At 45.6% G+C, this 121,896-nt stretch overlaps 2 protein-coding genes across 2 annotated transcripts; both read left to right on the top strand.

Annotated features, from left to right (window-relative positions):
* Positions 1 to 229: 229 nt before the first annotated feature.
* Positions 230 to 55,176, top strand: LOC143960926 (gamma-glutamyl hydrolase-like). The gene is made up of 10 exons (XM_077469958.1): positions 230 to 377; positions 6,478 to 6,596; positions 24,381 to 24,495; positions 35,770 to 35,820; positions 44,218 to 44,302; positions 45,174 to 45,312; positions 47,257 to 47,363; positions 50,012 to 50,105; positions 51,792 to 51,929; positions 52,792 to 55,176. The coding sequence occupies exons 2-10, from the start codon at positions 6,494 to 6,496 to the stop codon at positions 52,908 to 52,910; spliced, it is 951 nt and encodes a 316-aa protein (XP_077326084.1). The 5' UTR covers positions 230 to 377; positions 6,478 to 6,493; the 3' UTR covers positions 52,911 to 55,176.
* Positions 55,177 to 73,357: 18,181 nt separating this feature from the next.
* On the top strand, positions 73,358 to 91,832 carry LOC143963657 (olfactory receptor 7C1-like). The gene is made up of 2 exons (XM_077473366.1): positions 73,358 to 73,509; positions 90,696 to 91,832. Exon 2 carries the CDS (start codon positions 90,738 to 90,740, stop codon positions 91,659 to 91,661), a length of 924 nt encoding a protein of 307 aa, XP_077329492.1. The 5' UTR covers positions 73,358 to 73,509; positions 90,696 to 90,737; the 3' UTR covers positions 91,662 to 91,832.
* The last annotated feature ends 30,064 nt before the right edge of the window (positions 91,833 to 121,896 follow it).

The raw sequence follows: 121,896 nt of genomic DNA, 5'->3' as shown, positions 1-121,896 counted from the left end.
TTTTTAGATCCTCGTTGGTTGCCTTTAAGTGTTACAAAACCTATTTAGTTCTTTGTTGGCTCATTTCAACCTGAAGTAAATGGAACTGAGTGCACACAGAACAAAGGGCAGCCAAGTATACTTTTCATAAGCAAGCCACATGATCAGTGCTGTGGTGTATAGCAGGCGTTTTTCATTGACTGATATGGGATTTGTTTTTGAAACAATCTGTGTCATGAATGCCTCTCACACTTGCAAACTTTGCTGACTAATTGGCATGTGTCTTCCTCATTCTTTGGATGGGGACCCCTCCCGGTCACATTACTCATATTCTGCTTCCTTGTTTCACTATTGACATTGGCAGGCAAAGAGAAAAGCCAAGCAAGTGAATCAGCAAGGTAAAGTCCATTTTAATTTACACATTTACACCAGGCTTCACTCTGCTATCTGATAATCCTCACAATCCATCAAAATATATTAATCAGCTGATTAAGAGCAGAACGTCGTTTTAAAGCAGCATTTCTCAACCTTTTTAACATGGGGGTAGCCTCAAAAATAACTTCCAGATCTCAGGGAACTCTTGTTAATTACCATATCTTCAGTTCACAGTACATTAGACTTAAGAATAAGCTGAGATCTAAGAATAAAGGAATGAAGAATGTGGCTACACACTGTGTTTGACCACCCAGGACTATTCTGTACAACAAAATTATTTTCTGTAATAACAAAAAAAAAGTTAATAATGGGCAGAAAAGAAACACAGACAGTGAAAATTGTAGTATTTTGTCACATTGAGAGAGGCCCATTATATTGGACAGTGAAAAAAGTGCACTCGCTCCATTAAAATGCTCTCTGACATTAATGGTTAAAGGAGAATTATATAGTGTTGCTCAGTCGGAAAAGGATCCTCTTAAATTAATGGTCATTGGGAGGACTCCTTTACGCTAGAGGTCAGTGATAGAAGGGGTATGTCCCATGCTGGTGGAAAGATTGCTACTTACATTTGTGGTCAGTGTGAAGAATGTCCCTCTAACACAAGGATCTCCAAAGGGCCAGTTTAATGTTATTAACACTTTAAGAGGGCTGAATTGTGGCCAATTGGATTAGAAAATATTCTAGGCCCAACATCAGTGAGAATAAACCTGGCCTCAGTGTGGGTGATCTGTAGGAAAAGGAGTAGTACCCCCTCACTGGTGTTTGTGGGAGGAAAAGTGCCCCATGATTGGTATCAGTGGAAGAAATAGCATCCTATCAGTGATACTAAAGCCCCATACACACGGTCGGACTTGTACAAACTTTTCCGTGGACTTTTGTACAAAGTGTGTTGTCCACAAGTTTGTATTGCATACACACGGTCGGACTTTTTGACAACAAACACGAACGTAATGACGTCACAACGTACTGACGCCGCTTCAAAAGAGGATGTTCAATGACTCCAGCGCCACCTTTGGTCAACTTCTGTATTGTAGTCTGATCGTTTGCAATGGTTCTGAGCATGCGTGTTTGTACCTTGTACAAAAGTCCGATGCTTTTGCATACACACGGTCGGACTTTGCTCCATCGGACTTCTGTTGTCAAAAAGTTTGTCCGTTCGCAGAGCCAACAAAAGTCCGATGAAAACAGAAAAAGTTTGTCCGATGGAGCGTACACACAGTCGGATGTTGCTCCAAAACAGCTAATTTGCATGTTTGTTGTCAAAAAGTCCGACCGTGTGTACGGGCCTTAATAGGAGGAACCATGTCCCATCATTGATACTAGTGGGATAAATAGTGCCCCATCATTGGTATCAGTGGAAGAAATAGTGTCCCATCATTGATACTAGTGGGAGGAATAGTGCTCCATTGTTGATACTAGTGGTAGAAATAATGCCCCATCATTAATGTCATAAAAGTGCCTCGAAAGCCAGATAAAGGTTAGCAAAGGGCTGCAGCTGGCCCTCTGGCCAGAGTTTTGGACTGCTGCCCTAACAGATATCCAGATGTCGGAGCAGTTACTCATCTAAGAGATAGAAATTACACATTGCTCAAGGGACCCCTAGCAATTTCTGGAAGAACCCTGGTTAAAAAGGCTGTTATAGTGCAACACTGCCTTTAGGCTAAGTTCATACAAATATTGGGGAAAAAAAATCTGAAATGCCTATAACAGTATACGCAGTTTTTATGTGTTTTAGATGTGATTAGGAGACATTTTGTAAAATTGTCTTAAACTTTATTTTTTTAGGGAAATCTATTGAGGCTATGCACAGAGCAAATGCTTGTCAAATGCGTTTGTGGCACCCTTTCCGTTAATTTAAATCAAGCCCTTTGACACGCTTCACCAATGCCTGCCAAACATGGCAGGAGAGAACAAAAAGCAAACCCAACTACACTATGATTTCGCTCCTTTCACATGGGTGTCAAAAACAGGCAGCTGGTCCTCATTTTGACCACCCACCTACAAGAGGAAATGGTGCCGCTCGGGTGATCACACCTTGCCGCAGCCACCTGTCAAACTCTCCCTTGTAAATGAATGGGACTGTGCCACAACCAAGAGCTAAAGCATTTTGTTTTTGCAGTTGCAGCATGCCTTCCTAATTCAAAATCACTGTTTAGCATTACAAAAAAGCCAATAAACAAAAAGAAAACAGGCAGCAATATTCAGGTGGTAGTTGTCTAGCAGAGAATGTTTCAGTGTTGCTTGTAACCATTAGGGACTTTTACATATAATGTAATAATGCACCTAAGTCCAGGGCCCACAAACTATTCAATACAAGGGTCAAATTGTTTATTTTAAAATATCTGTCTGAAAAAAATCCATATCGGAGCTATTTTTAAATTGGAGTTCCCATCTGAGTTACCCTTTACATCATGGTCACCATCAGAGTACCCCTTAGATCAGAAGTGGAGACCATAGGCAGCATCTGCTGATCTTAATCCTTAATCTGGTTACATTGAGAATATGCCACTTATTTTAGCTGCATAAAATCTTGTAGCGGGCTGAAATCACACCAGATCGCATCAAAAGTAGTGAATGCACTACTTTAAAAAACGCACAGCAATTGAATCGCATTGTATTACTGTACCATGCGAGCAAACGCACTGCATTTGCGACCGGCGCTTTGGGTGTCATGACATTAACATTAACACCCGCTGCAGATCACAACTGCGGTGTGTTTTCAATGCAGTGTTGGAAACGAGCATGGCATGCACACGGAGGGGGAATTCGAGGGTGGAAGAAGATTTGTGCTGGGAAGAGAAGGCTCTGTGCGAGGAATTTGGGGGGGGGGAGATTTGTGGTTGAGGGGGAATTTTTGCCCTGCGCCCCCCACCCCAATGCACCTTGTCCCCTTGTTGATGAGGACAAGGACCTCTTCCTGACAACCCTGGCCGCTGGTTGTCGGGGTCTGCGGGCGGGGGGCTTATCGGAATCCGGGAGCCCCATTTAATAAGGGGACCCCCAGATCCCGGCCCCCCACCCTATGTAAATGAGCATGGGGTAGATTGTGCCCCTACCCATTCACCTGGAAAAAAAAAAGTAGTGTAATGTAGTGTTAAAAAATACAGCAGACAGTTTTTGACAAGTCTTTTATTAAACATTTTCTTCGCCATGTCTTCCTCCATCTTCTCCCGCATCTTCATCCTCCGGTCTTCTCATTCTGCTCTTCTGTCTCCGGTGTTGTTCTTCCTCTGCCGCCGCCACCGCTGCTACTGCTCTCGCCGACGATCCTCCTCCGATGATGCGGGCCGCTGATCAGTCGGCGCCGATGTCCTGCAGTGCTTAAATGAGGGGGCGTGGCAATCAGATAACGTCACTTGGAGGCCACGCCCCCTTGTGACATCACTGACCCATCATGCCCCAGGCGGTGATGTCACAAGGGGGCTTGGATAGATATTTCTACAACCTTACACCTGTGATCATTTCAGGAGTGCATGCTTGTATTTGATGCATATACTGTATGTAAATAAATGAATACAAATATAACAATAAAAAAAGTGTGTTTCACAGTAGCATAATCTATGACATCTTTCAGGGAGAGAAGGATTTAAAAAAAAAAAAAAGACTTTTAGCTATTTTTTTAAAAATGTTGTGCTTCTCTGCAAAGTGGCATGGAACACTATAGTCTGAACCAGTGTTTCTAAACCATTTTTCAGTCAAGGCACCCTTAAATATTCTGCGCAATCCTGAAGCACCCATTCTAAAACAAAACGAATAGTTTTACATATTGGAACAACATTCAAACATGTAGGACACCCAACAATAGAGATAATCTATCCCCGGACCATTGCAAACTGGTACTCCCTCAGTTTCTTATCCTCTCTCTGCTAATGTGACCCCGACAGAGGCAGAGGAGGGGCAAACAAGGAGGCTGTGCAGGCACCCAACATTATCCTGATGAGGTCATTGGTTGTTAGAATACCAGTGGCCGATCTGCACAGTGCCCAAGCATGTAATTAGACAGAAAAGAAGGGGGGGGGGGGCAGAGCTGAACTTTAGTGGTAGAGGCCCTCTGCTCCCTGCTCACCACTATCACTTGTAAACTCAGAAGTCCGGCTTCTACAAATGACCGCTTGTCTCCTAATGGCTCCCATATATATGATCTCCTGACCGGCTGCCACTGAGTGCAGGATGGGGACAAGGGAGATGCTGGTGCCTGGGGTGCAGTGCAGAGCCCGACACCTCCACTGGATGGTCTTCCTGCAAGTGAGAGAGGCAGAGCCACCTGCAGTGCGCAGGGCGGTACTAGAGACGGCTGGGTCCTTCAGTTTTATACAGCAAGACAGGTGGAAGATGGTGGAGCCTTTAAGGAGGGAGGGAGGAGATGGGGCAGTGGAGATGGGTTGAGGGTGAAAGTGAGATGTGAATAGGGGATGAAGAACTTTTTTTTCAGCTTTCAGCGCTGATGCACTTTGAATGACAATTGCGCGGCCATACAACACTGTACCCAAATGACATTTTTTTCATTTTTTTCCCACAAATAGAGCTTTCTTTTGGTGGTATTTAATTACAGCTGGGAGTTTTATTTTTTGCTAAACAAACAAAAAAAGATGCAAAAAAAATGATGTTTAATAGTTATAAAATTTTTCAAACAGGTCATTTTTCTCCTTCATTGAAATGCGCTGATGAGGCGGCACTGGTGGGCACTGATAGGCACAGATAAGATGGCACCGTTGGGCACAGATAAGGCAGTACTGATGGGCAAAGATAAGCCAGCACTGATGGGCAAAGATGGGCACAGCTAAGATGGCACTGATGGGTACCACTGATAGATGGGACTGATGGGCACTGATAGGTGGCTCTGATAGGTGGCACTGCTGGGCACTGGTAGATGACACTGATGGGCACGGATATGTGGCACTGAGGTGCAGCACTGTTGTTGAGGCAGATTGCGGGCACTGATAGGTGGCAGTATGGGCACTGATGGGTGGCACTATGGGCACTAATGGGTGGCACTTTTTCCTATATTTAGGTGGCACTGGCAGGGGGCATGTGGGCACTGATGAGCTGGCCCCAGCTCGCCGTGATCGGCTTTTTTTTTTTCTCCTTGCGCTGTCAGGGCGAGGAGGAAAAATAGCCGATTATCGGCTATGTTGTGATCACATGATCAGCTGTCATTGGCTGACAGCTGATCATGTGGTAAGGGATCGATCCCGTCATTCGGCTATAGCGCGCATCTCAAGCGGTTAAGACCCCTCTACTGTTAGTGAAATTTGACCACAGCCACTATTTGATGCAGTTTGAAGGGTGTGTGGGGGAGGTTGGTTTTGGGGTCGTTTTTGTGTTCCTGCACCTATTTTTTGAGAGAAAAAAGGCCCTGGTGCCTTTTCTCCATGCCCCTGTTGAATCCCAGGCCTGGTACAGGAGGACTGTCTCTACCCCCACTATCAGTGGCCCTGGATAGCCCACACCCACTATAGACTGACTCTGGGTCACAACAGTACAAAAGTAAATGTACTCCTGTGACTCACAAGCGAAGTACAGCCAAAAAAGTTTTGGCCATAATTTCTTTTTAATATATCCCTACTAGATTATTTAAGATTTTTTTTTTTTTGGTAGGACTCAGTTTCACACATGACTGAGATAGCAAATCGGATTTTATATTAGAACTTAAACTGGCTATACACTGACCAAAATCCAGCCTGTTCAGCATGGACATGTATAAAACTATCCATGTATTCCAGTAAATAAATTGGCCGATAAGTCTAAAATCCTGTTTTTTGTAATGCAACACACTACCGTGCATTGCAACGGCCTACAATGCAAGCCCATTGATTTGGAGTTGGGGTGCCATTTAAAAGGAATGACACTGCAACACTGTAACATATATTATGGTAATGCATGCACAATGCAGAAATATAAATGGGCCCTAAAAGAAATCTGGAGCATATAAAGATTACCCGTCTCACCTAAACTGCTTTCTTGTTTTTTCTACTATTTCCAAAAGAATAATAAACGTAATTACAACTTTTTAAGATGTTTACATTTTCTGTATGTTTGTATCGTAACTTTTATGTTCTGCAGATGCAAGAGTGACTCCATGGCTAAGATGTCCTCTGTCAAGATTGTTCATTTATACTCCCTTCTGAGCTTCGCACTGCTCATCTCTAAAGTGCAAGGAAATAATGAGAGGCCTATAATAGGTAAGGTGTAGTTGTTTTTTTATGCACAGCTCTCTTGTGTGTGCTGTACAATCTCAATATAACAAAATGAGGGAGTTATGACTTATCTGTAAATTCCTTATCTTGGAGTACAGGACACAGGCTTATAGCCATAGACTATGGGTTATATGCAGTCTACCTTTAGGTGACTGGACACTGGCAAAGAACTTTGCTAAGGCTGCCCCTAGTGCACGCTCCTAAAACCCCACCCATTCTGTGAAACTCCAGTTTTTTTGGGCAAAGGATAAGGAGAGAGCACAGGAAACAGAGGAGAGCGTCATGTTTCCCATACTATACTCCAAGATAAGGAATTTACAGGAAAGTCAAAATTCTCTAAAGCTATAATATATTTCAGACATGAAATATGAACAAAGCCCTTCCTTCTATACTGTGTGCTTGGCTCTATTCAAAACATTGGATGTGATTTCTCGCTGCTGCCTCGTTCCTCTATTATCTGCATAAGTCAATTTTGACAGCTTTTCCAGACTCCAAGAGAGAATTGGCGATGGGTGATGAAAGCTCTAGTACACAGCCTGTGATTGAAAGCCTGTGCACTGTTATGAGGGTGGGTTCCTTCCCTCTAATTCTCACTAAGCCCTGCAGTGTGAGTTTTCAGATCCCCATACCCCGCTTTTCAGTGATGTAAAATGTATGATTTAGAAGACTGTATAGAAGAGAGGACTGCAGATAACATGGTACAAGCTATGTAGGAGGATTTGTTTCATCTCTGTGTTTCACCTCAGGCTAGTCACTTCACTGTGTATATGTAAGGGGATACACTCACTTTAACCTAATTGTACAGTACAAGACACAGGGCTGTAGTCATAGCCAATGGGACTTCCCCAAGCAGTAAACTGAGGGTGGGCAACAGCATAGCAAATTGAACAGGACCATAAAAATAAAGGAAGTACCCTAAATTACTGATCAGATGTCATCTTGTGGTTGAAGCTTGCATCAATTGAGGCCTAAACATCCACCTTGTGAAACCTCAAGAACATGTAAGCACAGGACCAGATAGTAGCCTTGCAAATCTAAGGTATAGATGCTTGATGTTGGATCGCCCAAGAGACACTAACAGATCTGGTGGAATGAGCTCCCATATGTAAAGGAGAGGAACATCACCTCTAAGCCCTTGTACACACGGTCGGACATTCCGACAACCAAATCCGTCGGATTTTGTCCGAAACTGGTGATGCATACACACGGTCAGACAAAGTTGTCGGAAAATCTTCGGAACGTGATGACGTTATTTAGTTACGATGGGACTATGTTCAGGCTAGTAGCCAATAGCTTTGGTCTAGGAATTTGATCTGAGCATGCGTGGCACTTTGTCTGATCGGAATTCGCTACAAACGATTGGACAAGGTCCGATCGGATCATGTTGTCGGAAAATTTTATAGCCCAGCTCTAAAACTTTGTCGGTCGAATATTCTGATGGAAACAGTCCGATGGAGCCCACACACAGTCGGATTATCCGACAACACGGTCCAATCGGACATTTTCGGTTGGAATGTCCAACCGTGTGTACAAGGGCTAAGGGTGTAAACCCTGGAAATAAGTTATGTGAGCCAACTGGCAATGGTGGAGTAGGAGGCAGGATATCCTCTATGAGAGGCTGTAGGGAGGACAAAAGGGTACTTTGTAACGCAAAAAGTAGCTGTAGTTAAGTAGATCCTGACAGGTACAGTATGACAACATCTAAGCAGTGCAGGGAAATTTTCTTGGTGTGTTTCTGAGCAGGAGAGAGGGAAAACAGAAGAGTAACCTAATTGAAGTGAAACAAAGAAACCACCCAGTATAAAAGAACATTTTGGTCTCAAGACCACCTTGTCTTTGTGCAGTGCAAGAAAATGCTTAAAGTGGTGTTGCCACCAAAAAAATAAAACTACTTAAAATTCGTAAAAAAAAAAAAAAAAAAAAAATTATTGGCAAAAAAAAATTTTTTTACTCACCTCTAAATACCGGTTGCTAGGGGGTCCCTCGTAGTCTGCCTTCTTCATTGCCCGGGCTGGTGACATCACTTCCCCTCGCGCCGCACATTCACCTGGGACCTGTCATGTGTTCCAGGTGACTGTACGGCATATCACGGCGCCCTGCGCCGCTCGCGCATGCGCAGTGGATGCCCGGCTGTGAAGCCACAGCCGGGTGCCCACAGTATGCATGACGGTGCCGCGAGCGGAGCGGGGAGCGAGGGGGGGGGGCTTCGTTCCCACGCATCGCTGGACCCTGGGGCAGGTAAGTGTCCGATTATTAAAAGCCAGCAGCTGCAGTATTTGTAGCTGCTGACTTTTAATTTTTTTTTTTTTAGGGGGTACCCCACTTTAAATTCTTACAAGAAAGGGCCACCAGCTCAGAAACATGCATAACAAATGTAATGACTACTAGGGAGGCAATTTTGCATGTAAGATCTCCCAAAGAGGCATTTCTGATTTGTCTTAAAAGGGATGGGTTTCTGGAGTACACAGAGGGCTAAGTTCAAATCTCGAACTGGGGGATTAATATGAGCATCTCCCTGAAAAAAAGACTTGATTTAAGGACTGTGGGGAAAGAGGTTTATGAAAAGGTATGGCTATATGATCAAGAGCAGATTGAAGAAAGGACAAGGTACAAACAGATAATCCTTGAGACTCATATAATTGTCCTTTCACCAGGCAAAGTTGGCCTTTGAATGCGCAATGATAGATCTTGGGATTATATATCTTCTTGCTCTGCATAGATGTGTGAAGCCTTCATTAGGGTGTGCACCCCAAAGCTCAAACACACATGCGTGTGTGTATATATATATCTGTATATATGTGTGTGTGTGTGTGTGTGTATATATGTATATATATATATATATATCTGTATATGTGTGTGTGTGTGTGTGTGTGTATATATATATATATATCTGTATATGTGTGTGTATATATATATATATATATATATATATATATATATATATATATATATATATAGTGTGTGTTTGTATATATGTATAGATATTTATATTATACACACTCACTCAGAGTTAAGAAGTACGCTATGTACCTGATGCACTGCTTAGAAGTATGCAGAGGTAAAGAATGCATATCTTTATATCCAGTACAGAGCTGTCCTCTCTACCCCACATAAAGAATACCAAAGATAGGGGAGAGGGGTTGCTGCTGTAGGGCAGTTAAAACGTATAGCAGCAATGTGCATACTGCCAGTGCAGGCTTTAGGAGGAGTTGCCACCAAGACAATAGAGCTATGCACATAGGGTTGCCACCTTTTCTTTAAGCCAAACACTTTAGCGGCACAGGGACAATTTTGTTTTCTGTAGTATACACTATAGGACTATAAAAGACCTGGGACACATTTGGGAGTATTAACTATGCAACAAACAGTGGGGGTGACCAAACTGCTCCTGCTGACCTCATCCTCATGCCCCCAGTGATGCCGAACCTTCCCCCAGGCAGACGCTCGCATCTTCTGAACAGCAACAAATTTATGTGCAACTATCTCGGTTACTTGGGGAGCCCTAGCCCAGTCTAAGTAAATAATGTGTCTGTGTTTCAGGTAGACTGAAACCCGGACACATGATTTAAAACCGGACTGTCTGGGTGAATCCTGGACAGGTGGCAACCCTTTGTTCACATCCCCTGTCTCCTCCTCCTCCTTTCTCTGCTCTCATCGGGATAGTGCAGAGCGCAAACTGCTGGGAGAGAAGCATGTCACTTGTACACATAGAAGCAGGGCTTCTGTGTGTGCAGGTGACAGTAGTGAGCGGTGGGCAAGGGGCTAGCGCCAGAGGTGGTGGAGATGGGTTCTGGCTGGAAGAAAAGCCCTGTTTGCACAGGGTTGAGTGTGTCCAGACCCAACCCTGTGTGCTTGCCTATGTTGCTCTGTGTAAGGTGGGATGACTGAATCAGATATACCCCTATACTTCAGAACTTGGGTTCAGCAACCATGCTGTTAATACCAGTGACCAAGAAGCAGGGTGGAATTGGGGGTCTCTGCAGAAAATCATGACATAAATCAGCTTGAATGGAGTCTAAAGAATCACCAGGGCAACTACTGTGAAGACTAGAGGAACCCTTGCCCTTGCTACAAATCTGTGCAGTTTGCTGTTGAATCTGGAAGCTAGGATGTCCACATCTGGTTCCCCCCTTCATTGACCAAGATTCTGGAAGATCTCACGGACAAAGACCATTCCGCTGGGTCTATGTGTGGTTAGTTAAAAGTGGTTAGAAATTTCGGGGCCGGTTTCCGGCCTTCCAGGACGCCGGGGCGGCCACACGAGGCTGATCCTATTCAGGCAGCCAACACGTTTGGATACACCGACTGATTGGTGGGCGTTTGCACCTGTAGCCAATCTCCAGGCTTTATATACGAACCTTCCTTCATAGGAGGTGTATATTCATCCAGGAGGAAAGAAACCTGTACCCGTTGTTAGGTGAGCATTTATTTCCCCTTTGTATTTGACCTATATTTGGTGATACACTGCACCAAAACAAGCCTTTTTACTGGCTGTTTAATATGAGGACTGATCTAAACTAATTTACAGATCGGACTTCAGGAAATACGTTGTAGGGACTGCGCCAGTTACCACTTGTGGACTAACGCCTAAGTCGCCGTCCCTCATCTTTACCTTCTGGAACAGTTTCCCATTAGGTCTTACAATTCAGGTAATAATCTCACCACTTGCCTGACTATTCCAATGACGCTAATACACCTGTTTGGCATTTTCTCACACACCACACCTACACACTTTTCTTATATGTATATATCATCATGCACTTGACACTTTTATTGATCATGTCCCCTACCACTGTCACCTAGTTTAGCGCATCTTGTTTTTGCACACTTTCACATGTGGTGTTTTCTTGTTTGTTTGTTACATGACCCGCATATATCATTATTTATTCATTTTTTCACTTTTTCACCATTCCCTTGCGCACTTTTTCTTTTTCTGCTTAAGTGTATACTTACACCGTCTTCACACAGCCCACCTCCCATCACCTTTTTATTTCTCCTTTTTCCCTTTTTTCTTTTTTCCCGTCCCCCTTCTTCTGCGTGTCATGGCTCACACACCAACACACATTTACACACCTACTCATTCCAGGCCATTTCTTCCTTCGTTCCCCTCTTTCTTAGGCTCCTTGGACTCCCAGGCATGGTCCCCTTTCCCCCCTTTTTTCTTTCTTTCTTTGTCCGGGTTTTAGAAAGCATGTTATATGGACATTTGGACAATTGGGGGTGCAAGTGTGTGTATATATATATATATACATGTGCACAACCTTTGGCATACATAATGGGGATATGATATCATTATCCCCATATCATGTATGCACTCCATGTTTCCAATATTAAATAATCCTCGCTTTCAATTATTCAATTAATTAATTTTTTGCCATTGTTGGGATCTTGCTGCAGGTGTGACCCGCCATATCTTCGGTGTACCCTTACTCGCACCTACCCCCCCCGGAGTTTCCTCTTCTGGGGGGCAAGGCAATAGTGTGACCTCCCGCGAGTCACGCCAGTGGGTGTGTGACGCTGCCTTCTCTTCCATCTGGCATCTTGGCAATACATACGGACCAGGTACCACTCAAGATGCGTAAAGGAAATTGAGACATTGCCTTATGGGAGAACCTTTCTTCTGAAGCACTATAATCCATCTTATCTACCTGGAAGTACATTATTGGGTAAACCATTTTTAAATTAATATTGGGTATCCCTAATATGTATAACACCGGATTTATTTATTCAGTGTAATCTTGTTTTTCTTTTAACAGACCACCATCTCTGAAGAAGACCCCCTTTGGGGTCGAAACGCGTTAGCTTTATGCTCTCACTGTTATCTACTCATACAGTGTAACATAGTTGTGTCTGTTATTTTACTTCCATGTGACATTATATGTACTTTATATACATGATTTTGTCTGTTATCCAAGTGTTCAGGTGAAGCTCATGTTTGTTTTTACCAATTATTATTAAAATACCTTTTATACTACTTCTATTGGCTTCTATTACTGTCTCTTGCTGCCTAAAAACCCCGTTTGTGGGGGAACTAGTTCTATTTGTATCTACTTGGGGTGAGCAGCACCCTCCTAGCTTTTTACAGCACTGTGTTCTTATTTGATTGCTATGTGTGGTTAGTTTAGGATTTTCACCTGTCAATTGTCCACACTGGGGATGTGGATGTCAGAGGGAGCTGGAATGTGAATTTCCACCCAGAAGTGGATCAGTTTGGTTACTCTCCAGGCAACTTAATTTTTGGTGCTCCTCTGGTTTATGTAGGCCACTACTGTGGTATTTTCTGACTACCATGACTGGGTAATCTTGCAAACACTGGAGGTCCAGTGCTGTGTAATTAATTTCTGGTTAATTTACAGAATGTTGATGGGGAGTCTTGACTTCACTTACCCCCCAAGAAGTAAGGTGGATGTCTATTATTACCACCTTCCAGGAAATGGGAAGGAATGGCTTTCCTGATTCCAACTAGAGGTCGACCGATATATCGGGCGGCCGATATATCGGCCGATATTTGCCGTTTTTTAAATAATCGGCATCGGCCGATTGTGCTGATAAAAAGCCGATTTAGAACTACAGCGGGACTTTGAAATGACTTCTGTATAGAAGTCAGTGTGAGTTGCCTGAGTCGTCATAGCAACACTTTCCTCCTCTCTGGGCAGACTGCCAAGAAAAGAACTAAATGATACAATGTTTACACTTGAATGAATGAAGTCATCTCTGTGTGTAGAAGTTCTCAGTTTAACCATTTAAAGACTAAATCTTTTCTGACACTTGTTGCTTACAAGTAAAAATCCTGTATTTTCTGCCAGAAAATCACTTAGAACCCCCAAAAATTATATGTATTGTTTTAGCAGAGATCCTAGGGAATAAAATAGCGGTTGTTGCAATATTTTATGTCACACGGCATTTGCACAGAGGTCTTTCAAATGCATTTTTTTGGGGAAAAAAATACACTATTTAAAAATAAAATAAAAACAGTAAAGTTAGCCCATTTTTTTTTTCGTCCAAAAGTTTTGACTACCTGTTTTTATTTAATACATAGGTTTTTTTTTTTTTTTTTCTAAATCATACATACAAGTAAACTGATTGGAGGTTTTTTTTGTTTAATAAATGTTTAAATGTAAGAAATTTTCTGTATCACGTATGAAGGCCGCTTTCACACTGGAGCGGGCAGGCGTTGATGGTAAAACGCAAGTTTTAGCGGCTCTTTACCATCATTTTAGCGGTGCTATTTGGCTGCTAGTGGGGCACATATAACCCAGCTAGCGGCCAAGGAAGAGGTTAAATGCACCCATGAAGCACTGCTGCCAAATCGCATTGCATGCGCTTCGGCAGTGGTGCCCATTCATATCAATGGGCAGGAGTGGTGGCGGAGCGGTATACACCACTCCAAATGTGCTGCTTGGAGGACTTTTTTTTAAGATCCTGCCAGCGCATCGCCTCAGTGTGAAAGCACTCTGTCTTTCACACAGACTGCAGGGGATCCGTTTTGCAGGCACTTTACAGGCGCTATTTTTAGCCCAAAAGCGCCTGAAAAACGCCCCAATGGGAAAGGTGTGTTAGATCAAGGGGGATTAAAAATAAATAAATAAATAAATAAAAAAGGAAAAAAAAAAAATAAATAAAATAAAATCGGCCTAACATATCGGCCCAAAAAAATCGGCATCATATATCGGCTATCGGCCGCCATGATTTCTAAATATCGGCATCGGCCAGAGAAAAACCCATATCGGTCGACCTCTAATTCCAACGCAGGTTTTGAAATCTAAAATGCCAAGCAGAGAATTGCCTGGCTGGATATACGCATGGCGTGGTCTAGAAGGTCAATCTGTTTGTTCCAGGAGATGAGGATGTTGACTTAAAAAGTCTTGGAGTGCAATTGGGCTAAGGGGACTGCCTCAAAGAAAACTATCATTAGGCCCAGAACTCTCATGCAGAAATAAACTGAGGGGTGCCTTTTGGATCTACTGGACTGCATGTGGGACCATTCATGATTGGACCCAGGTACTGGGAAATGGCCCTAGAACTATTGCATTTACTTTGGCATGCACAGCAATATGTAACCTTTCATGATGAATAGATGGAGGATGAAAATAGGCACCACCTTCCATAACTGGAACATATAGATTGGAAGCTGAAAATGTGGGACTTTTTAGGTGTAAAAAATCATTTCATTTACTTGTACAATGATATCATAATAAAATATATCATGGGGCGTGGCTTGGCGCCGGACGTGAATGGCCGCCTGAGGAGAAAGCTCCCGCTCTCCAAAGACAATACCAAGCTTCACGGAGGACATACCTCAGCCAAACATGGGTAAGGGAGACCAGAACACTTCCGCGCCGAGGTCCCGGTCCCCGCGGGGTGGAGAGAGCCAGTCGAATAGCGGGATTCCCGCGATCTTCAGGCCGCAGCAGCGGGACACGCCGCCACTCACACAGGCCGCATCTCAGGCAGCGTGCTCTGGTAATGCTAGCCCAGAGCGCTCGTCTCTCAGTCAGCCCAGCCCAGCGCACAATACAGCGCACACTACAGCCAGCGCTGCCCAGCCACTGTTCCTACATGACATGCAGTCAATTGCCACAGACATAAAGAGCACACTGGCTGCGGCCATTGGAGACCTCAGGCTAGATGTACAGGCTATGGCCGCACGTCTGGACAGAATGGAACAGGTCACCAACATGCAGGAAACCGCCATCTCGCAAGTGATGCGAACCGCAGACCATCACACCATACAAATCAGGGAGATGAGTAGGCACTTAGAGGACCTTGAGAACAGAGGACGGAGACACAATATAAGGATCAGAAACCTGCCTGAAAATGTCGACCCCAGCAACCTTCAACAATGCGTTCAAGCAATCTTTAATGGTTTGCTAGATAGACCTCCTGATTCGCCAATAGAATTTGAACGGATGCACAGGGCTCTGCGTCCCAGGGGTAGAGAAACGGATCCACCACGCGATGTCATTTGTTGTCTTGTGAATTTCCCCCTGAAAGAAGAAATTCTCAGACACGCAAGGGAGAGAAGACAGGTTTTCCATGAAGGCTCTGAAATCAAGCTTTTTCAGGACTTGTCACCAATTACCCTTCAGCATCGGAAAGATCTCCGTCCCTTATTGGATGTTCTGAGAGCGAGAAATATTGCTTACAGGTGGAAGTTCCCCTTTTGCCTATCCGCCTCAGTGATGGGTCGCACAGCCCTCCTCCGGGTCCCGGAGGACCTGCGACAATTCTGCAACATATTGAATGTGCCTATCCCACATCTGCCTGATTGGCACAACGAACATCGCAGCTCAAATCCCCGGATTGCTGACCAGGGAGAGGATGCCATGGACTGGAACGCACAGCGACATCGACGCCAGAGGTCGCCTCCGTCCTCACCGCCGCCTCAGGCAAGGCCTCCCCGGGCAAACAGTAGCCCCTCAGCTTCGCCAGTCCACAGAAGGCCTCGGCAGGAGGCCTGAGGGGGGCATACTCCTAATTCTGAAAGCAATGGATCCACAGAATTCCTTCGTCCCATTATGCGTTGCCACAAACTATTAATCTACAACTTCCTGGTGAAATAGTTCTCGGTTTGAAGTGATCACTCCGTACTTCATATCAGTTTTTGGTTACTTGACTATCTTCGGCTGTTTCTGCTCTCGGTGATTTCTTCATCCTAAGGCCCTCACCCACAGGAGTATTTGTCTATCCAAGCTCTCATGTCCTTCACTGATGTCGCTCCCAGCCAGCAAGGAGACCACCTGATGTCTGGGATTTATCCTCGAATCTATGTACTAGGCACCCAATATTCTATGGTTTGGCCTTTCATTTTATTCATATATTTACTTATGCTGGCACTTCCATGGCTTTTATCCAAAAGGTATTTTGTATACAACAGGGGTTCCATACCTCGTCTTGAGCAAACTTGGAGCTGGAGTGACTTCTCCCACCTGTTCTCTTACTACCGACCCCTTGGACAATCTACTCCATATATGGGAACATTCACCCGTGCCCCGGAGCTCTGGAGTTTGAGGAGTCTCACCCGTCCCCCCATTCTAATAGAAGGACATGTTGCCCTACGATCCAGGTACATCACAGCATCTCAGCGCACCCCACAGACATGACGCAGCAGGACTTCCACCATTCTGCCAATACTTCGGGATGATACCGGATTCAACCGCACCGAGATGGGGTATGGGACAATATCTGAGTTTGCTGCTGGAGTATTTGTTTAGCCTTGATACATGTTACAAGTGTAGTCATGTTCAGCTCGATAAGTATATATATATGCTTATTCTCATTTATGTATTTCCCAGCTTGCGCAGGACAGGGGGGGGACCAGCACCACATCTTGGACCCCTCCTCATAACTTCTGAGGGGGGGGGTTAAGAGTTTTAGCGGAGACTTCTCTGGTCCCCATCGGGGCTCTTCCACATCCCAACCGAGGAGGGGGGTTTCTCATCACGCATACATACCCAAGCCTCAAGCAAGAGCCTCTTCTTGCCTCCCTAGCAGTCATTACAGATAGTCATGGCCGCTGTATCCCCTCTTGTCCTGCAGATCTTCATATACTCTCATGTATGTATTGGTGGACCACTGAGAGACCATAGGCACGAATCATCTACTCCCTGAGGGCACATATTGAATCACATCGCAGAGAGTTGTTGTTCCAACATTATTTTAGACTCACGCTTTGGATGCGTCACTAAAGGTTTCTGACTTCAGCTCACTTCCCTACATTTACCAGCGTAACACCTGTCCCAATTTCCGAGGAAGTGCTCACTAGTGAGACGCTTCTGGGTCATGTTCCCAATTCCCCTATTGTGGCGACCCGTGTGGGTATTTACTACCCATGTGCAGATCCATAGCTTAATTTGATTCAATTACATGTATGTGCTCTTCCTCTCTTGGTTCGTTTATCTTTGGTTAAGGTTTCAATTACTTGTTGCGGCTGCTTTTATGACCAATAGTTCCGAGCCGCCTTATTATCTTTTTAGGTTCTCTTGTCACATGCCTATGTTTATGTTTGTGTTTTTGCTCGTTGATAGTCACGATAAAATGGCTCCTCCTCTCGACATTGACTTTGACATACTCTGACATTCTATCAGTGTGTCCCGCTGATACACTGGAAGACTTTCTCTCCACCCACCCCTACATCTCACTTAGACCTTCCTCTGACATACACACTTTGGTCCTCTGAGACGGGTCGAGGCTTGACACGACCGATCCTTGCAACCCCCACACAGCAGACTCGGTATATCTGCTGCATTCACCCGGTAACCACAGACTATTTTGGGAAGAATAGCAGGTCTATCTCTTCCACCGGTTTAGATATCCCCTCGCCCCGACCCCTTCCTCCCAGGGAGTTTCTCTCCTTTTTTTTTACTTTGATTAACCCTTCTCTCTCCCCTTTATCCCACATATTTCCCCTCCCCTGCATATCCACTCATACGTGCTCCCCCCCCCCCCCTTCTCCTACGTGTAGCCCCAACACGACTCAAGTTGAAGCTTAATCACGGTACATAATAATAATCTCCCCTATCTACCTTTGACTACACTCGACGTCATGTCTCCCATCAACACCCCGAACCCTCTCACGCTTAAAATAATCTCCCTTAATGCAAAGGGGCTAAACACTCCGGAAAAACGATCACAGGTTCTCCGATGATGAAAAGTAACAAAGCTGACGTTATTCTACTACAAGAAACGCACTTCAGATCTAATAACATTCCAAAACTAGAAAATTATCAGTACCCTACAGCATTCCACGCAACGAACCCCCTAGCTAAGTCGAAAGGTGTATCCATATTGTTAGCGAAAAACTGCCCTTTGGAGATTACGGACTCATTATCAGACCCAGAAGGCCGATACCTCTTAGTCAAGGGTCATGTACATAACAGGCCGGTCACCCTGGCCAATGTATACGCGCCTAATGTGAAACACGTCCCTTTCTTCTGCAAACTGGCTTCTCTTCTATCTTCTTTCCAATCGGGAATGATTATTCTAGGCGGGGACTTCAATGCACCCCTTAATCCCGTACTCGACTCTTCAACGGGGGCCTCTTCGATCCCATATAGAGCCTTGCGTCAGATTCGATCACAAATACATAGCCTACTCCTACACGACTCTTGGCGTACTCTTAACCCTGATGGAAAGGACTACACATTTTTCTCTCCTCCTCACCAGAGGTATTCCAGAATCGACTATCTGTTTATCTCACAACAGGACCTACACCTCCTGACCAAAGCCACCATTGAGCCTATGTTTATCTCAGACCATCACCCCATTTCCATTTCACTTACTCTACAGGTATCACTGGACAGATCCAAAATATGGCGCCTAGACCCTTCACTACTGACAGACCAGGCCAACCTAGATCACATACAATCATATCTAGATTCATTCTTCCGCATAAATAACACACCAGACACACACCCCATCACGCAGTGGGAGGCTCACAAATGTTCAATTAGGGGGGAATTCCTAATGCTTTCAGCCAAACGTAAACGTCAAGCTCGCATCCGAGAGTTACTAGCGCAAATTAAATCGCTGGAGGCAGCACATAAAAAAACACAGGCTACATTGACTCTGCAAGATCTCACACACGCACGATCTCTCCTGCTTGATGAACTGAATCTGAAAATGAGAAAAAAACTTACACTTTCCCGTAAGTTATTTTATGAACATGGTAATAAAAATGGAACGCTCTTAGGCCGCGTACACACGCGCGGACTGTTGGCCCAACTTTGTCCGTCCAACAGTTTGAGCGAACAGTCCGCTCAAACTTAGCATGGACGGACATGGCCACACACGACGGACGAACAGTTTGCTGAAACCGTGCGCGATGACGTGAACGGCACGTACGACGGGACGAAAAATACGACGTCCTATACACTGCAATGCAACCTTCCGACGTGGAAATCCTTTCTGAGCATGCGCGAGACTTAGTTGGCCGAACAAGCCTACACACGAGCGAACAGTCCGCTGAAACCTTGTTTCAGCGGACAGTTTTTCGGAATTTCCGTAAGACCTTGTTCGGCCAACTGTCCGCTGAAACTGTCCGCTGAAGCCCCACACACGAGCGGACTGTCCGCCCAAACACTGTTCAGCGGACAAGGTTGGGCGAACAGTCCGCGCGTGTGTACGCGGCCTTAGCCAGAGCATTGCAGGGAAAGAGAGCTTCACAAACGATTCGAAAGATTAGGAACTCTGATGGGTCTCTACCGACCAATAACAGAGATATAGCAGCTTGCTTCAAACAATATTACCGTACCCTGTACAACATAGCCCACCAGAACGCCCAACAGACCTCACAGGAACACAGGACATCCGCTATTAGGGACTTCCTGACCCAGTACGCACCCAAATCATTGTCCCAAGAAACTGCCACCTCTTTGGAAAAACCAATTTCCGGGGAGGAACTCATCCAAGCTCTCAAACAAATGAAAAATGGCAAAAGCCCAGGCCCAGACGGATTCACGACAATATACTACAAAACCTTCCTAAACAACCTCAGTGGCCCTCTCTTAACCACTCTAAATTCCATTACATTAGGAGATACCCCTTCTCATCGTCTTTTGGAGGCACATATAACGGTGCTTCCGAAAGATGGGAAAGACCACACCTTAGTTACGAATTACCGCCCAATTTCGCTCCTTAACGTGGACACAAAAATTCTGGCCAAAATTTTATCCAATCGCCTTCTCCCGCTGGTCCCGCATCTCATCTCCCCTGATCAGGTAGGCTTCATTCCTGGCCGAGAAGCCAGAGATAACACTATCAAAGTCATTAACATCCATTCATACCTAAAGTCTTCTGAGCAGAAAGGCTTCTTCTTATCCTTGGATGCGGAGAAGGCATTCGACAGAGTGGCCTGGGATTACATGTCTGAGACCCTTAGATCAATAGGTCTAGGGGACAAGATGCTCAAACTGATTCTCACACTCTACGCGCATCCCACAGCTCAAGTGAAAGCCAACGGCCACCTGTCGAATGCCTTCCTGGTCAGGAATGGGACGCGACAAGGATGCCCTCTATCACCACTCATATATGTACTCACCCTAGAGCCGTTCCTCAACCGTCTCCGTAGCAACCCTGACATTAAAGGTATTATTACTCCGAAAGGTGAATTCAAAGTCTCTGCTTTCGCGGACGACATTTTACTTTCTCTTTCAGAACCCCATATTTCCCTCCCTAACCTCTTGATGGATTTTAGGGAATTCCAAGCAATTTCCAACCTTAAAATAAATTTCGATAAATCACACGCCCTAAATGTTTCCTTACCAGCGGAGACGGTAGCTCTATGCCAAGCCAATTTCCCCTTCTCTTGGAATGCCAAGGCCATATCATACCTTGGGATCCAACTCCCGACACAATTGACTGACCTGTACTCTTTGAATTTCTTGCCATTGTTACATACAATAAAGAAAGACTTACTTAACTGGGACAACCCTTCATTTTCCTGGTTCAGTAGGGCTGCAGTCCTTAAAATGAATATTTTGCCCAGACTTCTTTACGTCATGCAGGCCGTTCCAATCCATATTCCACCAGCCTTCTTTACTACGCTGAAAACCCTATGCTCCAAATTCCTCTGGCGCAACAAACGCCCCGGCATAAAATTTGACCTTCTGGCAACACCCGTGTCTAAAGGGGGCATAGGTCTTCCCGACCTACCAAATTACTACAGGGCCTGCCTGCTCACTAGAGTAGTGGATTGGAACATCCATGCATCTACTAAAAAATGGGTAGACCTAGAAGATCAAGTAGCGGAAATGCCCCTAGCAACAGCCCCATGGCTACCAGCCAATCGCATCCCGCGCACAGCTTCCACGCACATTCTTATAGGCCCCACGCTACGTTGCTTCCACAAAGCATGCTCCAAATCACACCTAGCCACTGTACCGGGTCCTATGACACCAATCCGCACTAACCCGGATTTCCCTCCGGGAATATCCCCGAAGTTTCTGGCCTCTGGGTGGCCACACACTCACATGAGAGTTAAACACTTCTTCCAGGGAAACTCCCTTATGTCTCGGGAAAGACTAGCCACACAAATGAAGGACAAGAAACTTTCCCTATGGCCTTACTTACAAATTAAGCATTTCCTATCTAGCCCTCAACACAGATCACATTGGACCAGAGCTCTGACTCCATTTGAAGCACTATGCTCGGAGTCTGTACCACAAAGACACTTGATATCATATATTTATCAGATCCTTTTTAGTAATCACCCAAGGAAACATAAAAACTGTCATTATTGGCAAAAGGCGCTTGCGATCTCCATCACAGAAGACCAATGGGAACAAATATTTGAATACACTCTCAAGGGCTCAATAAACGTGTCCACACAAGAGAATGGTTACAAAATTCTCAATCGTTGGTATAGAGTCCCAACCCTCATCAACAAATACGCACCGGATACCTCAAACCTATGTTGGCGATGCAAATCCGATCCGGGCTCTCACGTCCATATATGGTGGTCGTGCCCCACACTCCAAAAATCCTGGCAGGAGGTTCACAAATTAACATCAAAAATTACTTCGTACTCTCTGGAATTCTCCCCAGCACAATTATTACTCCATCATACTACTTTATCTAGACGCACTTACTTTAGGTCTTTAACAATGCACCTACTAAATGCGGCAAAGTTGTGCATCCCTGTCCATTGGGGCACATCTAAGACTCCTTCAGTCAAGGAATGGTTTATAAGGATTAATAGAACTGCTGAAATGGAAGAACTCATAGCCATTGCTCAGGAAACCATCACTAAACATAATGCACGTTGGGCCTGCTGGTCCCACTTTAAGACAACCCCAGAGTACAAACGCATTATGCAATTGCATACCAACTGAACAAATGCATCCCTTCTCCCCTCTGGATTTTGCACCTATCTGTACCGTGGGGGGGGGGGGGGGGGTGGAAGAGACTGGTCAAAGTCCGGGGCTAGATTGGCGGCATGCGCCCCCTCCGGACGGGCCCGGTCTCGTCCTCCCCTTCCCTTCTCCCATTTGCTTCCTCACGCAAAAAAAAAAATCCTTTTTTTATTTCCCCTTTTTTGGGAAACTCCTTTACGAACTCGAATCTTTAATGTAACAGACTCCCCCCACACACCACCTTCCCCTCTTTCCCCCCCTCCCCACTCCCAATCCCATATACTCCTCTAGTAGGTACAACTAAAGAAACCAGCTGGTCTGGTTACCTAATAGCATCTACAGCACATAAGATTCAAAATACGATACGATAAGATACGCCTGACGTTAGAATGTTCCCCGGACGGACACTTACACATCCTAATTCTCGAAACACGCATCGCTGACTTTCGTGATGCATGTTTCTACATAAGAATTTGTATCGAGACTAGGGTGACATACACTCACGACTACATGAGTACGAAATAAGAAAATCCCTTTTGCATTGTGTTTACAACCATTATCTAAGGTCAGTTAAGAAAAGCTTTTCCTGTAAATCTCGCCTTATATCCTTTGCAGCCTACAGTTATTACTGTTAAAGTATTCTTTTGTAATGACTTTATTTCTGGAATATGTATGACATGTTTCTATATCCGTCACTATACCCTTTTGTTTATATGGTTGTACCTCAACGATCTGTATTATCACTTATGTTCAATAAAAATCTTGAATGGAAAAAAAATAAAATAAAATATATCATACAAAATAGTGGCCATATTTACTTAGTTATTAGTACATATAGCACAAAACCATTCTTGAGTCACATGTTATTATAAAAATAGTGGCTTTAACATGTTTCGCGGATAGCTTAATCAGGAAGGCATGCTATCCAAACACACACATCTGTCTGTAGTGAAATCTCTGAACTACATCAGATCCCAATAGAGAGGATCCCCCCCCCCCCCCCCAAAAAAAAATACACCACTCGGATTCACCAGAAGGAGCCCAAAATGTGAAGTGCAGGAGGGGAAGAAAGGAAGATAGGGTGTTGTACTGATACTTTACTAAAAACATTAAGTCAAAGCAACCACAAGAGGGCATCCATATACTGCATTCTGTGGCTTTAGGAACATGAATGAAAACTATCATCCAAAGTTTGTATTTTCAATTGATGTATGCCAGTATTTACATTCATGACTCTGGCCAGAAAGGAGAGATCCCAACACAGGAAACGTGTTACTGATCAGATCACTGGATGAAAATAAAGGAAAAAGAAGAAACTAATACAGCCAGCACATTTAGGGACAAAAAAGCTGCAATACATAACATTTTTGTTTTTAGGTAAAATACCACTTAAAAGTCTGTCTAAACCCAATCACTAAAATGTCAGTTAAGTTTACATGTGTACTATACAATATTGTTTATACTTTTAATATCTAAAGCTTTAATAAAAATATTACCAGGCGATTCTGCCTTGAAAAATACTTTATTCATTCACTGGCAACTGTTGTCTACCAACTTGCTCATGTGTTGTCAACCCTGTCATGTATGCCCCTGCAAAAAAATTGCAATCGCCCAGGCCCACACACATCACGCAGGCATAGTGCTCTGTTGACGCTATCAGGAAGCAGCTCCTAGGCAATGATGCACGGCCAACGTTGGAGTGAAAGCATCTACACAAGAAGTGTCCGAAATATGCAGGAGAGCAGCAGCACTGAGATGCAAAAACAGGTGAAAAAAGGTGAAAACGCTGTTTTATGGAAAAAAAAAATGTATGATGTACAGTGAAATAGCAAGCTAAAAGTCATCTAGTTAGAGTTGAGATCTCCTTTAATTGTATTTATAGATGCAGCATAAATTCTTCTCCACTTGTCTTCTTTAGGGATTATAACTCAAGAGGTGTCGGATGAAGTATTCCTCCAGTATGGGAAAACCTACATTGCAGACTCTTATGTGAATTATTTAGAGTCCGCTGGCTGCAGAGTAGTTCCTATCCGGTGAGTACATACATATTAGGATCAATATTAGACAACACAATGAATACACAGCTAAAACTAACAAGAACACTTGTAATTGGTGTAAATGGGAAACAATTAGTAGTAGTTGGTCACATTCATCTGGACTTGTTATGTAATGCTGAAGATATTTTGCCACTTATCCAATCCACCTGATTAATGAGATCAGAACATGGACATGTTGTTGCCTGCTCTGAGGTCAGGGTGTCCAGTATCTCCGTCCTCATTCCATAGCTCCCAACTGTTCCTGATTTCGAGGGACTGTCCCTGATTGGAACAAAGTCCCTCTGTCTCGCTTATCTCCTCATTTGTCTCTCATTTTGGTCTGATATAGTTGTATATAAAATGCACTATTTATCTTTCAAAAAGTGTTTCCCGGTGCTAAACATGTCAACATGTCATCCAATTTCTAAATTGCTGCGTTTGTAAGTTTCAGAAGCCAGTATAAAGGAATAGTAGTTGTAAAAAAAAGCACTTGTATAATTCTCCTTTACATACTTTCTTCATACTTTTGGTAATAGGTGTCCTTCGTTTCCATTCTCAAAACATTCAGAGGTATGCTCATTGCACCCCTCCTACCCTCCCAGTCTCTGCGAGTTCTGTACTGGGGTGGGATGAGCCTGAATAGGTAGACTTCCCAATTGGGTACCCTTATCTCTTGATTGGTGGTGGGCAGATCCGTAGCCGCTATGCATTTCAAAAACAGCTTTCAAATCTGCCCACTGCCATGCTAACAGTAAAGTTGACCTGATGGGAAACAAGTCTCTCAGTTTCCTATCAGGCTCTGCTCACCTGGTTGCACTTCCATATTTGCATAATGACATCACCAGTATACCCAGTATAACCCAGTATAACCCCATATGTCATCTGAGTGCTGTTCTTAAAGTGGAACTTTGAGAGAAAAAAACCTTTTGGGAAACAGGCAGGATTTTATTTTACAGTATGCCTCTCCTTCATTAAAGTTATATTACCTGCCTGCCTGCCCTGTACACTGAACTAAGCACACTCAGCTCAGTGTACAAACTTCAGTAATGCAGACCGGAATGAACTGGGCCAGGCCAATGAAAATGGCCAAAGATTGGTACTGGCAAGCAGATCCAGCCGAACATGAGTGGCCAATGGGGAGTCCCAGGCAGGGGCGTACCTAGAGCATTTGGCACCCGGGGCGGATGCTATATCTGGCACCCCCCACCTTAAAATGTAAAAACACCCCACTGTGCCCCCTGCATACCTCTGCATCCTTCCATATCTTTTTGTCACTACTGTGTACCCCCCTCTCCACAACTGCACCTCTGGACCCCTTTAAATTACACATCACCCTGCACCTCTGGACCCCTTTACATTACACAGCACCCTGCACCTCTGGACCTCTTTACATTACACAGCATCCTGTACCTCTGGACCCCTTTACATAACACAGTACCCCGAACCTCCTGACCCCTTTACATTACACAGCCCTTGTACATATGGACCCCTTTACATTACACAGCTCCCTGCCCCTCTGGACCCCTTTACATTAGACAGCACCCTGAACCTCTGGACCCCCTGCATGTTACACAGACCCCCTACAGTGCAGACCTCCCTACCGTACAGGCCCCCATCTACAGTGTAGAACCCCCTACAGTACAGACCCCCTACAGTACAGAATCCTCACCTACAGTGCAGACCCTCCTACAGTACAGACCCCCCCTACAGCACAGACCCCCCTACAGTACAGAATCCTCCCCTACAGTGCAAACCCTCTTACAGTACAGACCCCTCCACCCTACAGCGCAGACCCCCCTACAGTACAGACCTCTCCCCCCTACAGTACAGAATCCTCCCCTACAGTAAGAACTCCCCTACAGTACAGACCCCCTTACAGTGCAGGCCCCTCCCCTGCAGTACAGACCCCCCCTACAGTACAGACCCCTTCCCCCTACAGTGCATACCCCCCTACACTGCAGACCCCCCTACAGTGCCAAATCTTCCCCTACTGTACAGAACCCTCCCCCTATAGTGCAGACCCCTATAGTACAGACCCCCCTACAGTGCAGGACCCCCCTACAGTGCAGACCTCCCTACAGTGCAGGACCCCCCTTACATTGCAGGACCCCCTCTACAGTGCAGGACCCCCCCTATAGTGCAGGACCCCTCCTACGGTGCAGGACTCCCCTACAGTGCAGGACCCCCCTACAGTAAAGAACCCCCCTACAGTGCCAAATCTTCCCCTACTGTACAGACCCCTCCCCCTATAGTACAGACCCCCCCTATAGTACAGACCCCCCCTATAGTACAGACCCCCCTACAGTACAGGACCCCTCCTACTGTGCAGGACCCCCCCCCACAGTGCAGACCCCCCCCACAGTGCAGACCCCCCCCTACAGTGCTCAGACCCCCCTAACAATACAGCCCCCCCCCACAGGCCCATAATGTACCTGAACACACATGAAGAGCCCAAGGCAGTGACATTGCGGGGGGAGGTGCGAACAGCACCCAAGTGGAGTAACACCTGACAGCTCAGTGATCCGGGACCCGGCGCAATAATCCCCTTCTCTCTGTGGTCACGTGACTCACGTCGCGCCGTTCTGATCAGTCTCGGCAGCGGCTGTCACTCACAGCCGAGCAGAGTGAAGCCACCTCCCCCTCCTTGTCTACACAGTGCTGTGCATGGAGGAGGGGGAGGCGGCTTCACTCTGCTCGGCTGTGAGTGACAGCCGCTGCCGAGACTGATCAGAACGTCGTGACGTGACCACAGAGACAAGGGGATTATTGCGCCGGGTCCCAGATCACTAAGCTGACAGGTGTCACTCCACTCGGGTGCTGCTCCCACCCCCCCCCCCCCTGCAATGCTGCCCACTGCCAGTGCCTTGGGCTCTCTGTGTGGGCTGTGAACCCCCGGCGCTGTCTCCTCTTCAGTTGCGGAGGGGGAGGGTGCTGGCCTGTCACCTCCCCCCAATGTGTGGCACCCGGGGCGGCCCGCACCCCCCGCCCCCCACTTAGTCTGCCTCTGGTCCCAGGAGACCATAGTATAGAAGATGAGTATACAGTGGTTCAGGGCCGGATTAACATAGGGGCTATTGGAGCTGCAGCTCCAGGCCCCTTTCTCAAGATAGGCCCATTTGCCAAAAAACATAAAAAAAAAAAAAAAAAAAAGATCGACTTCGAGGATTGTAGCTCGGCGACCAGGAGTCACAGAGACCCCAAATTTGGGTGGTAGGTAGCTAAATACCCACTCCAACACTGGTTAAAATATGGGGCTGCTATCATCTATGGTTGCCGAGATACGGGACTCCTTGCACAGCCTGTCAGAAGCTGCATACAGAGCGGCAGTATAAATACATGCTGGAATACTCTGCAGCAGACGGAGAGGATGACCTCACAGAGCTTATAATAATTATTTGTATATTACTTATGATAATTAACCCCTTGCCACCCAGGCCCATTCTGAGACTTCTCTCCTACTTGTAAAAATCATCATTTTTTTATGCTAGAAAATGACTCAGAACCCTCAAGCATTATATATTGTTTTAGCCGAGACCCTATGGAATAAAATTGTGGTCTTTGCAACTTTTTATGTTACACGATATTTGCGCAGCAATTTTTCAAACTTTTTTTGGGAAAGAAACTGTTTCATTCATAAAAAAAACACTAAAGTTAGCACAATTTTTTGTTGTGTATTAACCACTTAAGGACCGCCGTATTGCCATTATACGTGATCAGAATGGCACAGGCAGGCACAATCACGTAGATCTACGTGCCTGCCTTCCAGCGGGTGGGGGGTCCGATCAGACCCCCTCCCGCTGGATACGGCGGTCCGTTTCCCTCCAGCAGCGATCCGTGATGAGGGGATGGCCGTTGGTTTTCGGCCACCCCCTCTGGATCGCTCCTGGCCAATGACGAACTTCCTCCCACTGTGTATTGTTTACACAGGAAGGATGAAGTGATGTCATTCTCCTCGGGGCGGTCTTTTTGACCGGACTACGAGGAGAAGACTAAGTGTGCACCAACACTACACTGACATGTAGGTACACACAGGTACACAAACCCCCCCCCCCCGATCGCCCCCCGATCCCCCCCGCTCCCCCCCCCCCCCAGTCACAGTGTCACTGATTGCATTGATCATTTCTTTACTGATCAATGCATTCAGTGTCAGTTGTAAAAGTAAAAACTGTCAGGGCAGTTAGTGTTAGGTCCAGGGTAGCCCCCTATCACCCCCCAATAAAGATTTAACCCCCTGATTGCCCCTAGAGTTAACCCTTTCACCCCCTTTTGCCAGTGTCACTAAGCGATAATTTTTCTGATCGCTGCAGTAGTGTCGCTAGTGTCGCTAGGTAGCTAGTTATTTTTTTAGGTTCACCGCCAGGTTTTTATATCGCTAGGTACCCCGATATACTACCCAATAATGGTTTTAACATCCTGATTGCCCCTAGTTAACCCTTTCACCCCCTTTTGCCAGTGTCACTAAGCGATAATTTTTCTGATCGCTGCATCAGTGTCGCTACTGTCGCTAGGTAGCTAGTTCTTTTTTTAGGTTCACCGCCAGGTTTTTATAGCGCTAGGTACCCCGATATACTACCCAATAATGGTTTTAACATCCTGATTGCCCCTAGTTAACCCTTTCACCCCCTTTTGCCACTGTCACTAAGCGATCATTTTTCTGATCGCTGCATTAGTGTTGCTACTGTCGCTAGGTAGCTAGTTATATTTTTAGGTTCACCGCCAGGTTTTTATATCGCTAGGTACCCCGATATACTACCCAATAATGGTTTTAACATCCTGATTGCCCCTAGTTAACCCTTTCACCCCCTTTTGCCAGTGTCACTAAGCGATCATTTTTCTGATCGCTGCATCAGTGTCGCTACTGTCGCTAGGTAGCTAGTTATTTTTTTAGGTTCACCGCCAGGTTTTTATAGCGCTAGGTACCCCGATATACTACCCAATAATGGTTTTAACATCCTGATTGCCCCTAGTTAATCCTTTCACCCCCTTTTGCCAGTGTCACTAAGCGATCATTTTTCTGATCGCTGCATCAGTGTCGCTACTGTCGCTAGGTAGCTAGTTATTTTTTTAGGTTCACCGCCAGGTTTTTATAGCGCTAGGTACCCCGATATACTACCCAATAATGGTTTTAACATCCTGATTGCCCCTAGTTAACCCTTTCACCCCCTTTTGCCAGTGTCACTAAGCGATCATTTTTCTGATCGCTGCATCAGTGTCGCTACTGTCGCTAGGTAGCTAGTTATTTTTTTAGGTTCACCGCCAGGTTTTTATATCGCTAGGTACCCCGATATACTACCCAATAATGGTTTTAACATCCTGATTGCCCCTAGTTAACCCTTTCACCCCCTTTTGCCAGTGTCACTAAGCGATAATTTTTCTGATCGCTGCATCAGTGTCGCTACTGTCGCTAGGTAGCTAGTTATTTTTTTAGGTTCACCGCCAGGTTTTTATAGCGCTAGGTACCCTGATATACTTCCCAATAATGGTTTTAACCCCCTGATTGCCCCTAGTTAACCCTTTCACCAGCGATCACAGTATAAGTGTCACTGGTGACGCTGGTTAGCCAGTTAGTTATTTAGGTTCCCCGTCGGGTTTTTATATAGCGCCAGGGACCCCCATATACTACCTAATAAAAATTTGAACCCCCTGATTGCCCCTAGTTAACCCTTTCACCACTGATCACCGTATAAGTGTTACGGGTGACTCTGGTTAGTTTGCTTTTTATAGCATCAGGGCACCCACCATTTATTACCCAATAAAGGTTTAACCCCCTGATCACCCGGCGGGTGATATCAATTAGGTTTTAGGGTCAGGGTCTGCGTCGCCCCAGGCAGCGCTAGGTTAGTGCCAGTACCGCTACCACCCACGCGCAAAGCATACACCTCCCGTAGTGGTATAGAATCTGAACAGATCAATATCTGATCTGATCAGATCTATACTAGCGTCCCCAGCAGTTCAGGGTTCCAAAAAAACGCATTGTTAGCGGGATCAGCCCAGATACCTGCTAGCACCTGCGTTTTGCCCCTCTGCCCAGCCCACCCAAGTGCAGTATCGATCAATCACTGTCACTTACAAAACACTAAACACATAACTGCAGCGATCGCAGAGTCAGGCCTGATCCCTGCGATCGCTAACAGTTTTTTTGGTAGCATTTTATATTTAAATCCGGAAGGCAGTGCTTGGTTTTCGGGGGTCCCGTACGTGGCTAGGCTCCCAAAAAGTCCCCCACATGTGGTATGCCCGTACTCGGGAGAAGCAGCAGAATTTATTTTGGGGTGTAATTTGACTTCTGCCCATAGCATGTGTGAGCAATATATCATTTAGTGACAACTTTGTGCAAAAAAAAAAAAGTTTGTAATATTCCCGCAACTTTTGGCAAAATATAAAATATTCCATGGACTCAACATGCCTCTCAGTAAATAGCTTGGGGTGTCTACTTTCCAAAATGGGGTCATTTTGGGGGGTTTTGTGCTATTTTGGCATTTTATGGCCTTCGAAACTGTGATAGGTAGTGAGGAGTTAAATCAAAAATTTGCACCCTTAGAAATCCTGAAGGTGGTGATTGGTTTTCGGGGTGCCGTGCGCGACTAGACTCCCAAAAAGTCCCACACATGTGGTATCCCCATACTCGGGAGAAGTAGCGGAATATATTTTGGGGTCCAATTCCACATATAACCATGGCATGTGTGAGCAATATATCATTTAGTGACAACTTTTTGTAAAAAAAAAAATTTTTTTTTATTTTTTGTCATTATTCAATCCCTTGGGACAAAAAAAAAAAATATTCAATGGTCTCAACATGGCCCTCAGCAAATAGCTTGGGGTGTCTACTTTCCAAAATGGGGTCATTTGGAAAGTATCATCTTGGCATTTTATGGCCTTCAAAACTGTGATAGGTAGTGATAGGTAGTGAGGAGTAAAATAAAAAATGTATGCCCTTAGAAATCCTGAAGGCGGTGCTTGGATTTCGGGGTCCCGTACACGGCTAGGCTCCCAAAAAGTCCCACACATGTGGTATCCTCGTACTCAGGAGAAGCAGCAGAATGTATTTTGGGGTGTCATTTCACATATGCCCATAGCATGTGTGAGCAATATATCATTTAGTGACAACTTTGTGCAAAAAAAAAAAGTTTGTAATATTCCCGCAACTTGTGGCAAAATATAAAATATTTTGGGGGGTTTTGGGGGGTTTTGTGCTATTTTGGCATTTTATGGCCTTCGAAACTGTTATAGGTAGTGAGGAGTTAAATCAAAAATTTGCACCCTTAGAAATCCTGAAGGTGGTGATTGGTTTTCGGGGTGCCGTGCGCGACTAGACTCCCAAAAAGTCCCACACATGTGGTATCCCCATACTCGGGAGAAGTAGCGGAATATATTTTGGGGTGCAATTCCACATATAACCATGGCATGTGTGAGCAATATATCATTTAGTGACAACTTTTTGTAAAAATTTTATTTTATTTATTTTTTTGTCATTATTCAATCCCTTAGGACAAAAAAAATAAATATTCAATGGGCTCAACATACCCATCAGCAATTTCCTTGGGGTGTCTACTTTCCAAAATGGGGTCATTTGGGGGGGGGGTTTGTACTGCCCTGCCATTTTAGCAGCTCAAGAAATGAGATAGGCAGTCATAAATTAAAAGCTGTGTAAATTCCAGAAAATGTACTCTAGTTTGTAGACGCTATAACTTTTGCGCAAACCAAAAAATATACGCTTATTGACATTTTTTTTACTAAAGACATGTGGCTGAATAAATTTTGCCCTCAATGTATGACTAAAATGTAGTTTATTCGATTTTTCTTATAACAAAAAGAAGAAAATATCTTTTTTTTTCAAAATTTTCGCTCTTTTTCCATTTATATCGCAAAAAAAAAACGCAGAGGCAATCAAATACCATCAAAAGAAAGCTCTATTTGTGGGAAGAAAAGGACGCAAATTTCGTTTGGGTGCAATATTGCATGACCGCGCAATTACCAGTTAAAGCAGCGCAGTGCGAAATTGGAAAAAGACCTCTGGTCCTTAAGGTGTTTATTGGTCCGGAGCTGAAGTGGTTAAGCGATGCTTTAAATTTTTTTACAGGTTACATGTTTAGAGTTACAGAGGAGGTCTAGTGCTAGAATTATTGCTCTCGCTCTAACGATCATAGTGTATGTGACCTGTGTGTATCTGGCTCTGATACTAACCAGTGCCTACCCAGGGACTGACTAGTATCTCTCCCCAGCCTGTCCCCACACACCCTCTCACCTGCTGCCCTGTGAATGGGGCGATCACTCCCGCAGTGTTATTGTGTTCTGCCAGTGAATACAATGATCAGTGTTGCTAACTATAGCTGGCATCACTGATTGTTTTGGGGAAAACCTGGCAGACTGGTTGTACTCAAGTCGGTTAATAGGTTGACTTGTGTAAAACCAGCTAGCCCATACATAGATCGACTATGGCTGGTCTCTGCTTAGTTGGTGTAATTTTAATCCATGTCTGGCCCGCTTAACCACTACGCAGTCCCTAAACATCCTTCCACAAACCTTTGCATTTTTCCTTCCCAGATTACTTCATCCTCCTCTCCTGTACATAGTGCCTGCTTTGATACACTTCTCTCCTATACATAGTGCCCACTGTCATACTCTCCACACTTTTCTCCTATACATAGTGCCCACTGTCATACTCTCCACACTTCTCTCCTATACATAGTGCCCGCTGTCATACTCTCCACACTTCTCTCCTATACATAGTGCCCACTGTCATACTCTCCACACTTCTCTCCTATACATAGTGCCCACTGTCATACCCTCCACACTCCTCTGCTATACATAGTGCCCACTGTCATACCTCCAACACTTCTCTCCTATACATAGTGCCCACTGTCATACCTCCAACACTTCTCTCCTATACATAACGCCCGCTGTCATATCCTACACACTCCTCTCCTGTACATAGTGCCTGCTTTCATACACTTCTCTCCTGTACATAGTGCCCACTGTCGTACCCTCCACACTCCTCTCCTGTACATACTACTCACTGTCATACTCTCCAAACTCCTCTCCTGTACATACTACTCATTGTCATACCCTCCACACTCCTCTCCTATACATAGTGCCCACTGTCATACCTCCAACACTTCTCTCCTATACATAGTCCCCACTGTCATACCCTCCACACTCCTCTCCTGTACATACTACTCACTGTCATACCCTCCACACTCTTCTCCTATACAGTGCCCACTGTCATACCTCCAACACTGCTCTCCTGTACATACTACTCACTGTCATACCCTCCACACTCCTCTCCTATACATAGTGCCCAATGTCATACCCTCTAAACTCCTCTGCTGTGCATACCGCCCACTGTCATACCCCTCCACACTCCTCTCCTGTACATAGTGCCTTCTGCCATACCCTCCACACTCCTCTCCTGTACACAGTGCCCACTGTTAGACCCTCCACATTCCTCTCCCTCACCTGCACATACTTCCCACTTTTATACCATCCATACTCCTCTCCTATGCCTCTTACCCACAAAAACTGTTCTTTAAAATTATTATGCTGAATACCCTCAATGTTACCAGCTCTAGAATGGGCACTTTTGTCACTTCAACTAAAGGAAATCTCACAGTCTTCATATTTGTTCTGCCCCATTATTAGTACTTATTTCATGTTGTAATGACTATTGTGATGTATAGAGGAACACGGGGGATGTCAGCTACTCTAAATATAGCCCTTGTAAAAAAAAAGCGTCCCTGAAAATATTTTTAAAATGTTGACAACTCTGCATTTAGGCACTGCCCAAGGGCGACAGAGTAAGTAGGGGGCCCCATGAGAGGCTCCTGTGATATTAAAGCAGTAGTAAACTTTTCTAAAATTACTACTTTTTAGAGGCCCTGGGGTAGGTTATGCCATAATGTACAAGTATGCCCAGCATATTAGCACATTAGGGTACATTTAAATTGTCAGACTGAGCCCTCCAGTGCTGTGCTGTGATCAGTCCGGCGGGGCCCGGGAACTTCCATCTTCACCCGGTCTTCCTTCTGGGTTCTGTGCCTTCCGTCACTTGCCTTGGCCGGGCTGCCCTGATGTCATTCCCACACATGCCCATGTGCATCCTCTCTCTCTCACCCCCCCCTTTCTCTCTCATCCTCCCTCCCTTACCCCTCACACCTCTTTCATCCCCTTTCTCTGTCTTTCTCTCTCTCTCATCCTCCCCCTCTCTCTCTTTAATTGAATTTGTTATAACAAAAAATAGTTGCATTTTTATTTATTTATTGTTTATAAAAGGCCCCACCAAAATCCTCAGCACCAGGCCCATGATGTTCTTAATCTGGCCCTGCAGTGGTTCCACTTTTATTACTGTCATGGAAAAGAAGGAAAAAGTGGGAGGTGGGAGGAGGGACCACCAGGGAGGACCCTCTAGTGGTTGGACAAAACTGACCAGTACCTCATCCTATCAGAGAAATTGTACAAAAGGACCCTATATACTGATATTTAAGGACTTTACCACATAAGTAAAAAATTATCAAAAATGTTTTATTGTAAGAAGTTTAAAAACATTGGAACATATATTCAACACAAAACATAACATAATTCCATATATAAATAGTATTTGTGTTACACAGTAAGAGATTGACTCATCAGTGATGAATGGCTTGCTACAACTTCCGACACAGTTGCTTTTCATGGGTCGCTGCCCGCTTCTTCAGGAAAGCATATAACAGTCAGGCTCTCAATGTATATAGACATCAGCGTAAACAGTTTTTAACAACTCCCTTGATTAGTGGAGTAGTCCAAACCAGAGCCTCATCAGGGGATCAGCCAAATTTAAATTGCCAACTTGTGCGTTGGGATAGATTATCTGGTATATCAAATTAAGGCAAAAGTCCAAGCATGCTAAGTGGCCCTGGAGTAGTGGGTCGGCTGGTAAAGTAAGGAGGAATAAGCCGCTCAGTGTTCTCCCTTCTTACATGTCAGCAAGATTGTGCAGCTCCAGGTTCCCGTTCAAGATCTTCAGAGCACAAGTAGCATGCCAAAATCGGATCAGTTAAGATGAGGATCCGACTGTGATCCAACTTCAATGATATTCAGTGGGCTGAAGTAGGACCAAAGTCAGACCACAGTAGCAAAGATTTGTTTTGGACCAGTTAAGACAGCTCTCATAGGGAGCCATTGATTTATACATGTCATGCAACATGAGCTCCCAAATGTCGTGCCAGTGTGAACTAATCTGACTTGTAAGGGTGCCCAGTGCTACAAATCTAATGAAACTGTGTGAATGATTTTCAGGTTAAATCTGAGCGAAGATGAGTATCTTTCCCTCTTTCACTCCATCAATGGGTGAGTTCCCTGTTCATATTTATTTTACAATTTTATATATATTTTTTCATATTTCTATAATGCTGTTTTCCATAATCATTGGTGGTCAGGCTGTTGGATCCAGGGTGGACAATACCAGATTGTATCATCATCTTGCTTTTCAGTTGGTGTTCATACCATGTATATTTCATGTTTTTTTGTTTTTTTACTGATAATTTATGCCCCATACACACTATCAGATTTTCTACGGATTTTTTCCTTCAGGTTTACCAAAACCATGTAGTACAAGGGCCTCCCTGATTGCATACAAATTGAAACTCCTAAGGTTTGACCTCATATTATGTGGTTTTGGTAAATCTGAAGTAAAAACTCAGCAGAAACACTAATAGTGTGTATGGGGCTTTATAATAAAAACCTGTTTTATGATTTTATCTGCTATATGATTGAAGTGCCTATAAAGTCCCATAACTAGGGAACTTCTATGTCTATATTCGAATTTAGGGATGTGGCACATTGTGGAGTTAAATCCCTGATACCCCCATAGACTTTTGGATCCTTTTCATAGGGCAAATATGAAAAATTGTTTAAAAAAAAAAACAGTTTAAAGGCTATTTTTTTTAAAATAGAAAACATGTCATACTCACCTGCTCTGTGCAATGGTTTTGCTTGTGACAGCCCCTTAGTTGTATTAACCAATAGTGATGGACGAACTTCCGACGGGACGTTTCGCGAACGCGAAATGCGAACGGACCCAAACGTTCGCGAAACCGACCGTTCGCCGCGGGCCCCATTGACTTCAATGGGAGGCGAACTTTGCAAACCTTCATGTCGAATTTGCGGCCACGTGGTAATTATTAGGGGGTAAAACGTAGTCCCACCATCTGGACAATGACATAATACATGTATGAGGTGAATTTGGGATCGATAACTACAAGCATTTTTATTTTATTTGGGAAATTGTTCTAACAATTCAGGACTATGGAGCTAATGAAGGCAATGGAGGAGAGGGAAGGTCAGGGACCAGGGTAGGCAAAGAAGAGGGTGCAGGAGATGATCACCAGCAGCGTGACATACCGGAATGACACATGCACCGTGATAGAGGCATCTGACAGCAGCACCGTAATACAGAGCACTGACAGCAGCACCGTGACATACAGCGCTGACAGCAGCACCGTGACATACAGCGCTGACAGCAGCACCGTGACATACAGCGCTGACAGCAGCACCGTGACATACAGCGCTGACAGCAGCACCGTGACATACAGCGCTGACAGCAGCACCGTGACATACAGCGCTGACAGCAGCACCGTGACATACAGCGCTGACAGCAGCACCGTGACATACAGCGCTGACAGCAGCACCGTGACATACAGCGCTGACAGCAGCACCGTGACATACAGCGCTGACAGCAGCACCGTGACATACAGCGCTGACAGCAGCACCGTGACATACAGCACTGACAGCAGCACCGTAAGCAGCCCCAGGAGGAAGTCAGCACAGCACAGGGATGGTGTGATCCCCTCATAATAAGAACCCCCAGGAGGAAGTCAGCACAGCACAGGGATAGTGTGATCCCTTCATAATAAGAACCCCCAGGAGGAAGTCAGCACAGCACAGGGATATCATAAGCAGCCCCAGTAGAAATATGACACCGCTCAACCTCTTCAAAGAGGAGGGTAGGGGCATATAGTACGGTGTGCTTTTTTGGGTCAAGGAAGTGAGCCAAATGAATTAAGAAGGTCTGTGTGCTTGATTAAAAAAATAGTTTATAGACATATACATGGTCTACTGGTCACATGTGTTGAATTCCTCCGAGATCCATGCCTCATTCATTTTTAGAAATGTGAGGTAGTTAACACTGTGGTGAGCTAGGCGAGTACGCTTATCGGTCACAATCCCCCCTGCTGCGCTGAACGTCCTTTCGGACAGGACACTGGATGAGGGGCAAGCCAACAGTTCGATTGCAAATTGGGCAAGCTCTGGCCAGAGGTCAAGCCTGCCCACCCAGTAGTCTAGGGGTTCATCACTCCTCAGAGCGTCCACATCGGCCGTTAACCCAATGTAGTCGGACACCTGACGGTCTAGGCGTTCCCTGATGCTGGATCCGGATGACACCTGTCGATGGGTCGGCTGAAAGAATGACCTCATATCCGAAGTCACCAACACATCTTCAAACCGGCCTCTTCTTGCAGGCGCTGTTGGATTGGTACCCGCAAATCCTTCTCTGGGAGTGGGAATTGCTCCTCTGCCAGCGCACGCAAAAGCAGAATGCAGCATTTCTCGAAGCAAGGCCTGGAAGTGCTGCATTCTGACAGCCCTCTGCGACGGCGGTAACATTTCCGCCATTTTGTGTTTGTACCGGGGGTCTAAGTACGTTGCCACCCAGTACTGGTCCTTGACCCTCATGCTTTTTATACGGGGGTCCCTATTAAAACACTGGAGCATGAAGGCCCCCATTTGCACTAAAGTGGAAGCGGTGTGGTGGCCTGGCTCCTGCTCATCATCCAGGATAATGTCGTCCTCTTCATTCTCCTCTCCCCATCCTCGCACAACAGGGATCCCAGAAAGGTTTAAAGCATGCTCTTCTTGCTCCTGCTCATCCGCCCCGGCACCATCCTCCTCTGACTCCTCATCAGACTCCTGTTGTTGACTTGTCTCAGATAGAGTAGCCCCCCCTGGGAATTCATCCAGCATTGCGACTTCCTCATCTTCCCGCTCCTGCTCCTCCACAGCCTGATCAATGACACGACGCAATGCACGCTCCAGAAAGAAGGCATAAGGTACCATGTCACTGATGGCGCCATGGCTGCGACTGACCAGTTTGGTGATCTCCTCAAATGGCCGCAGAAGTCTGCATGTGTCGCGCATGAGCAGCCACTGGCGCGGTGAAAAAAAACCCAGCTCCCCAGAACCGTTTCTTTCGCAGAGTTCATACAGGTAGACGTTAACTGCACGTTTCTGCTGGAGCAGCCTATCAAGCATATAGAAGGTTGAGTTCCATCGCGTCGGGCAATCGCAAATAAGACGTCTGACCGGCAGATGGTGTCGCCGCTGAATGTCAGCAAGGCGAGCCATGGCCGTGTAAGATCTTCTGAAATGGGCCGAGATTTTCCTTGCCTGCCGCAAGATGTCCTGGACCCCAGGGTATTTGACAAGGAATCGCTGCACGACCAAGTTTAAGACGTGTGCCATGCACGGCACGTGCGTGATTTTGCCCTGTTTCAATGCGCTAAGCAGATTGGCACCGTTGTCACACACCACTTTACCAACTGTCAAATTGAGCGGTGTTAGCCACTCATCTGCCTGTGAACGCAAAGCTGAAAGGAGTGCCGGGCCAGTGTGGCTCTTTGCTTCCAGGCACAACAGACGCAGCACGGCATGGCAACGTCTCACCTGGCATGTGGAATAGGTTCTGGGGAGCTTGGGCGGTGCAGTGGAAGAGACGCTAGCAGCGGAAAAGGAGGAGGCAGCTGAGGAGGAGAGGGAGGAGGATGGAGTAGGAGGAGGAGAAGAAGAGTCAGGCCTGCATGCAATCCGTGGCGGTAAAACCAAATCTACACGGGTGCCACGGGTTACATGCTTGACGGCCGTCAGAAGGTTCACCCAGTGGGCAGTAAAACTGATATACCTTCCCTGCCCGTGTTTGCTAGACCACGTGTCTGTGGTCAGATGTATCTTGGCACCGACACTGTGTGCCAGAGATACATTCACTTGCCGCTGAACATGGCCATATAGCTCTGGGATGCCCTTCTCTGAGAAATACTTCCTTCCTGGGACCTTCCATTGTGGTGTTCCAATGGCCACAAATTTGCGAAAGGCCTCCGAGTCCACCAGTTTATATGGCAGTAGTTGGCGGGCTATGAGTTCTGACAAGCCAGCCGCCAACCGTTGGGCAAGAGGGTTATCCGGCATCATCATTTTTTTACGCTCAAACATTAGGCCCACGGAAGCCTGCCTTTTTGCAGAAAAATGTGAGCTTGGCGTGATGGAAGGTGGAGTGGAGGACAATTGTGAGGAGAGAGGAGAAGGAGAAGTAGAAGACGAGGCTGGACGGTGAGAGCCTGCAGTGTGGCTTTGTGTGTTCCGTTGCTCCCACTGGGCTCGGTGATGGCTGCTCATGTGCCTTCTTAAGGCGGTCGTCCCTAGGTGAGTATTGGGCTTACCGCGACTAACGCGTTGACTGCAAAGATTGCAGATGGCAACGCTATTGTCAGCAGCGGACACGTTAAAAAAAGCCCACACTGCGGAGCCATGTGCCGGTGTCCTGGGAGCGCCAGATGTGACCGTACATGGTCGATGACTCGCTCCTGATACATTTGCAGTCTGCTTTGTCCCTGCTGTGCAATGTAAGTCATTGCTGCTTCTCCTCCCTATCTGCTGGTCCATATCTCCCTCTGAACTCCCCTCCTCTTCCTCTCTTGTGGGCACCCACGTGACATCACTAGACACGTCATCATCAACGTCACCTTCCCCACCGCTATAAGTAGAGATCTCGGAGTAGGCAGCAACACCGGGGACCAACCTCCTCCTTGGGCTGATCTGGGTACTGGCGTCAGACTGCTGAGTAGCGCTTGTTGCTACCTCCTCTTCCTGATCCAATACCAAGAGTGGCTGCGCATCAGAAATGTCCTCTTGATATGGATCGGAAAATAATTCCAGTGACTCAAGCGGAAGGTATGTGGTGGTGGTGGTGGTGGTCGTGTTGTTGGTGGTAGTGTCTTTGGGGGTGCACATAGCAGAGAGTGAAGAAGAGGGTGCAGATCGAGAGGATGAGGAGGGTGCAGAAGAGTAAGGCTGAGCGAGCCACTCAACCAAGTCTGGTGCATCCTTTAAAGTAATTGAACGCACCTTCTGCAACTTCCCACTTTGGCTCAAGCCTGTTGCTCCTGCCCTACCCCTACCACCCCTGCGGAAGGGCCTGCCTCTTCCTCTGCATGTCATTTTTTAAATGACCCTGTGACAAAACTCTTAGTCCCTATACCGCTGAAGGACTGCTGCAGTATAGGTGAGCGGTCAGCAGTGGTGCACGTCAACCCTATCTATTGTGGACCTATAGCGGTCCTTACAGAACAGCAGACTGTACCGCACTCAAGCCTATGTACCGTAGCACCCTATACCAAGTTACCAGTCCTTATAAGAACTTTTGTGGACCAAGCAGGTTGTGTATTAGTGTTTAGCAGACTGTACGTCAGTCCCTATACCGCTGAAGGACTGCTGCAGTATAGGGCAGCGGTCAGCAGTGGTGCACGTCAACCCTATCTATTGTGGACCGATAGCGGTCCTTACAGAACAGCAGACTGTACCGCACTCAAGCCTATGTACCGTAGCACCCTATACCAAGTTACCAGTCCTTATAAGAACTTTTGTGGACCAAGCAGGTTGTGTATTAGTGTTTAGCAGACTGTACGTCAGTCCCTATACCGCTGAAGGACTGCTGCAGTATAGGGCAGCGGTCAGCAGTGGTGCACGTCAACCCTATCTATTGTGGACCGATAGCGGTCCTTACAGAACAGCAGACTGTACCGCACTCAAGCCTATGTACCGTAGCACCCTATACCAAGTTACCAGTCCTTATAAGAACTTTTGTGGACCAAGCAGGTTGTGTATTAGTGTTTAGCAGACTGTACGTCAGTCCCTATACCGCTGAAGGACTGCTGCAGTATAGGGCAGCGGTCAGCAGTGGTGCACGTCAACCCTATCTATTGTGGACCGATAGCGGTCCTTACAGAACAGCAGACTGTACCGCACTCAAGCCTATGTACCGTAGCACCCTATACCAAGTTACCAGTCCTTATAAGAACTTTTGTGGAACAAGCAGGTTGTGTGTTAGTGATTAGCAGACTGTACGTCAGTCCCTATACCGCTGAAGGACTGCTGCAGTATAGGTGAGCGGTCAGCAGTGGTGCACGTCAACCCTATCTATTGTGGACCGATAGCGGTCCTTACAGAACAGCAGACTGTACCGCACTCAAGCCTATGTACCGTAGCACCCTATACCAAGTTACCAGTCCTTATAAGAACTTTTGTGGACCAAGCAGGTTGTGTATTAGTGTTTAGCAGACTGTACGTCAGTCCCTATACCGCTGAAGGACTGCTGCAGTATAGGGCAGCGGTCAGCAGTGGTGCACGTCAACCCTATCTATTGTGGACCGATAGCGGTCCTTACAGAACAGCAGACTGTACCGCACTCAAGCCTATGTACCGTAGCACCCTATACCAAGTTACCAGTCCTTATAAGAACTTTTGTGGAACAAGCAGGTTGTGTATTAGTGTTTAGCAGACTGTACGTCAGTCCCTATACCGCTGAAGGACTGCTGCAGTATAGGTGAGCGGTCAGCAGTGGTGCACGTCAACCCTATCTATTGTGGACCGATAGCGGTCCTTACAGAACAGCAGACTGTACCGCACTCAAGCCTATGTACCGTAGCACCCTATACCAAGTTACCAGTCCTTATAAGAACTTTTGTGGAACAAGCAGGTTGTGTGTTAGTGATTAGCAGACTGTACGTCAGTCCCTATACCGCTGAAGGACTGCTGCAGTATAGGTGAGCGGTCAGCAGTGGTGCACGTCAACCCTATCTATTGTGGACCGATAGCGGTCCTTACAGAACAGCAGACTGTACCGCACTCAAGCCTATGTACCGTAGCACCCTATACCAAGTTACCAGTCCTTATAAGAACTTTTGTGGAACAAGCAGGTTGTGTATTAGTGTTTAGCAGACTGTACGTCAGTCCCTATACCGCTGAAGGACTGCTGCAGTATAGGTGAGCGGTCAGCAGTGGTGCACGTCAACCCTATCTATTGTGGACCGATAGCGGTCCTTACAGAACAGCAGACTGTACCGCACTCAAGCCTATGTACCGTAGCACCCTATACCAAGTTACCAGTCCTTATAAGAACTTTTGTGGACCAAGCAGGTTGTGTATTAGTTTTTAGCAGACTGTACGTCAGTCCCTATACCGCTGAAGGACTGCTGCAGTATAGGGCAGCGGTCAGCAGTGGTGCACGTCAACCCTATCTATTGTGGACCGATAGCGGTCCTTACAGAACAGCAGACTGTACCGCACTCAAGCCTATGTACCGTAGCACCCTATACCAAGTTACCAGTCCTTATAAGAACTTTTGTGGAACAAGCAGGTTGTGTGTTAGTGATTAGCAGACTGTACGTCAGTCCCTATACCGCTGAAGGACTGCTGCAGTATAGGGCAGCGGTCAGCAGTGGTGCACGTCAACCCTATCTATTGTGGACCGATAGCGGTCCTTACAGAACAGCAGACTGTACCGCACTCAAGCCTATGTACCGTAGCACCCTATACCAAGTTACCAGTCCTTATAAGAACTTTTGTGGAACAAGTGAGTTGTGAATGTTTAGCAGACTGCAGCAGAAGGGCAGCAGTCAAGTATAATATCCTTTCTATATTTGGAAGAAAGAATATTATACATGTACAAGCCTATTACTGTACCACTGATACCAGTCCTGAAAAGAACCTTTGTGGAACTAATAATAACAGCAAGTCTTTAAAATTACCCTCACTGCCTGACAACACTGCTTCCTTCCTGTCCCTATACAAATTGGCAAAAAAAGAGAACGATTAGTGGTTACTGGAACAGCTCTTTTGTGGACCTTGATAGTAACAGCTAATGATGATGATGATGATGATGATGATGAAAGACTAATCTGGCTGTCCCTGTAGCATACACCGTCCTTTCCCTTTCTCTAAACTAACAAAAGACACTCAGGCTGCTGCAAGAATCAGCAGCACAGCAAACCTATCAACACCTAACACCTATACCAGTCCTGAAAAGAACTTTTGTGTACCAAATAGCTAGTGGTTTATCTCTCCCTACTCCACACAGGAACCTGTCCCTATCTTAACAGAAGAAAGAATGTAAAATGGCCACCGGATCGGGTGTATTTATAGGTTAGGGGGAATGTACAAGTGTCCATGTGCTGTCATGTCTCAATTGGCTGTCCTGTATCACATGATAAACGTGTCACCAAAGGTTAAAGTTCTTGTATACATTAAACACGTAAGTCCGCCGCGGCGAACGACGGAAAAAGGCGTTCGAACGTGCGGACCGCGAATGTCGGAAATTCGCCGCGAAACGACCGCCGGGCGAACCGTTCGGCCATCACTATTAACCAACGTCTCCCCAGAAGATTATGGTGTCAGGAGTGTGGGGGGCATGGACAGAGGAGGATTTCTACTAAAAGAATAGGCATCAGCATAAGGGACACATCACACTTGACTGTAAGTTATGCCCCTTGTGCTGATTTTTAAAAAAAATTTGGGCTGCACTTAGACACTGAAACCAAATCAGGAGCTACAACAGTACTGGGTTTTTGAAGTTTGGTGGCATGTGGGTTTTACAGAAATGTGTTACAATGATGTGATAGATGTGTGTTTATTTAACAGTGTTCTTCTACCCGGAGGAGCTGTTGGTCTCCTGACTTCTAATTTTTCTCGGATAGCTGGAATATTCTATAAACTGTCTATTGAGGTAAGTAAGCATGACACTCAGGCACATATAGCACTATAAAAAACAAAGATTCCTGCTATGAATGGTGGTCAAGAGACCCTCATATACTGTACATAAGAAGAATAGAAGGACCCAAACCCAAATATAAAAGTGTTATGTCCCCCTAGATTTTTGATAGTATATGTGGAAGATGGTGTCCAACATGATATGCCTCTTTTTCCAACTTTAAAATAACCGGTGCCTGGACTATGGACATTATTTAAAGTGGAAGTAAACCCATGGATTTAAACAGTTAAAAAAAAGGCATGACGGGAATGCTAACTGCACATTGGCTGTGCTCTCAGCCAAACTATCAAACCATCCAATGGCTGGTGTCATAACGAATCACATGTGCAGCACCATAGCAGTTGAAGATTAAACAGAGGCAAAGATGGCAGCTTCCTTGGCTGAAAACGATAGGGGAGTTTAGTCCACTTTAAATAATCTTAACAAGCACTAAAGGGGTTTTAAAACAAGGCATCTCCAACCTTTATAACTGCTTGTACTGTGAAGAAAAACATCTTCAAAGATCACAACAGAGACTCTGATGTTGGGTGTTGGTCCATTTCTGCTTAGAGACACCTGCTGTTTTTTACAAATGCATTTATCCACAATGCCTATAGATACACAGATGAATGAGGGTTTGGACAGTGTCTTTACTGCTTGTTCAAAATATGTTTATACTTTAATGATGTTCACAGTTTGGCACAAGTTTATATATACAGCTCATATAATATTTTTTTCTGTATTTTGTCTCTGTGTCTGGTAAAATATTTTTTGCAGGTTTTTTACCCTTTTAATTGTAAATAGACCATATTTTTTGCTCAGTGTTTGGTTCCATTGTTACCCCTAGGCTGCTTCTTCTGGAATATATTTCCCTATCTGGGGGACATGTATGGGATTTCAGGTCCTCACTGCCCTAACGACTGGAGAGGACTTATTAAGTAACACATCGGCTGAAAACATATCGCTTCCACTAAACCTCACGAAAGGTAATTACAGCAGTAGGGTGGAAATTGTTGAATAATAATTTCATGCACAGCTTCCATTGAGACTGCTCTCTTTTGCTTTTCCAGGTGGCCCTACATTTCTGAGCACATCTGAAAATTTAATTTTTGGCTTTCTTGTAAAATCCATTTCTTGGAATACATTATGGGACACAGAGCATCTTTGTAGCAATAATGATAGGGTTCTGCTACTTCAGGTGATTGGACACTGGCAAAAAAAGACAGGAAATCTATTCCTATGTATAACCTCTCCCAGCTAAGCAAGGCTTCAGATTTTGCATCAAGCCATGAAGAAAGAGGGGCAGGATCTCTGCTTTTTTTTTTTAAAAGCCTAATGCCGCGTACACACGACCGGACTTTTCGAGGAACTAGGTCCGACAGACTTTCGACGGAGTTCTGACGGAGTTCTGACAGAGTTCTGACGAACTTTCCGAATGAACGGACTTGGCCACACACAATCACACCAAAGTCCGACGGATTGGAACGTGATGACGTACGACCAGACTAGAATAAGGAAGTTCATAGCCAGTAGCCAATAGCTGCCCTCGCGTCAGTTTTTGTCTGTCGGACTAGCATACACACGAGCGGATTTCTCGGTAGGAACTGGGTCCGGCGGAGTTCTGTTGGAAAAATTTGAAACATATTCCATTTCTAAAGTCTGTCAGACTTTTGCAAATCAAAAGTCTGCTGCAGCCCACACACGATCGAATGGTCTGCCGGAATTATTCCGTCGGACTTTTGATGTTGAAAAGTCCGGTCGTGTGTACGCGGCATTAGACACTAGAAAAAAAAAGCCCTGCCTACCTGGGAAGGGTTATGCCTAGAGGAAATTTCTTTTTTTGCAAGTATCGAATCACCTGAAGTTGGTAGCATAACACTATTATCATGGATACGAATATGTTCCCATGATGTATAATAAAAAAAAAAGACATTAACATTTCTCAAATTTGCCAATATTACGTTTTCGTCATGTCTTTTTGAGAGGGTAGTCATGTTTTATCTTCAGGAACAGAAAGTTGTCCTTCCACATAGTAATTGTAAACAGCTTTAAAAAACCTAAAATTATCACTGCATAAAAAAATTTGTAAATATATATAAAGTGTTATCAAGCTCACACACTCTGATTCATCCACAGAAAACACTACATTAATTAAACAGAATTTGTGCAGCACTAAACAATGGCCTATAAGTACGCTAATCTAGCCTTTGCAACCAGGGTGCCTTGAGGTTTCTTCAGGGGTGCCTGGCCAAAATGCCTAAAAATTGATCAAAAATTGTATACAAGCCAGCAGGTGGATCAAACCCGCCTTTTAGTTACATAGAGCATTATTATAGAGCATTAGATCATTATGCACCATTACCACTTTCTAGACACTGGCATCCTAACAACCAATCACATCATCAGTTAATAAGGAGGATGTCTGCTGCCTCCACAGCATCCTTGTTTGACCCTCTTGTGCTCCTCTATCTCAGCACTGGGGTATTGGAATACTAATTAGTATGTGTGCAAAACTGTATTTGCTTTGAAAGAATATATCACCTCAAATGTTGTGTGTCCTACTTGTGGATGTTGCTGCATTGTGTAAAGCTGTTAGAATATTTTTTTACATTTTAGAATGGGGTGCCTTGAGACTGTTCATAATTTTAAAGGGGGGAACTTGAGATTGTCTATAATTTTAAAGGGTGTCTCAACTTAAAAAAGTTTGAGAAACACTGAGCTAATTATGTGAAAACATAAAAAAAAAATATATATATATATATATATATATATATATATAATAATTTATGTTTTCACATGATCAACTTAAATATAGGGCATTGTTTAGCACTGCACAATTTCTAGGTGTTTAATGGGGAACGTTTTGCAAATTGCTTTCCTACCAGCACAAGGTAGAAAATACACTTCATGTTCTAATCTTTTCGCTACAGACATCTCATCCAGCAGAATGTTTCAACACGTTCCTCCAAAATTACTCCATGCTATCACCAGAGAGAAGATAACTGCCAATTTCCACCACTTTGGCCTAACCCCAGAGGTGAGGAGATGTCAATATATTGATTTGTATTTCAGTGATTATTATCTATAGTCCATGGCCATGCGGGATTTAGAACGTTCTTTACCAGCAGGGACCAGTTACAATCTTAATTGTGTTTTACATGGTGTCCTGAAGAGGCAGGCTATGGTACTAGTGACAAAAGTTTCTTCAGACAAGAAGTGAGGGGAAATCTCTAACTTCAAAACAGACAGTAGGTGAGGGAACATCTCTCTAAAGGAGTCCCAGATAACAGTAATACCTAAAAGGGGTTTTAATCTTTCCAATGTCTATTAAAAAAATATTTTTGGCTGGACATACACTATATTGTCAAAAGTATTGGGACACCTGCCTTTACATGCACATTTTATTGTCATCCCAGTCTTACTTCGTAGGGTTCAATACTGAGTTGGCCCACCCTTTGCAGCTATAACAGCTTCAACTCTTCTGGGAAGACTGTCCACAAGGTTTAGGAGGATGGCTATGGGAATGTTTGACCATTCTTCCAGAAGCACATCAGGGAGGTCAAGCACTGATGTGGGTGAAGCCTGGCTCGCAGTCTCCGCTCAAATTCATCCAAAACCCACCTCAATCTCATCCATGTCTTTACAGACCTTGCATTTCGCACAGGTCCAAATCATTTGGTGGAGTGGGGAATTATGGTGTCAGGTTGTTTTTTAGGGGTTGGGCTTGGCTCCTTGGTTCCAGTGAAGGGAACTCTTAATGCATCAGCATACCAAGACATTTTGGACAATTTCATGGTCCCAACTTTGTGGGTACAGTTTGAGATGAGAGCTGACCTCAACCCATAAGAACACATTTGGGATGAATTAGAGCAGAGACTGCAAGCCAGGCCTTCTCGTCCAACATCAGTGCCTGACCTCACTAATGCGCTTCTGTAAGAATGGTCAAACATTCCCATTGACACACTCCTAAACCTTGTGGACAGCCTTCCCAAAAGAGTTGGAGCTGTTAAAGCTGCAAAGGGTGGGCCAACTCAATATTGAACCCTACGGACTAAGACTGGGATGACATTAAAATTCTTAACTTTTGACAATATAGTGTACATTAAGGATGAGCCAAACATCCCCCGGTTCGGTTCGCACCAGAACCTGTGAACAGACCTAAACTTCGTGTGAACCCTATTAAAGTCTATGGGACTCGAACGTTCAAAATCTAAAGCGCTAATTTTAAAGGCTAATATGCAAGTTACTGTCCTAAAAGTGTTTGGGGACCTGGGTCCTGCCCCAGGGCACATGGATCAATGCAAAAAAAGTTTTAAAAACTGACGTTTTTTCGGGAGCAGTGATTTTAATAATGATTAAAGTGAAACAATAAAAGTGTAATATTCTTATAAATTTCGTACGGGGGGGGGTGTCTATAGTATGCCTGTGAAGGGGCGCATGTTTCCTGTGCTTAGAACTGTCCCTGCACAAAGTGTCATTTCTGCAGAAAAAAAAGTAATTTAAAATCACTCGCGGCTATAATGAATTGTCGGCTCCCGTAATCCCGTAATACAGAGAAAAGTCATTGATAAAAAAAAAAAAAGCGTGGGTTTCCCCAAATTCAATTACCATGCCCTTCAGGTCTGGTATGGATATTAAGGGGAACCCCGCCTCAAATGTAAAAAAAAAATGGATGTGGGGTTCCCCCTAAATATCCATACCAGACCCTTCAGGTCTGGTATGGATATTAAGGGGAACCCCGCGTCAAATTAAAAAAAATTGCTGTGGGGGTCCCCCTAAAAATCCATACCAGACCCTTTATCCAAGCACTCAACCTGGCAGGCCGCAGGAAAAGAGGAGGGACGAGAGAGTGCCTCCCCCCTCCTGAACCGTACCAGGCCACATGCCCTCAACATTGAAGGATGCTTTGGGGTCTTGCCCAAAGCACCATGTCCCCATGTTGATGTGGACAAGGGCCTCATCCCCACAACCCTGGCCGGTGGTTGAGGGGGTCTGCGGGCAGGGGGGTTAACAGAATCTGGAAGCCCCCTTTAGCAAGGGAACCCCCATATCCCGGCCTCCCCATTTGAAATGGTAAGGGGGTACAAAAGTAACCCTACCATTTCACAAAGAAAGTGTAAAAAATAGTTAAATAAGACAAACACACTTTTGAAAAATTCCTTTATTAAAAATAAAAAAAAGATTCCAGCGGTGGTAATCCACTCTTGCTATCCAGCGACGGATGATCATCTCTCCGGGGTCCAGCGATGGCTGATCTGATTCAGCGATGGGTGATCTCTCCCTCCAGTCCAGCGCAGCGTAGTCCATCCATGCATCCTCTGTCTCCACTGTCGGAGACACTGCGGGATGCCAGCGGCTTGACGTTTCTTATATGAGGAGGGCGGGGCCACCCGTCACCTGACCCCCCCCCCCCTCTGACGCTAGTGGGGGAAGCCGGGCTTCCCCAATGACGTATTGGTGACCACGCCCCCCTCTGATGTAACGGAAACCTGCGTTACATCAGAGGGGGGCGGGGTCACCCATACTCACCCCTAGTGTACATGCTGGAAGATATTCATATCTTGCCTCATGGTGTCCAATCATGGGTAGAAATGTTTGCTTTTCTATAGTACAACTGCTTTTGCATGTTAAAGTCTCTACTACTTCTATTATCTTTTTTACTCTGCTTATTATTATTATATTCAGGTTTTTTATGCAAACAAGAAGCTATCTGGGTTTTATCGGATCCTGTCCACAAATCGAGATACAAAAGGAGTGGAATTTATTTCAACCTTTGAGGGTAAGTTGGCATAACCAGCTGGGAATGGTGATAAGCTATCTAATATTTAAATAACACACTTTGAATTGCTATCTAAAAATATTCCAAAATTCATAATGAGACACAAAATTGATATCTTCGTTCTGGTAAATGTCAGATCACTCAAGTGACTCTGCATTGACAAAACAGCTAGTCAATAGCTGCAAAACAGGCACCATTCAACATCCTCACCTACTGTCAAAGCCATTCTGACAATATTTTTATTGCTGTCCATGTCATCCAGTATCTACTGCACTCTCCATTATATTTTTTCACAGTGACAGGGAGTGAGGGAAAATCTCCTCAGTAGGTTCACAGACAGAAATAAAAGACTAACAGAAATGTTTACTCTCCCCTACCAAAAAAATTTTGGCTTGAGCTAGGCTTTAAATGGGAACTCTATGATTCCAACGACCTTTACACCTCACGCCACACACAGAAGAGTTTAAAGAAAAACCCCAAACCCTACATACACTTTTCCAACATGCTAGTCTGGTAATGTCATGGTCCTTCATCTTCTTTTTTGGGGGCAGCACTAGGTGGCCTTTGTAGGGCACATGATGCTGCATGAATGCCACTCAGCTTAGGAATGCTGTGATCACTCACTACGTTATGACAATCCGCTGGAAAGGGGGTGAGTTTTTGACAGCCTGGACTACCATGAAGTGGGTTGGATGACACTGGACATCATTCTACCTGAAAAATGAGGCAACAACTGGGAATGGAGGAAGCAAGCCTGCTTGGACATAATTGGAGTGGATGTGAGTATTGAAAGTTTTTTTTTTTCTTTTACTTAAGATTTATTAAAGTTTTAACAAAAGGAACAGTACGCGTATAGTACAAATAGAGAGTACAATCCAGGAAACAAGTACATAAGATGTCCACCCTCGACAAAAAAATATGAAGTACAACATATAAATAAAGGACTATGACCTAGATGTTCCATTCACCGAAGATCAGGTCGCATAAGAATAAAGGTAATTAGAATATGCAGGTGTACATGTGTTTGCGGACAGAAACATGAAAACTCCCCTGTAGGACAATGGGAGCAGTATCATACTCAGTGAACCTCGCCGTACTCACTGGAAGAAGTGGGGTACCCCAGGGGCTTGTGTCGGCTCAGGAGAAAGTGGCTACAGTACCAGGAAGCGGGAATTAATTTGAGATTGGGAACTGGTCGAGCCAGGTTTGCCAAACTCATAGGAATCTATCATTGCATGTTATTAAGAATCAATTTTTATTGATAAGCGTTCCATGAATTAGACTCTTGACCACCTCAAAACTGAGGATAGGTGTTTTGCATGACCGCACAATAGTTTGCTTCATCACCCAAAAAATTTTATATGAGGGTGCGTTGCTCGCGAGTGGCTTCTTCAATTGGCTGATGTAAGAGTGTATCTTATGGTTCCTTCTGTAGATTGATATGAAGGACTATGTTGACCAGTGTGTATACCCGTATCCAGAACCTCCACACTTTAGCACAGGTCCACCTCTGTTTTTTTTTTTTTCATTCGACAGATATTACATATTGAAATTTTGGATTAAAAAATAAAACTGGAAAATGTCTTTATAAGAAGTATGTTTTTAATAATTATTATATATTTTAACTATACTATATAGGAGTGTAATTAGTAAGGCTAACTATGCTAAGTTCTCCTATGTCCATAGCTCGAGATTACCCTTTCTATGGAGTGCAGTGGCATCCAGAAGTGAATCGTTTCCAGTGGAACCGAGATTATGCCTACCCACACTCTAAAAATGCAATATGGATATCACAGTATATGGCCAACTTTTTTGTTAATGAAGGTAACAGGCTTACTATAATTAACATCTTTATAATGCATAGTCAGTGTGTAAACAATAGTTGAGAATCAGGAAAAATAAAAGACTAAATAATTGTTATTTTAACATTTTAAGGCAATATGAAAATGTTGAGCAGCACTAGCAAAGGTTACATTTATGTCCATGAAAATCAGTAGGGTGCAACACATTTGTATGTTGCTTAATGGTTAACCTTACTAACCTTGCTACCTTGCAGCACTAGCATCCCCGGTTTGAATCCCAACAAGGACACTACTTGCATGTTCTCGCTGTGCTTTATTCCATTTGCTCTTGATACTCAAGTTTCCATCCACACTCCAAAGGGCTCAGACCCTGGGACCCATCCGCCATACTGAGCCTCTTCTTGCTTTGTGCGCATCCACCTCTGAGCTGTGTACAGTTGAATGCCAAAATTTGACATTTAGGCAGCATCGGGTGAGTGAATCCGAACACAGACACTGTGGGTAAGGAAAGGGCTTTTGAGAGATGGCATTCTGGAGGGTTGCTTTATAAGGAACTGACCTCCAAGTAGCTGTCCCTGCAAGGCATTTACCAACCTGTTGATGGCATCACTGGGGGTAAAATTATTTTTCACTAAAGTAACAAGTTCAAAGAAAAAAATAATTTGATACGGTCTAGAAAGGGAGAGGGAGGTTCAGTGAGAGGCCGGTAGCACAGCAAAGAATCATGTGACAAGAGTTCATGAGCACTGTACTTGCACTGGCACTTGGAGTCATTTTATATAAAAGTTCCCAGTGTTGTAAAAGAAATCTGTTTAGCAGGATTTTTTTTATGTGAAAAATGTCTGTTTTAATATTTTTATGCATTTTTCAATTTTGTATTACAGCCAGGAAAAACTCAAATCACTTTCCAAGTGCTAAAGAGGAGGGATCAGCTCTGATTTACAATTGGTCACCAACATACACAGCGAATATCAGTGGCTACGAGCAGGTCTATTTCTTCTAGCCACCATCAGAGCATGACTTTACAGGGACACCGTTTGAATGAAAATGTATAAAGTTAAATATATACATAGCAACATATAGATTTAAACCTGTGAACACAAACAATGCCTTCCTAACTTCCCCCCTGGGCCACTTACCTTTGTTATCTTGCTTTATGGGTGCTGGAAAAGAGGACTGGTGCTTTTTTAATTGGATAAAGATCTTGTACTTGGTCTGGAAGCTGATATGATGAAGGTGGCTTCCAACCAAGGTGAGCTCAAGAATTGAACACTGGATTATTATATAATCTTCACATTTAAGCAGTATTAAAACCAAAAATCTAATATTTATTATATTGCAGATCACCAATTCTTAGATGCAAGGCATTTTTTCCTCACCCCCCTCCCCTAGGCCACACTTGTCTTCGACCCCTACCCACCCTAGAACTGCCGCCTTGAACCGCCCCTTGTCTCCACCCCTACACACCTCCTAGCACTGTCCCCTTTAGAGAACAGGTAACCAAGTATAATGTAGGGAGCTATACAATAAATTTGTAAGGAATTTGTTAATAAAAAGAAATGTAGTATAATGCGCAAAACATTAGAAATATCCAGCAATTATTGAAGCTTAGAAGCACTTCCAGATGATTTCAACCACCAGTATTCAGCAAAGAAACAGCCCCATATCCAGCAAAAATGAAACTGCCCAAACCCAGCAAAGAGATGGCCTGTGACAGCCCATCACTAGGTTTTCAAAAGACTGAATAGAATTTTCAGTTTTACAATAACCTACTAAAACCTATATGCAAGTAACTGGCTCTACATATACCGTACTTTAAACACATTGCATTTTTTATTTTACAGTACTATGAAAATCATTTAAATTGATGCTGAAATGTTTGCCAACTCTCTGTAGCATTTTGTTCCCTTGTGGTAGTAGCCCTCCCTGGTGTGTATGATCTGATTCCCTGATGTGCTCTGTGTTTAACCAGATACAATTACGATATGCAACAATCATTAATAAGAGATTTCTTATATGTAACCCAAGACAGTAATATCCTTAGAGAGACATTAACAGGATAAGAGGAAAACAAAATACTGTTATTATAAATATACAGTGATTATGTAATGAGGTCTCTTGACTGATGTAAGCTCCTGTCCAACTGTTAATATACAATACATTCCATAATGAGAGGGCTAGCACTTATATACATAATACAGTAATTGCCTACTCTGTAAACAAATAAAAATATGTCTAAAACACAAGATTATATGAAAATGCTGTTAACCGTGTTTACAGAATAATATGTTAGGATGATGGATATCAATATCTTCGTTGAAGAAGTAGGGTTCTTCAAAATGATTCTGCACTTTTTTTGGCCGCCATCTCCACCACAGCGTGACAACTCTTAGGCCCCTTTCACACTGGGGCGGTGCGACCGTCGGCGGTAAAACGCCGCTATTTTAAGCGGCGCTTTACCTTAGTTTTAGCGGTGGCCTGCGGGCGCTAGTGGGGTGGTTTTAACCCTCGCTAGCGGCCTAAAAGGGTTAAAACCGACTGCAAAGCTGCAGCGGCGCTTTGCTGGCGGTATTGCCGCGCTGTCCCATTGATTTCAATGGGTAGGAGTGGTTTAGGAGCGGTGAATACACCGCTCCTTCACCGCTCCAAAGATGCGGCTAGCAGGACTTTTTTCACCGTCCTGCCAGCGCACCGATCCAGTGTGAAAGCCCTCTGGCTTTCACACTGGAGTGAAAGGGGCTGGTTTTTTCAGGCGCTACACAGGCGCTATTTTTAGCGCTGTAACGCCTGAAAACCGACCCAGTGTGAAAGGGGCCTTATACTAAACTGTAAGATCAGCTGGCTTACCAGACATATGAGTCACATGACACTCTCAGACAAGACCAATTACTACTCCTCCCTCCCTCATCATTTCCAACAAAAATATAAAAGTGTGGAAACTTTTTGAAGATCCCTCTCATAAATATATACACACAGACACACATATTATAAATAAATGTAAATGAAAAGGTAATACCGCACCAGTCCCTAAGTATGTAAAAGCAGTCAACACAGCAAGAGATAAAATTGTGTAAAAAGGAAAAGGGAATGTGCAGCGCTGAATGAAGTGAAAAAAACTGTGCAATCTGGTGAATGTACCAAACACTGAAAAGTGTCTTGAATAAATACTGTGTTTGTATGTAAACATAACAATTCACATAAACATACACATGATCTGAAAACAAATGACTAAGTGCAAAAAATTTCCAATAAATCCATATAACGGAAAATTGTTACCATGTACTTATCGTAATTTTCCTTTCCTAACTCGGCGTCATGCCATCACTGCGGTCTACTCTGCCCCCTTGACCCCCAATAGGACCTTCCTGAATAGTAGCATAAAAGACAAGGCAGTACCTGGTGATGGTGTTTTCATGAAGAGCTTGCGATGGACCAGGGAGGGAATGTGCTGGCATGACGCAGAGCCAGGAGAGGAAAATTATAGTATTTGGTAACAATTTTACATTTTCCTGGCTCTGCGTCATGCGATGGGATTTAACTAGCCAATCCCAGGGAGGGAAGAACAAGATATAGACACCAGGTACTGCTACAGATTTTTTTTTTATATCTTAACTGAGCATTAGACAATACAGAAGCTCCCATCTGAGAATATCGGGATGACACCACATCCAGCTTATAGTGCTTTATGAAGGTATTAGGTGACTTTTAGCTTGCTGCCTTAAAAATCACATCTGCCGAAACTTTGGACCAAGCTGTCCATGAGGATGAAACTGCCCTTGTGGAGAGGCCTTCTATAGAGTAAGCTGATTGGATTTTTTTTACAATTCATGTAGAGATAACTCTTGGGGGGCTGGCATGCCCATCTGAGGATCCTTTGTAAATATAAAGAGAGCATCCGTCTTCCGGAACGGCTTAGTTCTGGCCAAGTATGGCTTGAGAAGAGATTTTATGTCTAGTTTGTAACATCCGGGCTCTTCCCCATCTGCTGGAGAAGGGGAAAAGGCCAGCAGGACTGATTCCCAATTAAAATGGAGTTCTGACAAGACCTTAGGGAGAAAATCTGGGGAAGGCCGTAATATCACGCTATCCAGGAAGGAGGTGCAGAATGGTTCCCTACAGGAAAAGACAGCAATGTCCGAGACTCGCCTAGCCGAGACTAAGGCTGTCAAAAATACCATCTTCTTCAGCAACCCTCTCAAGACCAATGACAAATTCCATTTTGGAAAAAAGGAGTGGATTGGTGGATGGATCTTGATTGCTGCTCTGAGGAAATGGATCACTAGAGACTCTCTTGACCATGAGGTATCCATAAGGGCCGAAAGCGCTGACACTTGGACCTTAGGGGTGTTATAGCTAAGTCCTGAATCAAGGCCTTAATGCAAGAAGTCCAGAACATTAGCAACTGCGGGGAAACAGAAAGAAAACCCCCATTTGAACCACAAAAGCCTCAAACTTCTGTCACACTCTGTAATAAGTGGAGTTTATAGAATTATTCCTAGCTGATAGAAGGGTGGACATTACCGAATTAGAGAGGTTCAAGCCTTCGCAGTTTACCGCTCTCAAATTCCAGGCAGTCAAGGCCAGATGGGCCGAGTTGGGGTGAATGCGGCTGTTGCAAAGGAGCAGGTCTTGGATTTGATGCAGTCTGATTGGAGGACACAGTGGCAGGTGACATAGAAGGGGAAACCACGGGCTCCTCACGCAAGAAAACGATAGTTGGTACTCCTCCTTCTATGATCTTCAGTAATGACCTAAGCATCAGGAAATAGGTAAATTTGATTGAAGCGCCATCTCTGAAAGAGTGCATCCTGCATACCTCAGAATATTTTGAGATGGGAATGAGGGACACCTACTGCCAAACATATGTAGGCATGGGACGCCCCTTGCCACACCCCCTTAAAGGAGAATTAACCAAAAAAAAGGTAAATGAAATCCACAAGGGCTTTTTTTACCACTATTATTCCTTTATATTGGTTTTTAAAATTTACAAATGCAACAATTTAGAAACCAGGTGAAAGGTTTAGCACTGGGAAACACTTTTTTTGAAAGATAAAAAGTGCATTTTATATACAACTATATAGATCGGACCAAAATGAGGGACAAATGAGGAGAACAGAGGGACATTGCTCCAAATTAGGGACTGTCCCTTGAAATCAGGGACAGTTGGGAGCTATGCATCCTGGGCTAGAGCCTGTGGCTAGAAGAGGTGGCAAAAGAATTGAGGCACCTGACAGCTTAACGGTGTCACCATTAAATCTATGTCGGGAACCCCCCCCCCGGGCAAAGATCTCTGCTAGGTATATTGGATTAAGCATCCATTCCGTGTGGCTCAAGAACTTCTGGCTCAGCTGATCTGCCAGGGTGTTCTGAGGGCCCGGTAGATACGATGCAGACAGGTCTAGTAAATGGGCTTCAGCAGAAAATAAAAAGAAGTTCCTGGATGGCCACACGTCAGAGAAATGGCATCTTTATTGGTCGATAAAATCCAAACGCAGTCACATATCAAATATGGAAAAACAGGATAAAAAATCGAACGCGTTTCACGCTTTGTTCTGGCGCTTATTCATAGCTAAGGATAAAGAGTGAAATCACAGATATAAATAATAGCCTTAAAAGTGTCCATGGGATTTCTCTCTCAGTTCGGTCCTGGGGTTTTGCGGGTGGAAGTCTCGCCTTTGGAGACTGTGCTACGGACAGAGGACCTGAAAAAGCCTCTCTCCGTTGTGTACAGCATGCTGTTCCCGGACAGGCCGAAACCTGTCCAAAACTGTAGAGATGTTTGGAGTGCTTTGATACCTGACTTTGGAGGGGAGGATTGGGACGACATGTGGGGACACCCGTTTCAGACCCTAGTATCGGCCAGAGACAGACTTATTCAGTTTAAAATTCTACATAGAGTATACTATACCCCAGCCAGACTGGCTAGGATTTACGGTACCGGCGCGGGGGGATGCTGGCGCTGCACAGCTGACCGAGCTGACTTTGACCATGTGTTTTGGCAGTGCCCGCGGATTGAGGAGTTCTGGAAGGGAGTGACACAGGTTATACAATCTGTCCTTTCGGTGCCGATTCCAGTCACAGTTGCAGTATGTTTGCTCGGACTGGTGGAGGAGTTGGCACCTCGAAGGGCGCAGAGGACTCTGATTTCTCTGGCGCTGTTTTATGCGCGTAAAGCTATCCTGCTGTGTTGGAAGAAACCCGAACCTCCTACGGTTTCTTATTGGAAAGGTTTGATTAATAATGCTTTGCCGTTATACAAAGCCACCTATCTTAGCAGAGGGTGCCCTAACAAATTTGAGAGGGTGTGGCGGTGCTGGCTTGATGCCGCAGATACTGTGAATTAATCGCTAGGCGTGGGGTTTTCTCCTTAAGGTTAGGGTGAGGGGCGGGGCAGAGAGGTGCTTTCCCCTGGATTGGTTATATCCCCATTTCAAGTAGTTTGTTATTCAGATACAGTACAGGCTATATGTTTCTTTATGAGTGGTACTGTCGGTATTTATAGACTGAACTAGGAGGAAGAATGGAGGGCTGCACAGAAGGGAGCTTGGTTGGGTGGGGGGAGGGTGGAAGGGAGGGGGGGGGGGTTTGGGGAGGTTGTTGGGACCGTTTGGTATGTTTGTATGTTATTAATGTATTGAAAACTTTCAATAAAAATAAATTAAAAAAAAAAAAAAAAAAAGTGTCCATGGGATGAATAGCCAATCAGACATCACAAAATTAATTACAGGCTAAAGTGTGCACACCTCTAATATACTTCACCTGGAAAATAGAGTACACCTGAGCTAAAAAGGAAAAATAAAGGAAAAACATCCATAAAGATACTTATATACAGGCTCCGTGTAAACATCTATGAATGAATGAATGAATGAATGACTTATATAGCGCTACCTATACGAACTGAATCGCCTCAGGGCGCTTTTCTTGCCACCGGTGTCCATCTGCAGCTATTTATGCGGTCCTTTAACCTGTAGAGTCCCGACGCACTTACAACATTGACATACACGTACACATATTATGGCCAATTCTTTTGGACAGGGTCTAATTAACCTACCTGCATGTCTTTGGAGTGTGGGAGGAAACCGGAGTACCCGGAGGAAACCCACGCAGGCACAGGGAGAACATGCAAACTCCAGGCAGATAGTGTCGTGGTCGGGATTTGAACCAGCAACCATATTGCTGCTAGGTGAAAGTGCTAACCACTACACCACTGTGCTGCCCTGCTCTAAACCAGGAAGAAGCAAACAGTACACAAAAATGAATAAAAACAAAACACACACACACACAACATACTAAGACATGTTGAAAAAGAAAACAATGTATACAAACTTGTTTTATTGTTAAAGCGTCAGTAACAAAAACCCTGCACACACGTTAACCCCACCAATGCCGTTCTGGATCTAGTCAAAAAAACAAATGAGCAAACAGCGGAGGACAAGTGGCATGTATACATATTATGTCAATTCAAACAGATCATTAGGATGTGTGAATATGATAAAAACACTTTGCTATACATGAAGCATGTAAATACTATGTACATCATAACCTCATATGTATACCTAAACTAACCCCAACCTGGCTCTCTGCATAATGACATTTACATCAAATCAACAAGTGACCACTTGAATTAAACAGGGAGAGAGAATGGGAAGGATAAGGAGATGGTGAATGATCATCACTGGATGAAGATATCACTATTTTGTGATTTTTGTGTGAAAAACTACTACGGAAAGAACAACTACTAAGGATCAATCCACAATCAACCATCAAACACAAGAAGACTACAAGTCAACCGCAACATTTACCATGCGCCCTGATTAACACCAGATCGGCAGTCATCACCCAAAACAACATAAATTGCCTCTTCATCACGGAAAGCTGGCTAACACCCGACTGCAACACCATCCTAACAGAATTGGTGCTGGAAAACTACAGGATCCTAACTGAGCATAGAATAGGAAAAAAAAGGAGGAGGCCTAGCAGTGATCTTAAAATTTCACCTGGCGCTCGTCCAACCAACTGTACAGAACTCAGTACCTTTTATGGAGACACTTACTCTACATCTTCAAACAACACCACAAGAGACCATTCACATGCTGCTATGCTACAGACCACCAGGACCAAAGACAAATTTATCGATACCCCTCACTGAATTTATTTCGTTACACACTCTGAAAACCAATAAGGTTCTGGTACTCTGGGATTTCAACCTCTGGGCAAACTCCACCGAAGACCACATCGCCACAGCCTGCATTAACCAACTAGAAGAACTAGGGCTTCAACAAGTAATAAACACTCCCACACATGGGTTCAGGGCACATTCTGGACCTCATCTTTAAACAAAATATGGACATCAACATACTAGACAACATACCGCTACCATGGACAGACCACCACGCTATCAAATTTGAAATCTCCACCAACACCACCCTCCAAAAACTAAACCAGTCAACAACAACACATTGGACCAAATCGCATAAGAAACTACACTCGGAAATCTTCAAAACCACATTATCAAACAAAATAGCAACGCTAAATTTAAACCACTCAACAGAACAAATACTCAGCTCCTTAAACAAGGCATTACTACAAACAGCAGACTCAGTTGCTCCGAAACGTAGAGCGCTCTGGATGGTTTAATGGCACTCTTACTCTACTGAAACAGGAACACAGAAGAGCTGAAAGAGCCTGGAAAAGAAATTCTACAAAGGAAAATCACACAAACTACAAAATACTCACCAAGAAATATCACAAAGCAATCTTCAAAGCAAAAAAATAACATTTCTCAAACACCCTCTCAAAAGCCTTAAACCGCCCACGTGAACTCTTCAAACTAGTCGCCCAGACTATAAATCCCACTTGCCTTAAGCCCCCAGCAAACGAAACGGAAGAATACTGCGACAAGTTATCAGATTTTTTTATCGACAAAATCGACAACATTCGGAAAATAATTAAACAAAAAAAAAATAACCAACCTTATTCAACAAAGCAAGGAGAGGAAATCCACTCGATCATCACACAATCACCAAATTTTTCACTGACCCCGATCACCACTGATAACACCAAAAACATTGTCAAGAACCTCAGAGACAGCACATCACCCAATGACATAATTCCAACAAAACTCCTGAAAGAATGTCATCAGCAAATCGGATCTATGCTGCTATTCAGACACTGACGACACTCAACTTTACTTCTGCATCACAGGACAAAAAGACCAATATCAGAAACTAGAAAAATGTCTCACATTGATAGATGACTGGATGACCACTAGCTAACTCAAACTCAATGGATCAAAAACAAAGCTTCTGCTCCTCAACGCAAACCGAAGTAAAAAAACTCCCCATGGTCACCACCCACCATCCTTGGACAGACCATCCTCCCAAGCACCAAAGCCAAAAGTCTCTGAGTCATCTTTGACTCAGAGATGACTATGGATGCACAAATAGGATCAGTAGTCAGTGGATCCCACCATCTTCTCCGCCTCCGATCAACAAACCAAAACCGCCTCCTCATCCCCAAGCACCGCTACAAATCTAAGGGAGAACGAAGAGTCGCAGTCCAAGGACCACGGCTATGGAACGCTCTACCCACCAACATCCGCGTGGAAGAAAACCATCGGGCCTTCAGAAAAAAACTCAAGACCCACCTCTTTTAAGAAGCAGGATAACACAGGAGAGACCATTCAGTTTGCATTTGCAGCGCTATACAAATCATTCATTCATTCATCAATAAGGAAGAAAGGCCTTAACAGGCATCCATAAGTGGCTCATACCTTTCCGAAGTTTTCAGTGCCTCCCTGCTCTACAAAACATATCCTTAAACTGAGGAGAGAGCAGAGAGGGGAAGGGGTGGGGGATGTACACAGGCAGAAGCTGCTCCAAGCCACAGGCTTGCAGTAAGTTGCAGCTGCTCTTCTTGAGCTCCACTCTGATGTTTTTTAGCTGGTGAGGACTCTGAATGCTGTGTATTGATAAAGGAAGGAGGGGGCATTGATACCAGAGGAATGCTGTCTATTGATGGGGGGTGAGCTCCAAACTGGAATCTGGGGAAAGGAAAGCTCTGTACTTGGGGGGGGGGGTGTGGGGCAACTTGGAGGCACACAACACACCATTAAACCCTGCACTCCATACACAACACCCCTAAAGCCTGCACTCCATACACAGCTCACCACTCAATCCTGCACTCCATACACACCACACCCCTAAACCATGGACTCCATACACAGCTCACCCGTTAATCCTGCACTCCGTACACAGCTCACCCCGAAACCCTGCACTCCATACACAACACACCCCTAAACCCTGCACTTCATACACAGATCACCCCCTAAACCCTGCACTCCATACATAGCTCTCCCCTCAATCCTGCACTCTGTACACAGCTCTCCCCTTGATCCTTCACTCTGTACACAGCTCTCCCCTCAATCCTTCACTCTGTACACAGCTCTCCCCTCGATCCTTCACTCTGTACACAGCTCTCCCCTTGATCCTTCACTCTGTACACAGCTCTCCCCTCAATCCTTCACTCTGTACACAGCTCTCTCTCCCCTAAATCCTTCGCTCTGTGCACAGCTCACCCCTCAATCCTGCACTCTGTACATAGAACACTCCCCAATCCTGCACTCTGTATATAGCTCACCCCTCAATCCTGCACTCAGTACTTCGCTCTCCTTTCAATCATGCAGTCTGTACATAGCTCTCCCTTCAATCCTGCACTCTGTTCATAGCTCACCCCTCAATCCTGCACTCTGTACATTGCTCTCCCCTCAATCCTGCAATTTGTACATAGCTCTCCCCTCAATCCTGCAATTTGTACATAGCTTTCCCCTCAATCCTGCACTCTGTACATAGCTCTCCCCTCAATCCTGCACTCTGTACATAGCGCTCCCCTTAACCCTGCACTCCATACAAAGCACACCCCTCAATCCTGTATTCTATACATAGCGCAGCTCTCAACCCTGTACTCTGAATGTAGCTCACCCCTCAACACTGCTTTACTGCAGGTGGCATAACTAGTCATTTATTTCTAGCAGCCTGTCCTCAGGGATACTGTTCCTATTGGGCTCTGTTCCTAGCTGCACTCAGTTAACCTTCATAGCAGTGTGTGCTCTGCTCTGCTCATTGCTAATAGCAAGTTCTGGGTGTTTTCTGTCTATTGGTGGGCCCCCTCACCTCCCCATTTAATGGTGTGCAGGCAGTGAGGAGATGATATGCTGTAACCATCAGCAACCAATCAGTGAGCTGTAACCTCCAGCAACTAATCAATGAGTTGTAATGTGTGCTTTAACCTCTAGTATCCAGTCAATGAGCAGTAATGATATGATGTAACCTGAGTGCAGCTGCTATTTATTGTATGTCTCAGAGCCGGGGGGGCGGCCCACCAAAGGAAATGTTTGCCCAGGGTCCAATCAATATTAAAGACAGCCCTTGTCATATTAAGAACCGAGGTATCATCTCCTACTGTGGCCAGGAAAAATGGCGTGGAAGATCCCCTTATTAATATTTTTTACAGCCTCTGCTCGGTTGACTCATTGGGCATATGCCTTATTGAGTCCACGGGTTCCGGTTTATAGAGAGTTATACCCTTTTAAAGAAGAGGATGTGAAGCACCTGGAGTCAGCACCACTGGTGGATGCAGCGCTCATGCGTTTGGTGAGATATGTAACCCTACCCTTAGAGGATACGGTATCTTTTAAAGATCCTTTGGAAAGGCGGATCGATTCAGACCTTAAAAGGATATACCTGACTTCTGGAATGGCTTGCAAACCAGTGCTTGCAATGGCAGCGGTATCCAAGGCCATAGAGTCTTGGGCTGATTCTGTAGAAGAATTCCTGAGGGGTATTTCTATTGAGACAGCCAAAGACTCCCCTATTCAAGAAATCAGGATGGCGTCTGCCTTTTTGGGGGAGGCATCTATTGATGTTATCCGCCTGATATCTCGGGATATGTTAGCAGCAGTCTCAGCACGCCGTGCGTTATGGCTCCGTCCATGGCTGGCGGATCCAGCATCCAAACAGGCCTGGTGCCGTATTCCTTTTGAGGGGTCATCTTTGTTTGGTAACAAGCTGGATACTGCCATATCCCGGGCTACAGGTGGGAAATCTGGGTTTCTTCCCCAGGACAGACGTCTTCAAAATCAAAAGCGTCCATTCCCTAGAAGACAAGGCCCTGATCGTGCCAGGGAGGCGCGGAGCTATAGACCTGGTCGAGAATTCTCAAGGTCATGGAGATCCAGGCAGTCTTCTTTCAAAAATACCTCAAAAGGGGGTTCGTCCGGCAAGCAGGATTCCGCGAAATCCTTTTGAAGTTGGGCCCGCTCAAACTTGTCAGGTGGGGGCTCGTCTTCTCCACTTCAGGCATGTTTGGGCGGCCTCAATTCGGGATTTTTGGACAGTAAAAACAGTTTCCTCAGGTCACAAGTGGGGTTTTATCAGCACCCCAAGGCTAAGATTTATTCCCACAAATCTTCCAGAATCAAAAGAGAAGAAACAAGTCCTATTGACCTACGTGAACTCTTTACTGGATCAAGGCGCAGCCGTTCCCGTTCCAGAAGAAGAACATGGAGAGGGCATGTATTCCCCTCTGTTTCTGGTTCAAAAGAAAAACGGCACATGGAGGCCGGTAATAGATTTGACCCATCTCAATTCCTTCATTCGCAAAGAGAAGTTCAAGATGGAATCTCTGCTTACCATCCAGCAGTCAGTGTATCTGGGGGACTGGATGATATCAGTCGACTTGAAGGACGCTTACTTCCATGTTCCCGTGGCAAAGGAGTTTCAACAGTACCTCCGCTTTGCAGTAGGCAATCAACATCTTCAATTCACATGTCTTCCCTTTGGGTTAACAACATCCCCACGGGTCTTCTCCAAAGTGCTTTTGGCAGTTGTGGCCTTTCTCAGAGTCAAAGGTGTTCGTCTCCACCACTATCTCAACGACCTTCTTCTGCTATCCCAGAACAGAGAGCAGCTCTTGGAGCACAAAGACCTAGTCATCTCCACTCTACAGGAGTTCGGGTGGCTTCTGAACTTAGAGAAGAGTCACCTAGATCCAACTCAGTCTCTTGTTTTCCTAGGGGCGCAGTTCAACACAGTGGAAGGTACTATCGCCCTTCCGGAAGAGAAGGTTGGAGTCATACGAGACAGGATTCATGCAGCCCTTGCAGCATCCCATCTCTCGGCTCTCCAATGTTTGAGGGGGATTGGCACAATGTCAGCCACCATTCCCATGGTAAAGTGGGCCCAGTGGCACACTCGTCCCTTTCAGAAGGGGTTTCTACAACAGTGGGACTTATCCAGCCAGACACAGCGCATATTCCTCACTCCAGCCATGAGGACGTCTCTTCTTTGGTGGCTTCAGGGGAAGAACCTGCGCAACCACCATTCGATCATTCCCATCTCATGGGTCACGGTTACTTCAGATGCCAGCAACCGAGGATGGGGGGCTCACTGTCTTTCGGAGATCGCTCAGGGCAGGTGGACATTTCCATCACAAAGAGTCGTCTCCAATGTTCTGGAGCTAAGAGCGGCCTTCCAGGCGCTTCGGTCATTCCACCATCTGACAGCGAATGCCTCGGTCATGCTAAGGTTGGACAACACAACCGCGGTGGCTTACGTAAAGAAGCAAGGGGGAACTCGCAGCTGGTCCCTGTTACAGGAGATGGAGCCGATAATGAATTGGGCTCAGAAGAATTCGTCCAACCTTTCTGCAGTCTACATCCCAGGGGTGCAGAATGTTCAGGCGGACTTCCTATCGCGTGTCGAGTTGGACAACAACGAGTGGTCCCTTCACGGGGAAGTATTCGATTGGCTCCTGTCCTTAGGATTGTCCCTGGAAGTCGACTTGTTCGCTTCCCCGTGCAATCGGAAGCTTCCGAAATATTACTCAAGGTTCAGGGATCCTCAGGCATATGGGATAGATGCCCTCACAGAACATTGGAAGTTTCAGACAGCTTACGCCTTCCCTCCAGTTCCGGTGATCCTGCAGTTCCTTCGGAGGCTCAGGACAGAGAAGGTGGAGATTCTCGCAGTGATTCCTTTCTGGCCCAACAGACCTTGGTTCCCTCTACTGCTGCTCCTCAGTTATCAAGAGCCAGTTCCCCTGCCTCTCAGGTCGGATTTGCTATCTCAAGGCACAAGGTTACATCCATGCCCATCATGTCTGAACCTCAAGGTATGGTTTTTGAGAGGGAAAGGCTAGAAGCTCTTGGTTGTCCGGAAGAGGTCATTCCAACCCTTCTCAATTCCAGACGCGGGAGTACTAATAGGGTATATGAGCGCATATGGTCCAAGTTTTCAGCCCATATGTCCTCCAGAGAAAATTCTTGCAGTTCTCCAACAATACAAGACATACTAAGCTTTCTCCAAACAGGCCTTGATTTACCTCTAGCTATCAGTTCATTGAGAGTCCAAGTGTCGGCTATTTCAGCCTTTACGGGTATTTCCTGGGCAAACCATGCGCTGGTACGACAATTCTTCAAGGGAGCTACCAGGCTCAGACCCCAAAGAAAACCAAGGTTTCCTAAATGGGACCTCCCTTTAGTGCTGGATTTTCTCTCAAACCTTGGAAAGGATTCTACGGAGCCTCTGTCCATAAGGGATCTCACTCTCAAGACCATCTTCTTGGTAGCTATAACCTCAGCCAAGAGAGTTTCTGAGATTAGGAATCTAGGTTCGGAGGAACCTTTTCTGACTTTCTTTCCAGACAGGGCAGTATTGATTCCCATGTTGGGATCGAATCCCAAAGTAACCTCGGTCTTCCATGAGAATCAGGAAATTGTGCTTCCCACTTTCAAGAACTCAGAGAGTCAGGATGTTCATCCTCTGGACGTAGGACACGCGCTTAAACAATATTTGGAAGTCACAGCTCCTTTTAGACAAACAAAATTTCTTTTTGTTTTCCCTCATGGCAAGAATAAAGGATTGCGAGCTTCGGCTAGATCTATCTCTACCTGGATCGTTCAGATCATTCAGAGGGCATACAGAGCAAAGGGCTTGGCTCCTCCTGAGGCATTAACGGCTCATTCAACACGGAGTATTTCAACATCGTGGGCAGCTTCTCGCCATGTGGCTCCTGAAGTTATTTGCAGAGCAGCCTCTTGGTCTTCCATTAATACCTTTGTTTCTCATTACTGTGTAGAGCCAGCGGCTCTGTCTTCTGTTAATTTTGGTTTGCAAGTTTTGTCGGTTGACAATGCAAAATAAACTTTTGTTCTTTGCTCGACATTTTGCCCACCCGGGTGTGTTTGGCGAGTTATTTCCCACACGTATGCTGCCATGGAGCCTTTCAGGAAAACTGAAAATTTATATCAAATACTTACCGTAATTTTCCTTTCCTGATAGGCTCCATGGCAGCAGGAGTTCCCTCCCAAATGTCTGGAGTTGGCTAGTTACGGAACACTGATAGTAGCCGGGAGCAAAGATTTATGGGAGTTGGGTCCTATTGGGTAATCGTGGAGGCGGGGCTACCCACACGTATGCTGCCATGGAGCCTATCAGGAAAGGAAAATTACGGTAAGTATTTGATATAAATTTTCCGTTATTTTTCCTAACAAACTGCAACATATTAGCCACTTGAGACCCGCAATACGTCTATTGACGTCATGGGGTTTCGCTGGTTATATCTAAATGATGCCTGAGTCCACAGACATCATTCAGATATTGCCGTTTTCAGCCGGCGATTCCCTACACCATAAGAACGATCATAGCGGCTGTTCCGCCGCTTGATCGTTCTTACGGGCGGCGGGAGGGGTGCTTCTACCGACTCACCGTTTCGATCGGTGAGTCGGTCATAGGATCCGCCGGCCCCAGCATGTGATCATAGAGATTTCCAGCGGACTAGATTGTCCCCGGAGTCTCTATGATCGTTCGGAGGCCGGGCGCAATGTTATGACGTCACACCCGGCCTCGGTATTCAAATTAACGGCGCCGATCTGGATAGGAAGCCATGATCGCTTTTTTTTTTTTTTTTTTTTTTTTTATTCTTCCCAGCCTAGAGGTGAGATATGGGGTCTTATTGACCCCATATTTCACTGTAAATAGGTCCGATCGTGCCATATTCCTATTACAAGGGATGTTTACATTCCTTGTAATAGGAATAAAAGTCATCAATTTATTTACCGTATATACTCGAGTATAAGCCGAGATTTTCAGCCTCTTTTTTGAGGCTGAAAGTGCCCCCTCGGCTTATACTCGAGTCGCCGCTGTCTGACTGCTCGATCAGCGTATCGAGCAGACAGACGGCGGACATTAATTTTCAAAAGCCGCGCCTCCTTCTCCGCCTCCGCCTGTGATAGGCGGAACACTGAATTTCCCAGCAGTCAGTGTTCCGCCTATCACGGACATCCGCTCATTCTCATACTACGGACGAGTATGAGAGGATGTCTGTGATAGGCGGAACACAGGCTGCTGGGAAATTGAGTGTTCCGCCTATCACAGGCGGAGGCGGAATTTTGAATTGTAGAATGGCCGCCGAGAAGAGCGGCGATCCATCGGCACGGGACGGAGGAGGCACGGCACGGCACGGGACGGAGGAGACACGGGACGGAGGAGGCACGGCACGGGACGGAGGAGGCACGGGACGGAGGAGGCACGGCACGGGACGGAGGAGGCTCGGGACGACGGCGGCTCGGGACGGAGGCTTGGGACACAGGTAGGCTGGACACACACACAAGGCTGCACGGACACACACACACACACACACACACACACACACACACACACACACACACACACACACACACACACACACGGATGGATGGATGGATGGATGGATACACACACACACACACACACACACAGGGATGGATGGATGGATGGATGGATACACACACACACACACACACACACACAGGGATGGATGGATGGATACACACACACACACACACACACACACACACACAGGGATGGATGGATGGATGGATGGATACACACACACACACACACACACACAGGGATGGATGGATGGATGGATGGATACACACACACACACACACACACACACACACAGGGATGGATGGATGGATGGATACACACACAGGGATGGATGGATGGATGGACACACACACAGGGATGGATGGACGGACACACACACAGGGATGGACGGACACACAGGGATGGACAGCCATGTCTCACCCTCGGCTTATACACGAGTCAATAAGTTTTCCAGTTTTTTGGGGGTAAATTGGGGGCCTCGGCTTATACTCGGGTCGGCCTATACTCGAGTATATACGGTATTTTTATTTATTTAAGTGTAAAAATAAAAAATAAAAAATAAAATTAACAATAAAAAAAAAAAAAAAAAATTTAAGCGCCCCTGTCCCCGTGAGCTCGCACACAGAAGCGACAAGTCCCGCCCACATATGAAAATGGTGTTCAAACCACACATGTGAGGTATCGCCGCGAACGTTAGAGCGAGAGCAATAATTCTAGCCCTAGACCTCCTCTGTAACCCAAAACATGTAAAAAGCGTCGCCTATGGGGATTTTTAAATACCAAAGTTTGGCGCCATTCCACCAGCGCGTGCAATTTTGAAGCGTGACATGTTGGGTATCTATTTACTCGGCGTATCCTCCTCTTTCACATTATGCAAAAATATTGGGCTAACTTTACTGTTTTCTTTTTTTTTTAAGCATGAAACTGTTTTTTTTCTGAAAAAAACTTGTTCGAAAAATTGCTGCGCAAATACCGTGCGAGATAAAAAGCAATGACCGCCATTGTATTCTCTAGGGTCTTTGCTAAAAAAACATATATAATGTTTGGGGGTTCTATGTAAATTTCTAGCAAAAAAATTAGGAATTTTACATGTAGGAGAGAAATGTCAGAATTGGCCTGGGTCTGAAGTGGTTAGAATAGCAGGCAGACGCTCCCTCTTAGGCCGCGTACACACGGGCGGACTGTTCGCCCAACCTTGTCCGCTGAACAGTGTTTGGGCGGACAGTCCGCTCGTGTGTGGGGCTTCAGCGGACAGTTTCAGCGGACAGTTGGCCGAACAAGGTCTTACGGAAATTCCGAAAAACTGTCCGCTGAAACAAGGTTTCAGCGGACTGTTCGCTCGTGTGTAGGCTTGTTCGGCCAACTAAGTCTCGCGCATGCTCAGAAAGGATTTCCACGTCGGAAGGTTGCATTGCAGTGTATTGGACGTCGAAATTTTCGATCCGTCGTGCGTGCCGAAACGTCATCGCGCACGGTTTCAGCAAACTGTTCGTCCGTCGTGTGTGGCCATGTCCGTCCATGCTAAGTTTGAGCGGACTGTTTGCCGAAACTGTTGGACGGACAAAGTTGGGCGAACAGTCCGCGCGTGTGTACGCGGCCTTAGCATTATAAGGGCCAGATCTATCATGTTTACTATCATAGGTGAGCTTCTTTGTGCCACTTCCACCTCCCTTCCCCAATATACACAAGGTATACAGAACCACATCTAATTTACCAAGATTTAATATATAACACTAGCAATATAAAAGATTGTTTCAAGAGTTCAATCAATACCAAATGAACACAATCAAAATCAGAAATGCAATTATTGTATCCACCTACCACTATGGTTGCTTGTTTTTTTAATATTTTCACTTTGTTGATTGCACATTTAAATTGAGGTATCAAGGTGGCTGCTTTGATAGGTAAGTGCTTTTAGAAATGTATTTGATATAAATAATACAAATAGATCATTTTTGTTATATTCGTATAGTTGTGGTGTATTCATTTTGCATCATCTTTACCAATTCTTTGGATTTCTTTTTGCACAAATACTTACAGTATTTGGGATGGATGGAGCGCCCTTAGTCTGAACTGAAGCCTGCAAATGTTTTTCTCAAAATGATTTAGCTTCACGTGATATAGGTGGTATTAGACAAGATTTCCCAATAATACTGTCTAGAAACATGGCTTTTATAAAGGTACCAAGCACTTCTACAAAAGGAAAAAAAGAAGAGATTCATCACCATAACACGCAAGCAAAAAACTGAGGACTCACAGAGTGGGGTAAGATTATCGGGGTGAAGAGTCTTCCAAGCTTTGCCATTGTCCAATCACCTGACGGTACAGGCCTATAACCCAGGGTCTATGAATACTCAGCCTGTGTCCTGTACTGTACAATACATATATTTTTCATATTTACAGATCAAGTGATACAACATTCAGTATTGTATTCACTGGAACATTGGTATTGTATTGGGCATGGATGAAAAAAAAATCATTATGGAGGAAAGGAAGGAACATTGGGGGTTATTTATGAAAGTCAAATTCACTTTGCACTGCAAGTGCACTTGGAAGTGCAGTCACTCTAAATCTAAGCCCTTGTACACACACGGTCGGACATTCCGACAACAAAATCCATCGGATTTTGTCCAACGGATTTTGGCCGAAACCGGTGTTGTATACACACGGTCGGAAAATCCGATCGTTCTGAACGTGATGACGTTTTTCCGTTGCAACGGGACTACGTTCAGGCTAGTAGCCAATAGCTTTGGTCTAGAAATTGATCTGCGCATGCGTGGCACTTTGTCCGATCGGAATTCTCTACAAACTATCGGACAAAGTCCGATCGGATCATGTTGTTGGAAAATTTTATAGCCCAGCTCTAAAACTTTGTCGATTGGATATTCCGACGGAAACAGTCCGATGGAGCCCACACATGGTCAGATTATCCGACAACACGGTCCGATCGGATAATTTTCCATTGTCTTTTTATTCTCTTAAAGTGGTTGTAAAGCCTAAACATTTTTTTTACCTTAATGCATTCCTTGCATTAAGGTAGAAAAAAGTTTAGGTGTCAGAATCCCCCCCACCACACCTTTTACTTACCTGAGCCCTCATTTGATCCAGCCCTGTGCACGTCTGCAGCTCTTCTCTCCCCTCACTTCCAGGTCTTGCTGGGGCACCAGTAGCCATTGGCTCCCAATGCTGTCAATCAAATGCAGTGATGAGAGAGGGTCGGGGGCAGGGCAGAGTCCCACTGCCTGTGTCAATGGACACAGCAGCAGGGCTCGGTTGCAAGCATGCATGAGTGCTGCCTGCTGTGCCTCCTGTGCTAAGCCCTTCAGAGTTGTGTTTTACTAATACAGGAGGTGTGTTACTGGCCAGATCACCAGGTGAAAACAGTGGGAAAAGGACAAAGAAAAGAAACTGATGCAGCCACCACATCTAATGATCAATAAGCTTAAATATATTAAATTTTAGTTTTTGGTTTATTACTGCTTTAACCACTAGCCAACCAGCACGCGGCGATGTACGTCTGCACAATGGCACAGTTGGGCAAATGGGTGTACATGCATGTCCCCATTAAATCGCACCCACATGCTCTGTGACCGTACCCACGTGGGTCCCGCGGACTCGATGTCTGCCGGGGGCCAGCGATCGTGTCACAGAGCGGAAGAACGGGGAGATACCTTTGTAAACAAGGCATTTCCCCATTCTGCCTAGTGACATGACATGGATCTATTTCTCCCTGTCATCGAGAGCAGTGATCGCTGTCAGGTGAGTGGAAGCCCATCCCCCCCACAGTTAGCATCACTCCCTAGGACACACTTATCCCCTTGATCGCCCCCTAGTGCCATTGTCATTTACACAGTAATGCATTTTTATAGCACTGATCACTGTATAAATGACAATGGACCCAAACTGGTGTCAAAAGTGTCCGATGTGTCCGTCATAATGGCGCATTCATGATAAAAAGCACAGATTGCCGCCATTACTAATTAAAAAAAAAATTATAATAAAAATGCCATAAATCTATCCCTTATATTGTAGACTTTTGTGCAAACCAATCAATATACGCTTATTGCAATTTTCTTTTACCAAAATATGTAGAAGAATATATATATATATATATATATATATATATATATTTTTTTTTTTTTGGGGGGGGGGGGATATTTATTATAGCAAAAAGTAAAAAATATTGCTTTTTTTCAAAATTATCGCTCTTTTTTTGTTTATAGAGCAAAAAGTTAAAACTGCAGAGGTAATCAAATACCACCAAAAGAAAGCTCTATTTGTTGGGAAAAAAAAGAACGGCAATTTTATTTGAGTGCAATGTCACACAATCACGCAATTGTCAGTTAAAGAGACGCAGTGCCAAATCGCAGAAAGTGCTCTGGTGAGGAAGGGGGTAAATCCTTCCGGGGCTGAAGTAGTTTATGACTATTATCTGTGCAAGGTTGAGTAGAATGCGCATGCACAGATAATTGATCAGGGGATGTTTACATTCACTCACGTCTGATAAATAGCATATGTGAACAGGGTCTGTAACTTTTTTTTTTATGGTAACAAAAATATAAACATCATAAAAACAGTATATGGTAACATAAAAACAAATAAAACTTTAGCTCACATAGAGCTTATGAATACACATAATGCAATCAATAATTAAAAATAACTGGGGAATTCCACACATTACAATTTATATATATATATCTATTTGTATAACAACCGGTCCCTAAAGAAAAATACTGTCAGGTAATCACCTCTTGTCCTAAGGGAGACGAAGCCAGATTGTTCTCAAGGTATAAAATATCCCCGGCTTATTTTCTCTCTTCTCATTGCCAAGATTGAAGTCAGTGCTATTGTTGTGTAGCAATGTGTTTATATGCAACTGAAAATATTTAAAAGGTAAATTGTATTTATTACTTGACAAGGGTTTGACCTGTTTTCTATTATCACTTATCATGGTGAATTTACTATTTTTTTTAGACAGTAAAGAAAGGCATATTGAAAATACACATTACACTACATCTTCTACCTTGAGAATAAATAAGTAATCCATGCAACAAAGCGATGCTGATTCATGAAGATTAGCGCAAAGAGGAGCCAGTTTCCATCTTTTATATGAAATGTACTCTCATCTTCCATCTTCATAATTTTATTGGCTGTTTTTTCACATTTTATAGTAAACGTAAATTCTAGTTGAACCCCAAGTTGAAATTCACAAAATGAATTCCAGGTATAGCAAAACAAAGGTGTTCAATGCCTAAGGCTTATAGTTTGTTTTCTTTCTAAAACAGACACATCTTCAGCAGAAAAGCCTGACCCCTGCCAGAAGCCGCAGAGTAGGACCTTTGCTCCATGTGTGGAAGTGGTGGTTCATTTCAGAGATCTGACACATCCTTTACAGAGTCAGACCTATAAATTTACAGTCAACAAGTTAATGGTCCCCATTTATTGGGAAGCTCTAGCTCTTACTCAGCAGGGGGCATATCAAACATCTTCAAGAGATCGCTGCTTCCCCACAAATAGCAAGGGTCCCACCTTTTTACCCAGGCTGTAGATGACTGTTGGAGAAAACAGACTGTGTAAGGCTTTGTACACTTTCTGTTTTGATAAAATGTGTTTAGCCGATTTAAACAAATCTAAATGCCTAAGCACAGTTTTGTAAGTTTGACATGTGTTAGTAAAACTGTACGTATCATCACAACTACTTTGGGCATCCAAGTGGATTTTACCTTGTTTTTTCAGGACAAATTGGGCTTTCATTTGGTGGTAAATTGTAATGGATATCTGCTGATTTTTTTTATTATTACCAAAGGTAAACTGGCCCCAAATAGTAAAAGAAAAATTTTTTTTTTTAAAGTTAACTGTATATTTCTTGGTACTACCATAACCTTCCACCAAAGAACAACCCAAATTAAATTCTCCTGCTCCTGATTATTGCAGCAATACCACTTTTTTTTTTATCCTACCTAAAACACACTGACGCTGATACTAATTAAAAAGAAAAAATGTATGTCCAGAAAAAATACGGACCCCGACCTTGACCCAAACACTAACCCTGGCGTTGACCTAGATCAGACCTTAATCTAAGGCCGCGTACACACGGGCGGACTGTTCGCCCAACTTTGTCCGCTGAACAGTGTTTGGGCGGACAGTCCGCTCGTGTGTGGGCTTTCAGCGGACAGTTTCAGCGGACAGTTGGACGGACAAGGTTTTTCGGAATTTCCGAAAAACTGTCCGCTGAAACCTTGTTTCAGCGAACAGCCCGCTCGTGTGTAGGCTTGTTCGTCAAACAAAGTTGCGCGCATGCTCAGAAAGGATTTTCACGCCGAAAGCTATAATGCAGTGTATAGGACGTCGTATTTTTCGTCCCGTCGTACGTGCTGTTCACGTCATCGCGCACGGTTTCAGCAAACTGTTCGTTCGTCGTGTGTGGGCATGTCCGTCCATGCTAATTTTGAGCGGACTGTTTGCTGAAACTGTTGGACGGACAAAGTTGGGCGAACAGTCCGCGCGTGTGTACGCGGCCTAAGGTTTTTTCTTTTCTTTTCTTTTTTTATTATTATTATTTAAACTTTTTTTTTCCCTGCAAGGAGAGAGAGATACAATATATCTCTCTTCTCCATTCACAGACAAAGAAAACACAGGGGCAGGCTTCAGAATGATTGATCACAGTGATAGCCAATCAGAGTCTATCACAGCAATCAGATGACCTGGAATCTCAAGTTCTGGGTCCCGATCGTTAGTACGATCTCATGGTGAGACAACAGTCTCTGTGCTGGGAGCACGCCGCGTGGTGTGCTGCCAGTACAAAGGGGGATATCTATGCAGCCTCAAGGAAAATGGTCCAGTGCAGTGAGGCCGCATATTAGTGTTACATTGGTGTGAAGGGGTTAAACAGAAAATTCAAAACACCTTTAAATATTGGTTTTGGAAAGCTATTCATCTATTTGTTTCTACATTTTTAATAAAAATATTAGCTGATATATGCAGTATAAATAACAAATATAATATATTTTAATTACAAAGGATGGTAAAATTGATGGAAACACACACACACTATATAGTGTGTGTATATATATATATATATATATATATATATATATATATATATATATATATATATACACAGTATCTCACAAAAGTGAATACACCCCTTACATTTTTTAAATTATTCTTTTCATGTGACAACACTGAAGAAATGACACAATTTAATGTAGCAGTGTACAGCTTGTATAACAGTGTAAATTTGCTGTCCCCTCAAAATAACTCAACACACAGCCATTAATGTCTAAACTGCTGGCAACAAAAGTGAGTACACCCCCAAGTGAAAATGTCCAGATTGGGCCCAATTAGCCATTTTCCCTCCCCGCTGTCATGTAACTTGTTAGTGTTACAAGGTCTCAGGTGTGAATGGGGAGCAGGTGTGTTAAATTTGGTGTTATCGCTCTCATACTGGTCACTGGAAGTTCAGCATGGCACCTCATGGCAAAGAACTCTCTTGGGATCGGAAAAAAAGAATTGTTGGTCTACATGAAAATGGCCTAGGCCAGTAATGGTGAACTTTGGCACCCCAGATGTTTTTGAACTACATTTCCCATGATACTCATTCACTCTGCAGTGTAGCTGAGCATCATAGGAAATGTAGATCAAAAACATCTGGGGTGCCAAGGTTCGCCATCACTGGCTATAAGAAGATTGCCAAGACCCTGAAACTGAACTGCAGCATGGTGGCCAAGACCATTTTTTAAAGATTTTTAAATCTTTATTTAAGGAATGCTGGATACACAGGTATGCAAGAAAAATGACAAGACAATCATCTGTATCTGTTATTAGGTATTCATAAGAACACAAACAAGTCTATGTATACTAATGTAGTAGTAATCAACGATCTGTCATAACGTACTGGTGGAGCACAAAATTGTGGTTAAAAGATTTCAACCTGATTTATCTAGCAGATCAACCAGGACAGCAAGGGTAGCCTTCTGCCTGGCAGGAAATATCATCATAAACTGAGCATAGTACCAATAGACCTGTGCTGTTCATTTAGTATGACCAACTGAGTGGAGGGAGACCCTCTGGGGGGCAAGACTAGCTTATCCCTATTGGTCAGATATCAAGGTAGAATATTTTAATAAGCTGCATCTAAGCGTGGTCTTTTGTTTAGAATATGGGACTCACTCCTAGGGACACGGGAGTGGTACCAAAATGGGGTACCGCAATCCAGTGGGTTTTCTTAATTATTTACGAAGAAAGGGTGAGTGACACCATTAGTGTCTCTAAAAAAAAGGGATGGATAACGATAAAGAGGAGCAAGAGTGGAGAAATAAGAGCTAAGGGGGGGTGTGAAAGAAGCTCTGGCGAGGCCGTAGACCCATAGCCCCAACTCGCCCAAGGACAACCTGGTTAAATGTAGGATCTGTATTCATCTGAAAATTGAAACAGATCCCAATGTGTCCAACGTGTGTTGTGTTCTTCCTCCCTTTCCCCCAGAGCTGCCGTAAGGCGCTCCATCTGCTGGATGTCGCAGACCCTAGCATACAGCGGTTTAACAGGACATGTTCCACTCAGAACAGGCCTCGCCATGTTTAACCAAAAAAGTTGAGTGCACATGCACCGTGTCATATCCAGAGGTTGTCTTTGGGAAATAGATGTATGAGTGCTGCCAGCATTGCTGTAGAGGTTGAAAGGGTGGGGGGGTCAGCCTGTCCATGCTCAGACCATACGCCGCACACTGCATCAAATTGGTCTGCATGGCTGTTGTCCCAGAAGGAAGCCTTTTCTAAAGATGATGCACAAGAAAGCCAGCAAACAGTTACTGAAGACAAGCAGACTAAGGATGTGGATTACTGGAACCATGTCCTGTGGTCTGATGAGACCAAGATAAACGGATTTGGTTCAAATGGTGTCAAGCGTGTGTGGCAGCAACCAGGTGAGGAGTACAAAGATAAGTGTTTCTTGCCTACAGTCATACATGGTGGTCATGGTCTGGGGCTGCATGAGTGCTGCCAGCCCTGGGGAGCTACAGTTTATTGTTGGGAACCATGAATGCCAACATGTACTGTGACATACTGAAGCAGAGCGTGATCCCCTCCCTTTGGAGACGGGGCTGCAGAGCAGTATTCCAACATGATAGTGACCCCAAACACACCTCCAAGACGAGGACTGTCTTGCGAAAGAAGCTCAGGGTAAAGGTGATGGACTGGCCAAGCATGTCTCCAGACCTAAACCCTATTGAGCATTTGTGGGGCATCCTCAAACGGAAGGTGGAGGAGTGCAAGGTCTCTAACATCCACCAGTTCTGTGATATGACCATGGAAGAGTGGAAGAGGACTCCAGTGGCAACCTGTGAAGCTCCGATGAATGCTATTCCAAAAAGGGTTAAGGCAGTGCTGGCAAATAATGGTGGCCACACAAAATATTGACACTTTGGGCCCAATTTGGACATTTTCACATAGGGGTGTACTCACTTTTGTTTTGTTTGTTTTTAGACATTAATGGCTGTGTGTTGAGTTATTTTGAGGGGACAGCAAATTTACACTGTTATACAAGCTGTACACTCACTACTTTACATTGTAGCAAAGTATCATTTCTTTAGTGTTGTCACATGAAAAGATATAATAAAATATTTACAAAAATGTGAGGGGTGTACTCACTTTTGTGAGATACTATATATATATATATATATATATATATATATATATATATATATATATATATCAGGGCTCGACAACAAACCAAACCCAGGCCCCAGGTCGCATTTGTGACTAGAATTAGCAATCTGGTGCCTGGGGCGGCACAGCTGGGGGGTATTCTGTCTCCATGCACACCCCCCGGCGTGATCGCATTGGGCCGTGGCGGCCGGTAATTGAGGCCGCGGCTTTGAGGCCTTCTGCGGTCCTATGCTTCCTTCTGGAATCTGCCGTCCTCTTGTGGTGGCTGCTGGTATGATAACCAGCAATGCTAATGGAGCTTTCCCTGCCTGTTTCACTGCCCGCCCATCTCCTTCCCTTTACTTAGAACCCCTAAACATTATATATGTTTTTTATTCTCACGCCCTAGAGAATAAAATGGCGGTCATTGCAATACGGAATTACGCAAATTACGGAAAATTACGCAAATTACGGAAATACACAGCGGAATTACAAGTACACTTTTTTGGGAAAAAATAATTAATTTAATTAAAAAAATAAGACAACAGTAAAGTTACCCCAATTTTTTTATATTGCGAAAGATAATGCTACGCTGAGTAAATTGATACCCAAAATGTCACGCTTCAAAATTGTGTCCGCTCGTGGAATGGCGACAAACTTTTACCCTTTAAAATCTCCATAGGCGACGGTTAAAAAATTCTACAGGTTGCATGTTTTGAGTTACAGAGGAGGTCTAGGGCTAGAATCATTGTTCTCGTTCTACTGATCGCAACGATACCTCACATGTGTGGTTTGAACACCGCTTTCATATGCGGGCGCTACTCACGAATGTATTCGCTTCTGCGCGCAAGCTTGGCGGGACGGGGCGCGTTTAAATATTTTTTTCTTATTTATTTTAACTTTTATTTTAAATTTTTTCACTGTTCTTTAAAAAAAAAATGTGTCACTTTTATTCCTATTAAAAGGAATGTAAAAATCCCTTGTAATAGAACAAAACATGAACGGTCCTCTTAAATATGAGATCTGGGGTCAGAGAGACCTCAGATCTCATATTTACACTAAAATGCAATTTAAAAAAATGTGTCATTTGAAAAAATTTAATAAAATAAAATGTCCCTTTAAGAGCTATGGGCAATGACTTGGAGACAGGTGGGGGGTCATCTTCCCCTCACATGTGAGGCCAGGGACAGGTCCGGATTGCCGTTACCGACCTGGCTCCTGACTTTTTTAGCTGGCTCCTAGATTCCAAGCAAATTTGTCAAGCTGAGATATATATATATATGGAAAGGCCAGTATGGTGGCCTGGAATTATGGGTGGAGCCCGGTGGTGTATATAACCAGCCCGTTCGCCTGGCTCCCTCGTCGGTTCCGGTGCGCGATCTCTGATACGTCAGAAATCAAGGGCCGACTATCCACAAGACTTTACAGTGAGCCGGGTTCGTGAGTTCCACGTTTTCGTCCGCCTCGTGTCGACAAAGCCTTGTCGTTCGTCAGCGTCCGTCTGGTTGCCGTCTGAGTCGCTATACTCTAAATCGAATTTTCCGTTGTCGTACAACACGTCTGGGCCGGCTGTCGCAGGTAGGGCTTCGGCACCCTTTTCGTTCATGTGTTATTTAGTCACGTAAACTAGATTCTTGAACTCACGAACCACTCACTTAGGTTACACGAACGTCTTAACTTATATTCGATACCTCATGTCACTACCCCTTCTTCGAAGAAGTCGTTGTCACCTTTTCGGTACTTGTCGTTCGTGCCGACAGGCACTTCGTTTCGTAGCACGTCATTGCTAAACCGAACGACTCATTTCGTCGTGTTCGAATCGATCGAACCGTTTCGAAAGCACAGCTGTCTGCTTGTCACGCTAAATTGAGCAGTCCGGGCAATGTCAATCTCAGGTTGTTCAAAAAAAAAAAAAAAAAAATCATTTTTCATACCGTTTGTACTATGTCCGTCAGGTCATTTCTTTCCATGTCAATCATTGCAGTCATTTCAATCTTGCCAGTCGGTTATGTCGAATCATTTCATTTTCTGCCACTTCTAACCATGTTATCATTTCTGTCACTTACCACACTCCGATTCGAATCCCGTCGCATCTCCAACGCACCGATTCGCTTCGAAGTGCCCCAAGGTTCGCCCTCATTTCTGTACATGCTCCAGAGACTGAGTCACTCGCAGGTTCAAGCATGGTCCTTGATTCTAGTCTTTGTCATGGCATATCATTTCTGTCACTTATTACGCTCCAACTCGAATCCCACCGCATTCCTTATGCATCGATTCGTTCTGGTGCGCCCAGCTGCTACACCTCATTCCAGTACCCCCCCCCTTGCCTGAGCTCCACGTGGCAGGCTCCCCCCCTGCCTGAGCTCCACGCGGCGAGGTCCCCTTCCCCCCCCCCCCCCTGCCTGAGCTCCACGCGGCGGGGTTCACCCCCGCCTGAGCTCCACGTGGCGGGGTTCCCCCCCCCCCCCCTGCCTGAGCTCCACGTGACGGGGCCACCCCCCGCCTGAGCTCCACGCGGCAGACCCCCCCCCCCCCCTGCCTGAGCTCCACGTGGCGGGCTCCACCTCCGCCTGAGCTCCACGCGGCAGGCCCCCCCCCTCTGCCTGAGCTCCACGTGGCGGGCTCCTCCTCCGCCTGAGCTCCACGCGGCAGGCCCCCCCCCCCCTCTCTGCCTGAGCTCCACGTGGCGGGCTCCACCTCCGCCTGAGCTCCACGCGGCAGGCCCCCCCCCCCCCCCTGCCTGAGCTCCACGTGGCGGGGTTCACCCCCCTGCCTGAGCTCCACGTGGCAGGGTCCACCTTCGCTTGAGCCCCACGTTCTATGTGCAAGTTGCGTTAGAAACAAAAAGGAATAAAAAATGGGGAAAGGGAAGGAAAGGAAATTTTGCATCTGCGGCGCAACCAAGTCACGTCTCTGTCGCCATATGCACGTTATTCTAAATTCAGTTGTCTGCTCGTTTTTATGTAGCTTGTTTCAGTTATGTCTTCCATCACATTTCAAGTCTTACCTCCACTATTTAGCTAGACATCTCTCTGCAGGTATAGGAGTCTCATACAAACTCACCTTCATCTCCTCAGATCAGTCGAGTTTTCAGTAGGTCCAACCTGCACCGGGTCGGACGGTGCCTCCTTAGGTAAGAGAATCTTCTGGGAAGGGAACGCTCACAAGCGGTAGTATCCTTCTCTAAAAAAAAAAAAAAAAAAAAAAAAAAAAAATGTTTGCTTAGGAGTCTCCTACGAGTCTTGTAATCCATGTCACCCTCTTAGGTTCCGTATAGGAGAAAAACCCGGACCCTAGGATTAATAGGCTCACCAAGCCTGGATTTTGCCACCATGTCCCAGGCTGGCAGCGAGGACTTCACGGCTCCGTTGTCCCCGTCTCTCGTCTCAGAGAGCGGCAGCCAAAGGTCCTTCAGATCATGGACCATTCCAAGGCTGACAGCCGAGTTGAGGCGTAGGGGTGTACCCTTCCCAGCTACAGCCAGAAAGGCCGAGCTCTTCAGGCTCCTTTTTCCTCCCCCAGCCGCGGTCGAGGATAGCGTCCAGCAGGCCTCCCTGGGCTCTATCGCTGCTTCCATCACGCAGCTTCACACGCTGGTGTCATCCCTGACGACCTCAATGTCAGAGGTTCAGAGTCGGGTGGCCCTCCTCGAGACCCGCCCAGTTGTTTCTCCTCCTACACCAGCTTTACAAGCAGTGGAGAACACCAGCGCAGGTACCCCCGGGTGTACACCAGTAGTGTACCCTTCTCATTTAATATCAGCCAACATCAGGAAGGACATCCTAGAGGGAAAGGACGTCAATCTGGCTTCACTCCTGATATCCATTCATGAGCTGGCAGAAAATAAAGCTTACACTTGGGGGGACGTGTCGGTGGTCCTCAAAGCCAAAGACCCCAGGCTGGACAGGAAGCTTTCAGTCACCGAGTTCACCTTGGCCTTCGGCATGCTGAGGGATGTCATCTGCTCGGCCTCCCCCGGCAGGAGGGAGGAACTGGATCGTTACCTCCACGTAGTAGTTGACCTGGGGTACAAATACGGCGGTTTTGCATTTTATGACTATCACCGCTCCTTCTCCGCTAAGGCGGCCGCCAGGCTCTCCCAATTTCAGACACCTACGGATTGGAGTGTCTTGGACACCGAGTTGTTCTGTCGACACTTCGCAGGGCTGCGGTCTCCTCTTTGTGCCATTTGCCAGTCGGCTACTCACACCGCGACTTGGTGTGCCAGCTCAGTGGCAACCCCAACCGTAGACGGTCCATCGACCTCAGGCACTGCCCAGGCCCTACCGGCGCTGGTACGCCTGCCGCAGACGGATAAACTGGGGCGCCCGGTCAAGACCTTGGGGGGCGCAGCCATCTGCAACAACTACAACAGTGGGTCGTGCAATTTCAGCCAGTGCAGGCTGCTCCACGTATGCTCACGATGTAATAGAGCGCATCCCAGGCTCATGTGCGAGGTCAAGCAGGCTAGAAAATCTTGACTAAGCCGGGTCAACGTGTCGTGGCTCAGCGTCTACCTCGCCAATCATCCCACCCCCTCACTTGCCACCTACCTAGTCCAGGGCTTTACTCAGGGCTTTCATACAGGACTTATTTCCCTCCCTCACCTTACACACGAGTGCCAGAACCTGCGGTCAGCAGCCACGGACGTGCAAGCCATCGACCAGCTATTACAGGCAGAGCTAGACCGGGATTTCATCATAGGCCCTTTCACGAAGCCCCCATTTAACACCTGGCGAGTCAGCCCTATTGGGCTTGTCAAGGGCAAGTTCTCCAATAAACTTAGGTTGGTCTACGATTTGTCAGCGCCTTATTCTTCCTCTGTCCCCAGTCTCAACTCTCTTATCCCCTCTGAGGAGTTCTCCCTTAAGTACGCGTCCGTAGACATGGCCATCCAGGCCATTCTCAAGTCAGGCACAGGAACATGGCTCTCCAAGGCCGACATCTCGGACGCCTTCAAGCTCCTTCCTATCCACCCATCTCTCTGGTGCTGGCATGGCATCAAATGGAGGGAGCTCTACTATTTTGCCACTAAGCTAACCTTCGGGTCCAAGAGTAGCCCCTGGCTCTTCGACTCGTTTGCGCAGGCTCTCGAATGGATCTTGCTGCACGTAGCCCAGTGCCAGGGAGTCATACACTATTTGGATGACTTCCTGCTGGTCGAGTCACCTGGCTCCCTTCCAGGGGATTTGGATAAACTAAGGGTGGTCTTCAATAACCTTGACGTCCCGATTGCTGAGCACAAGGTGGAGGGCCCTGCGCAGGCAATCACCTTCCTCGGGGTCAGCTTAAATACCAGCACTATGCAGGCCAGCCTCCCCCCGGATAAACTAAGCCGCATCAGGTCGGTCATGAGGGACTTCACCCACACCAGAACTTGTACCAAGAGGCAGTTACAGTCCCTTCTCGGTATGCTTAATTTTGCCATGCGCATCATCCCTCAAGGTCGCGCTTTTATATCACGCCTGTTAGTCCTACTGTCTCATTCACAAGACCCGGAGCATATCCTCAGCCTGGACCCCGCAGCTATAGCTGATCTTGCCATGTGGGAGGAATTCCTGACGTCCTGGAATGGTGTGTCCCTATTCATTCCCTCCGTGTCCTCCTCGTCACCGCAGGTCGTGACCGACGCAGCGGCCTCTACAGGTTTTGCGGCAATTTTTGGCCACCTCTGGCTCGCAGCCCCTTGGCCTCCTCAGATACTGGCTATTCCGGGCTTCACCGAGACGTCCTCCCTATTCGAGTTGTACCCCATCGTAGCCGCTGCCCATACGTGGGGCCGCAGTTGGTCCGGTCAAACAGTGACCTTTTCAACGGACAATCTCGCCACTGCGGAAATCATTAACAAAGGCAGGTCCAAGTCTCTGGAGATTATGTCCTTCCTGCGGCGGCTGGTCCAGCTCTCGTTATTGTTTCAATTTAATGTTCATTGTGCCTTTATCCCCGGTAAATGTAATCGGGCAGCGGACGCCCTCTCCCGCTTTAACTTAGTTTCCTTTTTCGATCAGGTGCCCGGAGCCGGACCAACGTCAGCAGTTATCCCGGACTGGTCTCAACTGACCCTGGATTAACCCCTCACCTAGTAGCCGCGACGCAACTCATCAATCACTCCCTCGCAGACAATACCCGCAAGGCCTACCAAACAGCCTGGAGGGCCTTTAACCGTTTCTTAACGTCTCGCTCCACAGAGACCTCCCGGGTCAAGCAAGTTCTGGCCTTCATTGTCCATTGCCACTCGGACTTGGCGTTATCCTTCAACACGATCCGACTATATCTGGCCGGGGTACAACATTTTACGTCCCTCCAGGACCCTGCTGAACCCTCCTTGTTCACTTTTCACGCCATTCGGGCCGTCATGCGTGGCATCCAGAAACGCCAGCCTGCGGCTTCCCTCAAACGCCTGCCTATCACAGGAGACGTTTTCAGAAACATGTCCGATATTCTGGCCACTGCACCTTTCGGACTCCACACCAGTACCATTATACAAGCAGCCATACACCTGGCCTTCTACGGCTTCTTGCGGCCAGGCGAGTTTACCTCCAGCAGCCCCTCAGCTCGCACGCTATGCAAGCACCACCTGGTCAGGCACGGAGACCATTTCATCCTACATATAGCAGTATCCAAGACGCAGCAGCTCGGCCCAGGGACGGACATACATTTTTATAAAACTAACAACCGCTGGTGCCCGGTCGCCATGCTCACCCGCTTGTTGACCCTTCTGGCCGATCAACCAGGAACTGGCCCGCTTCTGCCATTCCACGGTAAGCCACTGAACGCAGCCCAGTTCATGGAGCATGTCAGGATACTCCTGGGCATCCTTCACCTCAATCCGGCTCACTACTCCGGACATTCATTTCGGATCGGAGCGGCTTCAACTGCCTCCCGCCAAGGGGTCCCGGTCCACGTTATCAAAAAGTTGGGTAGGTGGAAGTCCACCTGTTTCGCCCGTTACATACCCAATCCGCAAGTAGAGATGGCCCAGGCCTTTGTCAAGCTCACCCAGTAACAAACTTGAATCAATAAAGGCATTTCCCTACCTGTGTGTTTTTGCCCCCTTATTTTGGTATACCCTACGTTAGGCCAGGGCACACTTTCAGGTCCGGTTCAAGTAAGCGAGTTTGTGTTAACCTTGTTTGTCATCCTTATCCGTATCGGTCAGAGGGCTCTGGGCCATAAATGGAAAGGCCAGTATGGTGGCCTGGAATTATGGGTGGAGCCCGGTGGTGTATATAACCAGCCCGTTCGCCTGGCTCCCTCGTCGGTTCCGGTGCGCGATACCCACCCACCCATCCCCTGTCAAGGGCATTTCTCAAGCATTTTACTCCTCGAGCGAGTACTCATTTCACTTCATTTCATTTTCATTTCATTTATTACTCATTTCTCTATCAAGGGTATGCCCCCTTATTTTGGTATACCCTACGTTAGGCCAGGGCACACTTTCAGGTCCGGTTCAAGTAAGCGAGTTTGTGTTAACCTTGTTTGTCATCCTTATCCGTATCGGTCAGAGGGCTCTGGGCCATAAATATATATATATATATATATATATATATATATATATATATATATATATATATATACACACACCAGGGGAGGGCTGGGCCAGGGGGCAGGGATGCAATTGCCCCCTGGGCTGCTCTGATATGCGGTGGCAAAGGCTGCTGTGTCGTCAGCTCAAAACCGCAACATGCACAGTTCTTGAGCTGGCCGAGTCCAGGACTGTGAGCCAGCGATGTCTTCATGTCAGGGCTGACAGTCTGTGTTACACAGAACAGCCCCGCCCAGCCCCTCCCTACTCCACACCATTGGCTGGCAGAGGCTGGACCTGCTCTCTGCTCAATCTGAGCAGTTGGCTGGAATCCAGTGAGGCTCCTGGGAGGCTGGGACCATCCAAGTAAGTGAGCTCCTCCTCTCTGCAGCCAAGGATTTTTCTTCTAGCAGCCTGTGCCAGTACCTTGCCCTCCTAGGGCTAGGTGGTATGATGTGGGCTCTCACTGACATGCTTCAGTTTGGCTGCAGTGCTGGTGTACTGGCAGTCATCCTGCATGTTTCCCCTGGGACATAGAGGATGCACATTTTTACTGCATGTTCTGAAAGTGCACAAAACGTCCTGCATGCTGCATGTTTGGTGCACTTTCAGAACATGCAGCAATAATGAGTAACCTAAAAGAAGTCTGAGGGGGTGTGACACCCGCCAGTACCCCCGCACTGCAGCCAAACCGCAGCACACCAGTGTGAGCCTAAATGCTTGTATTCACTTGCAGCAGCCACTGCCACTCCTCTGAAAAGTGATCCATGCTCAGGTCACTTTTCAGAGGCATTTGACAGGCAGTGAATAGTTGATATCACATTTCATCCCTGCCTGCTTTAACCCCCCTAAATGTCAATCCCTGCAGGTAATGACACAGTTCACTTTGAACTCCACCTTATTTCCATTACTCTCTGTAGGTATTAGATGTGGTCTCACCTTTTTGTTTGCACATCTAATACCAAAGTGTACTTTCGATGTGGGCGGTAGTGGTACAGCGCTGCTCGTTTTAGTGGCGCTTCACCATTGTTTTAGTGGCGCTAGCGGGGCACTTTTCACCCCCACGCGTGCCCAAAGAAAGTGTTAAAAACGGCTGTGTTGGATTCATTTCAATGGGCTGGGCACCTCTCCCACACCGCCCCAATAATGCTGCTTGCTGGACTTTTCAGAATGTCCTTCTAGTGCACTGCCCCAGTGGGAAACCTGGGGTGGCATAAGAAGCGCTTTACAGGTGCTATTTTTTAGCACTAAAACACCTGTACAGCGCCTTCAGTGTTAAAGGACCCTAAAGAGAGTTCTGGAAATAAGGTGGCATTCAAAGTGAATTTCTACACCTGAGTGGAGCCCCCCTTTCAGAAGATTTGAGGATATTATTAAACCCAGAGACTGGTGGACTTAGGCCACAATAGACAGATTGAAATTCTGCCGGTTCAGCAGACATTTCAATCTATCTCTGTGCAGACTGGTTGTACAAAATTTGACTCCATCAACTGACAGTACAACCAGTGTGTCTTTATGTTTTTTAGCGATCAGTGCTGGCTGCTATAGCTGCCAGCAGTGATCACTGTTTTCTGATGGCTTGTAAACTTTCACCTCAGAGCACACACCAACACACGGCTCTTACGGAAGCTTGGTAATTCAAGTTCTGGGCAAGAGCTAACATTAAAGCCCTGTGGGACTGTGACCAAGTCTGGGCAAGAGCTGGGATATGACATTACTTACCTCATATCCCTGCCACTCCTAATCCTGCTCCACTGCAGCACCAGGCCCACAATGCCCTTAATCTGGCCTGTGCTCCGGCATGCGCCTGCATGTGCATTTCTTACTATCCACAATTGAGACAGGAGGTACCTGCACCCTGGTGAATCTGGAGTTCATGCCGGGGAGACAGCAGGACTTGTGTGTTTAGGCTGCTGCGCTCACTGTGACTCTCAGCTACTCTGTATGCTTGGCTTGCCCAGTGGTGTGGTGCTCACTCACCAGAGAAGCTCCAGACTCCACAGGTAGTGCTTATTGTGGTGGCAGTGACAGCACAGTCTTTAGTCTTCATCTTCCTGCAGTCTCATTGGTCTGAGTACTGGGTGTGGGGAAGGGGCAAGCTCTTTTTCTCAGTCTCTCTGGGGGCAATCATGCAGTCTCTTTCTGAGAGGCAGTGTGAAGCAGGGTCTCTCTCTGTGCAGGCAGTGTGAAGCGGGGTCTCTCTCTGTGCAGGCAGTGTGAAGCGGGGTCTCTCTCTGTGGAGGCAGTGTGAAGCGGTCTCTCTCTGTGGGGGCAGTGTGAAGCGGTCTCTCTCTCTGTGCAGGCAGTGTCAAGCAGTCTCTCTCTCTTTGGGGCAACGTGGAGCAGTCTCCCTCTCTCTCTGTACAGGGAATGTGGTGTAGCTGAGTGGTGAGCTGATTCAGTGGTTCAATGGGCCACTTGACTGGACTTGCCCCCCAGGCCTAAGGCTGCCAGCCCTCCCCTGATACACACACACACTGTATATGCTGATAATTTACCGGTTTACTTTTCAATCAAGCTATAAAAAAACAAGCTATTTGAACTTTGTTTGTTAAATTAAGTTGTTGATCTATAATTTTAAACAAGGTTTTTTTCTATACAATTGCAGCACGCACAAAAGTTTTGGGGGTGGGGGTCGTGCTGTTGCTGACCACGGAAAATGTTAAATTAGTTTGGCATGCCATCAAGTTTGGCATGGTTTACCTGATCCTCTCAGGCAGGACATTGGACTGAGCAGCCGAGTGCCAACATCACTTCCTTGAGTGACGTCGGAAGCGTCGCCCATGTCCTAACTGAAAGTGCACTCACCCGGCCAGTCCAGGAAGCTGTGGCACGATCGACTGCACCACAGAGTGAGTTTTTTGGGGAAAATGAAGTGCCTCGCCTGGCAGGAAAAAGGCCTTCTCTACCTGCACATCCCACCTTGCTGTGTTAATTATCGTCTATGGTGTCGCTTCATGTATGTATGCGAAACCTCCATTAGTTGACTTTGAGTAGCAAGACTTTGCATATTGCACTGCGCCCGGCGCCAGGACACAGTCCACATAAGGACCTTTTTTACATATTTTTTTCTTAAAGGGACATTTTTAAATTTAAAAAAAGTTTTACTTTTTTTTTGACTGCCACGGGGGGGGGGGGGGGGGGGTTGGGGGGATGGTTAGCGGAGCCCGGGCACCCCCATGGACGAGCCGCCACTGTAACCAGAACAATGGAACAGATGGTTTACTCTAACTCATAAATTGTCCATAACTAACAGAAAAGAAAAGAACTATACATTATTCATGAGATGGTATACTTGCCCAGTCACCTTAAATCGTATTTATCCTACTATTGGTGATACAGTCACACAGTGTGCAGAGGTTCAAAATCTCTAGTGTAAGATAACGGTGACCCAAATTAACAATATGTTCAAAGTCATATTACTCTCTATCAGTGTTTCCAATCTACCAGCATGAAATTTACTGACATGGCACCAGAAATTTTCTGGTACAGTCAAGGTGTCATCACAGGAAAATTAAAACAATAGAGTGAGAGGAGAGCCGATCAGCGGCATCTCCTCGCAGGGGAGACCTTACAGGTAATCAGGGCACTAATCATCAGTGCACATCAATGCCCATTAGTGATGCCAGTCAGTGCTGCCTTTTAGTGACTGCTCATCAGTGCTGCCCACCAATGCCCATCAATGCTGCCTATCAGTGCCCACCAGTGCCACCTATAGGTGCCCATCAGTGCGGCATATTAGTGCCTCATTAGTGCCACCTAATCAGTGCCCTTCAATGCCGCCCCATCAGCGCACATGAGTCAAGGAGAAAAATTACTTATTTATAATTTACTGACAAACTAAGAATAACTGGAGAATAGGGTGGCAGTTCTCGCAATATTTTATGTGAGAAAATAAGTGCAGTGCTATACCTGTGTACAATTGAATTTTTTTTTTCAAAATTTTCAGTCTTTTTTATCTTTTTTAGTAAAAAATAAAAAACCCAGCAGTGATTAAATATCACCAAAAGAAAGTTCTATTTGTGTGAACAATATGATAAAAATTAAATTTAGGCACAGCGTTGCGTTGCATGACCACGCAATTGTCATTCAAAGTGTGGCAGCACTGAAAATAGGCCTGTGCAGAAAGGGGTGAAATTGCCCAGTAGACAAGTTGTTAAAGGGGGAAGCTATGCTGTAAAAGAGGAGTTGTGGAGTGAAGAGGTGCTGGGGACTGAATATACCATCCTCTGATCCTTCCACCACAACCACCCTAGTCCCTCCTCAGTCCCTGCCTGGGACAATTGGATGCCATGAAACTGGTTTCTGGTGCCAAAAAGGGTGGGGACCGCTGCTTTACAGGTCCCCAACAAAAAAATAAAGAATAAATGCATATTTTTTTGATAAGTGAACTTATCCTTTTACCTTGTTTGACATGGAAAAATTTAATGGTCTACAAGTTAGCCTTGCAATGATTATTAAGTGCCTCCCTTATACTAGTATAGGTTCTATACCCTATATCCTCTAGGGTTATAAAACAGACTGACACCAAATAATAGAAATATCGTCTGTGGCTGCTCTGAGTCCCCATGTCACAGGATGAAAACTGGCTTATCCCCCCCCCACACACCCCACCCCCGCATTATTAGATCTTCTGAGTCTTCTGTCCAGGATAAAAGAATACACAAGGCATTCAATTACCCTGTTGTTCAATAGCTTGACGGTGGTTCTCCAAGCACTGTACAAAGGTTCTGTACTTGGTGATGATTCTAATGTGCCATCTTATAGATTGACACCAGTTATTAATGGATTTACATTTCACTGTGTTGTCAATGCCACAATTAATGCCAAGATCTTTTATATGGAAAACTCTATTCTAGGTACAATTTTTTTGTACGAACAACCCAATTCACAATGTTTTTCTTAATTAGGAAGCGAAATACACATTAATCCAGAGTACAGTCATCAGTCTAATGGATAATAGTACCTATGACTTCCACTTAACAGCATTTGCCAATACTAAGGAAAACCACCTCTTTCTCTTTTTTGTATTTCTATTGCTGTATTTAACTGGTATAGTGGGTAATATCATCATAGTTACCTCCGTGATCATTGATGCCCGTCTGCACACTCCTATGTATATCTTCCTTTGTAATCTGTCTACTGTGGATATGATTTTCAATTCATCAACTCTGCCAAAACTGATGGACATTCTACTTTTTGGGAATGACTCAATAACACTCACACAATGTTTCACACAACTTTATTTTTACATGTTGGCAGCCAGCACAGAGGACATTCTGCTGTCATTGATGGCCTACGATCGATATGTGGCTGTCTGCAAACCTTTACACTATCACATGATCATGAATAAGGCAAAAAATGGCCTTCTTTTACTGGGCACCTGGACAATTGGATGTCTCAACTCTTTGTTTTTAACTCTTTCAATGTACCAGTTGGATCTCTGTCCTGTTAAAAAAATCCAGCATTTCTTCTGTGACATTAAAGCTCTAGCAAAGATAACTTGTAGCCATACTCAGTTTTATATACTGCTCTACATTGAAAGTGTTGTCCTTGGGCTCTTCCCATTTGTACTCAGCTTAACCTCCTACATTAAGATAATTGTTATCATACTCGGCATTAGGTCCACCAGTGGCAGGAAAAAGGCCTTCTCTACCTGCACATCCCACCTTGCTGTGTTAATTATCTTCTATGGTGTTGCTTTATGTATGTATGTGAAACCTCCATCAGTTGACTTTGAAAAGCAAGACTTGGTATTCTCCATAATGTATACAGCAGTGACCCCCATGCTTAATCCATTAATATATAGTCTGAGGAATAAAGAGGTAAAATCAGCTCTGATGAGAATTTTTATAGTGAAGAAAAATGACATGTGACATGTTTCTAATCTTTTTACTTAGCGTAACAACATACTTTACCAAACAATTGGGTATTATATTGTGTTTTGTGCATTAAGATTCATTAAAGTTTTTTTTTTTATTGCGTTTAAAAAACTGCTGCGCAAATACAATCTGACATAAAAATAGTGCAACACCCACCATTTTATTCTCTAGGGCCTTCACTTTAAAAGAAAATGCAATGTATGGTGGGGGGGGGGGGGCCCCTCCTGAACTGTACCAGGCTACATGCTCTCCACGTGGGGAGGGTACTTTGGATTCTGACCCCAAAGCACCTTGTCACCATCTTGATGGGGACAAGGGCCTCATCCCCACAACCCTTATCAGAATCTGGAAGCCCCCAGATTCCGCCCTCCCATGTGAATTGGTAACTGGGTACATTGTACCCCTACCATTTAAAAAAAAAAAAAAGTGTCAAAAATGGTAAAAAAGACAAGAGACAGCTTGGAACAGAAATAAAAAAAATGTAAATGTCCAGCGATGTAATTTCACACCGCCCAATGGACTGAAAAAAAAAAGCAACAGTTCCACCTCCATGGGAGGCTTCCGCCAAGTGACGCTTCTTCTGGGTGACGGTTCTTATATAGCTAAGGGCGGGGCCATCCGGTCACGTAAATGGATGACCCGCCCCCCTCTGACACCACGGGGGATTCCCCTATGCCATTTTTTTTTCTTTTGGCACAGGCTTCTCCTTAAAATCCATACCAGATTTTTTATGACAATAACTTGCATATAAGCCTTTATTCTACAGAAACTATATAGAGGACCTGGCACCTAGAATCCACTCTATGCTGTTTTCTGCTCTGGGGGAGGGGTCCCTGCTGGCCTCAATGTCAGAGGCGGTGATAGTGGTGGTCCCCAAGCCCGGTAAGGACTTGGAACTCTGTAAATCCTACCGTCCGATATCACTGTTAAATGTGGATGCCAAACTGCTAGCGAAAATACTGGGAAACCGTTTGAACCTGGTAATCAAGTCCTTGGTCCACCCGGACCAATCCGGGTTCATGCTGGGTCGGGGGACAGACATTAATATACGTAGACTGTTCACCCATATAGATCTGGCTGAGGAGGGCAACTCAGGAGTGGTTGCAGCATTAGACACCAAGAAGGCATTTGAAGTTCCTTTTTCTCTGGCTGGTACTAGAATGCTTTGGCTTTGGACATAGGTTCACCCATGGGTGTCCGCAGAACTTTTTGCAGGGGGGAGCATCATTTTAGGGTCCCCCATGCACCTCCCCTTTTCAACAATGTCTTTATCACATTATTATGGTCAGAGACTGCAGACGTTGTACATTTCCTAAGATTAGTAATGGATAATGACCAACAGGCCCTTTTACCAGACCCAGCGAAACTACAGCAGTGATCTCTCCGGCTGGACGATCGATCACTCTGGGCCCCCCGGGGGCAACTCTGGTCAGTAGTGTAGCATGTCTGTACCCTGGTCTCTCTGGCTTCCGCCCGGCACACTCCTCGTTCTTTGTCCTGTACCACTCTCTCCCTCAACTTTTTTCCAGGCTGCAGTCTCTCAATCTCTCTCTTGATCGAGCTGTGGCCTCCTCCCTGTGGAAAATGGGGCTACCAATCTTTGGGACTGCATGTCCCATGATGCTCTCCTCTCCTGGTCTCCTTTGATTGGCCCTCATTTATGGCCAATAGGGAAGGAACAGAGTGGGCAGGAAGCCCTGATAGCAACGCAACTGAATTTAAGATCTGGTCCCCAATTCCAGGGGGGGGCACTTGACCCCCCTTGCCCTTACCTGCGGACGCCCATGGGTTCACCTCCTGGATCCAACTTTTATACAGGTGCCCGACTGCCAGAGTCAGAGTAAACAGCCTACTGTCTGCTCCCTTTAACCTGAGCAGGGGAACAAGACAGGGCTGTCCCCTCTGGGCTCTTCCTCGACCTGGGGGTGAAAGTCAGAGGATCCCTGTCTGCTTATTTAGATGACAATCTCCTCCTCTTGATCACTCAGTTTAGTGGGAAGTACCAGTCATGGAAAACCCTCCCACTGTCACCAGTGGGTAGAGTAAGATGGGCTACCTTCCCAAATTCTTATACTTTTTCAGAAAACGCATTGCTCCCTATCCCTAAGTCGGTTTTCCATAGACTGGATACTCTCATAACTACCTTTGTCTGGGCGGGGAAAACCGCAAGATTGGGGGAAAAAAAATTCAACTCCCTCTTTCACAGGGGGGCTGGCAATGCCACACCTCCAACTTTACTACTGGGTAGCAGTACTTATGACTGTCTGCTGGTGGTTTGACCAGCCCAGACAAAACCCAGCGGTGACACTGGAGGCTGCAATCTTAGGATCTTATGCAGCCCTGACCAATCTAGTCTTTAGAGGACCCAGAGCCCACACTGCAGTCACAACCCTGATGAAAACAACCGTTCGTGTATGACAGCAGCCAGGGGCTATATATAAGACAGACTCTACCCTCTACCCATATACCCCTTCATGGGGCAACCCACAGCTTAAGCACTATTTTCAATTGCCAGACCCCCAAATTTGGGAATCCAAGGGAATTATCTCTCTTAAACATATTTTAACTGATGGGTCTCTTTCCCCTTTCTCGGTTCTGCGTGAGAGATACGCTATACCCTCCTCAATGAGCTTTAGATACTATCCGCTTAGACATGCCACCCAGGCACAATTCCCTACCCCCATAACCCTCCAAACAGACCCTACAGAACGCATTCTGATGTAAAAAAACTCTAGATAAACCGCTATCTTCCCTCTACTTCTATCTCTCCGTGGAATATGTGACCACCCAGATGAAAACATATAACAAATGGAGATCCCACATACCTGGGCTGACTGAGGAGGACTGGGAGCACTTGCTGGGTGACTACATCATTAAAATTATCTCTGACCGTTTCATCCAACTTAAATTCCTTCATAGAGCCTATTACACTCCGGTAAGACTAACAAAAATGTATCCAGGGACAAGCCCTCTCTGCTCTAGATGTCGTTCACTCCTGGGTACGTTCTTCCACATATGGTATGGGAATGCCCTCTTATCTACCAGTTCTGGGAGAGGATAATCAGGGCCTTGAATGATTTTGGAGACTGGTCCCTTAGGCAGAACTCGCCCTAGCACTACTTGGGAACATGGAAGACATAGCAGCCTCCAAGCATATGAAATTATTTCTCTTCTATACCCCATACTAGGTGGAAGCAACCAGCATCGCCAACACTCACTGTACTGTCATTGTATAAACTAACCTATGAAAGCAGGAACTGCCCAAAAACAAATTGATAAGATATGGTCACAATGGATCGACGCACAAGGTTCAATAACTTAAGATGCATCATATTATCCTAAGAGCTGTTGCTATCCTGACAATCTTTAAGTATTCTGTCCTATGAGTTATCCCTGTAACTGCGTTCCCCCCCCCCCCCCCCATAGGGCATTATAGTAACTGTAATGATTAGGTTCACTCCTATACTATATTGTATTCCAGAAGGAATTGTAACACCTGACCTCTTAGAGGCTCTGGCCTCTCAGCCTATTCACTCACATGTATTGACTTTACACTGTGTCACTGTTAATGTGTATAATTCTTTTTGTTTTTTTGAATAAATACTTTTCTGATACAAAAATTGGATATTTCCTGGCCTTTTCTCCCACTCTCCAATCTGAAGCGATCCTCCGCAGCAGCTGGCAGGTAAGTTAAGGAAGCAGGCAGTGCAGAGCACACAGTGGGTCCCAGGGAGCAGAAGGAAGGAGAAGCTGGACAGGAGGGGGCTGCATTAACTGGAACTGATCTCCTGTATTTTCCCTCTGCAGGAGCTGAAAACCAGTGAGAGGAATAGCAGGACAAGCTGGATTTCAGCTGCTGCAGGTAGAAAATACAAGGGATTGGTCCCAAGAAATGCAGCCCCCTTCTGTCCAGGTTCCACTTACTACTGCCTGGGATCCCCTTTGTGCTACTCTGGTCCCACTCCCCTTACAGTGCTGGTACTTCCCTGTGCCACTCTGCATATGTGGGAGGAGCAGTCTGGGGATCAGCATGGAAAGGCACACAATATACCCATCATCTGCCAGCGATTGATGGGTAGATTGCAATCGATGGGTTGCCGACCCCAACCCTAGAGGCATACAGAAATCAAAGAAAAAAGATTAGCAGCTAATACCAAATTACTTCAAATAATACTAACTCGGCACCATTGAAGACCAATTCCGAGGACAACCACAGACAGTATACTCAAGCAGTCTCTCAGAAATCAGTCCAGGTCCCCCAAATCCCCCACCCCCCGAGATGTCATTCTGTCAGTGGTGGTCTTTACTCCAGTCAAGCCTCCCATCTTCTGCTATTCTTATACAAGTTCCTTCAATTATACTAGTTCCATCTCTAAATTGATCCAATCAGCACAATCATATCTTCCCCACAAAAGTGATTGGATAGAATTCAAGTCCCTCTGATGTGATGACTCTTCCATCGTAATTACCCTCTCTGGTTGATCTTTGGTGACGTGATGTCTAGAACATGTATTGAATACCTCCAAATTCGTTTAGCTTATCCCCTGACATAAAGAGTCAGCCAACTTAGCATACCAAAGTCACATGACCCATGAAGACACCAAGTATAGAAATTCTGCTTAAGTTTGATTTGCAAAGGATTTTACAAACTGGGGTTTATTTACTAAAGCTAGAGAGTGCAAAATCAGTCACATTTCTGCATAGAAACCAATCAGCTTCCAGGTTTTATTGCCAAAGCTTAATTGAACAAGCTAAGGTTAGAAGCTGATTGGTTTCTCTGCAGAAGTGTGTCTAATTTTGCACTCTCCAGCTATAGAAAATAAACCCCACCCTGTCTAAAATAAGGCGAACCTGAATAAATGCCTAAATAACATGCTTTGAGGAAGTCTCAAAGCTGTACTTGGTGTTGCAGAAAAGTACATTGTCCTGTTGGAAATGATTTCTCAAATAAAGCCTTCTTCTTTGGCCTTGGTGTGTCAGAGGCCAAATAAGAATAAGATGTACATAAGGTATATGGGGAAAAAGAAGGGGGAATTTTAGATGGTGTAGTACATTTTTTAAAAACATTTTATTATTTAAAAGCTTTAGGTACTCACATTTCACAATAGCATATAAATCGATTCACCATGAGCAGCGAGCTCTCCGACGTCACTTCCGGTGCCTGTTTGTCCTGGCGCGTATTGGCACGTGTTGAAAGCTGAATTTGTCCCCTGATTCGTCCCACGATACGCGCCAGGACACACAGGCACCAGAAATGTGACGTCGGCGAGCTCGCTGCTCGTGGTGAATTGATTTATATTGCTATTGTGAAATGTGAGTACCTGAATCTTTTAAATAATATAATGTTTTTAAAAACCATACTACACTATCTGGAATCCCCCTTTCTTCTTCCCCATATACCTTATATACATCAACTGAGAGAATGATATAATTACTGCGATTGGCCTTAAAAGGAGCAGTTATACACTACTATATTGAAAGTGCCAGATGAACATCAGGATCACCATCAGGATATACAGTGGGAATACCCATGATCTCCAAAGCCACATATATACACTGTTACCTTTCAGCTGTAAGGTAAGAGGCCACCTTACATTATAGTATGCCGCGCAGAAGAGTAGAAGTCACTTTGTACTTTATTTTCTCTAAATTATCTAAATTTTCTGCACAGAGAAGAAAAGCCCCTTTTGCACACTGTAATATTATATATGTGTAATATTAAGCGCCCTTTTAGCAATCCCCAGGACTGTGTATGTGGATCAGTACCTATAGATCAGGCAGCAGATTTGGGTGCAGGTCTGGCTTGGAGCCCACCAGATCGCTGGTACACACCAGGGAAAGTGCTTTCCAACTCCGGGGCAACGGGCCAGTGACCAATGGGAGTTGCTGATGCTATTCCTGGGAGAGCGGCCCTGGGAGCAATGGGTGTCTGACTTGGACAGGCTGGTCCAGCAGGAGATAGAGCTGGACAATCGATATCGGGCTGTGCAATGGCACGCAGAGCAGGAATATTTAGGGGGAGACAACAGAATGCTCTCTGGAGGGATATTACTTTAGCGGCCCTGGATATCTGTGGGATAGCCTTACAGATGGTTTTGTGTTTGGCTATGAAGGGGAACTTACCCTTAAGGACTTGCGAGAATACAGAAAGGCTATGCTTGGTCTCACAGGGGTCTCAGAGCTTAAACCTGATCATGAATACTTGCTAAGGAAAGAACAGCATCTTGAAAGGACATACAGGGAACTGCTAAAACACTTTCAGCAGCATGCCCTAGAACACCTTTGTTGCCATTGTGCTGGGTGTTCAGTGTGCTCCTGTACCTTTTAAGAAGGGGTGGCTACCCTTCAGTCCACCTGCTCTCACCTATCCATCAGAATGCATGTGCCTCCACTGTGGGGACACTTATAAGTTAGTGTTGGGTACCACAGATACTGGGGTGCCTTGACGAGGCTCTGTGGCTTACGCATTCATTTGCAAAATGTGTGCAGACTAAACCCCTGCTTTTAACACATACTGTTAGACAGGTCATTTGGTTGTCTGTGGGCTGGTGGATATTTAAGCTTGTTTTTTTCCTCGGTTTATCCTTGGGCTTGTTTGTATATGCCCTAGAATTAGCAGTGGAAATTCTGGAGATGGCTGTCCCCAAAGCTGAAGTGCTGACAACATGGCAGAGCTTTGCTAACTTCTGCCCAGCACCAATAACATCTTCTGAGTTCCATGAACAGTAGATGGTGAACCTTCCCCAGACACCAGTTCCAGAGACTTGGGATTTATTTGACTATTCTGCTGAGGAGGAACAACATGATGAACCTCCAGCAGAAAAGCTGGCTTCAAAGCATGGCACTGTTGACCTCTGCCCACAACAATCAACGCTGCAGGAGCTTCAGGAAGAGAATACAATCGGGACCTCACAACTGCAGCTTGAACTGATATCGGTGGTTGAGGCTGCGTTCTCCACTGACAGAAACCCAGCAGAAGAGCTTGCAACAGGGCAGAGTGCTGCTGGCCTCTGCCCTCAACTAACAGAAGATGGAATTCCTGTGGTAGTGGATGGGACTTTAGTCTCCACTGACACAACCCCAGAAAAAGCTCCGGCATTGGGACAGGAGGATGTCAGCCTTGCTCTGCAAACACTGGGGGATTTTCATCTAGCAAAAGTGGATGGGACTTCAGTCTCCACCTGTATACCCCAGGGATGCTGGGCAGTCAGCCCAGATCCCCAATAGCATGACAGAGTGAGCCCAGCCACTCTGTCATCTCTCCAGCGGTTGAAAGGACTCCAGGGGGAAGGACTAGTCGGCTTCTCCCCAGTAGCGGGTATGTTCTATGAGAGAGGCAGAGGTTGGCTGGGTGAGTAATGCTCTGTTTGGGACAATGTGTTTGGGGTACTATATGGGTACAAGCATTGGAGCACTGGAACTACGGACTAACTTCAAAGTGAACCCATTTTGGGTCTCCTTCTGTGTTAGTCTTCTAACAAAAGGGGAGATGTGTAACGGAGTCACTTTGGGCGGGGGGCTTGTGAAACTCAGCTTACATTAGAGAGCTCTTGAAACTCCTTGTCCATCTCCCCTGGTTCCTCCTATGTGTAATTTACCCTGTGTCTATTAGGGGCACAGGGTGACCGAGAACCCCTGTCTGATCTGCACTAATAAGACTCAACGTATAACCACACAAGACTCAGCATTTCCTTTTACCTCTGTTATCCTGGGTCTTATATGTGTGGTTTGTGTTGAAAGAATGAAGGGGCTCTTTCACTTTGGACAGTAATATTTCTGAACAATATCCTTCAAGAAAACATAAAGATAAATTCCACCTTTCAAACAGCTGCAATATTGTATGAGCTTGGTTTCATAAACTGTTGTAGACTTTTTACTAGATCGTACAGCCCTCTCTGCTGCTGGAAAGTTGAATACATCTGTGTGTCTCCTGTTACTGAATGTAGTTTAACCCGCCCTGTGTCATTATGCAAAAAAGGGGGATGGTCCCCTGAGTGTATTTCTCTTTGTGCCTGTGTTTGAATACAGTCTGTTTTCCACCCTACTAATGTCCCGACAAGTGACTGGGTGGGCTAAGGGATCTTGGATCGTGCCGGTACCAGGCAAAGGATGCGTATACGGCGGACATACTCTTCTTGAGCAAGGGGGCCTGTGACAAAAGGTTTTTTAAATTTCTGAGATCGGAAAGAATGGGCTAGAAAGATCTCCTTACCCTTATTGTAAGATGCTTTGACTTGTTCAGAGAATGTGTACAGAGTTGTTCATGTTGAGATGCCAATTGGCAGAGCGTGGTGCAAGCTGGAATAGTGTCAGGCAGTGGCGGAACTACCGCCATAGCAACACATGGGGGCACTATGGGGCCCGCAGTCAAGTGGGGCCCGGTGAGGACAGGCGGCGCGGCTCCGTAGGTGATAGCGGAAGGCCCGCGGCTCCGCGGGTGGTCCGCCGGTGGCTCCGTGGGTGATAGCGGACGGCCAGCGGCTCCGCGGGTGGTCCACGGGCTAGAGCGGGTGGCTCCGTAGGTGATAGCGGACGGCCCGCGGCTCCACGGGTGGTCCGCGGGCGGCTCCGTGGGTGATTGCGGGCGGCCCGCGGGTGGTCCACGGGCGAGAGTGGGCGGCTCCGCGGGTGAGAGAGTGGGCGTGAGCGGGCTGGCCAATCAGGGAGCTGACGGGCGGGGGACCATAGAGATGACATCATCTCTCACTGCCCGGTGCCCGCCCTGCATCCCTGCAGTGCAGTTTCCCCCTCACTGTGCAGGCAGCCAGGAAGCAGAGAGATGACATTATCTCTCTGCTGCCCGACTCTGTGACACAGCAGGAAAGTGACAGAGCAAGTGACAATCCATAATGTGTGGCAGGCGACGTGGCAAGTGACAACCGGGACATGGCAAGTGACAATCTGTAATGTGTGGCAGGTAACGTGGCACGTGAAAATCCGTGACGTGGCAAGTGACAATCCGTAACGTGTGGCAGGTAACGTGGCAAGTGAAAATCCGTGACGTGGCAAGTGACAATCCGTAATGTGTGGCAGGTGACATGGCAAGTGACAATCCATAATGTGTGGCAGGTGACGTGGCACGTGAAAATCAGTGACGTGGCAAGTGACAATCCGTAACGTGTGGCAGGTAACGTGCCAAGTGAAAATCCGTGACGTGGCAAGTGACAATCCGTAATGTGTGGCAGGTGACATGGCAAGTGACAATCCATAATGTGTGGCAGGTGACGTGGCAAGTGACAACCTGGGACATGGCAAGTGACAATCCGTAATGTGTGGCAGGTGATGTGGTAAGTGACAACCTGGATGTGGCAAGTGACAATCCGTAATATGTGGCAGGTGACGTGGCAAGTGAAAATCCGTGACATGGCAAGTAACAATCCGTAATGTGTGGCAGGTGACGTGGCAAGTGACAATCCGTAATGTGTGGCAGGTGACGTGGCAAGTGACAATCCGTAATGTGTGGCAGGTGACGTGGCAAGTGACAACCCGGGATGTGGCAAGTGACAATCCATAATGTGTGGCAAGTGACAATCTAGGACGTGGCAAGTGACAATCCATAATGTGTGGCAAGTGACAATCTAGGACGTGGCAAGTGACAATCCATAATGTGTGGCGAGTGGCAATCTAGGACGTGGCAATTGATAATCTGTAATGTGTGGCAAGTGGCAATCTAGGACATGGCAAGTGACAATCTGTAATGTGTGGCAAGTGGCAATCTAGGACGTGGCAAGGGACAATCCGTAATGTGTGACGAGTGACAATCCGGGACGTGGCAAGTGGATAATCCGCAACATGTGGCAGGTGACATTCTGCAACGTGTGACAAGTGACAATCTGCACCTGGTGGCAGGTGACGTGGCAAGTGGACAATCCGCAACGTGTGGCAGGTGATGTGACAAGTGACAATCCTTAATGTGTGGCAAGTGACAATCCAGGACGTGGCAAGTGACAATCCATAACGTGTGGTAGGTGACGTGGCAAGTGAAAATCTGTGACGTGGCAAGTGACAATCCGTAATGTGTGGCAGGTGACGTGGCATACAAGCATTGGAGCACTGGAACTACGGACTAACTTCAAAGTGAACCCATTTTGGGTCTCCTTCTGTGTTAGTCTTCTAACAAAAGGGGAGATGTGTAATGGAGTCACTTTGGGCGGGGGGCTTGTGAAACTCAGCTTACATTAGAGAGCTCTTGAAACTCCTTGTCCATCTCCCCTGGTTCCTCCTATGTGTAATTTACCCTGTGTCTATTAGGGGCACAGGGTGACCGAGAACCCCTGTCTGATCTGCACTAATAAGACTCAACGTATAACCACACAGGACTCAGCATTTCCTTTTACCTCTGTTATCCTGGGTCTTATATGTGTGGTTTGTGTTGAAAGAATGAAGGGGCTCTTTCACTTTGGACAGTAATATTTCTGAACAATATCCTTCAAGAAAACATAAAGATAAATTCCACCTTTCAAACAGCTGCAATATTGTATGAGCTTGGTTTCATAAACTGTTGTAGACTTTTTACTAGATCGTACAGCCCTCTCTGCTGCTGGAAAGTTGAATACATCTGTGTGTCTCCTGTTACTGAATGTAGTTTAACCCGCCCTGTGTCATTATGCAAAGAAGGGGGATGGTCCCCTGAGTGTATTTCTCTTTGTGCCTGTGTTTGAATACAGTCTGTTTTCCACCCTACTAATGTCCCGACAAGTGACTGGGTGGGCTAAGGGATCTTGGATCGTGCTGGTACCAGGCAAAGGATGCGTATACGGCGGACATACTCTTCTTGAGCAAGGGGGCCTGTGACAAAAGGTTTTTTAAATTTCTGAGATCGGAAAGAATGGGCTAGAAAGATCTCCTTACCCTTATTGTAAGATGCTTTAACTTGTTCAGAGAATGTGTACAGAGTTGTTCATGTTGAGATGCCAATTGGCAGAGCGTGGTGCAAGCTGGAATAGTATCAGGCAGTGGCGGAACTACCGCCATAGCAACACATGGGGGCACTATGGGGCCCGCAGTCAAGTGGGGCCCGGTGAGGACAGGCGGCGCGGCTCCGTAGGTGATAGCGGAAGGCCCGCGGCTCCGCGGGTGGTCCGCCGGCGGCTCCGTGGGTGATAGCGGACGGCCCGCGGCTCCGCGGGTGGTCCGCGGGCGAGAGCGGGTGGCTCCGTAGGTGATAGCGGACGGCCCGCGGCTCCACGGGTGGTCCGCGGGCGGCTCCGTGGGTGATTGCGGGCGGCCCGCGGGTGGTCCATGGGAGAGAGTGGGCAGCTCCGCGGGTGAGAGAGTGGGCGTGAGCGGGCTGGCCAATAAGGGAGCTGACGGGCGGGGGACCATAGAGATGACATCATCTCTCACTGCCCGGCGCCCGCCCTGCATCCCTGCAGTGCAGTTTCCCCCTCACTGTGCAGGCAGCCAGGAAGCAGAGAGATGACATTATCTCTCTGCTGCCCGACTCTGTGACACAGCAGGAAAGTGACAGAGCAAGTGACAATCCATAATGTGTGGCAGGCGACGTGGCAAGTGACAACCGGGACATGGCAAGTGACAATCTGTAATGTGTGGCAGGTAACGTGGCACGTGAAAATCCGTGACGTGGCAAGTGACAATCCGTAACGTGTGGCAGGTAACGTGGCAAGTGAAAATCCGTGACGTGGCAAGTGACAATCCGTAATGTGTGGCAGGTGACATGGCAAGTGACAATCCATAATGTGTGGCAGGTGACGTGGCACGTGAAAATCCGTGACGTGGCAAGTGACAATCCGTAACGTGTGGCAGGTAACGTGGCAAGTGAAAATCCGTGACGTGGCAAGTGACAATCCGTAATGTGTGGCAGGTGACGTGGCAAGTGACAACCTGGGACATGGCAAGTGACAATCCGTAATGTGTGGCAGGTGATGTGGTAAGTGACAACCTGGATGTGGCAAGTGACAATCCGTAATATGTGGCAGGTGACGTGGCAAGTGAAAATCCGTGACATGGCAAGTACCAATCCGTAATGTGTGGCAGGTGATGTGGCAAGTGACAATCCGTAATGTGTGGCAGGTGACGTGGCAAGTGACAATCCGTAATGTGTGGCAGGTGACGTGGCAAGTGACAACCCGGGATGTGGCAAGTGACAATCCATAATGTGTGGCAAGTGACAATCTAGGACGTGGCAAGTGACAATCCATAATGTGTGGCAAGTGACAATCTAGGACGTGGCAAGTGACAATCCATAATGTGTGGCGAGTGGCAATCTAGGACGTGGCAATTGATAATCTGTAATGTGTGGCAAGTGGCAATCTAGGACATGGCAAGTGACAATCTGTAATGTGTGGCAAGTGGCAATCTAGGACGTGGCAAGGGACAATCCGTAATGTGTGACGAGTGACAATCCGGGACGTGGCAAGTGGATAATCCGCAACATGTGGCAGGTGACATTCTGCAACGTGTGACAAGTGACAATCTGCACCTGGTGGCAGGTGACGTGGCAAGTGGACAATCCGCAACGTGTGGCAGGTGATGTGACAAGTGACAATCCTTAATGTGTGGCAAGTGACAATCCAGGACGTGGCAAGTGACAATCCATAACGTGTGGTAGGTGACGTGGCAAGTGAAAATCTGTGACGTGGCAAGTGACAATCCGTAATGTGTGGCAGGTGACGTGGCATACAAGCATTGGAGCACTGGAACTACGGACTAACTTCAAAGTGAACCCATTTTGGGTCTCCTTCTGTGTTAGTCTTCTAACAAAAGGGGAGATGTGTAACGGAGTCACTTTGGGCGGGGGGCTTGTGAAACTCAGCTTACATTAGAGAGCTCTTGAAACTCCTTGTCCATCTCCCCTGGTTCCTCCTATGTGTAATTTACCCTGTGTCTATTAGGGGCACAGGGTGACCGAGAACCCCTGTCTGATCTGCACTAATAAGACTCAACGTATAACCACACAGGACTCAGCATTTCCTTTTACCTCTGTTATTCTGGGTCTTATATGTGTGGTTTGTGTTGAAAGAATGAAGGGGCTCTTTCACTTTGGACAGTAATATTTCTGAACAATATCCTTCAAGAAAACATAAAGATAAATTCCACCTTTCAAACAGCTGCAATATTGTATGAGCTTGGTTTCATAAACTGTTGTAGACTTTTTACTAGATCGTACAGCCCTCTCTGCTGCTGGAAAGTTGAATACATCTGTGTGTCTCCTGTTACTGAATGTAGTTTAACCCGCCCTGTGTCATTATGCAAAGAAGGGGGATGGTCCCCTGAGTGTATTTCTCTTTGTGCCTGTGTTTGAATACAGTCTGTTTTCCACCCTACTAATGTCCCGACAAGTGACTGGGTGGGCTAAGGGATCTTGGATCGTGCTGGTACCAGGCAAAGGATGCGTATACGGCGGACATACTCTTCTTGAGCAAGGGGGCCTGTGACAAAAGGTTTTTAAAATTTCTGAGTTTGGAAAGAATGGGCTAGAAAGATCTCCTTACCCTTATTGTAAGATGCTTTGACTTGTTCAGAGAATGTGTACAGAGTTGTTCATGTTGAGATGCCAATTGGCAGAGCGTGGTGCAAGCTGGAATAGTGTCAGGCAGTGGCGGAACTACCGCCATAGCAACACATGGGGGCACTATGGGGCCCGCAGTCAAGTGGGGCACGGTGAGGACAGGCGGCGCGGCTCCGTAGGTGATAGCGGAAGGCCCGCGGCTCCGCGGGTGGTCCGCCGGCGGCTCCGTGGGTGATAGCGGACGGCCCGCGGCTCCGCGGGTGGTCCGCGGGCGAGAGCGGGTGGCTCCGTAGGTGATAGCGGACGGCCCGCGGCTCCACGGGTGGTCCGCGGGCGGCTCCGTGGGTGATTGCGGGCGGCCCGCGGGTGGTCCACGGGCGAGAGTGGGCGGCTCCGCGGGTGAGAGAGTGGGCGTGAGCGGGCTGGCCAATCAGGGAGCTGACGGGCGGCGGGACCATAGAGATGACATCATCTCTCACTGCCCGGCGCCCGCCCTGCATCCCTGCAGTGCAGTTTCCCCCTCACTGTGCAGGCAGCCAGGAAGCAGAGAGATGACATTATCTCTCTGCTGCCCGACTCTGTGACACAGCAGGAAAGTGACAGAGCAAGTGACAATCCATAATGTGTGGCAGGCGACGTGGCAAGTGACAACCGGGACATGGCAAGTGACAATCTGTAATGTGTGGCAGGTAACGTGGCACGTGAAAATCCGTGACGTGGCAAGTGACAATCCGTAACGTGTGGCAGGTAACGTGGCAAGTGAAAATCCGTGACGTGGCAAGTGACAATCCGTAATGTGTGGCAGGTAACATGGCAAGTGACAATCCATAATGTGTGGCAGGTGACGTGGCAAGTGACAACCTGGGACATGGCAAGTGACAATCCGTAATGTGTGGCAGATGATGTGGTAAGTGACAACCTGGATGTGGCAAGTGACAATCCGTAATATGTGGCAGGTGACGTGGCAAATGAAAATCCGTGACATGGCAAGTAACAATCCGTAATGTGTGGCAGGTGACGTGGCAAGTGACAATCCGTAATGTGTGGCAGGTGACGTGGCAAGTGACAATCCGTAATGTGTGGCAGGTGACGTGGCAAGTGACAACCCGGGATGTGGCAAGTGACAATCCATAATGTGTGGCAAGTGACAATCTAGGACGTGGCAAGTGACAATCCATAATGTGTGGCAAGTGACAATCTAGGACGTGGCAAGTGACAATCCATAATGTGTGGCGAGTGGCAATCTAGGACGTGGCAATTGATAATCTGTAATGTGTGGCAAGTGGCAATCTAGGACATGGCAAGTGACAATCTGTAATGTGTGGCAAGTGGCAATCTAGGACGTGGCAAGGGACAATCCGTAATGTGTGACGAGTGACAATCCGGGACGTGGCAAGTGGATAATCCGCAACGTGTGACAAGTGACAATCTGCACCTGGTGGCAGGTGACGTGGCAAGTGGACAATCCGCAACGTGTGGCAGGTGATGTGACAAGTGACAATCCTTAATGTGTGGCAAGTGACAATCCAGGACGTGGCAAGTGACAATCCATAACGTGTGGTAGGTGACGTGGCAAGTGAAAATCTGTGACGTGGCAAGTGACAATCCGTAATGTGTGGCAGGTGACGTGGCAAGTGACAATCCATAATGTGTGGCAAGTGAAAACCTGGGACATGGCAAGTGACAATCCGTAATGTGTGGCAGGTGATGTGGTAAGTGACAACCTGGATGTGGCAAGTGACAATCCGTAATATGTGGCAGGTGACGTGGCAAGTGAAAATCCATGACATGGCAAGTGACAATCCGTAACGTGTGGCAGGTGATGTGGCAAGTGAAAATCTGTGACATGGCAAGTGACAATACGTAATGTGTGGCAGGTGACGTGGCAAGTGACAATCCATAATGTGTGGCAGGTGACGTGGCAAGTGACAGCCTGGGACATGGCAAGTGACAATCCGTAATGTGTGGCAGGTGATGTGGTAAGTGACAACCTGGATGTGGCAAGTGACAATCCGTAATATGCGGCAGGTGATGTGGCAAGTGAAAATCCGTGACATGGCAAATAACAATCCGTAATGTGTGGCAGGTGACGTGGCAAGTAACAATCTGTAATGTGTGGCAGGTGACGTGGCAAGTGACAACCCGGGATATGGCAAGTGACAATCCATAATGTGGGGCAAGTGACAATCTAGGACGTGGCAAGTGACAATCCATAATGTGTGGCAAGTGACAATCTAGGACGTGGCAAGTGACAATCCATAATGTGTGGCGAGTGGCAATCTAGGACGTGGCAAGTGACAATCTGTAATGTGTGGCAAGTGGCAATCTAGGACGTTGCAAGTGGACAATCCGCAACGTGTGGCAGGTGATGTGACAAGGGACAATCATTAATGTGTGGCAAGTGACAATCCAGGATGTGGCAAGTGACAATCCATAATGCGTGGCAAGTGACGTGGCAAGTGACAATCTGGGATGTGGCAAGAGGACAATCCGCAACATGTGGCAGGTGACATTCTGCAACGTGTGACAAGTTAAAATCTACATCTGGTGGCAGGCGATGATGGCAAGTGACACGCTCAGGGATCCCACTGATTTTGCATTATGGTGAGTTGAACTATTTTGTTTTATATAACAGAACAGAAATTGGTTAGAAGGCATGGAGGTCAGCAATGTGTTCCCTTCAGGGGCTGCATACAGTATACTGCATACTTTGTTGTTAAAAATTAATATAAGCCGTTGCCTGGGTACTGTGCCACATGGATGTGGTAGTCTGTTGTTCAATGGCATTAGTTAATTATTTTTTTGTGGGGGGGGGGCCCATACAACATTTTGCTATGGGGCCCTGTGATTTCTAGTTACGCCTCTGGTGTCAGGTCCAAAGAAATGGGAGCATAATCATATACAGTATCACAATGGACCCAACCACACTTTAGAGATCATTGATAGAAGAGGATGTTTAAGCAGAGAGAAGTCAATTCTCAAGTAAGTGCCATGAATGTTTCAATGTGTAATCAATAACAATAATGATAACCAAAAAGTGAATAGATCAATGGTGAACCAAGCCAAAATAATCAATAAACTAACAAAGTGTCCCAGTGATGAAAAAATAGTATAGAACAACAACTTATTTAAAGCCCACGGGACCTTTTGAGTCACACTTCAAACACAGGTAAAATAAATAAAAATGCATTTACATTCAGTTAAAAACAGCAAGTCATACATGTATAGCAAATATAGAAGTACTGTATCTAACAAAAGTGAGTACACCCCCCACATTTTTGTAAATATTTTATGATAGCTTTTCATGAGACAACACTGAAGAAATTACACTTTGCTTCAATGTAAAGTAGTGAGTGTACAGCTTGTATAACAGTGTAAATTTACCCCCTCAAAATAAATCAACACACAGCCATTAATGTCTAAATTGCTAGCACCCCTAAGTGAAAATGTCCAAATTGGGCACAATAAGCCATTTTTCCTCCCCGGTGTCATGTGACTCATTAGTATTACAAGGTCGCAGGTGTGTTAAATTTGGAGTTATTGCTCTCACTCTCTCATACTGGTCACTGGAAGTTCAACATGGCACCTCATGGCAAAGAACTCTCTGAGGATCTGAAAAAAAGAATTGTTGCTCTACATAAAGAAGGCCTAGGCTATAAGAAGATTGCCAAGGCCCTGAAACTGAGCTGCAGCACAGTGGCCAAGACCATACAGCGGTTTAGCAGGACAGATTCCACTCAGAACAGACCTTGCCATGGTCGACCAAAGAAGTTGAGTGCATGTGCTCAGCGTCATATCCAGAGGCTGTCTTTGGGAAATAGATGTATGAGTGCTGCCAGCATTGCTGCAGAGGTTGAAGTGGTGGGGGTCAGCCTATCAGTGCTCAGGCCATACGCCCCACACTGCACCAAATTGGTCTGCATGGCTGTCATCCCAGAAGATGATGCACAAGAAAGCCTGCAAACAGTTTAGTGAAGACAAGCAGACTAAGGACATAGATTATTGGAACCATGTCCTGTGGTCTGATGAGACCAAGATAAACTTATTTGGTTCAGATGGTGTCAAGCATGGCAGCAACCAGGTGAGGAGTGCAAAGACAAGTGTGTCTTGCCTGCAGTCGAGCATGGTGGTGGGAGTGTCATGCCCCGGGGCTGCATGAGTGCTGCCGGCGCTGGGGAGCTACAGCTCAGTGAGGGAACCATGAATGCCATATGTTCTGTGAGGTACTGAAGCAAAGCATGATTCCCTCCCTTCGGCGACTGGGCTACAGGGCAGTACTCCAACATGATGATAAAAACCCCAAACACACCTCCAAGATGACCACTGCCTTGCTAATGAAGCTGAGAAGTAAAGGTGATGGACTGCCCAAACATGTCCCCAGACCTAAACCCTATTAAGCACCTGTGGGGCATCCTCAAATGGAAGGTGGAGGAGAGCAAGGTCTCTAACATCCACCAGAGTGGAAGAGGACTCCAGTGGCAACCTGTGAAGCTCTGGTGAACTCCATGCCCAAGAGGGTTAAGGCAGTGCTGGAAAATAATGGTGACCACAGAAAATATTGACACTTTGGGCCCAATTTGGACATTTTCACTTAGGAATGTACTCACTTTTGTTGCCAGCGGTTTAGACATTAATGGCTGTGTGTCAATGTAATAATGTGACCTGACACAACCTAATCACAGCAGTGGCAAACCTCCACCCCTATTATATGTTTAAACAAAAAAGGAAGAAGAACGAATGGGACTTCATATGAGGCATGTCACTGAATAAATATCTACCATATTTTCCAGCGTATAAGACAACCTTTTATACTTAAAAAAAAAAATTGGGGGTTGTCTTGCCTAAAAATTGGGGGTTGTCTTATATGCTGGTATCAAAGGCCGCCTGCTGGATGTGCAGTAGTACTGTATGTAGCTTCGGCTACATACAGTATACCACGTTGTGCCAGTCACGGCGAGCAATGTATTCTATTAATGAATACAAAGCCTGCTCGGATTGGTTTTGAGAGTCAGAAAGGTGCGGGCTGATGATGTTCCAACCTCTGCCAATCACAGCGAGCGATGTATTCTATTAATGAATATAAAGCCTGCTCGGATTGGCAGAGGTTGTAACATCATCAGCTCACGTCTCTCTGGCTTTCAAAGACAATCCGAGCAGGCTTTGTATTCAGTAATAAAATACATCACTCGCCTTGATTGGTACAGCGTGGTATACCGTTTCATGGCTCACGTCACTCATCAGGATCAAAATGCTCTGAAATTAAATCAATAACATATCTGTAAATATAGGATACCCTTTAAAAAGAGAATTGAGAAAAAAAGAGAAATCTCTCAAAAAATCTTTTTTTTTTTCTTTTTAAAGGGTATCCTATATCTATAGATATGCTATTGATTTAATTTCAGAGTATTTTTCTCCTGATGAATGACATGAGCCATGAAACGTGCGTCGAGTACTCTTTGAACTGATGCCCAGACAAGTTTGGCTCACTAAGGGCCGGTTCACACTGGGGGCGATGCGAGGCGACACGACTTGCCTCGCCGCGATCTGACAAGTCGCCCCCGTTCTGTACAATGGAACCGTTCTGAGAGGAGCGACTCGAGTCGCTCCGACTCAGAAAAAAGGTTCCTGTACTACTTTTGGGCGACCTCGGGGCGACTTGCATTGACTTCGCTGAGGTCGCGGCAGGTCGCGGCGAGGCAAGTCGGTGTCGCCTCGCATCGCCCCCTGTGTGAACCGGCCCTAAGGGCAATTGTTTATGTTTATTTTTAATGGATATTCAAATGATCTGTGAAATTGTTTTGCTAATCATGTTGTATTTTATTTTGTATAATAATTGTATGTGTATACAAGTGAACTATTATTTACAGTATATCATGTCTTTTACCAAAGATTATTGATACTTTTAACTTGATTTGGAATTAATAAACCATTTAATATAAACTAGATATTTATTAATGGCTGTGTGAGTTATTTTGAGGGTACATCAAATTTACACAGTTATACAAGCTGTACACTCACTACTTTACATTGTAGCAAAGTGTAATTTCTTCAGTGTTGTCACATGAAAAGATATAATAAAATATTTACAAAAATGTGAGGGGTGTACTCACTTGTGTAAGATATTGTACATTCTAAATACAGTTCAATTACTGAAACTTTTGCATAGAACCTATATGGTCTGTATTGATATCTGCCATCAGCCTGGAAAATCTGTGCTGGTATTCTCAACGCATTTCGCAAGTTCAAAACGTTGCTTCCTGAGGAGAAGCACAGAGAATATAGTTGAGAGAGATGTGGCCAAATTCCACCTTGTCTGGTGGACACAGCTGATGACAGATCGAGCCGCAGTACGACCACTAGTGCGCGCTGGAGGCATGTGACTGGGAGGATTTCATATGATGTCCGCCTGGATTAACGGTGCTTCTGCACAGCAGGCCAGGCAGTAGGTAGTTAAAAAATAAAAATGTAATTGTATGTACAGTTGTGCTCAAAAGTTTACATACCCTGGCAGACCACGGCCGTAATACACAGCTGCATCTCTCCATCTCCCTAAGGACGCGTACTGAAAGCAGCAACGCTGCACAGTGGCACACAACAATACCATTGTAGAGGTCATCTGCACAGCTCCACCGATGGCTTCTTGGCGAGAGAGCTATCCCCTAAATACAAAGCCAGCCACTGATCAGTGTGGATCGGATAGACCACCTCCCTTCCGCCTCCAACATTGAAACCCCCGTCTTGGTGGGGTGGGGGCGGTTGGGGGGGGAGGGGAGATGAAAGAAGTCTGAGATCTTCCTACCAGTATCGCCTCTGATTAGAGAATTAAGAGGGCCCCTGGCCCTGTAGTGCCAAATCGAGATGCACTCGTTACCGAAATATAACTAAGTATTGGAAGATATGCATGAGCACTACCTCACTTTTCCTTCTATGTGCTGATGTGATCACGTTTATCCCCTCCCCTTTGATTGTTTATATGTATGTTTGTAACTTTTGCCTTAGCCCATGTTGGGCATTAATAAAATTTATATTTGAAAAAAACAAAAAAAACGAATGGCAACCCTGCCCATCTGCTGAAGTAAAGCACATTTTTTTGGTGGTAGGGAATGCACACGATTGCACACTGAGCACTTCTCCTATTGCTTATCATTAAATATTTTGCTTATCATTATGTTTGTTTTATTATTGTTTGTAATTGTTGTTGTTGTTGTTGTTTTTTTTCTCTATTTTGTGTAACTATTTAAAATAAAACTATACTAATTTAAAAAATTCTTGCTATTGAATATTATCCGATACCACAATAGTCCCTACTGTTCCCACTGATTTGAGGAAATCTTCTTCCAGAGTTTTTTTCCCTATTGCTGAGCTATATGCTCTCCCCTGTTTCTCATGTCTAAATTGGGACGATGGTATCTTGTTCAAATTATTCTCTTGAGGCTTTCTTATAACCAATGATTTTAAAAGAGTAAACACAGTTTATTGATAATGGCTTCAGCCAAACACTAACCATGAATGGAAGAAAAGTTTCTTGATCATACATCACGGGACACAGGAGCTTCATTACATAGTGGGTTATATAGGCACCTCTGGTGATTGGACACTGGTTAACCCTCAATTAAGGAGAATTCCTCCCCTATATAACCCCTCCCATATGGGAGGCACCTCAGCTTTTTTTGCCAGTGTCTAAGGTGGTTGGTCACGTAAAACATGTGCTATGAAGAAAGCTCTGTGCAGGTCCCTGCGGGGGCCTAAGGGCTACGATAATGAATGCATATCTCGGGCCGATATTTTGACTCCCAAGATGGTATGGTACCCGGGCCTCGTCATCCGAAGAAACGAGGTTTTGCCTGTAAGTCCTCTCCTATTGGAAGACTGGGCTCTGGGAAAACCAGACTTGGTGTACTATTTACATAGTGGCACGAAAGTTTCTGGTAGAGTCTTTTACAAGGTCCAGGTAAGAGGTTCCTCTGAGAAGGAACCCAAAAAATCCTGAAGGTTGGCACAACTCTGCCCGCCGTGATGGGTGAAGGCTGGAATCTGTCTGTTTCAGAAATTCCTGCGGCGATGACAGGTAAGGGAAGTTAATCCTATATAAATGATATATTATAGATTTCTTCATTTGAGTAGTTGTATGTCTTACCTGGTTTCCACCACTAGAGGGAGTAAGAGCAGCCTGATGCATACTTACATGCCTTTCAGTACACACGCTCAGTGAAGCCTGGTTCTTCCAGATGACTCACGTCTCCACTGCAATCTCTGCCACAATGAAGGTAAAACAGGGATCCCATGTAGTCTAGGGGTCCCACGCACCTCCGCTGGTGATCCCCTTCCCCCCTGGACGACCAGCAGCCCTCGTGCACGCGCACTGAGCGCGCCCCCATGCTAATGGAGGGGGGAGAGTGTGGTTGCGAGCTGTGCACGTTGGTGTGCACGGCGCTGTACTGCGCAGACGCCAGACGGCAATTTTAAAAAGCCCAGAGCGCCGGGGGGCTGTAAGTGGAAGACACAGGAGCTGTGGGCAGTAAGCATCCTAAGGGATTGGATCCAGGCAAAGCTAAGACACCTACACAGGATCAGGTTGTGCAGTTTAAGTATTTATATTTATTGTGAGACTTTGAGCACAACAGTGATTGCCTGTCCTTTGGATAATGCTCAGGTTTTTTAAGGATCCAACTGATAAGAAGCTGGAAACGTTATTGAAAGCCTCCTTTTCCATGACTGGCGCTGTAGTGCAACCTACAGTCGCAGCCGTGGGGTTGTGTCAGTTCTTTAAGGAACAAGTTAAGCAGATGCTTGGCCTTCTTCCCAGTGAGGAAGTGGAGAATTATGCAGAAATACCTCAAATTCTGTGTTTTATGATTGATGCGATTTTGGATTCTGTCCAACAAGCATCTCGTTTGTCTCTCCTGTTGGTACACATGCGAAGGGCCCTATGGCTAAAAAATTGGGCAGCTGAGCTATCATACAAGAAGCATTTGATTGGTTTCCCGTTTAAGGGGGAACGTTTATTTGGAGAAGAATTAGACAAATTCGTCCAAAAAATTTCAGGGGGTAAATCTACTCTCCTTCCAATCAAAAGGACGTCCATCATTTAGGCATTCTCTTTCTCCCGGAGCATCAAGCTCTAAGCAGTGGCGACGGCCTTCCCAACCTCCCTCTACAGGAAAGGCTCAAGGCCGGGCCCAGGGGCAGAAAAAGACTTGGGGGCGAAAGCCTGCAAAGCAGAGCCCAAAAGATTCCTTGTGAAGGGGCGCCCCCGCTCGGCCGAGTGGGGGGAAGGATCCTGCAGTTTGCATAAGCCTGGCGGGAAGAGATCCGGGACAAGTGGGTAGTCTCCTCGGTATCTCTGGGCTACAAGCTAGAGTTTCAGGAGATTCCACCTTCTCGCTTCCTAAGGTCAAGGATCCCCAGGGATCCAGTAAAGCAAAGACCGCTATTTCTGGCCTTAGATCACTTACTATCCCAGGGGGTGATAGTAGAAGTGGACCCAAAAGAACGGGGTTCAGGCTTTTACTCAAATCTCTTCACCGTTCCAAAGTCAAATGGAGGTGTCAGACCTATCTTGGATCTGAAGGATCTGAACCAGTTTTTACGCATCCGGTCCTTCCGAATGCAGTCAATACGCGCTGTGGTTTCCTCCCTGCAAGGGGGAGAGTTTATGGCATCAATAGATATCAAGGATGCATATCTTCATGTGCCAATTTTTTCCGCACACCAAAAGTATCTAAGGTTTGCGGTAGATCGGCGCAATTTTCAATTTGTGGCCTTGCCGTTCCGTCTCGCTACGCTCCTCGAGTCTTCACAAAGATTCTAGACCCTCTCTTGGCAAACCTAAGAGCTCAGGGTATAGCCGTCATGGCTTATCTGGACGATTTGCTTCTCATAGAGAAAACAGTAGTGCTCCTGAACCACAGTGTTACCAGAATGCTAGAAAACCTGGAACGCCTAGGTTGGATTATAAACCTAGAAAAGTTGTCCCTACAGCCTGCTACCAGGTTGGAGTATCTGGGCATGGTCATCGACACTGCTCAGGGCGGGGTTTTTCTACCAAGGCCAAAAGCCTTGGCCATAGGGGGTCTTGTGCGCCTAATTCTGGGCAGAAGGTCTTCCCCCATTCGGTTGTGCATGAGACTGTTAGGGAAAATGGTCGCCTCCTTCAAGGCCGTTCCATTCACCCAGTTCCACTCAAGGGCTCTGCAAAGATGCATCCTTGCGGCTTGGAACAGGAAGCCCCAGGCCTTGGATTTTCCCATGTGTCTATCCCCAGGGACACGCAAGAGTCTCGTTTGGTGTTTGCAAACCGAGAATCTGCTGAAAGGCAAAACTTTTCTTCCTCTTCCATTGAAAATCATAACTACAGATGCCAGCCTGACAGGCTGGGGAGCAGTGTTGGAGGAGACGTGCTCGCATGGGAAATGGTCTGCGATGGAGAAGCTATTGCCCATAAATGTCTTGGAGATACGGGCAGTTTATATGGCTCTCATAAACTGGTCTTACAGACTACGGGGTATCCCTGTTCGGGTTCAGTCCGACAATGCCACAGCAGTGGCCTATATCAATCACCAGGGTGGCACCAGGAGTCTGATTGCACAAAAAGAGGTGAATCGCATACTTGCCTGGGCAGAAAGGCATGTTCCATGCCTTTCTGCAGTCTTAATTCCAGGAGTGGAAAATTGGCAGGTGGATTTTCTGAGCCGCCAGCAGTTGTGCCCAGGAGAATGGGCTCTGCACCCTGACGTGTTTCGGAACATATGTCGCATGTGGGGTACTCCAGACGTAGATCTGTTTGCGTCCAGATTCAACAGAAAGCTGGACAAATTTGTGTCAAGGACAAGAGATGCACTTGCTCAGGGGTCGGATGCTCTGACAGTTCCCTGGGATAAGTACAATCTGATTTATGCCTTCCCACCATACCCGCTTCTGTCACGGTTCCTGGGAAGAGTCAAGAGGGAAACAAAGTTGGTTCTTTTGGTAGCCCCGGCTTGGCCCAGGCGACCTTGGTACGCAGAGGTCATGAAGTTGGCAGTAGGCAGGCCGTGGATCCTCCCTCTCCGGCCAGATCTGCTCTCGCAGGGTCCAATTTACCATCCTGCTTTACACCGTCTGAGTTTGACGGTTTGGCTGCTGAGACCCACATTCTGAGGGATCGTGGGCTTTTGGGGCCAGTCCTTTCTACTCTGGTCAATGCCAGAAAGCCGGCCTCCAGGCTTATTTACTACAAAATCTGGAAGGCATATGTTTCCTGGTGTGAACCCAGGAAATGGCATCCTAGAAAGTATGTCAGGATCTTGGCTTTCCTCCAGTCAGGCCTAGAAATGAATTTGGCCGTAAGCACTATCAAGGTGCAGATTTCGTCCTTGTCCGTGTTTTTCCAGAAGACACTTGCATCACATTCCCTTGTGCAGGCTTTCATCCAGGGGGCTATGCGGATAAGGCCGCCAGTCAAACCTCTGGTATGCCCATGGGATCTGAATTTGGTTCTCTCGGCTTTGCAGGGGCAACCATTTGAACCTTTGCCTCTGGCTTCATTAGTTCTTTTGACTAAAAAATTGTTTTTCTTGATAGCCATATCCTCGACTAGAAGAGTGTCAGAGCTAGCAGCTCTCTCCAGCAAGGAACCGTATCTAATTATTCATAAGGACCGGGTGGTAATGCGTCCCAACAGGTCCTTTCTGCCTAAGGTGGTTTCAGGATTCCATTTGAATCAAGATCTAATCCTACCGTCCTTTTTTCCGGACCCACAGTCTGCAGAAGAAGAATCTTTGTACACTTTAGATGTGGTAAGGGCAATCAGTATCTATCTTCAGGCAACTGCTCAGATAAGGAAAACTGATTGCTTATTTATTTTGCCGGAAGGCCCTAGGAGGAGCCAGGCGGCAGCAAAATCCACTCTCTCAAGGTGGATTCGACAGATTATTTCTCAGGCCTATAGTATAAAGCGGAAGATCCCTCCTTTTCAAGTGAAAGCGCACTCAATGAGGGCTATAAGTGCTTCTTGGGCTGTGCATCACCAGGCCTCCCTGGCTCAGATCTGTAAGGCTGCAACTTGGTCATCAGTCCACACATTCACCAGATTCTATCAGGTGGATGTCAGAGGGCAAGAGGATATCGCCTTTGGGCGCAGTGTACTGCAAGCTGCAGTTTAGATCCTCTGGTCCTTGGCGGTCTATAATTATGATCTGTGTCTCCCTCCCCTCAATCTGAGCATTGCTTTGGGACATCCCACTATGTAATGAAGCTCCTGTGTCCCGTGATGTATGATCAAGAAAATAGGATTTTTATATACAGCTTACCTGTAAAATCCTTTTCTTGAGAGTACATCACAGGACACAGGGCTCCCGCCCCTCTTGGATTTTACGTGGTTTCTTATTACTTTGCTACAAAACTGAGGTGCCTTCCATATGGGAGGGGTTATATAGAGGAGGAATTCTCCAGAAAAAAGGAATAAAAGGTGACTTTTAGTGCTTGAGAAGAGATTCCAGTGACTTGCGTGCTCCCCCTCAAGGATCCCTACTCACCGGATCCTCGCACCCTTACAGGGGTTATGTGCATGTAATCCCTCTGTATCCAGCTGGATCTACTCGACTCCTTCCCCTTCTCTCTCCACTCCGTATACTTTAAGGGGCCCAAAACTCTATCTATAAGTTCATTTGAGGTAGCGCCATTCACCCTACCCTCTTATACAACATTTTATATCTTTAGTCCCCTTCGGGGGGGTTTTAGATTTGAGGGAGGCAGCAACCATTTTGTTTAATCTAAGCGTGGCCTTGTATAACACAATTATGATCGGATTTTCTGACAACAAGATCCGATCGCACATTTTCCATCGGAAAGTCCGACCATGTGTACAGGGCATTAGACTAAAACTAAATCGAAATTTGCACTGGAGGAGAGGACACAGACTGGCAGGGGGGCACATTCTTCAGCCCCAGCACTGAGAAACAGTAATGCCCTGTACACGTGACCGGTTTTCCCATCTGAATAAATTCTGAAGGTTCTTCTGACGGAGTTCCCGATGGAATTCCGCTGAAACTGTCTTGCGTACACACGATTACATCAAAGTCCAACCACCAAGAATGTGGTAACGTACAACACGTACGACGAGACTAGAAAAAGGAAGTTTAATACCCAGTGCGCCACCCTTTGGGCTCCTTGTGCTAATCTCGTTTTAGTAGAAGTTTGGTTAGAGACGATTCGCACTTTTCAGACTCCTGCTTTTTCATATTTTACTGCTGTTCAGTTTGTGCTTGTGGGTTTGTATCTGGTTTTCAGTGCGTGCAGTTAGTTCGTATCTGTTTTACAGTGCGTTCTTGTCCGCTCTTTGCTGATTTTCTGCTCGCTCTTCACAGGCCTTGCTGTCCTTCAGTGCATTCTGTTAAGTTTGTTCTGACCAGCCGACCGTTTTGAAACCATGTTCCGTGTACGTACTCGTCGTACAGTTCATACTGTGTGGGGGCTTGGTGTTGGGGTTTATACTTTGACCCAAGCCCAGTCCATGAACAGGTCGAGGAGGAGTTCATGGACTAAAAATTGGTTACTCAGTTTCCTGAGGAAATGCTCCTAGCCAACATGTCCTTGATCCCCAAGCCACATAAAGATCACACCCTTCCACAAAACTTTCGTCCAATATCTGTTCTAAATAACGACCTAAAAATATTCGGCAGACTGTTAGCCGATAGACTTGCAGCAGTCATTAACAATCTCATTCACATAGACCAGACTGGATTTATTCCCAACCGTCAAATAGTCGACAATATTAGACTTGTCACCAACATCATACAAGATGCCAATCTCCACTCTAAACCAGTCTGTCTCCTTAGCCTAGACATTCATAAGGCATTTGACAGCGTTAATTGGCCCTACCTTAATCACCTCCTCCCCAAATTTGGAATCCCTGACAAATTTCTACATGGCTTTAACGCTCTCTACCACTCCCCAAATACCAGGATCAAAATACCTGGCATGAACTCCAAATTCTTCCCACTTAGCAGAGGCACTAGACAAGGCTGCCCTTTATCCCCCCTCTTATTCGCCTTAGCCATAGAACCCCTTGCCCAAGCTTTAAGAAATAACATCAACATTAAAGGGTACACCAAAGGTCCCCATGAATTTAAGTTAAGTTTATACGCCGACGATGCCCTATTATTTCTGTCTGACCCTCTCATTTCTATACCTAATCTTCTCTCTGAACTAAAGAACTTCCAAAAACTCTCGGGTTTAAGTATCAATATCAGCAAATGTTCAGCCCTTCCAATTAACATTCCCCAAAACATTTTACATCTTCTACAACTAAACTTCCCATTCACGTGGACCACGAGCTCCTTTAGGTATCTCGGTATCCATATCTCTCCCTCATTTAAATCCCTTTACAAGGAGAACTACCCCCCATTATTTTCCCACATTAGCTCCCTACTCAATAAATGGTCCACCTACCATATCTCCTTCCTAGGCAGAATCTGTGCCATTAAGATGTCCATAGTCCCTAAACTTTTATACTACTTCAGAGCCCTCCCCATAAATGTTCCCAAAACTAGAATTCAATCCCTCCAAAGAGAACTAAACAAATTTATATGGGCAAATAAAAAACCTAGATGTGGCAATTCCCTTATGCACAGACCGCAGTGCCTTGGCGGTCTAGGTCTTCCAAACATTTGGCACTACTTCCTCGCTGCCAAGCTCTCACAAATTTCCCAATGGCATGCCCCTACACATAATATCCCATGGAAAATTTTTGAATCATCCTCAATCCTTCCTCTACATCTACAAGGCCTTCTGTGGTCCGATCAATGTAATTTTCGCATTATAAACAAAGCCAACATGATTGTTGCTCAACTTTTCCAAATTTGGGCAAAGATTAAAGTTCCATTTAACCTTGCCTCTACCATTTCCCCACTAGCCTCATATTTAGGTGACATAAGATTTTCACAATCAAAAGATGTTCACAATCAATATGTTTTATGGTCCAATAACAAACTCTCCACATTGGGTTCCTTTATCTATAAATCAACCTTTCCGACATTCAACACACTTCAACTTAAATACAACCTACCCCATACGGAATTTACACATTATAATCAAATAAAACAATTCTTTGCCCTTCACTACACCCTACAAACCCTCTCTTCAGAGACACTCTTTGAACATATCTGCTTACATTCCTCACGAGACAGAGGTCTCATCTCACAACTTTATAACCTTTTAAACTCCTTTTCTATCCCGGAAAAATCTACCCCAATGCTACACTGGGAAGAGGAACTTAACTGTACTTTTTCCCCAGAACTATGGAACGAGATGATTGGTAATCTCCAAAAAAGCAATAATGCGATTGCCTTTAGAGAAACCCCTCTCAAACTATTCTCAAGATGGTACATGACTCCTACCAAAATTCACTCCTTTTACCCCGAAACATCCCCTAATTTTTTTAGAGGATGCACAGAACCAGGCACATTTGCTCATATTTTTTGGAGTTGCCACCATCTCAAACCCATCTGGCAAGCAGCTACCACCAGATTGGAACTATCCACAAAACACAAAATCTCCCTCACACCACAAATATGCATATTGTACGCCAATGTTCCAAACACCCCAACACCTTGCACTAGACTGACTCACTCTTTAATTAGCTCGATACAATGGATGATAGCACTCAATTGGAGAACTAGTTCTCTTCCTTGGCTGCAAGTTTTGAATCGTATGGAGATGCTCAAGATCTCAGAAAGGATCTACCACACCTTACATGATAGCATGCATATCTTCAACAACAAGTGGATATACTAGAGTAAATGTGAAAAAGAGTGGCTGACAACGCAGCAAATATTAAACCCCGCGCCACTAAAATTAGTAATAAAAAATGTATGAAAAATTACACAATCAAATAATCAATGAGTCAAAATATGTGCTAAATGAAACACTAATAGCTGCTCCCTAGAAAAACAAGAAAAAAACCTGTAGTGCTATAAATATACTCATAAAAGGGGCGCTAGACCAAAATATCAAACAATAAAAAATGTGAGACTAGTGATCATACAATATCTAAAATGGTACATAACATATCAGAAAAAACTGCAATATACCAAAAAAAGGTTGCAATCAAAATAAAGTGAACAACAATAGTAGGTGAAGTCCCAATTAGGTGCTAACACCAAACAAAGGAAATACAAATAAAAAAATAATAAGTATAACTCCAAAAGTCCAAAGCAGTGTTTTTTTTTCAGTGAAAACTTTCTTCTGAATCCATAAACAGAACAACTGCTGGGATCTTCTATAACGTGATAAAACAATGTCCCTTCACCAAGAATTTATGGACATAAAAAAGACACCCCACTTGTGAAGAAAATAGATGTCTTCTTACCAGATGCTGTTGACTACTTTAATTAAAAAGATAGTCAAATAGGCTTATGCAGGGTGAAATCCCTGCAGTTGTTCTGTTTATGGATTCAGAAGAAAGTTTTCACTGAAAAAAAACCACTGCTTTGGACTTTTGGAGTTATACTTATTATTTTTTTATTTGTATTTCCTTTGTTTGGTGTTAGCACCTAATTGGGACTTCACCTACTATTGTTGTTCACTTTATTTTGATTGCAACCTTTTTTTGGTATATTGCAGTTTTTTCTGATATGTTATGTACCATTTTAGATATTGTATGATCACTAGTCTCACATTTTTTATTGTTTGATATTTTGGTCTAGCGCCCCTTTTATGAGTATATTTATAACAAGTGGATATACTGGTCCTTGCCTTAATCATTTTCTATTATTCCCC

This window comes from Lithobates pipiens, unplaced genomic scaffold (genome assembly GCF_037356315.1).
Source record: "Lithobates pipiens isolate NorthernLeopardFrog02 unplaced genomic scaffold, aLitPip1_a1.2 Scaffold_8, whole genome shotgun sequence".
Taxonomy (NCBI): domain Eukaryota; kingdom Metazoa; phylum Chordata; class Amphibia; order Anura; family Ranidae; genus Lithobates; species Lithobates pipiens.
The sequence above is the reverse complement of the archived record's forward strand: the minus strand, read 5'-3'. Positions and strand labels throughout refer to the sequence as shown.

Coding starts and splice junctions, on each gene's coding strand:
- LOC143960926 (XM_077469958.1), top strand. CDS start 6,494: ATGGCTAAGATGTCCTCTGTCAAGATTGTTCATTTATACTCCCTTCTG. Junction 24,496..35,769: donor TGCAGAGTAGTTCCTATCCG/GTGAGTACATAC, acceptor AATGATTTTCAG/GTTAAATCTGAGCGAAGATG. Junction 47,364..50,011: donor ACTTTGGCCTAACCCCAGAG/GTGAGGAGATGT, acceptor TATTATATTCAG/GTTTTTTATGCAAACAAGAA.
- LOC143963657 (XM_077473366.1), top strand. CDS start 90,738: ATGGATAATAGTACCTATGACTTCCACTTAACAGCATTTGCCAATACT.